The 121,896-nt window shown below is 40.4% G+C and overlaps 5 protein-coding genes and 1 non-coding gene across 13 annotated transcripts in view; 1 reads left to right on the plus strand and 5 right to left on the minus strand.

Moving 5' to 3' along the window:
- LOC108895279 (ephrin type-B receptor 1-B) overlaps positions 1 to 5,532 on the minus strand; it is a 105,484-nt gene extending 99,952 nt beyond the window's left edge. For all 3 annotated transcript variants that reach the window (XM_051077279.1, XM_051077280.1, XM_051077278.1), the window contains exon 1: positions 5,168 to 5,532. The gene's annotated coding sequence lies outside the window, so the exon portion shown is untranslated. The remainder of the gene's footprint in view (positions 1 to 5,167) is intronic.
- Positions 5,533 to 10,117: 4,585 nt separating this feature from the next.
- LOC108902610 (glypican-1-like) lies at positions 10,118 to 49,238 on the minus strand. The gene is given in 11 exon segments (XM_018704547.2): positions 10,118 to 11,572; positions 11,987 to 12,162; positions 14,364 to 14,494; positions 15,165 to 15,302; positions 16,263 to 16,393; positions 17,585 to 17,750; positions 19,048 to 19,221; positions 19,673 to 19,705; positions 19,707 to 19,891; positions 21,763 to 21,921; positions 48,422 to 49,238. Coding segments are annotated over 11 exon segments (1,626 nt in total). The 5' UTR covers positions 48,573 to 49,238; the 3' UTR covers positions 10,118 to 11,390.
- Positions 49,239 to 57,117: 7,879 nt separating this feature from the next.
- Positions 57,118 to 105,885, minus strand: LOC108902611 (glypican-5). Of its 3 annotated transcripts, none has more exons than XM_018704549.2 (11): positions 105,438 to 105,882; positions 102,957 to 103,118; positions 98,317 to 98,861; positions 96,781 to 96,963; positions 95,362 to 95,543; positions 95,145 to 95,204; positions 94,734 to 94,856; positions 83,659 to 83,779; positions 76,159 to 76,288; positions 62,246 to 62,364; positions 57,118 to 60,051 (listed from the first exon to the last, which is right to left on the minus strand). In XM_018704549.2, exons 1-11 carry the CDS (start codon positions 105,613 to 105,615, stop codon positions 59,950 to 59,952), a joined length of 1,905 nt encoding a protein of 634 aa, XP_018560065.1. In that variant the 5' UTR covers positions 105,616 to 105,882; the 3' UTR covers positions 57,118 to 59,949. The 3 variants fall into 3 exon arrangements, with proteins under 3 accessions (XP_018560065.1, XP_018560064.1, XP_018560066.1); XM_018704548.2 differs by having other exon boundaries at positions 76,147 to 76,288; positions 105,438 to 105,879; XM_018704550.2 differs by lacking the exons at positions 57,118 to 60,051; positions 62,246 to 62,364 and adding an exon at positions 75,413 to 75,739 and having other exon boundaries at positions 105,438 to 105,885.
- A 1,293-nt stretch (positions 105,886 to 107,178) lies between these two features.
- Positions 107,179 to 107,251, minus strand: trnam-cau (transfer RNA methionine (anticodon CAU)). Its single transcript has one exon. It is a non-coding gene; the product is annotated as a tRNA-Met (tRNA).
- A 413-nt stretch (positions 107,252 to 107,664) lies between these two features.
- LOC108902607 (nuclear autoantigenic sperm protein (histone-binding)) lies at positions 107,665 to 114,555 on the plus strand. Of its 4 annotated transcripts, XM_018704540.2 has the most exons (15): positions 107,665 to 107,862; positions 108,271 to 108,318; positions 108,728 to 108,841; positions 109,179 to 109,259; positions 109,512 to 109,618; positions 109,860 to 110,282; positions 110,529 to 110,590; positions 110,666 to 110,736; positions 110,860 to 110,933; positions 111,355 to 111,543; positions 111,784 to 111,956; positions 112,125 to 112,205; positions 112,310 to 112,387; positions 113,015 to 113,146; positions 113,826 to 114,555. In XM_018704540.2, the coding sequence occupies exons 1-15, from the start codon at positions 107,825 to 107,827 to the stop codon at positions 113,862 to 113,864; spliced, it is 1,710 nt and encodes a 569-aa protein (XP_018560056.1). In that variant the 5' UTR covers positions 107,665 to 107,824; the 3' UTR covers positions 113,865 to 114,555. The 4 variants fall into 4 exon arrangements, with proteins under 4 accessions (XP_018560056.1, XP_018560057.1, XP_018560058.1 ...); XM_018704541.2 differs by lacking the exon at positions 113,015 to 113,146; XM_018704542.2 differs by lacking the exon at positions 109,860 to 110,282 and having other exon boundaries at positions 107,666 to 107,862.
- Positions 114,001 to 121,501, minus strand: ccdc17 (coiled-coil domain containing 17). The gene is made up of 13 exons (XM_051077258.1): positions 121,132 to 121,501; positions 120,392 to 120,517; positions 119,412 to 119,535; positions 119,138 to 119,276; positions 117,874 to 118,035; positions 117,539 to 117,732; positions 117,251 to 117,444; positions 116,673 to 116,758; positions 116,316 to 116,531; positions 115,889 to 116,024; positions 115,372 to 115,458; positions 115,068 to 115,178; positions 114,001 to 114,792 (listed from the first exon to the last, which is right to left on the minus strand). The coding sequence occupies exons 1-13, from the start codon at positions 121,327 to 121,329 to the stop codon at positions 114,646 to 114,648; spliced, it is 1,920 nt and encodes a 639-aa protein (XP_050933215.1). The 5' UTR covers positions 121,330 to 121,501; the 3' UTR covers positions 114,001 to 114,645.
- Between the last annotated feature and the right edge of the window lie 395 nt (positions 121,502 to 121,896).

The following is a 121,896-nucleotide window of genomic DNA, read 5'->3' on the forward strand; positions in this document are numbered from 1 at the left end:
AGACTTGCCCCAAATGGAATGAAAACCACTCTGGCAATATCTACATCTACACCATTAACAATTTTAGAACATGTGTACAGACTAAATCTGTAATCATCAGAATGGGATGTGCATTGTGACCCAAACATTTGGTATGGAAATGCTGCCAAAAATATGCATTAAAAACTGAGATTTTTCCTCAGGAAATGACATGACTCATCAGTGATCCAGTGGACCCACAAGTCCTTCCTTGAATATAAGAACAAAATTGTTGAGGTGTGTGAAAATTCACAGCCAAGGTGTGAAGATTCATAGTTATGGATATATTTTTCACACTAATGTACCTTATTAATCAAGTCTCAGTAAACTTTGGGCATGTTTTGTTAGATATTACATCCTGAACCACTGAAAACTGTGATAGTGAAGTCTGATAGCCCGTGGGTATAGAGAAGCGTGGTGTCTAATAACAGACCGACTGATCCAAAATTGCCTCTTGATGCCCAATTCACCGTGGGAAATACAGTACCAAAGCCCAGGACTCTCAGCAAAAGGTTAATATTCCCACAGGGTTCCAAGTACCTTACGGAAGAGGAAAACCAAATTTATTCTGAAACAATTTGATTGCTGTGTGGAAATACATATTTAATATTGAGGGGAGGCCCTAAGGAAAAAATAGACTGGGGAGCACTGGAGTAAAAGCCTCAGGACTGACGCGGAGGATCTTCTTCCAAGCTCCCACTTTTCCCCAGTTCAACTATCTGTCTGTCACATTGATAACCTGTCAGCAGATGAATATAGAAACCACATCTTTAAAACATGAGATGGCAGAGCATGGTGCAGGGTACAGTATGCATATGTGTGTGTGTATGTGTGTATGTGTGGCGAAACTGTACGTGCAGCGTGTCATCTGTGTATCTCTTTGCAATAAGTGTGTGATAGGTTTCCCCCGAGGAGATCATTTGTTCATCATTTGCTGCGCACACACACACACACACACACACACACACACACACTGAACAATGTCACAAATTACAGCTTGTCATGTTAATACCAGCATCTAAAACAGGATCTAGGATGTTTAACCTTTGGCATTCCAACAAGATGACAGATGGGGCACAGCATGTATGTGTTCAGGCTACAGGGGAAAGAACAGAAATAGTTTATGTGTAGGAACAGAATTAATATGTGCAGTGTAATCACATGTACAGTGCACATTTGACATGTATCCATGCCAGGTATGGCAGAGTAAAGCAGAGGCACAACAATTCCAAGATTTCAGAATTAGGCTTCAACTTGCAGCTCTTGCGTAAAAAAGTCGAAGGAAATTAACTCCTCGACCCCTTGACACTCAACACTGACACAAATCAGCAATTTCAGTGACAGAGCCTGCTGCTGACTGGGCATTTGTTTAGACACAGATGACTTTGCCACCCTTCCCAAGGCTTGTTTGTGGGATATGTAGCACTTATACCCAACAATATCCGCTGGGTCAGGGTTTGCATTGACTTTCAAAATAACAGGGTCAAATGCTGGATTACTGTACTGTGTTTTGGCCTCTCTGAATCGGTCCAAATCCTGAGGGAAAGTAAAGGTCACTGAACAACTGCAGCAATCTCAGGCTACATAGATGGCAGCAAACAACGACAGCCAGAATAATGTAGCCCTTACACTTTTGTTTTGGATAGTAAACTTCTCAAGTATTTTGGTCTGTTTTCCTGCATCACCACTCATCCCCAAATCTGCAAAGGCTGCTTGACTTCACGCTTTCAAAAAGCTGTTTATGAATGCCTTTGTAAACAACAGATATGATCAACACAAAGACATTTCACACAATACATAACTATCAGCAGGGGTGGGGAATCAAGATGCAAAGAAAAACACCTGGAGACAGGTAGATAAACACTAGAGCCTGACTGATACTGGATTTCTGAAGTGGATGCCAATATTGAGGTTTGAAATTAATACATTTACTAAGATAAATTGGACAACATTTATTTTTTAACACTAATTTTTAGGACCCCTTAAAATGTGAGTTTTGACCAAGAACCTAAGTGGGACTTTGTTAGGGCTGCAACTAATTACTTTCATGATCAAATCATCTGTTGATTATTTTCTCATGTATAAAATGTTATCACTTGTCGCAGCCCAAGGCAGTGTATCCAGATTGTTTTATCTGACCATCAGTTCAAAACCCAAAGATACAAAGTATGGCCACGAAAAGTATAAAATCCTAATTTAAATTAAAGTTAAATGATCAATATCAAAGTCTGTAATACTTAAACAAAAGAGGAATAATGAACTGAACTACAGATGAAAATATTTAGCTATCAACAGAAAATGTATCAGCATCCATAACCATTTTTCAATCAAATGTGCCAAATATTCTCTGGAATATGAGTGCCTCTTTGTGCTGTGGGAAATTATAATGGGTATTTTATAAACAAACAATTTATCCATTATCCAAAAAAAAAAAAAAAAGGTGATTAATTGATAATAAAATATTATTAGTTGTAGCCCAATATTTAACTATAATAAAAGTAAAATTAAGTTTTGTGTAAGCCTGTATAATGGCCATATAATGAATTTTTGATTAGAGCTAAAATAGCCTGTCACAACTAATTCATCTTTATGTATTAATTTACTTTGTCGCTCTCTATGCCATGACAGCTACATGGAAGCTTTTCTCAACAATCCTATACTTACTGTCAACAGATTTGGGCTGAAACAATTAGTTAACCAACAGTTTTGATAATCGTTTAATCATGTGACCAAAAAAAAAAAAAAAAAGGTTCTGGCCTCTCAAACTGAGAGATTTGCAGATGTTTTGGGATTGCTGTTGTACCAGTTGGGCTCTATAAAAAAAGTTTACAGAGGACAAGTGTACACAGAGCGGAGATAATAGCATCGACTGTGTCAGCAACGAGTATATTTTACACCAACAGACTCAGATCAGCTTATGCATCAGCTCATTAGGCACCTACTTACCATGAAAAGGCCAGCGTGACCACAAAACAACCCACCACCCACATTGTACCTATTTGTCTCTCCTCTCTGTCTTAACCTTCTACCTCTCTCCCATCCACCCACACCCACACCCACACACACACACACACACACAAACGCAGCGTTCTGTTTAATCAAAATAGACCTGCCCTTCAACACATTTACATGTATCATAATGGGGGAGACTCACTACGGCGCCCGTCATTACGCGCACCATTAAAACACAGCAGTAGACTAATCTAGCACTTCCATAAGCAGCAGCAGCAGAAGGAGCAGGAGGAGGAGGAAAAGCAGTAGAGGACATGGGGGTGGAGGATGATAGGAGATGCTGCAAGAGAGAAGACTGAAGGAGGAGCAGCAAGAGGGAGAGGTGGAGTATGAAGACTCGTACAGGAGCGGTAGCATGAACGGTGGGGGATGAGAGGTGCAGGAGACGGGGATCCTGAGGAAGAGTAGGAGAGGCAGGGGGAGGATGAGGAGAAAGGGGGTAGAAGCAGCAGGAGGAGTAGAGTGTCCTGCTTGAGAAGACGAGGCAGAAAGAGGAGCAGGTGAACCTTGAGGAGGAGCAGCAAGAGTTTAATTAAATCCGTGGAGAGGTGCAGTGACTGTAGGATATACTTGGGGAAGCAACAGGAGGAACAGGAGGTGATAGGGGAGAAGGAGCAGCAGCAACAGAAAGTGATGCTTGGGGAGAAAACACACACAGAGCAAAAGGTAATGTTTGAGGAGCAGCCAAGCAAACATTTTGTGTGAGGAACAGCAGGACCGTTAGATGATACTTTGGGAAGAGTAACAGGAGGTCACATAGAGACGGAACAAGAGAAGCAGGTGGTATTGCTCAGAGAGGAGCAGAGGGAGATGATGCTTATGAAGGAGCAGCAGGAGGAGATGCTTAGAGAGAAGCAATCGGAAAAGCAGTAGGATATGCTTGGGGTGGAGTAGAAGAAAGAACACGAGGTCATGCTTGAGGAAAAGGAGCAGGAACCGGAGTAAATGAAGGATAAGAAAGAACAGCAGTGGTGCATTTCGATGCTTGAAGAGGAGCAGTGGCATTAAGAGATGCTTGAGGTGACGTAACAGAAGGAGCAGCAGGTGATGCTTGGGGAGAAGGAAAACGAGCAGCATGTTTGATGAAGCTTGAGAAGGAGAAGAGGAAGGAGCAGGAGCAGCAGCAGCAGCAGTGAGGGGTGCTCAGGGAGGAGCAGCAGAAGCGTAGGTAGGTGACGCTTTGGGAGAAGTGGGAGGAGGCCATACTTGGAGAGTTGCAGCAAAAAGAGTCAGAAGCTGATGTTTGGTGAGGAGCAGGGGGTGATGGTGCTTTGGGGGTGGGGGGGTGTTCAGCATGAGGAGCAGGAGGTGATGCGGTGGGGGAGGTAGTAGCAACTACACGGAGTCACTGAGCACCTGCGAGCTATAATTATGATTCAGATTGCTGCTCCAGGTGAGCAGCAGCCTGTGTGTTAATAGAGCCACAACAGTGCACAGTCATGTTTGATACGAACAGCACACAAAATATGATCCAATATATTCATATCAGAGGACATTAGGTACCTTGTGCAATAGGATTATGGGTGAGTAACTATGATTTAAGCCCCTAAAATTATATGAAGGCAGTGCTGTATGGGAATATAAATGCCCATGGAATACATCATGCTGCGTCCTATTTTGTACATATTTTACGTCCTTTGAGATTATTATAAGACAATTTCGATACTGAGAGCATTTCAGATGACTGTACAAAAGTAAAATAAACAACATTTTCAAAAGGCATAGAGGAGCTCTAGCACACAAAGCCCGAGGGTTTCTAATATCAAGCATGTCTTTTTCCATATGAGAGCAATAACTAACACCTCCAATACTGCACAGCAGCGTTCCTGTATGGTCCCAAATACCACTGCTGAAAGGCAATCAACCCTCATTTAAAGCCCTCAAATACACACAACTCACCCTGCCTGAGTGAAAAACTCCTTATGATAAATTGCAGAGGGATATCACAACATAAGTTTCCGTGGGAAGCTGCATAGAGCTCCACACAAAGTTAAACTGTAAGTATTTATAAGAATATCACAGGATTGTTAGACTCTAATGATTCTAAGAAACAAGGTTAGTTGACAGGACAGCTTTTGCGGCATCCTTCTTTCACCACCAGCTGAACATGGAAAATGTCCCCTCTTTGCCCACCTACCTTCCACTGCAAACACCGGTAGTAATCACACTGAGAAGCGCCGCAACCCAAGTGGCCCGCATGGCCGAAATGACTCCTCGCCTGTCCGCTCCCATTATCCCGCTGACAGAGAAAATCCCCACAGAAACACGCTGTATTCCTCCGATGTACAGTCACATCTCAGTCCTCTGGGTGCTCTGTGTATGTGCGTGTGTGTGCGCTGCTGCACCGGCAGAGTCACCGGGGGACTGGAGCGGATAGTCTGCTGGTGGATCTCCACTCTCTCTCCTCCTCCTCACCCTCCGCTTTCTCACACCTCCCTGTCCAATCAGAAGAGAGCGTGGCGGATCGTAAACCAATCACCCGTTCCTTTCCACCTGACCCAAGCTTTATGCTCAATGGTCAGGTCCCCCCCCGCCCCGGCGTGGTGGCTCGGTGACGGGACAGTGACACCCAGTGGTGATACAGAGGTATAGCAACCACACTGGCTTTTGGTCTTTCCCTAAGGGGCTTAAAGCTGTAAAAATGACTAAAATAATAACACTGATAATGTAATCAGTAAAAAAAAAAAAAAAGAGAGACCAAGTGCAATCCATTGATCAGCCAAGGATGACTTACAACTCTACAGCACACCATGCTTTAGTCAGCAAGAGGCTATCTTGCCCTCTTCAAACTGGTTGTTTTGTTTCCTTACATCAATCATGTGATGTAAAGATATACAAAATAACACTACTTGTAAATATTGTACTTTCTAAAACCTATTTTCAAAAGATTATGGCAATGTTTTCTATCCGAAACAACCATGCAATGGTGAAGGCAAGACGGTCTAAAAGTTTGCTGATTACTGGCATTGTTGTGTACTGGAAAAGAGTTGTGTGACATGCTACAGTTTGATGAAATTAGAAAGGCCTTACCTTTGCAAATGAAGCAGCAGGTGTTGATAAAAGCATGTTACTATAATGGATCAATGTAGTGTGCTTTTTCATAGACTTCTCTACCTTTCTGACATAAATAACCACTTGTCAAAGCAGAGCAGGATGTGTCCTATACTCACGCAGCGCTTACTTAGGAGCACCTGTGCACCTGCAGAGTCAATCAATTATCCAATCAGCCAATCATGTGGCAGCAGTGCAGTATACAAAATTATGCAGATACAGGTCAGGAGGTTCAGTTATCATTCATAGCAAATGTTAAAATGGGGGAAAAATGTGATTTCAGTAGTTTTAAATGTGGCATGATTGTTGGTGCCAGACGGACTGGTTTGAGTGTTTCTGAAACTGCTGATCTCCTGGGATTTCCACTCAAAAATGTCTCTACTGTTTACTCACAATGATGCCAAAAAAGGAGAAAAACATCCAGTTGACAGAGAGCATAACTCAGACAACCACTCCTTACATCTTTGCATCTCAGGAGGCACAACACGTCAAACCTTGAGGTGAATGGACTCCAACAGTAGAGGACATGTCAAGTTCCACTCCTGTCAGCCAAGAACAGAGATCTGAGGCTGCAGTGGACACAGGCTCACCAAAACTGGACTGTTGAGGACTTGAAAAACATAGCCTGGTCGGATGACTCTCAATTTCTGCTGAAGCACGCAGATGGTAGGGTCAGAATTTGGCATCAACAGCATGAAACCATGGACTCAACCTGCCGTCTGTCAACAGTCCAGTATGGTGGTGTAATGGTGTGGGGAATGTTTTCTTGGCACACTTTAGATCCCTTAACACCAATCAATCTTCATTTAAATGCCACAGCTGATCTGAGTATTGTTTCTGACCATGTGAATCCCTTTATAGTTGCAATTTACCATTTTCTAATGGAAAACAGAATCTACTCAGGCTGAAAAAAACAAGGTCTGCCTGGGTACCTGACTGTCCAAACTACGTAAGAGACATCCAAGACAGCAGAAGGTCTCAGGAAATAAGTTTAATTGTCCTTAGCCTGTCTTTATTGCCAAGTATTGAGTGATGGACCTTTTCTCCTTACTGTGGGACATAAAAACAACCTCATAAATGGTGTAGCCTTCAACAGAAAAACCCAAGACCATGGAATCCCACATGGGACAAAGTGGGTTAAGTCATTCTTACACTTTATCCACACAGGTGTTTTCACTTCTTTTAACTAATTAGACCTTCTTTCAAGACTGTGTTGAATAATATTTACTTAACTATCCAGTTAGTTTTGTTGCACCTGGGACAACACTAATCTCTATCACCATAATTGGTTACATAAATTTTACTGAACTTGTGTAATTCCCAGTGTGGCTCAACCCAACTTCAACCAGAGCAGAGGTCTAATCAGCCAGAGTGAAAACACCTGTGTGGGTGTGCAGCTCTTTTAATTAAGTCACTTCCCTAAAATATATGACCAGCTTTCACCCTTCAACACCCTCCCAATTAAAACAAATGGACCATTTTTGATGAGAGACCTTGAGATGAATCAAGGCTTAAAGTTTTCAAGGATTTTTTACACTGCGATACTGTTTTAAAGTTGACCATAATGGCCGAAAAGATTAAATCTATCCTTACACAGATAACCTTTCCATGTAACTTCTCATAGCACTAGCAGTCTGTGATAGCTCTGTGTAGTACTAGTATCCTGAAAGTTGACAGGACACTAAAATATTATGGAATAATGGGTGAACAGGAAGTGCTAAAAAGTTTCTTTGCCCTCTGCTACAGCTGTACCAACAACCTAGAAGTTTTATTGACAAAGTGTGTATTAAAGGAAGACTGAGACTGAAGACTTCACTCTGTGTTATTGAAAAGTAAAGCTCGGATACATTTCAGTCCCTAATGGCCTCAGATCAATTTACGCTTGAAGTTTTTGTCCTGTCCCTCATCTCCTTCATCTTCTGCAGCTCCCTTTCTCTTACACTGTTTATATAAAGGAGAAGAAGCTGCTCAGCAACACGACCGTACAGACCATTGCTGTGACATTACATTTTCCAGCCCAGACAGTCCATTCGCAGTCTCTGAAAATGACATCTCACTGGTCAACAGCTTTTATGACACTACACCATGTACCACTACAACAATCACCTTTATTCAGTAGCTACTGCATCCAGGTACATATTGACCAGTATCTTAAAGAGTCGTGTATGTCTGTGTCTAAGTGAAAGGCAGACAAAGAAAGATAGATGCTTCTTATCTTAAAGCCAGCAGTTGGAATTTAAAATTTCCAAGAAAAACATTAGCATCGAGTTTGCCTCTTTTAAACCACAGGTGGAGGCCTGCAAATCGATTACAGGCTTTGCTGGATGCCACATAAGCAGAACAATTATGTTTACTCTGTCTCCAGACAGTCACTTAAATTTGTCCAGCAAGAGTTGTGGAGTCTTTTTGTTCAATGGTAGCTCTCACCTGAGGGATTTAAAATGGTGGGTAACTTTGATCATGGACAGACAGTTGCAGTTCAGACACAGCTCTAAGCGTCAATAAATCCTCTTTATGTCTGGGCACAGCCAAGTAAAAGTCTGCTGTGTGGTGGACTGTGGCTGCCACACATGCCCTCCCAATGCTTGAATCCAGTTCAAATTCTACCTTTACTTTCACATCATAACATCATAACACAATTACAGAACAAGACACACGATGTACACAAGGGTCAGTTCAAACAGACGTTCAAATCAGGTCACAGTCAGTTGTTGGGAGATGAAATGTGGGCCCTGAAACACTGAAACATTCAAGATTTTTCCATCGTTCAAAAACAGAAACTTGTAGTAAACTCTTTGTGCCTCTGTGTGTGTGTTTGTGCCTCCCGCTCGGTTTCATTCTGTTGTATCAGATTTTAAACATCAGCATCAGGAAAATAAATCATTCATTAACTCCGAACCCCCTGACTGGTGCAGAATTGTCATCCACACGCACAAAGTGTGGCCTCGTTTTCACCCAGCAGGGGCCGATGAGGCTTGTCAGCGCCTGTTACAAAGAGCTATATGTTTATTTATAGTTGTAGTGCATCTGACAAGTTGAGTCTTTTTGCAGAAAATGAGTGAAATCATCCGAGGTTTGATGCAGGAGTTATTTCTGTGAGCGGGTGTGGCCCGTAGTGAGTAGTTCTGTTCAGTCCTGCAGTGGAAACAGGACCAGGGAGTGAGTCATGACTAAATCTGGTAGCAATAGAGAATCAGTCACAGACAGTGTAAAGAGAACAGTTGGTGCTTGGTTGTGTATTTTTGTCTTATGGATGAAAGCCTGTATGCACAGATGAAAAGCTGTATCAGATGACTTCATACTGAGAGGAGGACAAAGGCCTTTAGAAGAGATGTAGCTGATTATTAAAGCAATTGTTTGACAATTTGGTTTCTTGGTGAGTGTTGGATGAAAAGACTGATACCATCATGGTTGTCGTGTAAATATGACATAAAAAATAGTATATATCTAACAAAGTCCACCTACTAGCACTCAGTCATTATCACATTATATCTTATTTGTTTAATATGTACAACACTGAAATGTAAAAACAAAAACTTTTTTTTTTTTTTTTTAAATCAGAAGTTGTGTTTTTTGGGGAGTTTTACAGGATATAACATATTAATTAGTGGGTGTTAGAGGTGCTTTTAGGTGGATTTTGTTACCTCTTATGCTAGCTGTTTCCCCAAGGGACGCATCAAAACACAGCATGGAGGGAGCTCAAAACCAAGCGTCAGCAGTTAGGAGGTATTTCACGTTTGCAATGCCAACAAGTTCTACAGCTACTTGCAGTATCTGCAAAGTAAGGCATACAGTGTATTAATTAAACAATGTTATCAAATCAGTGGTCAGTATTGGCTGATACCCAAAGCCCAGGTGTCAGTATCAGTATAAGGACAGAGAAAGTCAGACTGGTGCATCCCTAGTTTCCTCCTGTTTCCAGTCTTTATGCTAAGCTAACGGGCACATATGAGAGTGTTAATGAGCATCTCATGTAACTCTTTCCAAACTGTTGAACTAAACGAATATTAAACAAATCAAACTGTCCATGGCAAAATTCACTGCGACAATCAAACAGAGTTTAATGAATGAAATGTGAGATTCAATACACTTATGAATAAAAACCAGCTTAATACACAACCCCAGTGTGTGTGTAAATGTGTGTGCAAGAGGTCTGTCATTTGTGTGAATCAGAAGTCCCATATGTACCAGAATAGTAGTGTAGACTGAAAAAGAGGCATGCCAAGTAAGTGTTCTATCACCAGGTTAATTTACACATGTTGTCAATACTCTGTAGATATCCTGTACTGTATGTACAGAAACTGAAAACCTTGTTTTTTTCATAATGATACAATTCTTTTTACCATTATGCAGTTACAAAACCTGGTGAGTGTGTCGTCACAAATGCAATGCAACTTTACAGGACTTGAGGAAACTGCTAGTCTGTGCTTGTTTATAGGTGCTTTGATGAAACGGCTTATTTCTTTACAAAGGTGATGAGTTGTTAAAAAAAAGTGGTCGGTTCCTTTTTCTTTTGTTTTGGGTATACAGTAAAGGTGAGGTAAAATCTTGCAATCACAACATCTCATACATCTCAGGAGTGTGATAATTTATCTGCAGTATTTGAAACAAATCACACTGAATGTATCTGTTTATGCCAACACACACCAAAACATCTGGACAACTACATCACAGATTATTGGGGGGGGGGGGGGGGTTCATTGCCAATATAGTATTATACTGTACATTCATGGCTGAATATGGTGCCAGTCTTTTAGCTATTGTACACAAACATTTACAGCTTACACAATGTTTGTTAAGGTAGACGACCTCAAGTTAAAAAATGAAAATAAAAAAAAAAGTGTTGTCGAACACACAACATATCGGGGCACTAAACATTTTTTCACTGAGCTGTGCCTCCCACTGACTGGACACTGGAGCTACAATGGACCTGATAGAACGTCAATAAATCATTAGCAATATCCTCATTCATCATTGTAAGGTTGTCATCCTCTTCTTCATCCCATTCTTCTTCTTCTCTCACAATCTTCATCCCAAGAATCCACTGAAACCCGCTCAACAAACTGAATCGCACTCAAACTAAGACATGAAAACTGAGCAAAACAAAATAAAGAATATTGTCACTGTCAATTTTTGCTCCACTTGGTCAAAGAAAAATCTTGTCCATTTGCTCCCCAAAATGTCTTTTTTCAATTTTTTTGGCAAAGTTACTTTCCAATCCTCCCCCCACCAAAACCCCACTTTCTGTCTGTCCCACAGTTCAGCCCTGCTATGGACTTCAGAGTCCAAATGGAGGCAGCAGCGGTCCATCATCGCTGAAGCAGCAGGATGACCAGTGGGAGCAGGAGTGTGAGGTTACAGAGGCAGGTTTGAGATGTGGCTGCGCCTCTGACTCGGTTGTTGTCTGGCGAGTAGGCATACAATCCCGGCCTGTTCCGAGGACACTGTCCACCCACGCACATCCCACTTCCTGAGCCACTAATGTCGTCGCCTAGGGAGGTCATCACAGAGAGGCAGAAAACACATTTTTAAAGGGAGATTATTGATTGCATTGACTTTTTTTTTTTTTTAAGAAAGACATCACCTTCAGCTGCACCCAAAAGCTCACACTTTTCAGTTTGTAAGTGGTGATTACTGACAAATTACTGAGTGGGACCATTTGACCTTCATGAATGGAATCAGTGTTTTAATCAAGTTTATTAGACATTAGTTGGGAGTATTTGGTCCTCAGTTCCTGGTTGTAATCAACTCTGTTTTAACACAAGATAATCAAACCATTAAGTAGCCTTCATGTGTGAGACTGTTAGGCTTATGAAAGGGAGAAACATAACAGAATGGCCAAGGTGCCTCATATATAAAATATTAACACTGAAAAATACAGCACAAAGATTAGAAAAAGACCCACTAGCATCCTGGAAGTCCACATCGTTGCCATCCATTGCGTTTTTCAGCCTGTTGCTCATTATTTTGAGTTGCATGATCTGTTGCCGGATCATCATGTCTGGCTTCGTGATGTCCAACTCCACCTCTGGATTGTTGATCTGATTGGCCAAGCCATCACCCATCACCTCTGGAAGGTATCTGCTTAGAGGAGAGAAAGGATGGGAGAGGGGATGTGTAGAAAACACTTAAGCATGGGTATATCAGAGAAGATCTGGTAAATGAGGGGGTAATTCTTTTGAGGCGAGGCCCTATTTGAATAATTGTTTACTTACAAACGCATGTACTCAGTCAATAAATCTGCACAGCTGTGTCCAATTTTGTAAATTAGATGTGGCATTTTGTGCTGACAGCGCCTGGTCAGCAGATAGAGTTATGTAGCCCATACAAGCCAACAGACACACACACACACACACATTCGTGATTGTATTATAGTGCTAGTGTGGAACCTCGAGGACAAACTGTTTCCTCTAGCCTCTAACCCTAACCTAACCTCACCCATCACAACTATACTCTCATTTGGAAGTTTATTAGGAACACCTAACCTAAAACTAATGCAGTCTAATCCAACAGTCCTCCAATAAATCCGACGTTCATGAGAGTTTTAATGTTTAATTTTTGTTGAAACTGTTTCAGAGAGGTGTTGATCCAAATGTTTGGTCATTTTTGGAGGCTGCAGCTTGTGTTGAGTCATACTGACAGCTGTTTCTATTATTTCATGGCCCTGTTGAAATGTACTAACCCTGTAACCCTAACCCTAACCTCACTGATAAACCCTCCAAAATGATCATACAGTTGAATCAACACCCCTCTGATAGTTTCACTGTAGGTGTACCTAATAAGAATATCACTAAATATAAATGTATTTCACTGTTATATATTAGATTAGACAAAACTCTTTACATGTATAAAACAACATCAACACAGCATGGAACAAAATCTTACTAGCTAAATTTTATTGTTTTGAGTGATTAATTTGGACAACATAATCAAACATCATCAACCAATTCTAAAAAAAAAAAAGAAAAAAAAAAAAAGAGTGTCCTAACCCAGGGTTTAAAACTCCTGGTCCTCATTAGTATAGAAGTACCAGAGATCATACTGTACACAGACACACACTCACAACATTTGCTTAGAGGTGGGATTTAATTTATGTTCTGGAAACTGCTTAAAATGTTAAATAGCCCTATTTAAACTTCATACTCCGAGCCTACGTTCCATTTTCTACTCAAGGAGAATTTATTGGAAGTTGTAATTTTGTGTGTGACATTTATTGAGGTCTCTGGAAATCCACTAGGTGTCGCTGTAGAGTAACAAACAGTTCATCACAGTCATAATTCACTCTCTGCCACACCTCCACACACAAATTTCATATTTCCTTAATCTGTCACACACAGTCAGTGATTCATCTATATTTCACGACCTCTCTCGTATTTCTCTCTCTCTCTCTACACACACACACTCACACACATCTATATTTCATGCATTTTGACTGTCATATATATTTCTGAGAGCTCTGCTCAGGATAAATGTCATCAGCTGGCTGTGATCCAACCACTTTAAAGGCTGCGAGGTGTGTGTGTGCACGGAGGCAGCTGGATAACATGTATACATATCAACATGGCATCAAATTGCTCTATAATTCATTTATACATGGACCATGAGAAGCTGAAACAAGCACCAGGGCTGTGTGCCTGTGTGGCCATGAATGCTTGTGCTGCAGGATCTGAATTTCCACGTGGAGGAAATGTCAGCTCGTTAGACATCAGAATAAATTTCCGTACTCTACAGTTTTCAGCTTGTCTGAGAAGAAATAGCCTTCAGTCTCTTTGTTTTGAGACAAAGGACACAAATGGCCTTCAACAAGAAGAGAACCAGCCTGTATCATAGCGACTTTATCATAAGCTAGTCATCCTTTTTCCTTTATTCTCTTCCATTCAGAGACTCTTTTGGCTTTTAAGTGTTAGAGAACATATGTTTTCTTTTTGTGGTGAACCTTGTTTCTATGCAGCATGAATGTAACTTGAGCAGAACAGATATGAGACCTTGCAAGTGTTTTATTCAACACTCAACAACCAGGCTTAATGATGGAGGATGGATGAATGGTTCAGAGTGTTTTACTTGGTTTCAGGAACAAGTATAGCAGGTTTTAAAACACATAAAATCCAGGACTGAATGTACTGAATGTGTGGACTTCTGAATAGGAAACAGAGGAGACATTTATAAATGTGTTTCACAGTCTGCTATATAAAGTGAATTGAAGACTTGAAGTCAGTTTTAAAGCTACTGACAGATCACTGATGTGCAGTGCTGTCTGACTGTTCTCCTTGTTTATTCCTCACCTGGCTTTGGTGATGCCATTCCAGCATTTATCCTGATTGGTGCCTCCTGCAGCCAGTTTGCTGCAAAGTGCTGGGGGGAGCTGGATCCAGTACTGTCGCATCTCCCTCAGCTTACTGGAGAGGTCTGATACCTGAGGATTGAAACATCCAGGTGTGAGAAATTTTGTTTTGTTTTGCAATTCACAGGGGAGTCTCAAAGTCCCAAGTCACATCCAAAATTTCACAGTTTGAATTCAAAACAAGTCAGAATGTGTTTTCATTTACATTTTCAAAATGTGAACAGCATCAGAAAACCTGTGCTAAAACAGTGATGCACTTGATGAAACCTTATCAGTGGAACACATGGATAACCTTGACAAAGGCTCTCATATAACACACATATCTCTGTGAAGTAACTGATGCAAACATAACCAGGAATTTAGATTGTTATCCATCACACAGTCCAATTAGGGGGGCATCTGATTGGTTCCAAATTCATTTTGCAGCATGACAACAAGCCCAAAACACAGACAGAGGCATAAAGAGCTACAGTATCTTCACAGACAAGAAGAACAAGGAGTCCTGTAGCAGATGGTCTGACCCCCACAGAGCCTTGATCTAAACATCATGGAGTCAGTGAGGGAGTACATAAAGGGACAGAGGACACTGAAACAGACTAAATCCACAGAAGAACCATGCCAAGTTCTCCAAGATGCTTGGAACAACCTACCTTGAAACTGATAAATAAAAACTATTCATACCAGTATGTTTGAGAGCATCCTCAGGTTATGTTTACATCACTGTATATGTACATGTACCCACCTGCATCTCCAGTCTGAGTCCGGCAGTCGGGGAGGGTTTGTACTCTGAGGCAGTCAGGGAGCCACTCTTCCTCCTCTGGTCATGAGGGGTGGGACTTCCTGTCCCTGGTTCACCAGGAGTTCCACACGTCTGGTACACCTACACACATGCAAACACATAGGGGCACAGACACAGGTCAACACACATATTCTGGAAGTTGTGAGTTGTGATTTTGAAAAGTTTAAAATCTTAAATCACCTTACAATCTAAAATACAGCTCTTGGATTTACTGGTCTGTACAACATTTGCAAGTGCTAAAATGATCCACTAGATGTCGCCATAGACATGTTTGAAAATATAAAGATGTTTGAATTTGTAGTTGCCCTGTTTTTGATGACAAACTAGATTCACGGACTTTGCATTGAAAATATAAAGATGTTTGAATTTGTAGTTGCCCTGTTTTTGATGACAAACTAGATTCACGGACTTTGCATTATCTCACATCCAATGAATTTAAGGATGAAACATTATATTGTTTACAGAGACACTGTGAGTGAACATTTTCTGTCTCATTACTTTGACAGAGACTGAAAATAAACTGCACTTTGTAAGGTATAAGAACTGAACAAAAGGCAGTGATTATTTATGGCTGTACCCACTACTACCTACTACTAGTTAACAGACATCAATATAAATTAAGAGGACAAGTGGTAAATTACGGGAGTCTAGCAGCACAATAATGTTGCCTAGTCTCATTTGAAGTACATACTGTATCTACAAAACCAATGAAACTTAGTGCTGAAAGGCTGAGCCTGTTATTGTTGGAGGACACTGTTGAGCTCTATCTCAGGTATCCTCACTGTAAGCGCTTCTTCGGGATAATAAATCTGTCTCTGGATGATTTTGCATATTCCTTAATGACCTTTGATCTAGGAATCAAATTCAACCAACAAACTGATAAAGAGGTGACAGGTCTGACAAATGATTCAGCAGGTGCAGGACTGCAGACATAAGCATGAGCTGGCATCTTAGCAGAGATAAAATTCTCCCAGGTGAAATTTGCTCTGGAGCTTGTATGCAGTCAGAATATTAAACAATGAGAAAACTGAGATGTCTTACTTTTGCTGTGAAAGTGTCCATGTTTTCCTGCTGGTAGTGAACAGCCTCATAGATCCGAGCTGGGATGGAGGAGAGAACCACATCGAGACTGGGCTCTGTGCTGAAACTAGACACCACCTGGATCATGGTGTCTGAACAGAGGAAGGAGGAAAAGAAAAAAAGAAGACCAGCTGTGTTTGGTGTTTTTTCTTGGGAACAAAACTTTTATTTGTTCCTATATAACAAGAATTCAAGTCTATACTGATATCAGCCTTTTCATCTGCAGTTGCATTCTTATCTCATCTGCATGAGATTGTACTGTAACTTACGCCCACTGGGCCTGATCGGAGAACAATTTAGTATCCTTATCCTAAATCCCTCTTGCTTTTTTCGAGAGAGGTTTGCCTGTACAAGTTTTCCATGTCAAATTCATCAAACTACCTATTAACTGGACTTGTCATAAGTTGCTTGTTTCAGCCTGATGAACACCATCTGCTCATGAGGAGGCGCGCGTTTCTGAGATTCATCATTAGCACAACCAACGCCCATGAAATTGCTATATAAAGCTACAGTAGCTGTTCCGCTCTGTTTGTGGGCAAGTTTCATTCACAAAGAATGTTAGCAAAGAATAAAAAGATGACCTTTATGCCAGACTTAAGACCTGCTGTTGGAAATCAGCAAACAAATTAAGCAGTGTCAGTATAGAGTGGTGTTGCAGGACATGAAACAGTTAGAAAATATCAATAATACAGTTGTCAATGACAGTCAGAGCAGCGCTGTACTGTGACAGAAACAAAAAAGGAATAGTTTAGACTACATGAAGTTAGATGCTAAGTTCTTCATAAAGCAAAGCGGTCCATGACTAATATGAGAAGCGGTAATGTGCCAGTCACAGAGATATTAGATGGGATGTTACGCTGTTCAGTGCAACAGAGGATGATGAACAGAGCAAAGCACAAAGACCCTGAGGCAGCTGGGAGTTGGAGAATTCTCCTAACAAGTACTGTAAGTTGCAGTGCTGAAATATGCCAATAAAATCATAAAATCTGACAAATTTCTCAGTAACTTGACAAGCCATGATGATGATATGCTGAACAGAACATTCATTTTACATTCTTTTTGTTTAATTATATATTTTATCTTAGTTCATTTTCATAAGTCTTAAATCTTTTATGTTTTTCCCCTGTGGATAAAGACAGACTGTATATGACAGATTTTCTTAAATCATTCATACGAGCCGCATAAGAACAAATCTGTTTCTACAAGTGGTTCTTGGATGAGGCCCAATGTCTGTTCCAACTCATTTTCCCCCCCAGAGTCTTTCGTCACTGTTTGAATCTTACCTATAAGGTTTTGCCACTCTGGGTCCAGGTCGGCTTGGTTGGCCAGGCAACCCTTCATGACGTTGGAGCAGTAGTTGGAGCAGGGTTTGACGGAGGCCAGGCCGCGACAGTGAGGGCAGTAAACCAGCTTCATCAGGGCCTTCGTGCACTCTGGACTCAAAGAAACCTGGTGGTGGTTGGACAGGACAGTTAGTGTCAGAAAACTCACGAGCAGCAGTAAAGAAGAACATTGATATATCCAGAGTCATTTGTGATTACTACAAGGGTTCATTTCTTTCTTTTTCAATTGAGGGCTATGCATAGCAGAGTGCAAATATCCCTAGAAAAAGACAGTAGAGGGTGGTATTGTAACATTACAGGAGACTCAGTCTGAACAAGAGGACAGTGATAGCCCTCCTTGTCAGTCTTTTAACAGTACATGGTTTCTGTTTCACCTTTGGCTTTGGATAATGTACGCAAGCATTGAGAGGTGTCCAGTTCCACAGTGGAGTTATTTTACCACTACCCCTCACAGATCTGATGGAGGGATACTCCAAACCAAAGGCACCACCAAAATATAAAGAGCAGGACTTAAGGATAATCACAGTACATTTGCAAATTTTAAAACAATAGATTTGTTGACCGATTTTAAATGTATGCTACAGAATTTTAGATATTTGGATTGATTTTCCTAACTTATAAAAAAAAAAAAAATTACTCAGATTAACAGATTAACGGGAACTTGCATGCGTTGTACAATCCATCACTGTCAGCAAGACTGCACTAATTTGTGTCAGTTTATATTATTATTATGTGGTAATGTGGTTTAAGTACCGATCTGTGTAAAAAGTCTGCAGACTAGATGTTCACTGTGATGGATTACACAACTCAAGCAAGTTTCGAGAACATGCTCTTGATTTTTACATAAATATGAACAAATGTAAACCTGGAACTGTAAGAAAAGTACACTCAACAAAGAGTCTGAACAAGTCTTGTTGTGACCCATACAAGCTCAGTCAAACAAGTCATGTAGAAGACAACAAACAACGTCACACCAGACACGCTAAAGTCTCTGAGCGTTTGGGAAAAAAATGCAATGAGAGCAGAAAAAAACATCATCACACCCATAATTTGACACCGGCATTGTCATCCCTCCAAATGAGAGCTTTGAGAGTCTGACACTTAATTTTTGATGATCTTTGTTTTTCATTTTCAGGGTGGAGACATTTTCTCTGACAGTTAGGGTGTGACGACCGCGCATCCATCATATCTGCTTTCCTGGGACTCAGCCCAGCAGGCCTTAGTCACTCACACACACACGTACACAGACACACACAAACACACATACATACACAAACACGCAAGAGATGATGCTCTCTCACTCCGACACAAACACTGAATCGCAAACTCTCTCACACCAACACACCCTGTCTCTCTGCCTTGCTGCATCTGTCTTGCGCACACACACACACACACACTCTCACCTGGGAGACCTTCCTGACCACCTCTCCGCTGACTGTCAGCCCCTGGACAAACGACCGAGCTGTGACAAAAGCCCGGATCACCTTCGCCTTCATGTCCCTAGGGATGTCTCCAAATGGCCGCAGCGTCTCCTGTTGCTTAGCAACACATTCAAGGTAATCCTCTGACAGGCTGACCTGCGAGACAGAGGTGACAGTGGCAGACGTGATGTAGAAGTCCATTAAAAGACATTTTAAAAATAACTTTCCTATCTCTATTAAATGAATGCAAACCAGTATGTAACGGAAAACTATTGTAAGTGCAACTGATGCGTCTAAAACTGGAAAGTTTATTGGCATGCCACATTGTGTAAGTATTTTTATGAGTCAGAACAGGAACAAGAGCTGCAGAGAGGCAATTTATCAAGTAGATGAAAGGATCAGCATGATTAGTTCACCCTCCATTCAAATTTCAAGTAGGCCTCAACTTCTGGTATGAGTAAGTATAATTTAACTTTTATTAATGTGTTATTTAACAATAAATAATACGACTAATACTGCCCTCTCATATCAGTCAATCAGTGCTCTGATTTTTTAATTCATAAAATTGGCCCTTTCATCGCCCTGTATACCAGTCTCTGTCACTCACATCTGTAGGGGCGGAGGTTTTAAATGTACGCTCCTAAAAGGCGGGACCAGAACTCAGACAGGGTCTCATCAAGGTTGAGAGCGGAGCCCCGGTAGTACTGTCGCAGGTCGCTGTAGAGGTCTCCATACAGACGGGTGTTCTGGGAGTACAGAGGGCCGAGTGGAGACAGCGCCTCCTGGAGGGCGCGCTCAGAGTGACTGTGCAGCTCGGTGAAATAGGCTGGAGGAGGAGAGAGGAGAGAGAAGTAAAGTTAATGGACAAAGGAAAAGAGGAAGATTGTGAACCTCTTTTGGTAAATTATAATGAGCTGAAGAGAAGCTAGAGAAGCTGCAAATTTGACGAAACTTAAACCGCACAATGAGTTTTTTGACCACTTGAGGGCAGAGTTCCACCCCAAACTGAAGAGCATACTCACATTTAACATATCATGGCCCTGTGAAGCTGATATAATTAGCACATTAGCATGTTAACAGTCATTAATTTAAACGTCAAGCAGACACAGAACAGGATTAGCATTCATTTAGAACTCTTGTTTCTGGACATGACTGATTCTACTTAAAGCTCTGTTTTGATCCTCACCAACTTCTGGGGAAAATATCAGGCTCTTTAGCAGCTAAATGTTCCGCTGTGTTCCCCGGCTAGTCGCTAACTTTGTTTAACTGCAGTTTGGTGATGGGCAGGTAGTGTGCAATGCCTTCCTCAAAGTTTTTTCACTGAAAACAGTTGCCTCTGTAAATATGCTTAATGAAAGCAGAGAGTCTGAAACAAAACAACTGAGTTTCAGGCAGTAAAACAAAAACAATGAGCTGAAATGAACTGATAGTTCTCAGTTCTACTTAGCATTTTTACTCTGCTGGGTCAGATTAATAATTCAGAATGCTAGTTGAAAATTGACACTGCTCATAGTCATTTAAGCCATCGTTAACATAAAAATATTGATTAGCGTAGTGTTAAGTGTAATTTTACTTGTGGAACTATCCAATAAATAGCGATAAATATTCAATTACATAAATTAAATACACATGTGGAATATAACTAATCCATGTTTGAACACAACCATTTGTGTCAAGACGATAACAAATATAGACAGTTTATTTAACATTACTATTACGATTAAATCCTTAAAAGATTCTTGGTTGCAGTTTATTTATTACAGCCAAACTTATTTATTTAACATTTCTAAGGTTTCTTTGTAATTGTCTCTGCAGCCAGATGGATTCAAAGTGATGGAGAGGTCAAACAGAGAGAATGAGGGAGTCAGCGAGCTGTCTCTGCAGTATATTGGTCTGGGCTTTTCCCTCCTTCTTCAAAGGCTGTGGACCAGTGCCAGCCTGTTCTAACCACAACCAGATGGACACCCACATTATTGCTACTGAGGTGGCCTGCTGCCTTCAGACTAATAATACTGTCCTCCTCCTCCTCTGACTGGTCCTCCTCCTGTTTCTCTTCTTTCTTTATGTTTTATATTGATTCACTGTCTCTTCGCAGCACTAATGACACATTTCTCACTCGCTGCATTTGTCTGTCTCCCTATTGTTATCAGCGGCACTTCTCACTCTATACATCTTTTCTTCCTCCCTCCATCCTTCTCTTTCTCTGATGTGCAGTGATCTGCAGACTCGGCTCCTCAGTGGGTCAACTGCTCATTAGCTGAACCAGCCACTGCCCCAAGGGGACACCTCTCTGTTTGTGTGTGTGTGAGTCATTGTACACAAGTGTGTGTGTGTGTGTGTGTGTGCGTGTGTACCCCTTCGAGATCAGGGGATCGGCTTATCACATTTCATTGTGTCTGGCTGACTCCGCTCTCATTATAACACCCAGTCAGGGGTCCCCTTGACGCACAGGACACACTCACATCCTCCCACACATACACACACACACACACACACACACACACACCCCATCCCCACTGAAGCTGCAGTATCGAGCTTTGAGCACAGCCTGAGCTTGTAGAAAACACAAACTCACAAATACACAACATACAAATGTCACACTCCCCTGGGCTAGCTGCTGAAGCTTTGCTATTGAGCTCAGCCAGTAATGAGTGTCTCAAACACACACACATACCCACAAACACACACCCTACTTACTGTCGAAGCTCCTGTGGAGAGCATTGAAAGCAGCCTGCAGCGACCTGCCGGCCTCTCTGATCAGTCCCTCGGTCTCTTGGGCGGTCAGGCCAGCCAGATTCTCCTCCATGTCGCTGGTGCAGCAGGTCGGACCCTGAGGACACATCCTCAGATGTTCACCTGGTACAGTGGGGAGAAGACAAAGTGCCAGTAATTCATTTAGTTTCTTATAATTTAATCAATTTACATATTTTTTTTAACTGAACATGTCAGCTCTTGAACATGTACAGTCACCATCAAACCAGCCATTGTTAATAAAAGTAGTTTGACAGACTCATTTCCAGCATCTTGTCTGTAGTAGTTGATCTGGAAATCCCCAGAATCAAAGTCTTGGTGAGACAACAACAGTATGATTCACTGGCTCACTGAGTTTAATAATGAAGAGGTCAGACGGAGAACCACTTGGAGCATTCACAACATGTGTCTTTCACACTGCTCACATGTGAATACATCAATAATCTAACACTTTGAGAAGAACCATTCTTCTCCACTTTTACATGAATTGTACAGTTTATACTTGTTTATTGGAGGCAGGACTGGAGTGTTTTTCCAATGCAGTGCTGCTACTTTTCCTCAAAAAAGAATTCAAGTGTCTGCACATTTGTTTAGGGACAGCATATACACGGAGAGTCACTGACAACCAGATTGAAATTCATTGCATTAATAAACACCATTTTGATTTTGCAATTAAAGCCTGTTAGAGTTTAATTGCCATTGTCAATGGTTCGAATTCAGCTGGGGATCTTTCTTATATGTCATTCCCCATTTCCAGTCTCCTCTCCTGTGGTGTGGTGGAAAAGTGCTGAGATGTTTTACTTAAAAAGTAAAAATACCACTTTTCATCCTGTTAGGTTGTTTTTCTAAACAATGCATCATATTTTATAAACTAACATTATATCTTATATGTAAAATCTTAAACTAGTAGCTGAAATAATACATTTAGTGGAGTAATACAGTGGAGTAGAATGATTAAGTAGCATTACTTAAGGCACAAATAAATATATACCTCCAACACTGGCTTCTCTTCCTTTTCAATATCAAAATAGACACAAAAACGCTGGAAGAAAACAGTTAAAAACACAAACTGACTGAAGGCAAAGTAGCTTTTTCAGCCTGTGAGTGTGTGGTTATGTTTCAGCTTACAGGACAAATTGACTTGGCCTGAAGTGTTACTCAGAAACTCCGCAGTGATGAATGCTGACAATAACAGAATAGGTTTTGGCTGTGACTCCTCCTACCGTGTAGCCAATAACTAAACCCTGAGCATGACACGCCCAACCTGGAAAAAAATCTTTGCAGTAGAAATAATAAAAAAAAATAGAGCGCAGGCTAGAAAAATTGCTCGTCCTCAACATTTTTCTCTATCCTTTAGGGGATACCCAGGTCCATGAGGGAAATTAAAAATAAAGATGTTTTTCACACACACACATACTTGTGCACACACACTCTGAGTCTGCCAGACAGCCTAGAAAGCAGTCTGCAGCATCAGTCTCTCGACAGGCCTCAGGATTGGTGTGTGTTCATGTGTGTGTGTGTGTGTGTGTGTGTATGCCCATGTCTGGGAAGGTTAAGGGTGAGTAAGTACCCCACAGCTGTGTGCATCACTGCTCTCTTCCTTCTTTAACAGGTCCTGGGTTGGTGTTGGTATGTGTGTGTGTGTGTGTGTGTGGTGTGTGGGTTGGGGGGCAGAATTTGTCCACCATGGTAAGTGGAGCAGAAGAGGAGACGCCTTCATCATCACTGCTGCATGAATCTTTCATTGGCACTGGCTGGTGTGTGTGTGTGTGTGAGAGAGAGAGAGAGAGAGAGAAAGGAGAAAGAGGAAATAGTACCTTATGTACCAACTTACTTCTTTTCTCACAATCTTTTTTGGAATATTTTAAGATGTTTTTTGTTTATTACAAACACAGGAAGATAAGATAGAGTGGATTAAACATCTGCTCAGCGCCACGCACACACTCATCCCACAAATCAACCACGACACGTATTTAATATTCTCATTTCCTCAGTAGTCCTCAAGGGTCAAGTGCAGGTGAGACAGTCTGAGATGAGACACTTCACTCCTCCCAGCCCTCAAACGAACATCATCAAACAAAATCGCCTCTTGCTAATCACACCGGCTTTACTGAGCTGTGTTTCTGATTATGTCTGTATTTAAAGATGGAAAAAAAGCTTCAGAAATGTGACTGCATCCTCACACTTAAGCTGTGAATTTTTTCACAACTCCCACAATCTTGTCAATCTGGTTATCAGAGGGAACTTCTACATTGCCTCTCTGTGTGTATGTGTGACAACTCAAGTTAATCAGCTAATCAGAAGTTGTTCCAATTTACAGTTTAATCAACACCACCAACTTATTCAGTTCATTTCAAGGTCACAGCAAAAGAGCTGATAGGATGGGAGTAGTGTTCCCAGACTGGGTAGTTTCCCACCATCAGAGGTTTGTGAGCATTTCGGATACTTATTAAACCGTTTACGTGGTTTCCCCTGACAAAATGTTAAGCTGCATTCTAATGAATCAGTCCTTCCTCTCTTTCAGTTACTTTAGAGATTGACAAGGACGCTGGTACTGTGTCTGGTCTGCAACAATTTTAAGAAGATGAAGGAGCCGCAGCACACTGAGTTGCTTAGGCTCAAACGCACAACATACAATGGAAAAGGACTGATGACCTATAAAAACAAATGTCATTTCTTAGGCTGAAAGTTTTTTCTTTGAGTTATATTCACTTCCGAAGTCACACCTCTGTGATGAAAGCATTAAAGCTTCCATCTGTTCATAGAGAGTTCACAGTGGGACATAGGACCTCTAAGGGTACAAGGTCCTTCTCAGCACCACAAGACAAATCCAGAAATGGCCATATTCTACTTCTGATTTAATAAAAAAAAACATTATTTTACATATACATGTGATGTAAAGAGAGAAAACTCTTTGAAATTGCAAAAAATAAAGTCAACAATATTGCACAACTTTCATGACGATTGGGCAGGTCTGAGGTTCTGATTTGGTGTCTGCCAACACCAGAATAGGATAAGGGAGAGTAGAAGGGAAATTTAATTAAGATGTGAGATTTTAATCAATCTGTGTTAACTTTTCTAGCTCAACAGCTTCAGAGTCATGCATGAATCGGAGTGATTCATTCGCTGAGGTTTAAAACCACAGCATATGCATTACATATCATAGTAGACATCATCTCTGAGTGCTTATGTGCTGCAGCTAATGTTAGCATTTTGTTGTTGGTTTGCTTACCACCCCAGACGACGCAGGGCGTTTACCACAGACACATATGCTTTACTGCATTCCTGGGTCGCTGGGTAATGGAAGCAGCTGGCATCCTGCTATAAAACCTTAATTCACTTGGAAAGACAGAAATGAGCACAGTGGTGACATACTAACAAAGAGCAAGCTTGAAAACATGCTAACACATGTGGACAGATGCATTACAGTAGGTGAACAGACCAGAAGGTACAGCATAGAGCAGGTTTTCTCAGGGGGTGCCTTGCTCAAGGGTTTCGTGACAAGAGTTGGACAGCCTTTGGGCAACTACCTGCACATAGTGACAGAGTGAGGTTATCAAAATGGTGGAAACTCATTTTAAGCAAAGCCTTGAAGGAAGATTGAGCTTTTAAGTGCTTAAAGGGGTGTAAACAGAGAAAAGGGAAAGAGAAGAGAAGAAAAGAGGAGAGGAGAGGAGAGGAGAGGGAGAGGAGAGGAAGGTGTGCGAGAAACAGATTTGAGTCAAATAAAATCAGTTTCTGTAGGTGTATTTGGTCACACTGTTTTGCCCTCAAGCCTCAGCTTATATTAAGCAAGGTCCACATCCTGGGGGGAAAACACACACACACACACGTTTGTACTACATTTATGGAGACCATCATTGACATAATTTATTCCCTAGTGTCTAAGGTCTCATTGATATGGGAAATGCGAGATGCTAAGAGCATTTCAAAAGGGACATGAGGGAATGTGAAAAGTAGTTGGAATACAGATAGTTTCCCTGATTCTTGTCACTCATTGGCTGCCTGTTCACTGGTACAACAGGCTGTAAACAACTGTGTGAACAGCTACCAACCCTTTGGACATGGCTATACTCAAAAGGGATTAGTTTCTAAACGTGTTACTGGACATTTAACCCCAGTTTCTGCTGGAGGGAATTTACGGTGTTGCACTTGGTTGTTCAGAGTGTGCCACAGTGTCAGCTTGTACAACAAGTCAATTGCTGCTTGTCATATTGTTGGTTTGTACAATCCCGATGCCTTAACTCTCACATTACTACAAACTCTGAAAAAAAAAAAAGTCAAAAAATCTGAAGCGTCTCAAGTCAATGACCTCAAATATTTCTGCTCGGACACCTGACCCCGACCATCTCTGTGGAGCATCTCTGGATTTTATTTTGCGGACTGACCATTTGCCCCCATCTCACCCATCTCATCCCAAATGCCTGACCCCTATTTATAGTACTACGCTAAGCAGAGCTACCTTTATTCTTCTCTTATCCATTGGGATCAGCTTGGATGGGAGAGTCTTGAGTGACATACACTGCACAAGCCTGAACATTGTTCTCATTGCCCTACTCCAAACTGATGATTCACTAACAGGGAGACCATTACTTAACCATTCTCTAAATCTAATAATTCTGACGTTAGCCAGGTTTCTGTTTCTGGCCTTTAAGGAAGTGAGGGGCAAAAGATCCAAAGCAGATATCGGTCACAAAGATACAGTAGAATTACAAGAGCACAGAAACACACACAGTTCTACACATGCAGCACACAGAGCACTAGTTTCTGCCCAGCAGTGATAAGATAGAAATAGAAAGAAAATAGAAAGAAATAAGCTATCAACACTAAGTGTGATAGCTTATTTCTTTTTCAAGCTTGATTTTTACTTTATTTCTAAAATTTCAAATCGCCAACTGTGAAGAGCAGAAGAGGAAAAAGACTGTGAAAACATGATGACTCTCTCTCTCTCCTGTACTGCCCTTGCTTTTATTTGTCAGCTACTCATAGTGAGAAACAGCTCAGACGAGACCCCATCTTCAATTCACGTACACATCATCCAAAACTGTCGGCATAAGAAGTCATAGACGGAGAAGATTGCTACAGCCTTTTATTGCTGCCTACAGGAGATCTGATCAGCAGGAAGTGATTTCCTGCAGTGCTGTAAACAATGATAAATTTGAGCATGTGCAGCTACAGAGCAGACAGCAGCTCACCCCTTGCTGACATGAATTTGAGTGTTGATGCTCCTGGCAGCAAAAATGTGCTGATGATCAAACAAGAAAAGGCAACCTGAAGAACTAATCTGACTTAAAAACCTCTTGTATAATCACTGCCCAATCAGTCATTTATGTATCCAGGAAATGTCAGCTGGGTTCTTCTCCAGTAAAATACAACTTCACACTTATACAATCATCATCATAATCAATGCTGAGTGCTCCTTAGTTCAATCACAACCCTCTTATTTCTGTCCACTGCTCGCTCACTTTCTCCTCTTAAATTTAACGGGCAGCTCAGAGACTCAAACGGACAACCTAACAGCCTCAGTCTGGTTTCTGTAGTAAAGGCAAAAAACCCATTTAAACTTAGATTAGAGAGTTTATTCACCTCATTACGCTGGCATGAATCCTGATGAGGTAAATTTATTGATTATGTGGAAGTCTGATGTAAATTTATGGGGATAAATTCATTTAATGGTGGATATTGTGCCAAGGAGAGATCACATGTTCCCACAGCCCTCCTGGAGCTAAGTGCTGCATTAAAGAGACTGCAGTACCTTGTTCTGCTGCAGGGTATTTTGCACTTAATCATTAGTGAATCCATTTAATTCAAAACTTGTTTTTGGTTTTGCCTGCAGACGTAAAACAGCTTACATCCGTCGCCATGGAGACCACATCAAGACGATGTTGCTTAGCCATTCATTTCCTTTTCCCATCAAAAGCATCTGGATCTCACTTTCTTCTCTCTCTCATACCCTCCCTCTCTCCCTCTGTGTCGTCTTTTTTTTTTTTTTTTATCCCCCTGCATTCCTTGTGGCAGCCCCGGCATACCTGAGCCCGTCTCGACAAGTGAGAAAACCTCGGCACGTGTGCCAAGCAGGCAAACAGGTAACCTGCAACGTACCGTGGGGCCGACAGGAAACCATCCAGCCTGGCAGCAAAGAGTGGAATCTAAGCCACTCAGAGACAGAGACTGCAGAGTTGTGGACGCTTGCTTTTCTGCCTGTTGTTGCGTCTGTAATCTCAGCTACCCTTAACTGAAGCAGGACTAAAGTGAAAATCTAATTAAACTCCCATGAAGCCAAACACTCACGAAGCCAAGCCAAATATTCTGCTTTAGGCAACACCCAGATTTAATCAAAGACAGGACATTGCTGATACAGCAAGTTATTTAAACACTTGACAGCAGGTGTCTGTCTGTCTGACACTTATACTTAATTAATTTCTCCTCAATCTTATTTTCTCTTGGTGTTATGATGCCATGCAGCTAGTCTATATGTTAAATAGAGGAATATTTATTGGTTTGGCTTCTGGCTACAGACAGATAATTGGTATTTCCCCTCTGGTAAAATGCATTTTTAATGTTCATGGGAAGATTTTTTTTCATCTAGCATCTTATCAAACTGATTACAGTGATTTTGATCCATCAGTGACTGGAATTTGTTTGCAAAAAAATCGAACATATTTGCCGGTGCAAGAGAAAGTAAGATAAGATGTTAGTTGTAGCTGAAGCTGCTGTAGCAGAGCTCAAGTGGACTGTTGTAGAGAGGAATAAACTTAGATTAACAGTGATGATTATTTAAAGTCCGAATCAAAATAGATTATATCTACAGAAATCTGCTAACTGTAATTATTATCAGTGCAGTCTGTATTTTTAATCTTTTATTAATCTGTCATCAGTTAATAGGAATAGTTTGTCATTTTGAGAAAGAAGCTTATTTGCTAACTTCAAAGTTAGATGAGAGGAGCATTTTCACTCTCATGTCTTTGCATTTAGTTTAGAGAATCTAAATGCAAAAATTGCTTGCTTTGCATTTACAAAAAAATTGATTCATCCTATTAATCAGTGGATTTCAGAGGAGCTGCAGATTTTGGTTCAGTATTGTCTCACATTGGAGACAGGTGAGATTTCAGTCCTACGCTAACGCTACACTAAGATAATCTAAGCTAAGTTAATCACCTCCTGACTCCAGCTATCAATCTTCTCATCTTCACATCTCATTCCCGGAAAGAAAGCAAATAACCATATTTCCAAGAATGTTTTGATAACTGTTGTGTCCTCAACATCTTACGCTGATTGACTGAAGTCACTTTATTTTTAATGCATTGACACAGACACCTATGTATACGACAATATATCTACACAGAGCCAGATTAATATCACTAAATGTAAAGAGGCCCATCTCCATCACAGACACATACACACTTCCCCTCATGGTCTTGATTAGGTGGATCAGGGTCACCAGACATACAATTAAGAAGATCAGGTCACTGTATTTCATAACACACGCACACCCATTGTTAAAATTATGCATGTGAGCTTTTATCCACTTTCATCCCTCTACACACACAGATACACACACACACACACACACACACACACAGTACACAAAGGTAGGGAGACATTTAATGTTAGACATGTAATGTAATACCCTAAGGCTGTAGGTCACACTAAATGGAATGTACATAGATAATCTCATATCTTTGTAATACACATACATACACACACACACACACACACACACACACACACATACATACCACAGCTTTGGAAATGTGTGATAAGCTATTAACACGTGCAGCAGCAGCTCAGTCACTGTGGGAAACTGCTGCTAAAACAAATGAGCATCCAAACTTATCCCTGATGTTTTGAGCCAAGGCCAAACCCCAAAAACAGTCAGACTCTGCAATTATAACTTTAATCATAATTAAGTATCTAAATGGCTGAACTTTGCCGACCTGGTTAAAAGTTGTTTTGGTTGCGCTGTTTTATTGTGAGTAATTAAAGACAATTGTAGTACCATGAAAAATACATGATCAATTTTGTTTTCCTTGAGAAACTCCAGTGATGTTTCCAATATCTGAGATTGTTGAGGCATCTAGCAAGTTAAATGAGACGTTTAAATCCAATTACACTCCCAGCCACAGTAGCAGTGCTCCATCACACAGCTAACCTGCACCAGCGCTGCAGACTAATCTTTCTCAGAGGTTGGACAGTGTTCGCTGATGCTGATTCAGCACACTGTAAAGCACAACTTAAGGCTCTCAAATGACTAGTTTCCAGATGTTGAACCATTGCTCAACCTGTTTTAGCTGCTGACAAAGGTATAAAATTGAACTTTGACAAACAGTTCCTCCTCCTTTGACAAACAGCTTCTCTCCTTGTAAATTTCCCCATTGTGGGACTAATAAAGGATTATCTTACTGGGTGGAACATCACTGCTGTCCATTTAAAACAATGAAATAATTACCCTGATGATAGCTTGTTATCTGTTGCTGTTACAGTACTTTATAATCACTTTTTGACATTTTAAATTATAATTCCACTTTATTGCAACATCAGAGCTCCACAGTTTTGGCCATTATCACCAGAAAGTCATTGCTCATCAAGTTAATTACAGTGGAGAGATTGCTAAAAATAATTCAGACTGAGCAAGAAATACAAGCAGTCAGATATTCAGACATATTTAAACAAACCCTCCATTTAGCCAAATTAATTTGGACAGGAAAAACAAGGTGATCAGTCAAATTATTAACTAAACTTTTTTCATGATGTAGCAATGTTGCTGCATTCTCAGGTCTCACCAATTACTTTGGTGAGCATAATTCTGGCATAATTCTGGCATTTACTCACAATAGTTGTTGTGATATTTCAAGACTAGCGCTAGCAGACATTGCCCTCCCTATAGATGTGGCACGAGCTGGCTAAAAATTTGTAGGTAACAATGACTATCATGGGTGTTTGAGTGTGAAATACATTTTTGGTCACAGTGACCATCAAGGCATCCACGTTCAATGTCATTAAACATCCCACATGATGGATTTTAAGTAGATAGATGCTCTACTATCACACCAAGGCACCTTTGCAGTTCTCTCCATTTTTCTCTCTGTCAAGTTTCTTCTCCTTTTTCAATACAGTCTTGTTTCATTCTGTCCTCCCTTACATATCTCCTCAACCTGCCGTCCAGTTTCTGTCACCTCCTCGTCCACTGAAAGTAGGTCTATATTGTATTATGTATTTAAAAATGTAAATATGTGTGATGTGATTTGCAACTGACCACAGGTTAGTGAGAGCAGCCAGAATCTTTGAAAGCACACAGACCTGTGGTGGATCATGTACTGAGTGAGCCTGTGGAAGCCAGACTAGACTTCCCTTGTGTGCACTGGAACTGTTACTGAATCTTTTCCTGCTCCAGCTTAGCGCGCTGACAGATGAGTGAACATATAGCTGCGCACTGGATTATAATCTGTCACTGCCTCATTCCTTTCATCCATCCATCCCTCCTTCTCTCTTTTCTTCCTCCTCTCCTGCTGAGATGAAAGTTTGCCATAGGAAGTGACCTTGCACAGTTTTACCGCGGTAACAGTCTGTCTCATTGTAACCCTGTCTGACCTCTGACCCTTGAAGCTGCAAGGACGGACAAAAGCACACGGTACAGTGCGCACATACTGTACGTGTCACATGGGGGGAAAAAACTACACGTTACGCTGTGATCACATTACAAATACAATGTAAAATTTGTATAATAAGACACACACATACGCACGCCCTAGGTCTGCTCCAGCTCTGCCATCACACACCACATCAAAGCGGCTTATTGCTCAGCAGTAAAAGTGGCGCAGTGGTTTGAATTTATTCCCTTCAGTCAGACGTTTATTCACTGCTTCCCTTTCTTAATGAGCGTCTTACAATAACCCTGTCACTTACTGCGGCAAATTACTGCTACCTAAATGAGGGGCTGATGGTACGTCTGTGTGCATGCATGTGAGTGTGTGTGAGTGTGTGCGAGTGTGTGTTTCCATCTCACACTCTCTTCACCATTTAAGGGCACCTGTGTGTGATTTAACGTTCCACATGGCCTTCCTACCAAAGTACACTTTTACCTTTTTACTATCCAGTGAAAAGAGAGGGAGGGAGAGGAGGAGAGCGCCACAGAGCTTGTAATGATGAAAGAGGAGAGAGAGATGGAGGGATGAGAAGGCAATAAAATGGAAGTGAAAGAAGAGGGAGAGGTGGGAGAGACACAGAGGCAGAAGCAGAGAGAAAGAAGGGGGAAAAGGAGTAAATTATAAAGCTGTAATCTGCTTCTGTCTAATAAATCTATAGCTTCTATCTTTTCTCTTTGATTTTGTGATTTAGAGTCTCCTTTTTCTGCTATATTCACAGCTTCTCACAAATATTTACATAACTAATAACATTTCATTGAACATGATTCTACATTATCACAAAACATGACTTACAGTGCAGTTTTGTGGCAGTTCATCACAATTTTCCTAAAGCAAGCAGAACTATTCATGGCTGTGGTCAACACCCAAATCAGTGAGACTGCTTGTCTTGTCTAACTTATATCAATATCTATGTCAAAACCCTCTTGTAACTGCAGACTGTACGCAAAGCAAAAGTGAAATGATTAATTGATCGATCAGTTAATATATAAATAAAGCTTGAAGAACACCAGAGTTGTCAGGAGGAGATTGGGGTAGACTGGGGGTGTACAAGACACATGGTGGTCACACCAGAAACCAGGGTTGGGTTAAGATTAAAGAAAGACTGTGTTTCTGGCTAATCGTATAGAAACACATTGTGTATTGAAGTCACTATGAACTTTTTCTGTATTAAATCAAACAATGATCTTTCCCTAACTAAAACATATCTATCATCTAAACATATCCAGTAAAAACTTTAGTAATGCTGTAGTCGCTACAAGTGGATATTGTACTACAAGATCTGATATTTTGGTGGAAAACAAAATTGTAGTGAACATCTTAGTGACATATTGTGTTTTGACATTTTTGCGACTTGCCAAATACATTAATAGAAGATATAACCTGGTAAATGTTTCCTTAAAATGTTTCTGTTGGAAATTAGTTGTATGTACATAGGCAGGGTTGTGCACACAACACACAACACAATGAAAATGCTAACATGCTTAGCATGTTTAGCAGCTACTGTTGATTATATTCATCTTAGTTTATCATGCTAGCGTTCAAACATAACACTAATTAGCCGTGAACACAAAGTGCAGCTGAGTTTAGTCATAAGTTAAATATTGGACAAGTAGAATTTTGACCTGATGGGAAAAAGTTAGGAAAAGTAAATCTAAACTAACATTGACATCGCACAGCTAAAAATCAAGCTATTTTAGATCTGCTAGCACTTCATATTTCCATAAAGTGCCACCACTAACACTCATCATTCCTCTGTTTTGCTTCTTCTTTTTATAACCATGACAATTCTAAAATATATCCATTCATCCATCCATCCATCCATCCAGTATCTATACCACTTATAATTTGAGGGTTGCGGGTATATTAAATACTGTATTTATTGTCTCCAGTATACTGAAGGCATTTTTATTTAGCAAAAACAAACATGCAACACTGAAGAAATGTAACTGCTGGTGCTTGGAAGTTTCTGACATAAGACCAAAAAAGAGAGAATGTGAGATAAACACAGCTAAAAAGGAAGCAGAGAGAGAAAGGAGGAGGAGGTGTAGGCACACAGTGTTTGGGGTGAGCCTTCCCTTATTTTATACCATTACTGAACTAAAAATACCCCCACCACTCCACAGTCCAGCCCTGTCTGCTGCCCAGTGAGCCAGTGTATGTGTGTGTTCACATGGCACCAACTTTACCGTATAATACCATAATTCTATGTCATTTCTGGGAGTAGTTAAAGGCTCTTGAACTAACTACTACTTTTACTCCCCTTCACTCAGTCTGTTAAAAAAAAAAAAAAATCCCAACACGTGCCAACTGGTGCGCACCACGCTCACTGAGGAGAGTCAGCGTCTGAGTGGTCACGTTTGTGCGAGTATGTGGATAATTCTGATGGAGGCAAAGGTCATGTCAGCTATCTTTGACTGCTGGGATTAGCCCCTGCTCACAGTTGACCGTAAACAGGAGATTGTGTTGGCCTGCGACGAATCAAAAGGAGACTTAAGCATCCCCAGAAAGTAATGAGAGTTTCTGCAAGTGCAAACATGCTGAAAGAGACAACAGCCAAAAAGACAAATATGACTGAGGGTGTGTGTTATTCCCTCTGTTACAGGGTCAGTGCATTAGGTGTCATGCTGTGCACTAAGAACTGCTAATACATAGATTAACAGCCTGGGATTAGCAGGAGATTAGACATCAGCCCCTAATCCATCAGAACAGTGGTGGTGGTGGTGATGGGAAGGTGGTGAACGAGAGGTGGGAATATATGAATGTGTGTGTGTGTGTGCACGTGTGTGTGTGTTGGGGGAAGGGAGTAGGGTAGATTCTCCATCGCAGCTCTCTCTCAGCAGGGGGGCATCAAATCTCTGTGGTCAAGGGAACATTAGGTCAAAGCCCGAGGTCGGGCGTTCCAAGGTCAGGTCTTCGATGTCAGAACAGTTGGAGAAACTGAATGAATGTGGCAACGAGCACCTGATCGGAGTTGCTGGGAGAACAGCCACGTGGTCTCGGACTGAAGCACCAAGGAAGCTGGAAGTTTGACTGAAGCAGTAACAGCCTCCTGTACTCATATCTGAATCAAGTTCAGCTACATGATCTCCTACCACAGGATTAATATAAAGAGACACACGCAGCAAGTTTTAAAGTTTAATATGTGAAACTTGCTCCTGCTCAATCTTTACCTCAAAGAATCACTGAATTACTGTAGCTCTCCAGCCGCTGTTAAAGAAGAGGTATTAGGGAGCACAGTAACTGTCTAGTGTTGGGGTAGATTTTGCAGTTAGAGATATTATTAAAGTTCTGTTACAGCATGAAGCTGGTACTTCCACAAAACAGTGACAAGCCTGGATGAAAATTGGCATTGTTAAAGAGAATATTTGTTTGAGGGACGTGAAAAATATCAACCTCTTGGTAAAGAGCAAATTTCTTAATTTAAACAAACCTATTTGACCTGTCCCCTTTGTCTCAAAACTCAAATTATTTATTTGTAATTAAGGGTGTAAATAAGGTCTATGCTGGGTAATATGGTCTTAAATCCTGTATGGTATGCCAAGGTAGAACAGAGCCAGCAAAGCTCCAAACCAGTCAGTTTTGAATTATGAAACTATTATGGTAATGCAGCCTGTTTGATTAGGGGGGAGCATGGAGTTAGTTTTGGTGAAATGTAACAATTTCTGGAGAATGAAAATGTCAGGGAAGAATCAAAATGTTCAGCAGATCATCAGTGTTTGCTCAGCGTCTGTACAACATGACTGATAAATCTCTTGCAATTACAATGTTTGAGGAGATTCAAATGAAAAGTGGGAAAAAATGCAAAGCGACTATTTGAATTTCATCAGGAGCACTTCTTCCTCTGATTTAAAGTTTATTCGCAGAAATTCATTATTATGTCTCCCACGGTGCCTTTGGGCAAGGCTCTGTAAGCACTGCACTGGAGCCGCTGCACAAAGTGCGGCACATTTCATAAACTCATATGGCCGCCCTGGTGTATTGTCAGGATATGACGCACACTGTGTCTTCAAAGTGTTATGAGCCAAGGAGCCGTTTTTATGCAGTTCGCCACCTCTATCAAATAAACTTCTCTGTCACTCCCGACGGCAACCTATCTAATAAAGCTGAAATGCCATAAAATAACAATAAAAATAACATGAAATAGCCTCTGAGCTGACACTCAGGAGGTTAAAATGATAAAAAGTATGAGGGAGACTGGCTGCACGGCGCAAAGTAAGGCTCACAGAAGCACAAACACAGCAGGCGTGCACAGAGTTTGGATTTTCACAGCAACCTGTTTAATTATAGGCCTCAGTCTGATCTTCACTCACATAGAAACACACAGAAACACACACTCCGATGGATCCTTCAGACTGGTTTCAGCCTCTCCATTAACTAACCACACCTCTCATGATATCCCATGTGGCTGACAAGTAGTTGTGAGCGTGCATGTGTGTGTGTGTGTGTGTGTGTGTGTGTGTGTGTGTATGTGGGTGTGTTAAACTTTAACAAATGACCAACTTGCTCTTTCCATGAACCACATGAATTCAGGTTAAAGCTGCAGCATGATCCCGCATCGATTTGACCTTTTATATCCACTCCTCAGATATAAAATCAATTGCTCCACACTCCACTAACATGTGATGTATCAAACAGGAACACCGCCCTTGGTTGCCATTGGAAACCGGTGCCAAGTCTGTTTTACCTTGTAGAGCCGTGACAGATACACCTGCCATGGACACCCAGTCAGATCTCAGTGGGATCTGCCTCTGTTAATACTCTCCATCCTGATCCAATCAGTGCTGCATTCGTTTGTGGTTGTGACCTCTCAGTTAGGACACTGTGGGGCTCAAACATGAACAATAACATCCTGTGTTGTACAAAAGCAATGAATGACTTTACATTTTCTTCTAACGAGACAATTCAAGCTATAAAACTGATAAAGGCCCTGCTGGGGTTTGAGGAAAATACTTACAAACTATGTGATTAGCAGTAATGATGTAATGTCTCCCCTGGTGACTGTACACTACATTGAACAAATCTACAGTCATTCTTTGAACATGCTGAGTCTAATATGACGGTTAAATATGAGTAAAATAAGTAAGTAAGTTTGACTGAAAACTGGATGCTACCTGCAGAACACAAATTCTCAGGTAAAAAAAAATGTGTCTTTAGGATATTTTTATGTTTTTACCAAACAAACTATATTTTTTTTCCATTTCCACTTCTGGTTGCTATTAAGGCTGAACAATTAATCTAAAGGTAAAATGTGCCACAACATAATAGCATTAATAAAGCATTGTGAAGGCCATCAAATCATATTTTCCAGATGTAAGCGAATACACTTGTTTGTTTGGTACAGAACCCAGCAATCATCATCATCAGCTTCATATTTTTTCAGTAAACAGGAAATAAAAAAAACATTCACACTACAATAGTCAGACATGTTGCAATGTCTCTCAAAATAATCACAATATGATTGTTTCACACATAATAAACACAGCTCCGTAGTCTCGTGATCACCACATCCACAGCAGGTGAATCAGAATTATGTTATATTGTAAAACTGGTTAAGTATTTGGCAAAAAACATTCTACCCTGATGCCTTTTCAAAACTAAGTGAAAAAACTGACAACTATTTGGTAGTCTGTGTGAAGCCAAAGCCAGTATTCCTTGGTTTCACAAACACTGATGTTTATTCTGCAGAAAAGACTTGAATTACAACAATTAATCCTTATAATACCCAATTAATGGAAGCCAGGCATTCAGATGGAAGCAGCTCTGTGCTGGTGTGTCAGACTGCAGAGGCTAGTGAGATGGAAAGCAGAGCACTGTAAAGCCTCACTGTACATTCTCCAGTAGGTCTGCCTGTAGATAACCCACTGAGTCTGAGTCTGTACGCGTGTCCTTCCCTGAAATTACAAACCACGATGCATGACAGTTAATATGCAGAGACGCAAGGTGACGCGCTAAGCCGACACATCTCATCCACTCCTGTCATTTCTATTCACTGTCATGAGAACTTATTAAAGATGCTTTAGTTGAAGTCCACTGTGAAGGCTTGTAAGTGAATGGTAAGTCACTTTATATCTATATGTACAGTTGTCTTACATTACTTAAAGAAGTTCATTCATCAGGTGAAGAAAGTCAATTAAAATGCGACAAGAAAGTGACAATAATGCCTTGTTTTGACTCTACCCTGAACATAAGTGTTTCAGAAATAAAGAGATGGAGGGCTGCAGCTAACAATTATTAACATTATCAGTTAATTTATTGGATTATTTTCTCGATTAGTGGCCAAAAATGTCAAAAAAAAAAACAAACAAAAAACACAGCAAATCACATTTCCCTAAAGCCCCATTTAACATATTCAAATTGCTTGTTTTGTCCAACCAAAAGTCCAAAATGAAAAGATGCTGAGTTTTAGAGCTGCAGACATTAGTCAGTTGGCCTTACACCATAATAAATTAAAAATGTAAATAACTGTTGCAGTCCTGTTCTGTTCACTGGAAACCAGAAAAAAACATTTTTTGCCTTAAACATAACAACAATTTTCTTTCAAACAACTAATCAATCAACTAATGGTCTACATGGTAGAAAATGCTCTTTGATCATATTGCTCAGTAATCTCTCAGCTCAGAAACTACGAGTACGACCAGCTGTGTGCCACTTCATTTCACTCTATGCAAATGCCTGTTATTAAAGTGACACAAATACCAATAAATCCTCCTATCCTCCATCCTTCAGTCACATATGCAGACACACACAGCGCATAGGGCCCCATGGAGCACACTGTATGTATGAGGAGCGCTGACTCAAAGCAGCCGAGCAACTACCGAGTCCACCACATCAGACACACAGCTCATCTTTTCATCTGGAAAACAGATGGACGCTCAACTTCCAGGGAGAAGGGGAGGATGAGAGGAGGGCTGGGAGGAGGAGGAGAAAGTAAAAATAGCGACTGATAAGGCGGCGGAAACAAACATTAAAGGGAGGGGAGAGAACAAGGAGAAGAGGTGTGAACTGGAGCGGGAGGGGGAGAGAGAGTGGGAGGAATGTAGAGGAGGAGGGAGACAGAGGATATCGAGACACAGTACTGGTTTGTACCTCATTGATTTTAAGTGCAAAGATTGATGTTAAGGCATCGAACGGTTTGTGCTTTTGCTCCTCAGCTCTTTTTTCTCTCCACCTACCACTCCTATAATAAATGTGTGATGATCATAGGGATGCAGGAGGGTTGCATGACTCTGACCCTTGCATTCATCAGTTTTACTTGATTATATGTTGCCAATGGAGGAATTTAATCTTCTTGTGCCTTTAGTCACAGTCATTCAGGGTAATAGCTGTGGGTCCATACATAGAATGTAAATGGCTGCATTACAACACTGTGTAACAACAAGCCTCGACACTAAAAAGAGGATTCCTGCAATTAAAATTCATGGTTTTGCAAGTTTACTGGCATTTTATCAAGGAAAATTATGCTAATTATCCGAACACCCTTTTGTTACTGTTGTTCAGCTCTTTGTTCTTGCACAGCACACATAGGATTTCAAAGACGGTGGCAGATACCGATCAATATTCTGTCGATTTTGCTGTCTACAATTCATGGATTTTCTGTGTACAAAAAATCGAGGGTGTGAGTGCAGCATTGGGGTAGAAAATAGGTTTCCACAATGTCACAATATCTTATTTTTGGACACTTCCACCATTTACAAATAAAGCAGCTTGTGGTGAATTTGTATGTGACACACATCCTTGCGTTGGATATGTGTGTTGTTTTTTTAACCACACAGCACCTTTGATAGACAACTGTGGCCACTAACATGATACATGTTCCAGTTAGAAATAGCAGCTAGTGGCAGTGATAGTGCTAAACAAGGCAATATATGCAAAGTTAGCTCGAGGGTAGAGAGAAATAACCATCTACTGACAGCAGGGGTTTAAATTAAAAGCACAGCGCTGTCATACTGTTTGCCTGCTGCACATTCTGGTTATTATATTTGTAACATTAGCATGTATGAAAATGTCCTTAAAATATACCAGACTCTGGATAAAGTCCAGATGTGTTACATTAAAGCATTAACTCAAACTGGAGATGACTGCAGTGTAAAGAGGGAGAAATTAACTCCCGTCAAACTGTGTCAGTACCAATCACTATCATTTAATCACTATCATTGATCATCTACACAGGATCATGAAAAGAGACTCTCTACACCCGCATAGAATTTTCTGGAAAATTATAAGCACAACGTGACACATTTTCCATCCAAAACCATCAGACCAGCTCGTCTCTCGACTGTCACTGATTCCCAAACTGAAACTCTTAACACATGTCAAACACAGAGCCTCTGTAATATTCATTAAAGAGCCATAAACACAACAACAGTTTGAGTTGTTTTGCTTTAAAATGATGTTTATTCCTGCAGTTTTGATGTAAAACCATCCACAGCCTTCATAAAATCCAGTGCTCTGACCAGATCTGCTCTCTCGGCTAACAGGCAGGAGTTTTCCTCTTGAGATAATAAACATTTTCCACTCATTACTTTGAGCTGTTTTAGGTACAAAAATAACTTTTCGTTTGAATCTCCTCATAAGCTCGCAGTCATTTTGGGTCATTTCCTGCCCCCCTGCCAGATGACAAAGCTTGGAAACCCATCTGTGCCAACTGTCACTTTTACCAGCCCTAAACAAAGTTGCTGTTACACTGTCTCAAAACATTTTAAAACAAGAATCTTATAAATAAGAATCTTAAATGCACACTTGATGGCTACTATGTTAATATGTGCTGAAAGACTGAGGCTAACAGCTTAGAAAGAGTCCGCTTCCTCACCAGCTACTGATCCTTGCAGAAAACATGGAAGAGTGTAGAGCTAGTTAGTTGCTAGCAAGTATGATAAGGAAAATGTAAGATTAGACTGTTATTTCACTCTAACATAATCCTGTTTGGTTTCACTTTTAATATCACAAGAGAAAAGACTTTTAAGATGAGAACTAACTGATGTGTTTAGCAAACATAACGCCATCTCAGGAACTGTTCGCTGGGGCTGCTGGACTCAAATCCAACGTTAGCCTAAACTCTGAGAGCGTCCAGGACGGGTTTCCACACAACGGGAAAATAAAACATGGTAGACTGGCAAGGCTGGAGTAGCCTTTCTCCAAATGAGTAACATCTGGAACTTCAGGAGACTTGTCCATCACAACCAAGGTCAGGATATTCAACACCAGCACAAAGTCAGTCCAATTCCACAGTGCCAAGACGTGGAGGACCACTGTCACCACAAGCAGTCATCAACACCTGGCTGCAATCGGATCCTCAAGTATCAGCAGCAAAGAACTGTGACAACAAACTGAGCAGCAGGGGAAAAGATTTTCCAACAATGCTGGAGACGTCGAGACTTGACGATCCCTCAAGTGGAGCCCACAAAGGAAAAGACAGCAAGGCCGACTACGAAACATCTGGCGCAGAGACTGATGAAGATGCTACAAGGATGGGCCATACCTGGGAACAGCTGGAGAGGTTGGCTCAGGACATTGGAGAATCATTGTAGACAGCCTATGCCTTGTTGTGAATGGAACTTTTTCAACGTAACCTGTAACGTATGTTTGGCAGGTTACATTAGAGCAGATAAACACATCAGTTATTGTGTCTTTGGTATAGGAAAGACTTTAAAAAAGGCACCACCTTCAAAACTCTCTATACACCATGCACACCACAAATCCAAAGCTGGACAGGCCTGCCGTACCTAGGTATAGTCACTTGATTGGAAATTTATTGTTAAGCAAAGATCAGTTCTACCACACAATATTTCCTCAAGAGTTATTTACTCACATGCACAACTGTATATTTTTAAGCATTTAACAAAAGGGTATCAGAAAATGATCATATATGGAGCACAGGAGCGAGCATCACTATCAAACCAGTTGTAGCACCACTCCTCCCTCGTCTATGAAGGGGAGATGAGAGGAGAGGCAACCAGGAGAACAGAGCCTCCACCCTTCTTCTCATCTTCCTTTTGGTCTCCTCCTCACATCCCCTCTCCTCCTCCTCCTCCTTGTCCTGCTCACCTCTATTTCTCTCTCTGTCTCTCTCTTTTATCTCTCTCTCTCTCTCTCTCGTCACTGCATCAGACATCATGAAAGATTCACGGCTCTGCTTTTAACAGATCTTACCAACAACCCCCCACCCCCCACCCCACCTCCTTCACAGAGGCACAGACAACCATGCACTCATAGATCTGAGCCTGTCTAGAAAAACAATGCAGAGATGGAAGCAGGAATAAGACAGGCAACAAGGGAGAGGAAGAGGGAGTAGTATAAAAGTTATAGAAGAGTATAGGGAGAGCGTTTATATGCGTGTGTGTGTATGTATGTGTGTGTGCAGACTGGGTATTCAGCGTTCCACTTGGTGGCGTGTGCTGTGAGCGCCTGAGTGAGCATGTGATGTATGACAGATGATGGGCAGTATCAATTTCCTCTCTCACACGCATACAGTAGGTAAACAGTGACAAACACACACACACGCATACAGTGACTGCAACTGCATGAACAGTAAGACTTTATGTTACACACATTTTTCTTAAGCTTTGAGGTACTGCAGTGTTCTCATGGGTAATGTAAACTTGAAAATGCATAGAAAAGAAATGTTCAAGAACAGAAATTATGTAAAGATTTTATTTAGTCAGGCATACACGCTAAAACAGATCAGAGAGGAAACAGTAAAGGAAAAAGTGCCTCTTCTAGGGCTGAACCCACTGACTTATCAAATCCTCTCATATGTGAAGCTGTAGTGATGGAATGTTTGTCATTTCTGCATGATAAATGACTTAATGTTGGTGATTCAATTGCACCAACATCACAGAATGCTGCTCTTCTGTTACATGTTAATGAGAAAACACTCCTCATGTGTGTAAAATAAAATCTTCTGTGACTAATTCAGTTTTTAGTTTATCACAGCTTTAGGTTGGTGTCATTTATTGTGGAGGTTTAACTGGTGATGTTTCGACCAAACAGAGGCAGTAACCACATCCTTACTCAGTGTATTTGCCTGAGGAAGAGGGTCAAAATAAAACTTGCTAATTAAAACTTGAGGGAGCTCTGACTGCAGTTTGTGGGGATGTTATCACTGAACTCCTGTTGATTTATTTATTTATTTGTTTTTTGTATCATGCACTTATCCCACTGAGGTTTTCAAGATACGCATGAGTATTCTTACCAGTCATTAATTGGAATAATAGAAACAAAAGATGATCACTCTCCACTGAGAGTCAGTAAGTGAGTTTACATGGTTTTATGTGCTCTTTCTATATGTGCATGAAAACCTGAGTAGAAATGCTCAAAATATCCCAAAAAAGTTTTTACACTTGACTGAGGTGGAAAATGAAGTGTGGCAATTGAAGCAAAAAGGCAACACAATTTTAAGGAAACAGACTTTGAAGCATGTGAATTAAATGGCACAGTTTCCGCTCCACTGGAGAAACAAAAAATAGCAGCAGATGAAAAACATCAGATCTGTGAGGAGCAGGGAGGAGATGTTAACACTCCTCAGATTAATGCACGACACAAACATAAATGCCATATTTTAATTATGTTTTCCACATGGTTGTCATTCGTTTGAGGCATGTATGTACATACATGCATGATAAAAAGATACAAAATAAAATAAAATCTGGGAATTCTGGGAATGTTTTAATGAATTAAAATTCATGATATCAAGAGAAATAATTGGCATTGTTTTTGTTAAAGTTGCTGCTATAGGCACTTCTTTAATGCTTTTGTGTTCTTTTGCTAATTCGTGCCACCAGCTGTTTAACTCAATGAACCAATTCCTCATACTGACATAAGAGTTGAGGAAAGACAGATTCATTTGTGTTGACTGCTTTTCTGGAAATTAGGTAAAAAATTTGAGCTAAGTTTGGATGGAAGCTTGACTAATGAACAATAATGCTGGATTACTCCTCAGCCCAATTTCTCAATGTGCCTAAAGAGAGAGTATTGAAATTGTGTAAGTGTAAACGAATGGAGGCTCCCTAGTTGACTCAGCCTTGTTAAAGAGTTATTGACTGGTAACCAGAGCTGTAATGTATCCACATCTACAGGTAATCGGAGCTAAAACACAGTGTGTCAGGCTAACTGTCATTCAAACACACATCCTCCCCTCTCCTCTGTGTCCATTCAAACGAACAACAACGTGACAAATACTCAATATATAGGCTACATAACACACACACACACACAGAGGCGTCAAAACTCAATACCTTCCAACACCGAATATGAAGTGTGCAGGATATATAGTCCCCCTCTGTGTCCGTGTGTCATACGATCACATGGGTGTGTGCTGCTCTGCACAGACAATGCACATGTGAATGAAACTAAGTGTCTTCCCTGGAGAAGGTGTTGGCTTTCACTGACTTTTAAACACACATACAGAATGACTTAGACGCATGCACACACACACCACACACACACACACACACACACATTGTATGGGACAAGCTGGTCTTTAACTATTGACCAGGTAAAGGGTACAATGCGTGTGTTAAAAATGCTCGCAGGCACAGAGACAGACAGGCAGACGAGAGGAAAGACGACTTCCATTCATATGGTGTTAAACCTATAGGACAATAGGTGTGAGCAGGGACCGAGAGGAAAAGGGGGTTTTTTAAACTCTGGGTAGGAATGTAGAGCATCTGCTTGTTAAATTACACACAGTTTACTTTGGAATTATGATATTAACCATATCAGCTTACAAATACAAGTCTCACAGCTTGTTTAGGCTTGGCAATGACATGCATTTCATATACAGATTGTCTTTTACTCCTGATCTGATTTATGTTTCAGGTGTTCAGATCAAAATCTGTTCTTCCCCTTGCAGACTGACAACACATATGTTATCTTATGCACCTCATTTTATGCAAAAATCCCATTTATGCTGCCAATATGTAGCACAGACAGACTGCTTTTCCTCTTTGTTGCTTGGCTGTGTTCCAGTCAAAGTAAAAAAAAAAAAAGCTGAACATCTAAGCATCTACAGGTATGTTACTTTGAAAAAAAAAACAGCTCAGTGCAAGGAGGATTTTCGCTCCTAGTCTTAAAATAATTTCCCTCGTGCAACAGCTAATTGCATGTGAGTAATGTTTGACTATTTGGTAGTTTAACTGCCTAATTTCACCTGAGTAAAATCTAAATGTACAAATTTTCAACGGACTTTTGTGTTGCACTTGCTCATGGGGCTGTTTGTTTGAGGTGGGTGTTGTGATCTGTGCCAGAGATGTCTGCTGGACGATTAGGGGTATAACCATTCTCACACTTTCAAGTCAGCAGGCACTCAGTCTGCTGGGGTGGCGTGGCACACATTTAAGTCAGCAGTGTTCCCATCCAGGGTCATGATTCCATCTTCCGGTATCACGACACAAGATTATGGACGTTTATATCATGGTTTCTGTCTCTAATTCAGAATTGTTACACTCCTATTGACTACAGAACAAAATGTGTCGGCAGAAGAGAATCTAAACTAGAAACTGTGAATTATCTTATATTATTATATAAGCTGACAATTAATACTTGGTCTTTGAATGTTGTATTGAGCATCTGACATATTTTGTTTAGCAGAAAAACATGTTTATATTTCTCAAAATAAGATACTGAACTAAGCATTGCTTTGGCACTGAAATGCAGGTATTGCATTTGTCGTCACTGGTATCAGAAAAGGCCCAACAACATCCATCTCTAACCAGGAGTACCATCCTGTATATTGAGGGATTTGTTGCCCAGTGAGGTGAGCAAACTGAAGTAACCTCCTCTACCACTGTTGTGCTCTGCAAATATTACTAATCATGAACTGCTCATGACTGGGAACAGCTGGGCCTTGTCCCGAATCATTAGGAAAGTGTTTATTCCTCTGAATGTGATTCTGCGTGCACAGGAAGGCCACGGGGCTGAAACATCTGTGCATGTGTTTACCGTGCTGAGTGATAATAGATACATTTAGATATCAAGTAAACCTCAATGTACTTTTGAAAGTACTTTCTCTGGAGAGGGTGGTTCACTGGTTTTACACTAGTTTCTCTGCAGAAGATTTACAAACTCTCACATTCATGCATATTATTTTGTGTCTTATATTTGAAAAAAATGACAAATTCAGTATTTCTTATCCCTAAAATCTTCTGAAATTCATCCAGCTTTACTCAGTCTTCCAGTTTTAAGTCTGTTTATAAGTTGTGACAGGCAACAGGGGCAACAAATTTCAGTTTGAATCTTTGGTGAAAGTGGAAAGAGAAGATCAACAACTTTGCTGAGCAGCAGCAGCCTCTGCAGCCACGAGTGATAATTAATTCTGAGGTGTAAGTGGTTTTCATGTACAGAAAACAAAGCCTATCAATCGCTTGACCGGAGCTCTGACTGTGTAGTCCCACTCACTGAATTGAAACATGGCTGAACGGTGTATATTCCTCATGATCCTGGAAATGATGTCACTGTAACGAGCACACCAAACTCCATTTATACTTCTTGATACTTTCAAAGTTTCCTCTCCGGATATCCGAGATGAACACTGGTTTTTACTGACTGCTAAATTTTTTTTAACTGAGTTTTGCATTACTCTTTGAACTTGCTAGGCCTGATCCCAGCAGTTTCAGCAGCTGCCTATCACTCTTTTAGCAGGAGACTATACCCACTCACCAAAACAGGCATTTGGGACATGGAGTGGGAACAACAGAGGCTACATTTACCCCATTACAAGTCATTGTACCATCAAAATGGCTCTGCAGCTGTTATTTTAAGGTAAAATAGTGACTTAATGTTGCTTTAATGCATGCTTGCAAAAACACATTTGCAGTACTACCGGATCATCCAAACAACTGCTATTCATCATAATGGCTGTAAAGGTGCAGAAAAGGCATCTAAATGAACAAACAGCTCAGCATCCACAAAGGCTTTCCAAATGTAAACATCACCACCTCAGCCAGCAGCACCAAGATATTGTTTATATCAGAAATTTCACTATGGTCGACACTTCCACCCTCCTCAGTGACTCTGACACAGGAAAGCAGAGGAGTGTGTCTCTCCCTGAGCGGAAAGGCTAAATTTACCAACCCTGGGTCCTTGAGATGTGAAAGATTGAAGAGCCCCTGTTCTGGGATATTCTGCTGCCTGTCGCCATCTTTCTGTTCCTGTTTGTCAGTTTTAATGAGTTCTGGGAAGGCAGAACTCTTGCTCAAATAACTAGAGCAGATCAAGGTCCAAGTGACTGAAGCATTGTGTTTTTCATCTGTCAATAAAAGATGGCTTTTTAATGGAAAGGGAGGGAGAGTGTCATGTCAGTCTCTTTCACGGTCGTCCTTGAGTGACTCACTTTCTCTGTCAACCTGCCTCACTGTCTGTTTCTGTTTTTTTTTCTTTTCTGTTTCTGTCTCCACCTTTCTTCGCCTGACTCTTGTCTGTTTGTTGGTGTCAATCTCAGTAACACACCCACACATACACACACACACTCGCACCCAATATTAATAACTCACCCGCCCATGCAAGGCTCTTTTTTTAACTAATACAACATGAAATGACCTTCAGATCATACCCAATCCAAACACATGTGCGCACACCTCAATCTCGCCCCGCCTTTCATCTCCTCCCTTTTGCGAGGTCGCTGCTCTCTGTCCATCTCGAGGTGAAATACGGGAGGAGACAGTGAGCGACAGATGATTGCCTTAAAGGGGAAAACAACTCAATTCTACAATTCCCATCTGCACTTCCCTCAAGGCCAAGACAGTTTAATCAGCATTTGTGAAGAGCGGCGACCAGAGAGCCGAGATATAGACACTTTGATGCGTGATGTCTGGCCGATTGACAGGCTGGCTGACCAGATCTAGAGCTGATTGACTATTTGATTGGATGGGTAATTGACTGATTGATTAAATGAATGATTGCCTTCCTGGTTGGATGGCTGATTGACTGATAAGAGAGGGTACCAGGATGAAACAAAATAACACAAAAAGATTCTGCTCTCCTCTCTTGTTCAACTCCACTTTTTTTAACAGAAGCTTATGCTGTGAGCCTGCTGAGCTGTAGTTGTTATTGGATATTGCCCCAGGCTAGCCTAAATTATTAGTTTATGCAAATGACAAAACAGGCCATTTCAGCATCTATAGAGTCACACATTCACACAGATCTGCACACACACACCCCACGCCTGCAATCCAGAGCAGAGCAGACAATGAAAAATGCCCAAAACCACATAAGTGAACTACAACAGCCATGAAGAGAAAGCAAATCTATATTTTCAACTGTATCTTACGTTAAAATCTGTTCACACCTGCAGCGCAAATGCCAGCAAACAATCATAAATGCCCTGAATAGATTATAATAGCTCCACAAGACACATGGCTTACACCCACCTGCAATTCTAGCCTCAGCAGACAATGAAAATGCCCCAGAAAAGGACTATAATAGAGATGTGCAGGACAGACTATAGACTGGGAAACACTTCAGTTGGGATGGGTGCATTGCTCAGCGAGGGAAATGGAAAACTGGAGAGCACAGAGAGGCTAGACAATTGCACAATGAGACACATAAATTAGCTGAGATAGCCTGATATACACACACCTGCGTTTTCAAACTGCAACACAAGTTAATGCAACTTAAAACTTGGCTAAACAAGCTTTAGGTGCAGGTCTGTTAGCATGATTGGCATTCAAAGCTGCTGCAATGCACTCACCAAATATTTTATTCTTATGTAAAGAAGAACCTTAGTATATGTACTTTGAGAGGAATATTGGAGGAGAAATAGCCTGACACTGTAAATCCTGATATACTGTTGCCCTAAGATAAGAAACACCCTAAATAAGGTAATCCCAGGAAAAAAAAAACTCATCATAATATTCACCTAATTCATGCCTTTTCTCATAATTATAAACACTGACTTCATGATAAATGAGAAATGCATGAAATTGTGTTCTTCCCCACGTGCCACTTCCCTTTATAAAACTCACCGGAGATCTCGGTCTGAGGTACCCCGGCCAGGGTGAATCCTTTCCCCGTGTAGAACTGCCGCAGGTCGGCGCAGCTTCTGTCCGCCCCGGCCACCGGGCCCGGTGTTGCGGACAAACACATCACCACACAGAGAAGCACCGGGAGTCGCATCTTCTGAGGTGTAGTCCTTTTTCTTATTTTTTGCAGTCAGACGGAGAAAAATCCTGAAGACCCGAGGTTCGAGTGAATCGAGCAGGAGTTCTCAGAGGATCCCTGTCTCTGTTTTGTTGATTTTAAATAGTTTTCTGTCTGTTCAGCAGAGGCGCTGCTCCCCCGGTTCAAACTGCACAGAGCTCCGGTGAACTAACACACAGACAACCGGGGCGAGAGCAGGAGGCACTCGTGGCGGCCACTCCGAGGTGTTTCTGCGGGAGAAGAGAGCTGCGACGCGCGGCTGTAGGTGTCAGGTACACCCCGCTCCTCCTCCTCCACCTCCTCCTCCTGGGCGCTGCTGGCTGCAGAGATGCCAGAGACAAAAGAGAGTGGAAAGAAAAGAGAGAGAGAGGTAGTGAGAGTGTGTGTGTGTGTGTGTGAAAGCAGGTGTCGCTCAGTCAAACCCGGTGCAGATCCACGCTCAGGTTACCGGGTCATGATCATGGAAATGAGTCGGTTTAAAGGCAACAAAAGAGCAAAATCCGTTATTTTAAATCAGGTTTCAGACAAGAGAGGAACTGTCCGGTGTGTCCGGGCTGTGGGACAATGAAATGTGTGTTGGTGGGAGTGTGCGGTGCAGAGTGCTGATGCTCTCTCTCTCTCTCTCCCTCTCTCTCTCTCTCTGTCTCTCTCTCTGTCTCGTGCGTGTGAATGAAAGCGTGTTTTCTGCTGCAAGGAGCCAGGGGCTAAACAGTGACACCTGCAGGTCACGATAATGTAGAAAAGGCGTAAAAAACCCGGGATGTTCAAGGGACTCCCCATCAAAAATGTATAGTATTTATTCTCAGTAATTGAAAACGACAGTGTACACCTTGAGCGTGTGTATTGGTTTCATTATGAACAAATCATTACAAATAAGGGGAAAAAAATGATATGATAGCGTCCAGACCTCAAGAGTATGATTCCTAAATATTTTGGATGAAGAAGTTTGATCTCCAGCCAAAACTTAACTCAAATGCAGACACGCTGAACAGAATGAGTAACAACCATTTTCGTATAACAGCTTTGTATGGGAGAATCGAGAACATTCCAGCACAACCACATAAAATCAGGCAAATAGAAGCTATAAACTACAGAGAAAATGAATCAAATGAGAGTGAAATGCACAAACGTAATAGATAATACATAACAGACCTGGAAACGTACACCAAGCACTTTATTAGGAACACCTTACTTATACTGAGTAGTTCCTCCCTTTGCTCTCAAAACAGCTTTGTTTTTTCATGGCATTGATTTCACAAGATGTTGGAAAGATTCCTTTGAGATTCTGCTCCATGTTGACATGACTGCATCACATCATTTCTGCAAATTTGTCAACTGCACATTCATCCTGCCAATCTCCTGTTCAACCACATCCCAGAAATGTTCTATTGGTTTCACATCTGGTGCCTGAGGAGGCCACTGGAGTTTACTAAACTATTTTGTTTTGTTACATGGTGCATTATCCTGATGGAAGTACCCATTAGAAGATGGTGAGTTGTGGCCATAAAGTGATGCACATAGTCAGCAACAATATTCAGACTGTGGCATCCAAACCATGATTGATTGGTATTAAAGACCCACAGTGTGCCAAGAAAACATTCCCCACACCATTACACCACCAGCAGCAGCCTGGACTGTTGACACAAAGCAGGCTGGGTCTATGGATTCATGCTGTTGATGCCAAATCAGACCAGACTACATTTTTCAGTTTTGGTGAACGTGCACCCACTGCAGCCTCAGATTTCTGTTCATGGCTGACAGAGGAGGAACCTAACATGGTTTTCTGCTGACATAGCCCATCAGCTTCAGTGTTCAGCATGCCATATTTTTGTGATGGTTTTCTGCGCACTACAGTTGTAAAGACTGTGAGAGATCAGCAGTTTTAAAATAACCTGTCTGGCACCACCAATCATGCCATAGTCACTGAGATCACCTTTTTTCCTCATTCTGATGTTTGATGTGAACATTAGCTGAAGCTCCTGGCCTGTATTCTGCAGCGTGATTTTATGCATTGCACTGCTGCCACATGATTGACTGATTGCATGAACAAGCAGGTGTAAAGGTGTTCCTAATAAAATGCTCAGTGAATGTACATGTAACCATAGAGGTATCATTACCAAAAGGCTTTTTTTATTAGATAAGTTTTGAGAAGTTATTTAAAAGATATTACTGATTCTGCAAATCTCAGGGTCTCAGGCAGGGAGTTTCAAAGCCGAAGGGACCCTGACTCAATTATTCTTCTACCACACAGTGCTCAGTTGGCCTGCAGCTTTGAAATATTAGTTGAATCCTTCACCTCAACTGCTTAAACATTGATACTGAGGTCAGGATTTGAGGTTCAAGGGTAGATTTTCTTCAGTAGCAAATAGTGACATGCAAAAGTACACAATCCTGATTCATAAAACAGCTCTAAACACACCATGCATTCCTGCAGGGAGGTCAGAGGCTGGCAGAGATTCAGTGCCTTCCTCCAGCTCAGTTTGGCAGGGTCGGTGGACGTGACCGATGAGCTGTCAGATGCTCTCCGGTCTTCACATCCTACATCTTCCCCAGCAGCAGGGCTGGGTACAAAGGCTGGCCAGGAAAGGTCACAGACAGCCCAGAAATACGGCTGAAATCAAATGCAATTTATAGGTGAACCTGAAGCACAAATGGTCTTATATTTGCTCTAATTACCTTGGAAACTGATTTTTTGAATGAGCATAAAAAGGAAACGTATGTAACAGCTGCACAGGTCCTGCTCAGGGTTGTGGCGGGTTAATTAATAATAATGCATGAGACACATTAGTAGACTATAAAAAGATGAAAAACTCAGTGTCCTTCAGTCTTCACTCTTTGTAAGAATGTGCTTGTCAGAAACAAACAGAACATAGAATAGACCCAAAACACGCTGGAGAGATTAGATATCCCATCTGGTTTGGGAATGTCTCGGGATCCCTCAGGCTTTTAGCTAGAAAGCATTGCTGGGGAGAGGAACGTCTTGACAAACTTCCCTTGAACAGGCGAGCAGACAGCATGAATTGGCTTTCAGCCTGCTGCCACCACGACCTGGATGGATGGAGGGAAGGCCTGTCTGAGTCTCCACGAAATGCAGAGAAAAATATTGCCTTCTATCGCTAAAATCTTGAGGACACAACTGATGTATTGCAGATATTTTGACTTGTGACTGTGGGGAAAAAGCACTGGTGTTGCTATTCAATAACTTTAGCGATGGCTAAAGTGTGCCAGTGACGGTGTGGCAGTGAGCCAGGACAAACACAATACCAGGACCCAGACACTGTCGCAGCAACATGAAATTCAGCTGTTATTCATTTTATCATGTAAACCTGTGTTTTTCCTGTTGTAACATGTCAAAATGTCTTCTGTGGAAAAGGCCTTTGGTGCAGTCAGCTGATCCTGATCAACTCATCAACTTGTAAAGCCAGAAATTATCATGTGACCACACAGCATCTACCTGATATTTGATTGAGGTGGTCATCAATCACTAGTATGAATTTGACGCTTGGTTCAGCATGCCTGAACATGTTGAAGCACAGGCTGTTACAAAAAAACAAATCAGGAAGAATATCTCAATAACCTAGTGTGGTTTTGCCACTGTCCATCGGTTATCACAGAATTAGCCTGGCTAAATGACTGGTACCACTTTATTGGCTGTTTGATGGCAACTTTCACACGAAACGCACTATTTGGACTGAACTGTCTCGTTTGAGAATATAATTGGTGCGCACAGGTTCGGCCTTGCCTTCAGGTCATCTGCAGGACACACCTTCACAGGCCACCTCATTCAAAGGAAAAAGCAAGGATACACTTTCACTTAATCTCACACACACATGCTCAGTTCCACACACACCTAGGTAACGTCAGGGCAAGTGTTAATCCAGTGAATGATTTATTGTCTTGGCAGGCTGAGTGCTGCTAGGATTAATGTGTTAGAAAGATTGGCACATACCAGCCATTTTAGCCGCTGGGAGAAAGACGCTGTTTTATACCAGTTAACAGAGACAGAGTGATGAGTAACATGTCGAATATCTGCTTTGTTCCATCCAATACACATACTGTACCTATCCTCAGATCCTGTAAAAGACTGACATCTTCCTGTTTTGGAAATTAATTGATGCAGCCAGATTTCAGATGAGAATCTTTCCCGAAACTGCCATCAGCATGGAAACAGAAAAAACATCAGATAATCCATCAGAGCTCTGGAGCAGGTGGACGTGTTCTACATCTACATCAAGTGATATATTAAATGTCAGATTAAAACACCAACACCGAAAACTGGTTTCAACTGATATCAGACAAATATTTAGGTCGTTAATTCATGTAACAATGTGGATACTGTCTGTGGACGAGTACAAGTGTCATCTCAACTTTCTTTTTGGCACCATTTTTGTACCGGATTTCAGTGTTGGCTCAGTCTAAATGTAGTCAGTTAGGTAACACAGATAAACTGTTCAGTCTCTGTTTATGACATAAATCAATCCCGTTATTCTCAGACCGGCAAGAACATTCCCTCCAAACTGACTCTCTATCGAGTTTCAAACCTTCACGTTATTCTCCTGAAATATGACTTTAGTCAAGCCAGGTCAGATACACACATCTGAATCAACCACAAGACTGAACCAGTTTCATCAGCTTAGCTCAGCTCAGCTCTGAACTAATTTAAACTCAACTTCAGTCTTGTTTTCCTCCATTTTCTCCTCATCTGAACTTCCTGCCCTATTTTCACTGCCCTTAACTAAGATCACACTCGTAAGAGAAGAAAAGTTTTAATACTTAAATACTCTTTGCAACCTTTTACACCTTGCTCTCACACACAAAGCCTTTTAGTATCATATCGTACAACATAGCACTCTATTTCCAAGTGCATGCCTGTAATGCATCAGAGCATGAAGATGTCAGAGAGAAAAATAATGAAAGACAAAGCAGCTTAGCCTGCTGCGACCTGCATATAGCGACCTGTAAGTGTGTGAGTGTGTGATTCTGAGCTGCTGTGAAGTATTTTTCACTTCTACTCTGTCTTCTTTCAAGCCTGTAAGTCAGGATGACAGATATTTCCTTCTCAGCAGATTTTGAACCAGTGGCACTCTTGACTCACGTCAGTCATTCTTGGGGAGCATCTGCAGTAACAGGAGTCCAGCTAAACCAAGAAATGATAAATATCAGTGGACAACTGTTGTAGACACAGAGCACACAGGTTTCCATCACGAAGTGTACCTACACACTAACATGCTGCACACACACACACACACACCTACAAACAGTAAATCACACAGATGCTGAAACTTAAATAGCTTACCTGCCACCCTCGATCCAAACTGTCTGTCATTAAAGATAATATCGCCCCGCCTGCAGCCAATAAACATTGACATAATGGCATGGGAGTGAATGACTGGCTGGGATCCAAGTCAATATGAACTGCATCAACTTGAAAACAGTGTGAAGTTAATGATGAAGGCCAAAGTTAGTGACTGTAAATGTGAGAGAACAGAGAGAGGAGGGATTTTTAGCCATGCTAATGCTAAAAATAGGAGCGGCAAAGTCTGTCTTTGGTCTAGACTGAACTACATGTATGAACATATGTTTAACACAGTATCTTCCTCACTATAATGGATCACCATTGTTAGTGAATAAATCATTAGCTTTTAGCAGTGGAGCTCCACTTACTGATGACTGAGGGCATTGTTGTCAGCTAACTTGATTCACGGTACATTACTTCCCCATTAAAAGCTTATTAAAAGGCCACAAGGGGCACAGAAAAATCATGACTTTCTGATGTAAATGGTTGGTATGGCACATATACCCGGGGTGCTGGAAGCCAAGCTGGTCTGTTAATTAGTGTTTTCCACCCATTAAAACAATGTTTCCCATTGCACCCCCCCCGTGGTTGGACTCGGGCTTGGTTTATGTTATGGTTAGGGGTAAGAGGATGAACTGTGGTGACCTCTGAGATCCTTTTTGAGATAACTTTCTCTATGGCACTTTATTGAAGGTGCACCTTTATGTAAGTTTTTGCTACTGCTTCATAGCCAGTGTTAGCATAGTAGCTGCTTATTTACCAGTCTAGAGGAAACACAGTGGATTCAGCTTCAAACTTTATTCCTTTCCTTGCAGAGAGCTGTCTCCAACAACGTTAACTCTATTTCTATCACGTCTTTTCTTTAACTGAAGTTAGCACACAAACCAGCTAGCTGTAGCGTCCAGTCTGCCCTCAGTTCAACATGGGAGAATGAATAAGTACCACTGCCCAGAGGCATATTGTAACCTCTCGTCTTGCTAACACAGCGATGACTGAAGCTGTAAACAACTGTTAATGCTAACATTGGCTATGTAGCTATAGCAAAAACTTGCATGTAGCACCTGAAGGCCAAAACTTAATTTGTCCAGTGCTTTGGTTTATGACCATGCACCAGAAAAACTAATGATATTCCCATCAGCCTCAGATGTACTTAGTGCTAATTAGAAAATATTAGCATGGCAACACACACTACTAAGATGGTGAACACTGGGAAGAATATCAGACACAACTGCCTGATATTAGCATGCTGTGCCCACATACCATGCTGATGGCATAGTATTACAGTAACAGTTTGTGGTTTAATTCATTGCTGGGATGGTTGGGATAGATATTATGGATGTGTAAAGGTGAGTTAGATGATTCAGTGCTCTCCTTTCACACAGAAACTGGTGTTAAAGTGCCCTTCAGCAAGACACTTAATCCCTGATTGCTTTAGCAGAGCTGCTCTATCTTGGCATTATAGACGGTGGATGTAAGGAGGCTGCCAGCCATCATGACGTTGATCAGCTTTCGGGGTTAAATGACTCCTAAACACCCAATCCAAATTTAGAAGAGTGCCACGCCACTGCCATTTAGATTCCATCAGCAGTTATTGATATTCAAGTAGCCCATTCTTTTATACACCCTGAGGCATGTGGAAACAATGGACTTTTCACATTATCAGCTCCAGTGAGAGTAACTGAAAGACATGAGCACCCAAGGGATAAGAGAGGCAAAAGATGGATCTCTCACTGAAAAGGAAAGAGTTTACCTTTCAGTATAAAGACACATCTGCACTTAACAGTAGAACCCGACTTAGGAAATTAGGAAAATTCAAGTCTTCCTTTCCAGATATATAAATATGTACTGTCTATACATTCATAGTTGAGACACAGCACTTTATAAATCAGTCAGAAATTGGGTTTTTGGCAGGCAAGTGTGCTTCCTGTGTATTCCTCAAAACCAAAAAAGCCTCTAGTCACATTTTATGCTAAAACAGCTATAAAAATGGGGGCTGGAACATGTACAGAAATCTGATATAATGTGTCTTTAAGGCTGCAAACATTGGCAAGGATAGGAACATAAATATGATTTAAACAGCACACACATAGTCATGAGTTTAAATAATCAGAGCTCTGATTTCATTAGTGCAGGCAGAAAAACCTCAGCACCATCTCGAAAACAACATCCTGCAAATGCCCTGTCTTGTTCTTTCTCTCGGTTATGAATTCTGACTCATCCTGGTTTTTATTTCTCTTTCAACCTCCTTCATTTCCTCACCCTGTCTGCCTCCTGCTTTCCTGCTCTTCTGCTCAGGGATGTGCAGAGTTTACTGGCCCTCTGTGCTCTTTGGCTCTGGTGAATCAGATTTTCACTTCAAGGTAATTAATCAAAGTAGTACACTACATATTCAAGGGGAAAAGACAATTTCCAACAGTGAGGGAAAAGACAACAATATATAAAAACTAGTAAAATATTGAAGACAGTACTGAAACTCCATTCTTGGGCAGGTGCAGGAAATATTAGTGGATCTTGATGCTGCTAACATCAGGATGAGGGACGGGATCACTTCTCAGTCTCTCTCCTTTTCTCCCTCCCTCTGTGTCTTCCTCTCGGTGGCAATTTGCATTCAATGATGTCTTTATTTCCCATCATCCCCTGGCAGTTCCCTGTGCCAAGCAGGCAATCTGTGCCAACTTCCTGACCATGCCAATCCAATCACAGTAATCTCTCACAAAAGAACCAGAGGCCAAAGAGCTGCGACTGCGTTCCCATATAATATATACATAAGGCTGTGATGGCTTCAAACTCCTGTATGTTTAAATTGATTGTAGCACCCCTAATGTGGTGGATGCACTGTTGGTGAAATACAGCAATAAAAAAAAAAAAATGAATGAAATGTTTTTTAAGTGGAGATCCCAAAGCTTCCAAATATACAAAATGTTATCAGAAATGTCTGTGGAAATGTGAATAAAATGGTGCACCAGACATGTAGAATATTTCCATTTGATAGAGTGATGCAACCATAAAAAACAAGGAGTGTCGGGTTTAGTAAATGTGATACTATCAGGAAGAGTAAAACTGTATATCAAGGGGTTAACTATAGGATTCATTGGCTCTAGATGTGGCTACATTAATTCTGTGCGATCGTGTTCACGGTTTTACTCCAGTTCTGTTTGTGGCTCCAATATGCATCTTCCACTGAGACTGTTACACAATATATGAAAGACAAAAGAATAATATAAGTGAAGTTGAAAACAGTTTATTACTGAGGATATTAAACTGATGATTACTGACACAACAGAGTAGCAGGACACAGTGAATTACAGTGGGTTCATTTATGTTTTACATCAGAGTCACGGGTTTAGTTTACATTGAGTGTTGTGAGAGAAACCATAGTTGCTGACTGGTTGTTTCTTGCATCCTGGTGGCCCTGCAACAAAATCATTAGTAATACTAAACTAAGAGAGCTGTTAAACTTGGATAAAGTACATTTAATGGTTTTATTTAACAATGACACAGCACAGCTCGCCCGCTGGCACACCAGTGTGCCCCAACACACATGTGGAGAACCATTACGGCAGCACAGCACTACAGGAACAACAGAAAGTAATTTCTGTACCACTTAACACTTTGAAATTAAAAACACTCCTCAACCTCATATACAAACACTGTGCGTGCTTTGAGATTCAAACACCTTTCACTACAAAGATTTCTCGACATTTCAAGTTGCGATCCCTTGACAATAGTTTGTAGCTCCTAAGAGGAGGTGAGCATCCACAGAATGACGACTTGTAACACCAAATTATCAGTTTTATCTTCACTTCCCAGATGACTTAAATTGAATTATTACCCAAGAGAGCTGTAAATGCTTATTATTTTATGTTTTGCAAAGCTTAAAAGCATATAAAATATAAGAAAATATATTTTTTATATATTTTCAAAATCTCACAATTGCTGTCAACAGCCCACACTGGTGTTAACCCAAGTTGAGAAATAATAAAACTATATATATCCATAAATTTTATACCTCCACTTATCCCATTTAAGGTCTCTGTATGTGCATCTGTGCATGTTGGTGGTTTGTTTATGTACATGGTCGCCTGGTTAAAGATGGAGGGGTTGGCTTGAGTCCAAAATCTCATCTCATTTGGGTATAATGTTTCAACTGTAATCAAATAAAAGCACATTTGTTTGACAGATTATGTTGTAAAAGCATCCTGCTACCTAACATGGTATTTGGGCTCACTGCCCAGATAACTCACACACTTAAGCTCTTAATGGTATTTCTTAAGTTGTCTCATCTGCCAGTCACATACCTTCATAAATAAACTGGCTCAGGTGAGTGTCAGTAAGTCACATTCAGGAGTGTTTTGCTATTTTGTAGCAGAAAATCAAGGATAAAAATAACTGTAATTCAATCTACAGAGTGAAACCTCAGGGGGAAAAGGTCTTACATATAACTGAGCTAGTTATTACATGCAGCACAGCGTGATACATCTGAGAAGAAAGTCAGTCAGCCACTGACAGAAATGCACTTGGTGTCCTTCAGTTGGTTTGTTTGTACCATTTTCAAATTATTTAATCAGTATTCCAGTTGTCTATCCTGCTATTGTGATCAGTTCAGGGGGTTTGAGACTCAACAGAGAGCCGTGAGGACTTGATAATCTTAATTAATATGAATTACATTTAATTCACATGTTTGGATCTGGGCTCAGCTCTACTCCGATCACTCTCTTGATACACAGTCTCTTGACTTCAGTGGATACGGAGACGAGCTGATAACACATGTATCAGACCGTAGAAAAAGCAGTATCATATTTTCTGTTGTTGTAGTTTTAATTAAAACATTTGGAGACCAGCCACCCTTTGAAATCACTGTGACAGTTCAGTGTTTGCAATGAATGACAATGAAATGTCAAATGATTCATTGTACAGGCAGATGGTTGCTTCTGTCTCTCAAACGATGGCCATATTTGGACTTTTCTTGCACAGGGTGCTGTTTATTGTTTAGGATATTCTTATTTTTAACAGAGCTTCCTGTCATGGGCAGCTGTGGCAGATTGGAAGTGAAATTGAAGTTGAAGTGAAAGCTGTTATATTCCTCCCTATCCCTCCCTGCAGTGCTTTTACAACTCTGCCCACTGTATGTCTTCTGAGGAAAACAGTCTATACTCATTTTTCCCACAACTATCAGGACTCTGAAAGACATTATGCACCTTGAAATGACAAACTATGGGACACACTCCACTGGGAGCCATTTCTGGACAAATTTGAATTCTTCAGCATACTTGCTGCAGAAATAAAAAATAAAAAAAATCTCCCAGCTTGCATGAACAAAAGAGCAAGTTTGTGTTTAAAAAAAAAGTGCTGGAAAGGCTTCAGTCTGCACAGACTTCTAGGCTAAACAGTTGAATTTTTCATTATGCTGCATGACCATCTGTGAATAGTCTGCAGTTTCATATAATTGGTTGTTTTTCCTATCGAGAAAGTGCCTCAATGTCCTTTTCCAGCCTAAGTTTAGCTCTGAATGCTGAGTTTTCTTTAATGTGAATAAATCCTCACAAAATGTATGAGAATATGAGTAAATACACTGCTGCTTTAGCAGGTGAAGGCTTTCAATTTGACTCTCATGGATCTTAATCTCTGTGGGGGATACATAATGTAAAGGTCAGACCAAACTGTCCAAGTCAATTCGCTCTGTTCTATATTAATCTCTATTTACACATCAAGCCACTGTTATCTATAGAAACTCTTCATATAAATATATAATATATATATATTGTATTTACATCTCTCTTCAAAAAAAGTAGTGCTGTGCAATCTATCCTATTAGAGTTAAATAAAAATAAACACATGTAGAGGTCAGTACAGGTAATATAAAAATGCATACTGTGCACCTCCAACTGTGATAAATTCACAGTCTGTCCCACCAGCCGTGCCACCCAAAATAAAACAATCAGGGTGGTTTAGCTGTGCTTACTGAAACTCCAAATACCAAACACCACCACAAAACCTACGGTGGTTGACTCTCAGTCTCTTCTGTCTCTGTCCGTCTCGGGATCTGTCTCACGATGGTCAGCGTGGTTCCCATGTTGACAACAGAAGAAGCAGCAGGGTAACCAGGGTCAAAGGTAAAGGTCCGACAGTCAGCGTGTGGGCTGAGCCTTGAACAGCCACCTGACAGAGAACATGCAAAAGTATACAGAATTATAGTGGAAGAAAGAGAGTGAGGGATGAATAGAGAAATGGAGTAAAGAAGGAGGGAAAGGTAGATGACTAAACAGATGACAAATCAGCTGTTGATTATTATTCTTTTGATAAAATTTATTGATACCAGGTACCAGTCTGCGTGTGTCTATCAGTGTCTGTTTGCAAACACTGTATTCAACCACTTTTGAATGTGGGTGTGTACAGACAGGTGACAAATTAAAGGAAAAACCACCTGAAAAATGAGTGAAGAAACAGGATGACAAGGTTATGAAAATGATGTGGATCATATGGAATGGCCTTCATGGTAACAACCAGATCTCAAACCAATTTAACGCCTATTGGAGATGTGTTAAACAGCGCTCTCCATCACCATCATCAAAACACCAAACAAGGGAATATCTTTTGGAAGAATGGCTCATTGTGGTTCGTGGTGGCCCAATACCTTACTAAGACACTTTATGTTGGTTCCTTTAATTTGTCACATGTTCATTTCAGTATATATGCATAACTTATGCAGGGTTTCTGAAAAACAAACCAGAATGACTGAGAGCTTATGAGGTGAAGCTGCTTTTGTGCCTGAAACTACTCAAATTCCAAAAGTAATCAGTGGAAAATGTTCATTATCCCAAGAAGGAAGCCTCCCGGTTAGCTCAGAGAGCAGAGTTTAGTGTCCTGGATTTTATGAAGACTGTGGATGGTTTTGTACTGAACCAGCAGGAAGGGAGGCCCATATTAAGATAAGAGACCTCACACTGTTAACTTGTATTTATGGCTGTTTATCTAATATTGCTCATATTTCTCAGACAAGTCCACAGTTTCAGTGTGTGACTAAGGAAATGGCTTTGGATGGAAAATGCATCAGGTATCATTTCTCAGAGAGAAAAGTGTTGTGCAGAGTCTCTTTTCATGACCCTGTTTGCCTGATAAATAATAAATGTATTAAATCCTGTCACAAAGTGTCATGAAGTGCAGTCGTCAAATGAGAGGTTTTGCACTGATGTAACACATTTCACTTATATTTAGTGTATGGTATATTTTGATGGTGAACAGCAGAGTTTTTATACATGCTGATGTTGTAAGGTGGGCTTCTGTGCTTTTAACTTGTGCTGCTTTTTAAACTCCTCCGTCTGTTGTTTGTGTGAGCTACATCTTACCACAACATTGTGGTAAACATTTGAAAATGCTAGGATGAGCGCCACATACAGATATACCTTTAAACAGTATTTTTTACTGGTTTTCAAGAAATTGCTAATTTCTAAATAGTAATAATATCTATGTATCATCTATTATTGTGGTGATGAGGTTTCCACCCCGCTGCACAACAAATCTTTGATTGTTTGTAGAAGTGAAATCCGTCTATATTGGAGGTTCCCTGCTTCGTTTGAGATAAAGGCTGCTTTGACTAACATCAGAGTAAATTACCTCACTTTATGAACTGTAATAGGCTGCCAGACTTATTAAGCTTCAGGGAACACAAGCAGTGGTGCAGCATTACACAGCAAAGGGCACATACAACATGAATGACTGAGGTGATTGTTTAAACTGTCATTTAAGAACTACCCTGGTGATGAGATGAGATGTGTCAGGATCTGTCTGATTGAGCTCAGCAGGTAATAATTGATAGATCACATCGTAAGTTCACTTCACAGTAATTAATCAGAGCATTTCATCGCAGTGTCAGTGAAAAAAGAATGGGTGTAAAATAAACTGATAAATATTGGAAAACAGTAAAAGATTCAGTCTACAGATTTGGCTACAGTGACACACAACCCTCCATCTCAAATGCTGCAAGACGGTTGGAAAAAAAACATTAAGGCTGCCAAAAACTGATATTTCCAAATAACTTTCTTTCTCTCTGCCCCTCTCTTGCTGTCTCACTCATTCTCAATCACATACCTGCTTCAAGTCATCCACAGTATTCCCACAGTGAAAGAAATGTTCCACAACACTGCCTGACGTCTTTTCATTGCATTTGCAGTCTTCAGATCATGCAGAGAATGATTACCACCCCTGCTAGCCAATTTTCTAGGAAAAACCTGCAATGTTTATTCACCGTCTGGACTGTTATTGTTCATAAATTTTCTCATTTTTGTGTTGTGGGAAGTGTAGGTGTAATAAACAATGACTTCAGGCTAGTTATCAGTGAATGGCCATGACCTACCTGTGGAGGTGAGAGGTGATGAGGAGGGATGGGCCGACGAGATGGAGGAGGAGGAGGAGGAGGAGCTACGTTCTTGGTGCCTGGACTGCGGCCACTGGATGTGTCACCTGTCTCATCACCTGAACAGATGCAAAAATATGATGATACATAACAATATGTAAGATTACAAACTTACTTTATTATATTTAGAAATCTGTTTGTCTTTTGTTCACCCACTGTATAGGTTTTGATTAGTTTTTATTGTTGTTTTTTAACTTGTAAATGTGTAAAAACATTTTTGGAAAGTACCCAAAAAAGGATGTCTATGTAATAATCTTAAACATGGGAAATACAGTACTTCATTAATCTAGTTTTACAAGCAATGAGCCCACATTTGAGGGACTTAAAGTGTCTGGAAAGATCAAGTAAACGAACAAAACAAAACAAGTTGAGGCATTTGCAATCATTTCAAAATATCAAGTCTAAAAGTATCTCTATAAATAAATAAGTCCATAAATTAAGAGAATCAAGAATTTGTGGAAGTCATTTCTGGTTCTGTTTTTAGTCTCATGATTGCACAAAATCTTAAATTATTTATGGCTGTTTTGTTGTTGTTTAGACCTGAAAGATTTATGGATTTCACCCCACCCACCCACAGCTCTGCACAGTGTGAATATTGTGACCTTACATAAACACACACACACACACAGATGTGTGAAATGTTGCTTCATTTAATTGGCATACAGCTGGACTTCACCAGCTGCCTTAACGCTTTCATATGCATGTGTGAGTGTGTGTTGGCAGTACTCCAGGCCCCTACTGGGAGGATCTCAGGTAAATGAGTGGATTAGGACGGGAGGGAGACAGACTATGCCGCCAGCTAAATGCGTGCACACACACACACACACACACACACACACACACACACACAGAAGTATATCAGCCAGAGACATTCTCATACTCACCTGCGCTGTCATAGAAAACACTCAGTCACAACATGCTCTATCCTGGCACACACACACACACACACACACACACACACACACACACACACACACACACACGTCAACACACAACACACACACACAACACACACACACACACACACACACACACACACACCTACTTGGGCAGAAATCTGATTCTGGCTCTTACAATACACATTGTCCTGCAGTACAATAGACAAAGAGCCTCTTTCAGTTGCTCGAGGAATGGGGTGAGTTTGTTAACGTTCACACACTCACACAAATATTATATCTCATAATAATACAGACATAAAGAAAGCAGGAAAACACCCATATACAAATACACACAAACACGAGCAAGCGCACACAAAACAAAAACATATTCAACACACAGACACAGACACCCTCCTGGAAAAAAGCTGATAAAATCAGTGTGAGAAAAGCATGGTGCATTTTTGTTTTTGACTGTATTGATGATTCAGATGATTTACTCACAGCAGAATGTTTACCAATTAGGCATCTGTCCTTTATTGTGCGCTCATTTGACAAATAGCAGCATGGAGCAATATGGGACACTGGGTTCACTGCTGTGTAAATATGTGTGTTTGTGTCTGTGTCTGTCTGTGTGTGTGTGTGTGTATGTGTGGTCTGTTTTGTGTCCATCTGTTCCCATCAGAAATGAAAACCTTGTGTCACATCTGGTGTGAACCTGTTCGGGGAACGTTATTTATTATTGCACATCCACAATAACAAGTGTCGAGTGACACGTTCATACATCAGTTTTAGTACAATATCTGTTACTTCTCTCATCATTGTTCAGAAAAAATTGGAGTTATGCAAAAACTGACCTTCTTTTAGTCTTACACGGTGCTGGTTTAAATGAGAAATGGTAAGCTAATTCGTTTTGTCCCTTTAATTAGGCCAAAAGGAACATCAGACGACTCCTAACACGCCGAAGAGCATAAACAAGCTGGGAGAATCTCTCTCATATTTGATGGTAAAGTATGCAGTTAAATGGCAATTTTTGAGAATTAAAAGTAAAAATAAACTGTATAAACTACAGAAACTGATGTTAAAAATAGCAGCTTCATTTGGTTCAGGTTCAGATTTTGAAATGGGTAACAAAAGATACATTTATTCCTCGACTCCACCATATTTTGAAGGAAAAGATCATACTACTTACACCACCATATTTATCTGACAACTATGTAACAATGGTGAGGACCACTGTTGGATAGGCATACAAGCATGCACACACACACACACACACCGAGAGAGCCAGAGATGACTGATGAACAATGTCACTGGTCATACTCATGGGGTAGTTTAACCTTTACTGCAATGAGTAATGACTGTGTGTGCGTGTGTGTGGTGTGGTGTGTGTGTGATAATAAGAACGCAGGAGTGACATTTGAAGGATCCTGTCAGTAAACTGCAGCGGTCGATTGCCGTATCCAGGTCAGTGCCGTGGCAAAATCAGCTAAAAATTTCCGCCTTTTCATCGATGTAAAGCATATAAACAGTTCCATTCATGCACAGTTTGCATTCCCCCGAGGAGCTGACCTGACAGTTTACAAGCAGGGACACAAATGGCCACAGCGTACGGTAATGGCTGAGAGCAAAGCAGATGAAAACATCAGAACAGCAATTCATCATCCCATCCTTTCAAATCAAATACACGTGTCCTCTTCACCAGTGACTTGTAATTTTGATACTTTTCCAAAATAATGAGATAAAAATGGAATTGGAGTCAGGCAAAGTGTTCGCCCTGGGGTGACAATAAGGGTCCCCAAGCAGGTGGAGCAGAGCCATAAATCAGAGCAGTGGTGACCCAGAGGAAACAGACTGACTGCTAAGCTCTTAGTGCATCTCTCCCTCCCTCTCTAACACACACACACACGCACACGCACACACACACACACTGGTGAAAAAAATTCTTTGTGTGAAAAGACAAAGAAGTCAAAATCACCATTTGCACCTGTGGTTCCTTAATCCTTAATAATGTTCAGGCTTTAGCATTCCTGTCTGATCTGTAACAAGGAAAGCATCTATTCCAGACATGCCAATACCCAAATCTCAGCATAACTGTATATATTTCTCTTTCATGCATTCCTGTGGTCTGCCACCTGAAACAAAACCCTATTGACAACACAGCAGCTTCCTAATAACAGCAGACAACTCTGTGTACGCGTGTGTCACAGAAACATGTTAGCTATGCTTTGATCGGACAGACCTGTATGTAAAGCATGACTGAGTGAAAGCATTTTGATGTCATAAACAAGGAAGAGAGCATCTGTGCTGTCTTGTGTTGCTTCAGAAGGTAACCTCAGGTAGTACAAATATTTGTGTGTGTTTATATTTGTTATGTGTAGGTTTGTGTGTCCATAAGGATGGGGTGATGAAAGGGCGTCAAGGATGCATGAGCTGATGAGTCAAAATTGAAAAGTGAACTGACAGCAAAGGCAAATCTGTATGCAGTGTGTGTGTGTGTGTGTGTGTGTGTGTGTGTGTGTGTGAAATAGAGAGTGTGAAAGACAGAGTGTGTTAATGATCATCTGATATCAGATGCCTGTGGTGTATTGTACAGAACTGTCACTTTAGGCCCCAATTATGCCCAATCTTGTTGCTATTCAATTTGTAAATACAACAGACAGTCATTCACACACACACACACACACACACCATCTCCCACACGTTCACACAAATGATGCGAGGTGACCTTGAAAAGCGTCTGGATAGCTGGTGTGTGTGTGTGTAGGCGTGTAAATGTATCCCTAGCATTTCCAGCTGAATCAGTAATGAGCATTTCATTACTTCAGCCTCAGTTCCCCAGGGAGGAAACACACACACACACACACACACACACACACACACACACACACACACACACACACACACACACAGCACCGGAAGAGCATGGTAAAAGGTAGCGTAGATTATACAGCTGGCAATCACTTATCAGAATCAAATTAGAAAATGATAGCAAAATTTTTAAAAAATCAAAGAAAGAATAGTAAGCTATCTACTTGTGACACACATAGTAACTAAATAATAGTTATTAGTAATATATCTCAACACCAGTAACAAGGACTACTTTCTGAGTACACTATATATGCTAGACTTTGCAGTGATTCAGATTTCCTGGTACAGTTTGCCAACACAATGTACTGTATCTCTTAATATTCCTCACTGCTGTCATCTTGTTATTGATGGACTTTAAGAAAGAGTATCATAAAAGTGGCCTGCTGGTAAATTTTCTTATTAATAAGAGATTCTAATGACACTAAAATCATCCATGTGTCTCTGGTGGGTAATTTGCCATGATGTTTTCAGATATTTTGGTTAGTAACCTTATACTGTACTACACAGAGTGATAGTGTGGTTTCTTATGAAGCCAGTAACTCTGCAGGGAGAACCCAGAGATAGATTTTAGCACAGCGTGATCAATGTTAATTTGAAAATAGTGCCGTAATTATTGCATTGAAAAGCAAACATCAGACACATGGATGTAATCAAGCCAGGAAAGTGTAAACAGTGAGAAGTGATTGACTTTGATTGATTTTGGTCTATGTGATTTTGCTCATGCGTCCATAAGACAAAGCATGGTATGACATGTTACAAGAAAGCTCTTTGGTTTTAGCCAGGAACCAGCTGTCCAAGGAAGCCCTGGATTTCTATTATGCTGATTCTTGAAAAAATGTGTAACTCTCCACTACCAGTGTCTATCACTTCATCACAGCTCAGCAACGAACACAGCTCCGGCACAAAGAGGGAAATTTGTTCTGACAAAACTGAAAGGCTGCAGCCATGATAGCAGCTTTGTGAAGCTGCATTTAGGCACAGTGGTGCTTGGAGCAATATGCTAAGGTCAGCAAGCTAACATACTTAACAATATTAACATGTTTATGTCAAACAGGTATAATGTTTATCATGTTAATTAAGGTGCTGCAAAGACCTACATCAGGATACATCAGGATAATGGATAGTTGTGGATGGTTGGGATGTATATGTTATCACTTTATAATCAAGTTAATCAACAGGCTAATCTCAAAAAGATTTGTATCTAATTAGAAACTTGATTGTGGACAACTGCCTGTTCAGATTATCTGGTTGGCATCTCCATCATCATAGCCTAAAACTAATGGCTACAGCTTGTTTTCAAATTACTATATTAACAGTTAACAGTTTGAATTGCAGTGAAGCATCTTCCCAAGGTCACACTCAGCGAGGTTAAGCATAGCCTCCAGTGGAATCATAAAACCTTTGGAGGAAACACATAAATAAAAAAAAAAAAAAAAAAAGAAGAGCTGAAGACTGCAGGGTGAATGGAGCGAGGGACTGACTGTGATTGGAGGTGGATGAAAGGATGAACACGGCAGAGTGATTGGTTGAAGGCTGAACATCAACACAGGCCAACAGGGGCTGTTGTCAGGTATGTGTGTGAATACTCATTTGAATACATGAGGGATGAAGCTGGAGGTGCAGCTAGAGGAAGCTAGACAAAGCAAGGGCGGTGGGGCTTTTGTTAAAAAGGTCATGTAGGAGAGTAACAGCATCAGTGCAGAGAGAAGAACTAATAAACAGATGATGTCTAATCAGATTTGCATGAACAAACACACTCAAGTGGGGAGTCAGAAAGACAGACAGCCAAGCAGAAAACAGGCAAACAGACAGGATGATAGACAGGCAGACAAGTAGTCAACGGGACATGACAGCCAGTGTAGGAGATGCTTGATAACGGTTGTGGGTATGTTGATAACAGAGTGTACGCGGAATCAACCATGCACATAGTTATTCAGTAGATGTGCGGTGTGAAGCATTTCATGTGAAGTTCAATTCTTTTATCTCTCTCTGGGTGTGTCGAACAAAACACAGAGCCCTTAGTTGCTTTGAATAAGAGACAGAGAGAGCAAAGTGAATGTGTAATTCTTTAATGAGCCGCATCTCATACCCTAAGGATCTATCATTTTAACTCTACTGCTTATTAACCATTGGCACATGCTGAGTACACACACACAGGCACACACACACACAGCCTGCGAGCCCTATCATTTATTACTTCCCTTTCTCTCTGCACCCACTGTTACCTCCTGTCGTCCTCTCTTGTATCTGCTCCTCCCCATCTCCTTCTTCTCCCCTCTTGATTTTATCTGTTCCTCTGTGTTTCTGTGTGTGTATGTGTGTACCACTCAATATACCCCAAACTGTGAGACCTGAGCAACATAAACAAAACTGAAGACAATCGAGTGCACAAAACAAAAAGGAGCAGGTTAAAGAGAAAAACCAACCAGATTATAAATGACACAGAAATCACAATGAGCGCACAAATTTAATTTATAAGGTTTTAATCTGCTTTGCCAAATTCATTCTGGCAGAAACGTAACTGCTGACCAGATTGCCTTAACTGGCAATATTATTTCCAATCCAGGAAATGTGACATCCATACCAGACAAAAGTCGGAAGGAGCAGATTTGAGACCTCGCATCCTGTGTGCTGAGATGTTAGGTTTAAGCTCTGAGAACACTTAAGGATAAGGCTAGCACTGCAGCATTCCATATTTTCACTGTCTCATTTTACATTCTTTCATTCTTACACTAACTATTTTGAGCGCATTAGTGTTTTCACACCAACAGTTACGGCAAGATAGAGTGCAGTACAAGTAGCTGATTTGTATACTCATAATGGTCAAAAAATTGACCCTCAGTGGTCGCCAATGGAAGGAAGAGGAAGCTGTGGCTCCAAACCAACGCAGAGTGTAGAGACTACCACTAAAATGTTGTCAGACAGTAAGCCATCAGTGTGTTGATTGGCTTAACTCAGCAGCCAACCATGCAACAATAATGCAAATGCTAGCTAGCTAGCTAACAGCAGTGATCAGTAATCATTTCTGGTAAGTGTTCAGTGTTCTGGTAGTGAACACTACTCGAAATTATAATCAGTAGATAGTGTACACAATGTACTACATGGAAGTGTATGAAGGTGTTCTATTTCTCTATACTGTCTGACTTCTCGGAGTAGTGTATTTGTTGGGGACTATTATCAGTCAGTGTGATACTAAGTAGATGTGGGATGAAATCAAAAGGGCCCATGTTCATCTCAGTAAAGGAACATATCACAGCAGAGTGGCTCACTGACTTGTTTTTAATAGATGGGATTTTGTGATAATTGAAAAATGCAGAATACCTCCACACTTGTTTTTTAAAGAATGGGAACATTGTGGTTTTGGTTAATCACTGAAAAAGTGAACCTGGTGTGTCTCTTGCTTCATATCAGCACTGAGATTCTCTATGCTTAATTAAGACCATGACTACCATGCTTCAGTTGCCAGGAGCAGATATTGTAAGGAAAACAAATAAACTGTGTTGATGGCAAATATTTTGTTCATATATTCAGTGTGGACATTTTGCATTGTGAATAGGTGACAGATCTGTTCAGTACACAGTAAACATCTCTTCAGTATGTTAGCATACAATGAGAAAATCAAGGTGGCATAACATTCCCAACAAAATGTATTTACTAATGTATATCCCTAATCAGTTGTGTATATGTACAAATCTCAGGGGACAGTCCATTGACTAAATGTGAAAAAAGCATGATAGGGAGAAAATGCTTCAGTCTGGATTTCCAGAGTAAGGCTGCTGTATCAGTAGCATACTGACTGCATTCATAGCATGTTTTACACCCTAATGTTTTCCAGTGCAAGCATGTACAAAGAAAGCAGTTTCATTTTATAGCACTGATCAATCCGATCCAAAGGCTTGCTCTGGGAACTTTTATAGTCACCAGTGCAGATTAGAAGGCTCGCCAGACTTTTTATTGTTCTTGCTGGCTCCCTTTACAGAGCAGTGGATGCTTACGAATGCAGATCAAACTGTCCTCTGGCAGAGGGGGGCAATGTGTTCAGACGCTGGAAAACACTGGCCTATCCCTTTAAGATGAAATAGCTTCTAAAGGCTCTGTGAATGTGGCCCCAGGGAAGAGGGGGGAGAGGCCAGTGGAGCAAGGCAAAGATGATGGAGGGAAGATACATGGAAGCAGGACCATAAATAGAAAGGTGCTTCGACAATGTATAACATCCTGTTGTATTTTTAGTGTTTGGTGAAGGACTACTATGCTTAACTAAAAACTACACTATGCTTAATCAGATTTCAGTGTACTAATGTATTTATTTAATGAGATTACAAAAATATATTATGCTACTTGGCCAAGAGGTATGGTACAAAATCTATCACACCTCCCCACTTTCTCTATATCTCCATCCATCCCTCTCCTCTCTCTCTCTCATCCTCTTTCTTCATTGTCATCAAATAGGTACCCATGGGACCGTAGACCACCTGGTAACCATAGTTACAGGGATTGAGTGCCCCTTGCGAGTATACATTCACACATTCTCTTACATACACATTCCCACAAATACATCCCATACTTGGTAAAGATACAAAGAGTTCCTGAATATAAAACCAAGTAGGGAGTGGAAGACAAACCAGCCTATTGTCCTATAGTCTTAGAAGCCATTAGTGTTTTAAAGGAAAACGTTTGGTGCTTTCCAGACTGGCATTAGTGGTTGTAATGTGACTCATGGATACCTGGAGGTTATAGCATTCCCACCCCTGCATCCACCACCACATCACAGTTTATAACATAGCAATTAGGGTGACACAGCAATTCATTAGTTACAGAGAAGAGAAGAGAAGAGAAGAGAAGAGGAGAAGAGAAGCTATGATTACATTTACATTATTGACGTTATAGGACCTGGATATGTCTGGGGAGACAGAGAGATCAGAGAAAGGGCAGTTGAAGAAGGGATTGTTCTGGTTTGAGGAGAGAAAATCAATCAGTTTAATCTTGGTGAATTCCAGAGAAAGGGAGGGTGAGAAATGACTAAACGAAGAAAGAAGAAGAGTGAGAGGGGGGAAATCTCCCCTGCAATACAATAGTAACAAACTGTGTTTAATGGCATCTGTGACATGCATTTCTGTGATAAGATACCTAATAATAATAAAAAGCTGATAAAGTTGAGTGTGACTGCTGATTGTAATGCAGAACTCCATAGAAACTTCAGCATGAATTAACATGGATCTTGTCATGGCCAGAATCCAGGTATGTATCTGTAGTTGTGAATAAAATATACTGCTCCTGCTTTTGCAAGCAGATAAACTTCATACTGTTTTCAAAACAACACATGACCACAATATATGATAACAAATGACAGTATCAGCTTTTATGGTTGGACTTCACTGTCTCCTTCTTTAAACAAAAGCCTTTATAAAATGGCACAAATTGCACTGACTTAAGCTCCCTGCTTTTAACTGCTCACATATTAGGATGCTTGGCTTGCTCCTTTTGTTTTTGATCTGTGCACAATATTTGCCAAGTGATTCTCCTTTTCTGGAGAGAGCGCAACTTTCCTTGATGTGGCAAATGGACTTAAATCAAATAATAATAGGCTATGTACTGTCTCAGCATGACTAAATTAACTTTGCACTGTTAAATGGCCCATATAAAGAAAACACAGACTTGACATTGAGGTGTTGAAGCTTTAAGGTTTGACTTCAGTGGCTGGCACCCCACCCCCATCTCTCATGCTCTCTACAGTATTCAATAAAGCCAAATGTCATGAGAATTAATTACAAGACAGGAGGAATATTTTCTTCACTTTATTCATCCCTGTTCACATCTGCAGCCCAGGGATAGGAAACAGAGACAGAACTTCAGCTCAAGCATGTGAGAAAATAGTGGGTTGATACTGAGAAAGACATTGGAAGTCAAGAAGCAGCACGCTACTGGATCTGCATCAGTCAGACAACTGGGCCATCCATAAAAACATACTGGATTACACAAAAAGACACTGCAGACACAGATGTGCCGTCTGCAAACACACAAACATACTTAAATCTTACACATTAAGCACACAAGGGGCACGCAACAAAAGGCCATAAACATTCATTTGTGCATGCACATCCACATACTCGCAATCACTCTTTCTCACGCAAACAGAGTTTCGCTTCTATGCTCTTCCTTTCCTGTGATATAATAAGCTCCACATTTCAGTGACTGAGATTTAGAGAAGTGGTTTGTAGGCAGAATTTTAAAGAGACAGAGTCAGGGAGCGTGGGTAGGCAGATTTAGTGGCAGATCTATTGAAGAAGTCTGAGTGGCCTGTATTTATTCATGTCATGGTGTTTTATTCATACATACACCAACTCAAAACTACTGATTTAATGTACAGTAAATGCATAAAAAGTACAGATAATTCAAAAAAAGAAATGACCAGCTGTACCGTATCTGTGATTTGTGCGGTCTGGTTGATACTGCATCACTATTTCAGCTTCAGTGCATGCGAGGCTTGTTTATATGCATAGAGATGCCGACAAGCAGGGAGACATGCAGAAAATCCTCTTTTGTCACTCTTTATTATGATTTTTTCTCCAGGAATTCATTGCGGGTTGAGAGACACAATCCCGACGCGCTGCCACCAGCTCGGTAAATCATAACCAGCAATTTTCTCTGTAAATAGCCAATGTACCAGTTTCAGGCCCAGCGGGAGGCACAAGTTTCCACAGATCTGACACATCAAGGTTAGTGGAAAGGGTATGACAAATGTACCAACAAATACTTTACTTTTAGAGCTGTTAAATAAAGAGGTGATGCTGTGTAAGAAATAAAGACTTAAATGAAAATATGCAGTGGAGAGGTGTTTTAAATGTCACATCTTGTAAAATGAACGCAGCCCTCTATTCACAAATCAATCAAATGTCATCAGTATTTGGATGTTATATATATTATATATATGTTATAATATTTGGATATTCAGGAAATAATCCTGATGTGCACATGAAAGCACATTTCCTAAATCTTGAAAATGAATTATGTGCTTAAACCAAAAACAGTCTTGTTTTTGTTAAAAAAAAAAAAAAAAAAAAAGCACTCATAAAATTCCATTAGACTCAAGGGCATCATTTTGGATCATGGATATTTTAGTTAACGTCATCATGTTGATACTGGGAGAGATCTTAATTTTGTAATTTGGTGCACCACAACGTCAATTGTTGTTTCCAAAGGGTGGGACAGGACAAAGAGTACGATTTTTAAATAAATTATCTTGGAAAATCACCAAACCTGAACCCAACCCAAGCAAGAAAACGCCCTGAATCTGAAACGCAAAACTTCATCTAGACATGCTGGATTTGGGATGGGGAGCAAACACTTACACACCACGTGCTAAGTGAATTGCAGCACAGACAGGGAGAAATGAGTAGAGCTCAAGTTAATTACTACACAAATAACCTATCAAGTCAACTATTATTTAGCGTTTCTGTCAAGAAGGAAATGTGGCTCAGAAGCAAATGTCCAATGGTCCAGTGCCAGTCCAGACCATGGAGGTTGTGAACCACTGACCTATTTTATGCTTTACATCACTGTAGGGATATACACTCATGATTCCAGAAATGATGAGGACAGTGCATAACTAATCCCTGACAATGACCTTTGACCCTGATACATCCTGCCCTCAGGGGAAGAGACCCCACCACTCGATGACATCAGCAGGGTGTTGGGATCACAAGGGTGATACTCCCTCTGGTCATGGGTAACAAGGCAATGATGTGGAAGAATGATGAGCCTTTGTTGACTAAATTATGACAATCAATCCTGTGATGCAACTGCCATCCTTCTGAAACTACAGAAAACATCACCAACAAACACTACTTTTATCACTTATTGATTTGACCTGAAAACAACTGGCTCCGGTCATCACCAGTACAACAATAGAGACTCCAGTGGCAATCCACTTGGGTGTCATGGAAAGTTCTGTCACCATAAAGATGGCCGGGGTCTTCTCATATGTTCACTGGTTAATCAACATATGTGTTTTTCCAGCTAAAGATAGACATGGATAGAGGAGGGTATAGCTGCAGCATGTGAGCAGCCTTTGAGGACTGTTTGTCCTTCAGGCTTCTGGTTGGAGATGATATTGATATTCAACAAAACACTGAATCTATTTTCTCTGAATGTGTGGAAACGACAATGAATTTGAATGAGGGTAACTACAGTGGGAAAAGTGTGTAAAAGAGTGTAAACCAGTCGTCTGACAGAACTTGTTTAAGCCTATTTTTTTTAATTTAGTTTCTTACTATAAGCAATGGGGTTATACATGAACACATTTCAGTGAAGAATAGATAGTTTTTTATGAGTGATCTCTGTATTTATGTTTTGTCTGTGGGCTTTACCTACAACTGAAGACACTGGAGTCATACTCAGTGTAACTTAACACCCCACGAAAATCATGTTTTTTGTGACCGCTGTTGGTTCAACTTCTTACCTTTCTGCAGTGATGTACAAGTGTACTTCAAGGTGTGTCAGTACATCGTGACATCACTGGTGGGACTGTTGGACATATGACCTCAGTATTTCTAAAATCCTGGCAATAGCCCTGGTAACGTATTTCCAAGCACAAATCACAGTTTAGCAATTTAAGAGTGAACCACTATTGTACTTGTTTACAATTTAGACAAAGTGCTCGACAAAGACATATTGTTGTTCATTACTACTTAATATATATATTCATGTAAGCATCTACATAGGCATTTTTACCTACTTGCATGTACATAGTATTTAATGTTTGTGTTTACCCCCTATCTTTTGTTGTTTTTGTATTTAGCTGTATGTTGTTCTATTTACCCTCTGAAAATGGTTCTTGGAACTGTGTGTGAGCTACAAAGAGAGCCATTAAAAAAATCCTTGTATGTGTACACATAGTGGGCCAATAAAGCTGATTCTGATTACTTTCAATTAAATTTGTCTGACATAGTCCCACTGAAGAATATTAGATGATTTATTCTAATGTGTTTTTAGTTTTAACTTTGAGTTTTGCCTTGTTGACTCAGAAGAATCCTTAACTTTTGATTCAAAAACCAAGTACCGAGGTACAAGACTTTCTTATAGTTCCACTCATATTTTACAAGCCTCTACAATGCATAGAAAAATTCTGGAACTTCACTTAAATAAAACTGCACACAGAGAAATATTTCCTATGGATATATTTTTATCCTTTTCAAAAGTAGAAGTGACAAACAGCTTATTGTTAAATGCATGTTCCCCTTGCCCAAAACCAGGGAATTTTACCTTAGAAAGGTACATTTGACAATGCAAGGACTACACAATGTTCCAGTACAATTTTATTTTTTAGCTGAATCCTCTCTTTACCCAGCAGCAAAGGTGATTCACCACAAGCACATTTTCAACCTGTGGGAAACTCTGGGCCCAGTAACAGAAAATATTACATTTGGTCAAACCTCAACATAGACCAACATTTTCTCATCAACAATTTAAATTACACCAAATCTTAACTACACTCACTCTGTGGGATTGCCTCAAGGCTCAGAGGGGTGCCCAGATCTCCCTGTGACACACATGTATAATGTAGAAGCGTAGGCACGATGAATAAGTCAAGAGATAAATGAATAATTACAGTTTATTTTTCCATTTCTGTTTTTGGGGTGACCTGGTTGTTAGTGCATCCTTTATCCCGGCTGAGGAGGAATATAAACCGCTGAGACCAGCAGAAAAAGACATGGGAAAAAGTGAGAGAGGGAGAGAGAGAGAGAGAGAGGACAGTTGAATCCATCTCTCAGTACTATCCCTCCTTCTGGGCATTTCCCCGCTGGCACAAGATACTGTATGTGGACACTGCAGGATTTTAAAATCTACACCATACCACTGAACTGTGTGTGTGTGTGTGTGTGTGTGTGTGTGTGCTGTCTCTTATTTATTACCTGTGTGAGTATACATATATATTTATGAATCAGAATCCCTACATTTGCATAAGCAAATGACAAGCTCGCAAGTGTGTTTCAACTTGTGTGTATATGTGTGGGTGTATGTTTGCTAATGTTTGTCTCTATTTTCCTTTGCTTGTTTGTGTGTGTGTGTGTGTGTGTGTGTGCATGTGTGACTCACTGTTCTCCTCACCAGATGCTTCACAGCCATCTTCATCATCACAGTCGTTTCCACTGCCTCTGTCTGTCTGTGCGCTCCCTCCCTCCTCTTCTTCCCCCCTTCTTCTGGCTTTGCTCGCCCAGCCGAGCTCTGCTAACAGCTCCTAAATAAAGCACGCACAGGTACAAATGTACATACATATTACACATATCCTTCTTTTTACACTGAGGAATTTATCCAACCTCAGAATGAGCCACAGTGAAGGGAGAGAGGAGGACAACATTCAACTCACAGAAACATTACAAACAGCTAATCATAAGGAGGATAAAGGTCAGAGACTGAGAGTGTGCTGTGGCAATACTTTATAGAAGCAGTTTGACATTTTAGGTAATGTGTTTACTTGCCTTTTTGCCAAGAGTTGGATGAGACCACTTTTATATCTGTACACTAAATATAAGGCAACAAACAGCAGGTGATAAGTCTAGATTAGCATAAAGACTGGTAACAGGGTGAAAGAGCTGGCTTGGCTCTGTCTGAAGGTGAACAAAATCCACCTGCTAGCAACTCTAAAGCTCATAATCAACACATTACATGTCATTTGTGCAAAACCAAATTGTAAAAACACATTTAAAAAGTGTTTTTACTGGGGTTTATACTGTATGAAGGACTGTTTCTGTTCTGTTTCTGTTACTGTTTCCTGTTTTTCCAGTCTCTATGCTTTGCTAATTGGTGCCTGCTTCATAAGAAAGAACAGACACAGTATGACAATCTCAATCCTCTCAGGTAACTCTCAACAACAAAGCAAAATAAGTTTATTTCCTAGAGTCTCAAACTATTTAATGATCATGATGCTAAACAATATCAATATCCTTCTCACTAAAGGCACACAACTGGACACAAAAAAAATGTAAGCACAAACACAGAAACATACAAGAACACGAAAGAACAAGAGAGAAAAACACACACACACAAACACAGAGGTCACTGGACAGACTAAAGGGTAATTGAGGTTATGCTGTCTCTGTGTGAATCCATAGTCTTTACTGCTCAGTTAAGTCACAGCTTGGACGCCATGGCATGTTACATAATAGCCATGTCACATGAAAACTTAATATCTCATAAAGCCATGTCAAATATAGGGTATTAACTGAATTCCATGTTAATCCAGTATTGTAGGATTTAACAAAGAAAGGAGAAGATAAACTTTTTTGTCCAAGTTTATCTAAAATGGAGTTATTAAGTTTTCACGTATATACGACGACAGCAACATATAATTGGTTCACTGCGTGATGAATGTGTATTGCAGAGTTAAGGTGGGTAATATATAAATTGCAGCTGAGGACAGAGATAAGGCAAACAGCCACCAGTTTTATAAAGGAAAAAGATGAATTATACCAACATTAGATGCTATTTTATTTTGCCCTAAGATAACATTTCTATATATACAGAGTTGGAGATGCCACAGAGATTGTAACATCTATATTAATGATTTATGTTGCCTTAGAGAGAGAAATCTGTCCAGCAAATTAAACCTTACAAAGGCCAAACTGAGAGTGAACGGTTTGGGATTTTAAAATTACAACAATTTTTTAGAGCTTCATCCTCATGCAGGATAAGAGTGGTTGTAAAAATGATCCTGCACTTCAGTTTCTTGTTGCTAGACATTTCAAAATCCTTTCTACTTTCCAGTATTTAAATATGGCTTAACTCTGCCTTGCAAATATAATCTCTTTAACACATAAAGTGGTGTAAGCTGTAACTCTGTACAATACAAAATGTGATATGCACATACTGTCTGAGTAGGCAAATACTATATATTTTTCATTAGTGTGAGTGAAAATATGCAACAGTATATTATATTGCACTACATGTGTTTGACAGAATCTAGGATTAGCAGCGTTATATGGAGCAGAATATGTTGTGCAAACAGGAACGACTACAGAGTCATTTACAGATGATTCAGCTGAAGATGACTTGCTCTAATGTGCACATGTTATCCAGACCTAAACAGCTGTTGTTATGCTGGTTCACTGCTGAGGAATTTGGAGGAGGAAAAAAGCTGTCCTAAAATACCAGTCTGAGAAACACACCTATTTTTCATGGTGTAATTCCCTGTTAGATAGATGCTAGGTGGATGCATAAGGAGGGACATCTGGCCTCCACCATACAGTAGGTGTGGGGCAGTCGTGGGAACAAGGGGAACCAAGGTTATTATATGACAGCATGTCCGAAGGGACATGGAGAGACTAGACTCTGCGTGGTGATTCACCATCATGTCATTGGACTGCAAATGAGGGCTGAGGGAGGACAAAAATACATTACAGCAATGTTTCCACCAGGACTGTTTTTCTTAATCGTGTGGAGAGGATAGAATTTAAACAGAACTTGGGCCATGTGGCATTGAAACTCTCCAGTGAAACCAACAGGACCACAAGTGAAATTATTCAAGGGTGACAGTTCCAAACGGGGTCCTATCTAACTAATGGCAGGAGAAAAACATGGCAGTTTGTGGCTAAAGTGGGGACTTCTGGTCTTATCTTATTTTTTCTGTTTGTATATTACAGTACAAAATCTGTGCAGCTGAAAACTTAAACACCTCTCCTTGAAATACAAGATAGACAAGACATTCATTCAAAATAATGAGCAATGGAGTGGCAGTCATACCAATTTCTTCTCTTTCAAGCAATCACCACTTTGACTGGCAAGTTATCTTTGTTTGTTCATGACATTAAAAGTATCAGATTGTGCAATTACTAGTATGTATACAGGTATGACTCTGTAGCAGGTCTGTACAGGCTTGACCATATATATGTGTATATATATATATATATATGTATACACAATTATAGCGACCCTATCACCAAAAAAATAAAAAATAAAATCTTGATATTGAGTGATTCTGATTCTATCTCCAATAACAGAGTGTTTAACCCCAATGTTTCTAAATCAGTAAAGTAAATCATTTGTTTTCACATTATCTGCTTGTTGTTACACCCTTGTTAAGTGAGCTCCAGCAAACTGCAACTTCTCGTTTTTACAAATGAGACTGAATGGAAAATGGTACTTTGGGGTGCTTGTAGCCAGATTTTGTTACCCTTAGACAGAGCAAGTCTAGTTGTTTCACCCTGTTTCTTGTTTATATATTGAGCCTAACTCATTGGCTACCAGCTGCAGCTTCATATATAACAGATATGACAGTTGTATCTATCTCCTCACCTAACTCTCTATGAGAAAGCAAATGAGAGGATTTCCCAAAATGTCAGACTTTTCCTTTAAACACTGCCTAAATTAACTGCAGGTCTGTGATGAGACACAAACTCTGGTCTCCACAATGAAATTTACACGTGTCTCTACTTTCTGTATTGGCACTGAATGTTGTCATTAGATGTAAACTAATGATATGCTGCATAATCACTCAATATAAACGTCATTTCTGGGGATATGAGGCGAGACCAAGATACAATAGGAAGAGCAGAATCTCTAACGAGGCTGTCCTCGGCCATGTTCACATTTGCTGTCACTTAAGAAAAAATGTGGATGACGAGTGCTGAGACTGGGACCCTTTCAGTACAGGGGCAGCCCTCACAGGGTTGATTAGGCTCTTCCTGATTGGCTGAGCATGTACATACAAATTTTAATTGCGAGGATAAGCGAGTGGCTACACTAATAGAATCCCATTAGAGGGCAAAGCCTGCGTGAAACACAACCCACTGCAGCAAAGGTCTAATTAACATGTAACACAAATTGGGACAGTGACAGATAAGAAGAGACTGAAAGAAAGACAGAGAGAAAAACAGACCTCCGAAAGGAAATAATTAAAATTCCAAGGATGCTTCTTTGTCCTGTTTCCTATTTTCTTTCTCCTCTCATCCCAGCAGTACGAGTGTTTAAATGGCACACATGACAGGCATGAATAATAATTAATAAATGGCGAGCATTAAAGTGTGTGCCTCAGATGAACAGCTTCCCCCCACACAGAAAGCACTGGCACAGCCCAGGCCTCGGATTTCCAAAGGTGAATCTAAACTTGATCACAGGGTTGGTTTGTGCGCACAGACTTGCATTTTCTCAGTTTGTCAAATAGGTGGAAAGACAGCACAACCCTTTGGAACTGAAAATAGTTTGCAATGCAGATAAGCTGTGTTTTATCTGACTTTCTCCCCCCGGTTTGTGTTGTGGCCTGTTACCATCAGCATCATTAATCCAGTGGGCATACATTACAAGTACAAAAACATTGATCTAAGTTTTCCTATTCCCATAGTGTTTGAGCATGTGTAGGTGTGATCATGTTAGAAGATTCACAGACGATTCAATGTTCTTTAAATGCTAACACGACACATACAGGTTACGTTGAATTAATGGGCCTGTGAAAGCAGATCTCATGCATAAATGATTACATGGCGCATGTGTGGTGTGTGTTTGTGTTTATGGCGGGGCGAGGGGGTGGTGGTGGGGTGGGGTGCTGACTTGGCACTTCCTCAATGTAAATGTAACATGATTAATGGACTCACCACCAAAATTAGACGAAGCACAGAAAGAGCTTCAACAGCAGAAAGAGAAAAATAAGCTTAGTATGTCCCATCCCATGATTTTCCATGAATATTCCATTTCCACCAACAACACTCACGTTAACAGAATTTATCAGGTTTTCTTGACAGGCTATGATTTCCGCTCTTGACCTCACATCTGAGCACTCAGCGAATCGACAGTGAAAGAACTTGTTGTCTCATCAAAACATATCATTAGTATCCCATATTCAAGTATAACTGATTTCTTGACTCTATGTGCTTAAACTGTGAAATAAGTCTGGTGATGTTCTATGTTTATTTATTGTTTGTTTATTGTATTTCTCTGTGCTATGGTCCTCCATTGTTGCCCAAAAAACTACTAAAAACACAACACATGATTGAGCCTCACTGTTATCCTAGGTGACACATTGTTTCATTTCACTGAACATGGACACTGTAGTTTATTTTGTATTGATTCCACACACAGTATCCTGCTGCCATACATTCTTGCTAGCGCACCAAATCTGCTGCTTAAAATAGCCCATAACAAATGCACTATTTACTCCTGTTTGACTAATGTTTGCTAAAAACAACAGTGCTCAGCTGTTTCAGGAAATGATCCAGCTTTAAAAACTAAAAGTTTATACTGCTAACCCTTAAATGCCACAAACAGGTTGGATATGTTGGAAAACTTGGAGAGATGGACCAATACATTGTTGGCTTTGGTTTTCCCATGTAATTTGTCATCAATAACAAAAATAAAGAACATTACTAGCCTTATCGTTTACGGGGCAGCACACCAGATGTTTCTCTGTTGACTTATTTTTGCTTTTTATTTGGTATTTCTCCCTGTACAGTATACATTCATCTTCCTGTCTATCAACCTGTCTGACTCTTTCTAAAGTGTTCTGAACACAGTCACATGGACTTCAGCACAAATAATGAATCATCATTATGAATAACCTTGATGTATCATTTTTATGGATTATATTCAAATGATTTTTATGAATCATCCATGCTAATCGTATCACCGTATTACCATGCTGTCCGAAGCTTTGAGAGTGCTGCATAAATCTGGTTTAATTGGTGAATTAATTCATCTATTATTGCATGTTACTATCTGCATCTGTTTAGAGTGCTGACATTTAAGTTTATTGGATTAAGCAGCACTTCACATACGAGGTGATAACAGATGATTGAGAGCCACACACACACAGACACACACACAGACACACACACAGACACACACACACCACAAAACCCTGAGCCCTGTAGCTAGCTTTAGAAACTGTGTATCACACCTACATCACACTTTAGAGAAACACCATAAGGACGCTCTTAATATTTCATAATAATAATAATAGCCAAAGATCAAACTAACAATAGCATCATTATTTTAAGCCCATAAATGAATAATTCCATCCATTAAAGGCAAGAAGCATCATACCTGCAGAATGCTAACCACCTTTATACATCATGGTGTCACAGCCAAGGTGAGAACAGAAGATATTAATGTTCTGTGGGTTAGAGTTATGAAATCTTCCACAATCTTCTGACTTTATCTACATCTACATATGCAAAATACAACAGAGGTTACTGAATAGCCTGTACACTGGGATAAATAAATAACCTGTTTAGGTCTGCAACTAATGATTACTTTCATTATTGATTCATTTGTGGATTTCTTTCTCAATTAACTGTTTTGTTTATAAATTGAAAAGTGAAAACGTATGTCTATAGCTCAGGGAAATGTATTCAAATTTCTTTTTTTTCTTGTCCTGGAATCCAGTTTCTATCATGTATATATAACAAAGAAATGTAGCAATTTTCCCATTTGAAAAGCTGGAGCTATCAAATGTGCAGCATTCTTTCTTGAAAAGACGACTAAAACGATTGATCTATTATCAAAATAGTTGTTGATTAATTCTTTTGATTGATTAATGCAAAAATACATCAAAGGTGACTTTGTTAAAGAGCCTGGGTACAGACAGTGAGAAAAGGTACTGGTTGTGCACAGAGGACAGTCCCACAGCTGCTCTTGTAACAGTCAACAGGAGCTGTGTCCAAATGATAACGACTGCTTGGTTTGTAAGAGAAACGCAATAAAACAGAGTTATGTATGTCAGCGCACAGAGTTGTGCCGGTGCCTGACATACACAATCAGGTTAACCTGATAATCAGGTTATCAGGTTATTTTTTTCAATTAGGCTGATAAAAATACAACTATTTGCTGCTGTTTATAGACGTTCAAAGGTGTCGAAGATAATCATGTCAGCCCCTGGGAAGATCAGGGTCAGATAGTACATGTGTACTGTACATGCCTGTAAGATTATCAGGTATGTGAAAAATGAGTCCTGATGCAAAGTTGACATTTTGGCCTGATGTTGAGACTGCAAAAAAGACAGGAAAAAAGCTCTAGTGTCCAAACATGAAAATGTCTCTGGGGGTAACAAATTAATTCAGTAAATTTCATGACAATCTGCTCACTAGATTTTCTGTGTCTGTGACAGTGCTAGAGGAAAGGTAAGGGGGGTCACCCAAAATCAATTCTTCTGAGAAATGGGGATATTCAAGAAACCTTGTCATGGGCCAAAGTGTAGGTCAGGGTGAAATTCTTAACAGATGGTGGCATGAGACAAGAGCTACATCTGTCTATGTGCATGTTTAAATTTTCCTAAATGTTCTCTCGCACTGTAGTTTTGCACTGGTGAAAGGCCATGAGGTCAACAAAATAATCAAAAATCAGCATCTCAGGACCATGAATATCTCAAATTTAAACAAATAAGACAATCAAGATGGCTTACACTGGATCAAAGTTCTTATGAAAAATGAACCAGCCAATCAGTTCTGCTATCCCTAGGTCTGCAAAAAGCTTACCCCTGTGAACAAGAGAATGGATTATCTCACACACAAGTTGATGCGTGAAATCTTAAAGTTTGGTTTAAAAAAACTGTGAGAATGGTGTAGTATAGTGGACTAATTTTGACCTCATTTACTGGTCCTAATTTGAAGCGTGTGTCTTCACCTGTGTGAGCTGCTCCAGTTTCTGTTTCGCCCCCTTCAGGACAGGATCTGTATTGCGGATGGTCATCTCCGGGTTCTCCCTCTGGGCTTTTAAAGTGCTGCCAACCACACGACCCGCATAACTACAGAGAGACAAAACAAGAGAGAGACATACAGCACTTAATGCCCCAGTTCTGTGTGTGTATGTGTGTATGTGTTGCTCTCCTGCCCCAGTTTTACCACAGTCACTATACTGAGTGTGTTCAGGCTATGTGCAGACTGGGTTTCATGATTTACTTACTTTACTTCATGTGCGCACTCACACACACACACGCACACACACTGTAAAATTAGTTCATTTCTGGCAAGAAAACAAAGAAGCACAGTCTTTTATCTGAACAGAGGAGTCACTTGAGACTTTTAACTGTAGTGACATGAGCTCATCTCCTGGCATATTGATCGTAATCTCTGGAGTTTTTATTAAGGACTGATTCACTGTTGATAGTCACCATTATTAGTGGTTTTCAACAAGGCTGTAAAATAACTCACTGAATGTAAACTTCCCAGATGTTAGATACCAAATGCTAATTTATTTATATTTGTGAGTATTCACAAATTTAAAATACTGTATCATTAACTCCACTGCATTAACTGTGCTGCAGTTACTGATCACTTAAAATATGATGCATAGCTGTAGTTTTACACCATGCACAGTTATATGGAACATTTCCATCTGGACACCTGCTGTACAACAAATGCATGTACACTTAAGAATCAATAACTGACGTCTATGAAAGGGAATATTTTCGCTCTACTTTTATCACAAATGCATTACTTTAAATGGAGCATTTTCATTTACTTTAGTTGGCCTACTTTTCCTGCAATTACTTTATCATAAGGAGTTCACACTAAACTCTAAAAAAAAGATTAATTGGGTGGAGTAGCCTGAATGTGGAAAATAAAAGTCATCACTGCATGTGATTCTTGATCATCTCACATTTTGATGTTTCTTTCTGTAGTGGACTTTAAACAAGTATCACATCATTTTGTCTGTGTGGGGGGTTGGAGTGGGTGGATCAAAAAGATGATGAAGTGAGAGAGAAGCAAAAGAGAAGAAACAAATGGTTCATGAGTCATATTTTTCCAAGTTTCCAAGTCCCGAACCAGCTTTGCTAGCTAATACAATCAGCCACCAACTCACTAACCACTGAGTCCACACCCTTGAAAACACAAACACGCTCTGGAAAGGGATTGTGGGAACCAGAGAGCAGAGACATGGTGGATGAATCTAAAATGACTTGACTAATGTGAAGAGGTGGTGTGGTGGTGAAGACCCTGGCCTCTGGAGCCATGCTTACCCTGCTGGTCTGGAGTCAGATCCCATCTAAAACTTCTGTGTGATACATGAAGTCTCTAATTAAGCTTTACAAATCTGTGGTTTACTCTCACACAGATTTTGTTTTCATGCACACATTTTCTCCCGATAAGAGGTCTTATTAATGTCAGGGTGTTCACACTCAAGTTCAGCTTAGTCTGGTTCTTTTATGTGTTTTGGCTGGATGTTATTCTTGATCATTAACCCTGACTTTGGCAATCGATGATAACTGCTCTCACAGATGTGCTCATGAACTGTCTCTGTGAGATACGTTTTCAAACCCAGCTTTGAGCGAGCCTCGTATTAAATACGCAGCCAATCATGTACATCAGCAGATCAAGAGCTCCATGTTTAATTTAAGAGGGGATGAGACTACAGATCCTCATGGGGAAAATTAGGTCACTAGAGAGGCAAAAAATATTATAATGCACTGGGGGAAAGAACACAGTACATAACTATAATAAAAATAATCAATAGAAACAAAACCAAATCAAATTAAACACTATACTGCTGACACATTAAACATATTCAGAAGCCTAGAGTGGGTATGGGAAAAAATAATTACGACCAGTTTTGCTCTTATGTTTAATGATGAAATGCATGATTGCGATAATGGTGTTTCTGCTGCCAATGCTGATTACTGGAGAAAAACTGGCTTGTAAATGAAAAACATAATGGCTACAGGAAAAGAACAATTGACAAAGGTCTGTGTGACTGTACAACCATCTGCACAAATTAATGGAAGCTACTTTTCAGTGTGTGAAAACAATTAACATTTTTTTAAAAGATGATGCAAAGGGTTAACAGGAGTCAGTAGATTTTGATTTATAGTGTAGCATTGGATATTCATTATAGCACGAGTGCAACACTAGACAGATGTAGCAGACGTGATCAGGAAGTATTGTGCTATATTGCATATTAACTGTGTTCCATATCTTTTACTTTTTGAAAAGAGCTGAGAGAGAGAGTGTTGTCTTTCTATCACTGTGATGGAGGCCAGGGATGGCAGTACAATGGAGTGCACTGAAGGACAAATGTGCTGCAACTACTCACAACACAACACAACCAAATACAGATACAGATATCTGCAATAATGTCTGAAACATGCAAAAACAAAAACATGTAAAAGAAGCTCAAATACCACCAATACCACTGATGAGTAGCAAACTTCAATTACTTCAAAAAAAAAAAAAAAAAGATGTGTGTCCCAGCCATGTTCATCGCTTTTGTGTTCCCTGGAAACACCTCTGTGTCATCTGTGCTACTTACGGTGCGTTTCTGTATTTGCAGCGCATGTGTTGTCAAATTGATGAAGATGTTTTCTTAACTTGTGTTTTGTTTTTCAAGTTGTAGAGTATTGAGCCCTCTTGGCTACTGTACTGAAGGTTTGCAGTGGAGATGTCTAGTGACAAGAGGATGAGAACTGAATGTTTTTCCAATTTGTTTCATGTTGTCATGTTTTCAATGATGTCCACCGGCATGAGAAACTTAGAAATGTATAAGGAAATGCAAAAAATCAATAACAATTGTTGTGATTCCCAATGTGGTAAAGTTTACAGGCATACATCATCCACAGAGCAGCCACAGTGGCCCAAACAGGATCTGTAGCTACACTGTAAACCTTTACCACAGCGTAACGCTATTGACAGTGGGCAAACTTTAACCTTGAAAAGATTTCCAATTCTTCATGGTCTGAAGTGCTTTAAAAGCCTTTTAACAGACTACATTGAAATAGCCACTCAAGGAAATACTATGAAAGAATCTAAACTTGCCATCTGCTATTTGTACACAAAAGCAACAAACACTTTGTATAAACTGGAGCAGTAAGTTGATTTGTTAGTGGGTGGGCTGTTTACACGTTTTTCTCACAATCTTTGATCTTAACATGCCACGCTGCACAAAACAAAGTGAGGAAGCCTTAGAAATCCAGAAAGCCTGAGTTAAGCCTAAAGTTAGCTGTCTAACCCACTAATCCTACTTTATGAGACAGACCATAACTCCTGAATCTCTTTTGTATTGCCACATAAACAAAAGACACATTTAAACACTATCACCATGGAAACCGCTTATATTGATTACAGAGTTGAACAACAAAAGATCAAAAGGTGCATCCTTGCTATCTATGTATATGCAAAGAATTTGATTTCTGCTTTTACTGTATGAGAGTATGGCCAATAAAAATTTACAGATGGTGCATGTACTGACATGCCCAAAAAAGAATGAGTCAGTATTATGCATAATAACAGGATATTGGTGCACGTGTTTACGCATTAACACATGTGATAAAAAGGCTGAGCAGACCCCCCTGAACTGATTTAAGACAGAAAAAAGAGAAAAATATGAGAGGGAGAGAAGAGAAGGACAGGAAAGGAGGAGAGTGAGGGGGAGGATGGAAAAAAAAATAAATAAAAGCTCAATTAAAAACCACAGACTGTACCCCAGGGGGAAATCCCAAGATTTCTCAGACTCCAGCAAAGATTTTAGGGATCAGTGTCAACACCACACATCTAATGAATTTGCGACAGACGCAAGACTGTCAACATCTAACAAATATTCTGGCAAATATCATGCTTTCCTTCATCTGCATTAAAGCTGGGAATTTGCTCTTCTTCGTTTGTAACAAAACAGCCAATAGTGACAGGAAATCGATTTGACCTTTATTTATACAAGGTTTGCTGAGCAATACTTGCTCTTTTACCGCAACACCCTGTTTACAGTCAGACACAAACAAAACAAAACAATTAGCAAAATGAGTCAAATCATTACAAGAGCCAATTATTAAGAATGGGTTTGAAGTTATAAAGGAGTATAAACTGTTTGGATTTTTTAATGGTTTTGCCCATTACCTGTGCACTGACAATAAAGTAGTGTTTTCTTCCACAGTGTAAAAATAAATATACAAGCCGGCAATTTTCCAACAAGACATTTGTAGTTAAATAAACACCAACAGTTGTTATGTCTCTCGGTAAAGGAAGACCAACTGACCTAATCATGAAAAATGCAGTGGTGAGAGTTGTAATTATCTCCAGTAATGAATCCAAGAGCTTAATGGTAAATGGAATCTAGAGGCTTAAAGGTGGAGGCAGGAGCATGTCTATAAATTAGATCTCCGTAATCAGGAAGTAAGAGGCAAACAACACTCAACAACAATCTTTCTTCATCTCAGAGGTTTCTGCAAGCCAGGCTCTTAGTTTTTCTATATATCTAAATGTAAATTTATCAGCAAGACAGATATCAACTTTTTTTATATTCTGTGACCTTCTCAACATTAAAACCAGCTGCTGTGGAGACATGCAAATTACTGTGATAAATATCTTTTTAAACATACACACACACACACACACACACACACACTTATATATATATATTTGACAGTTAAGCATGGAAGACACAAGCGCTGGCATTTACATGAACGGTGAACTGGTGAGGGCTTAAAATGAGAGGAATTCACATTGGACTGATAAATAGCTCTAAAACCATGTCCATCCCTTCTGAAACCAACGAAGTATGTGATATTTTTCATGTAAAGCTAAAATAAGGTAACCACTGAGATGGGGCGACAATCGGCTTTAATAACAAGACTGATAAGGAGGTCTCTGAGAGAGATGCCTTCAGCTGTTATTGATCAGCACTTCAAGGATAGGTGACAGGGAGGACAGCACTTGAGGTCACTGCAGTCTCTGCTACAGATGCAGAGGGACCATGTGGGTCAATTTCCATGACTATGACTATGCAAGATGTAATGGAAAGATCAATTATTTATGTACTAAGCACCATAATGATTGGTGCAATAGAGGGATGAAGAAATGATGATGGATGTTGTCTCACCCATCAACTCTCTGTAGCCTGGAGGGTCTTATGCACAAAAAACAGGAGTGCAAGCTGAAAAGGTGACCCGGGGTTGTCTGTACGCAACTCTTTGCTATTTGCAGAGAGGCATTCTTAAAACACCCTGCCTGCAGCAGCAACACATCTGTTCAAAGATGAAGAGATATTATTCTTACATCATTTTTAACAGGAATCAGTTTCACTGAGGCTGGAGGTGATGAGGTGGTGGCTTCACTTCTTGTCTGCTCTTTTCAGTATTGTTAAGTTCAATCAGTAAGTTCAAGCAGAATGAGCAAATAAATTCAAGTTTTGCAGAAATGTTGTGACTGTTCATCAGGTCTTCACCTTCTCTCTCATCAATATCTGTTCAGTTTGAGCAATAAATCTCACCTTGTGGGTTTTGCTTTATATTCAAGTGGAAAAGATGGAATCTACAGCATCTGCACATCTAAAGCATTTTCTCATGTCCAAAACCTGATGGCCTGTTGAATGGATTGGAAGCTGTCAGTGCTGTGAGTGAGCTATTGGCCAGACTACACAGTGTCATTTGGCTGTGTCTGTTTGACACCAGATGATAATATTACAGAAAGTGTGCTGCAGACGACACAGAGAGGTGCAACTGTGAGTGACACTTAATAAGATCCGGACAACGACAGACATAAATCACCGGCACCATAATGAAAATGCTGCTCTGCCGCTGCCCTCGGTTACTGTGGGGTTGCTAACGTAATATACACAGCGATCTATTCTTCTGTCTCATCTCCTGGATCAAACGTTTAAAAAGTCTGCAGTGTGCACACAGACACATTCATGCACGCTTGTACACACACAGTGAAAATGAAATTACCTGAGATAGTGATCTGATGTGAGGGAGGTGTGTAATTATGAGAGTCAGTGCCTCAATTGTAAATCTAGCTGCATTCCTGTGGAGACATTTGCATAGCTCTGTCACAATCACACTCACACAAATGCGTTTATATCTTTTGGACATTTTGAAAAAAGAAAAATACAAATTTTTTTATTTCAGATCTTTCATCATAATATAAGTATAAAACTGATTTTTAAAATTTCAAAATTGTCAAGAGGGGACTTGCAACCCTGGGTGTCTGCCTATCAAACAAGGACCACCTATCAACACCAATCAAACAGGAACCTCCATAGCCTGCAGCCCAGTGGAACTGCCTGTGGTGAACACAGACTGGGACATGAAAACATATAAAGGCTTTCAAGATGCCTTTGTTTTTCACATTTTATCTTGCCTTGACTTTATACTCTAGAAATAATCAAATAGTGTTGCATTTGATTAGCACTGTGTCCAAAAGGCCTCTGGTGCCTTACAGTAACTAACTAACACCCCACTCTCCCCAATGGACTCAACTTCACTCTGAGTGCTTTTCAGTCAAGTAAAAAAAAGTAAGAACCTACATTCTCAGAACTTCCTAGCAGTGCTCTGACACACTGAGTTATTTGGTCAAAGACACTTGAGGTCCACTTATTGGAGAAGTCTTTCATCTCTGTTGGACTCTAAAATTCACCAAGGTCTGAACCCAGAACCTCAAAATTTCAGAGCAGTCTTCTATCACCCTGAGACATTTGGTCAGACACTTCAGAGCTGTATGTCTTAGAGCATTTGAGTATGACAAGGAAGAAACTTATGTCCTCAAAACTTCCAAGCACTTCTCTAACACCCTGATTAAGTTTAAATAGACAATTCAGCAATATTTGTTGGAACCTCTGAGTGTTTACTTTAGGTGTTGGACTTCAAAAGCGCAGCACCTGAGGACTGAGCTATTAGAACCGACACACTTGAACTTTTTTTCTTTTGCTTTTGACTCTTTCCTTTGCACACTGGATTTTATTAATTATTAATTTAGTGAGCATCAAATACTCATAGCCTTAACCTCAAAACTTCTCAGCACGCCTCTGACTCTTAGAGCCATTAGGTCAGGAGCATTTGAGCAGTGTTTCTTAAATCTTTTGTGTCCTTTAGACATTGGAAATCAAAATTTACTAGGGTTAACTGAAACTTGAACCCACAACCTCTAAATCCAACACCCAGAGTAAACATCCAATGTCATGGCCCTGCACTGTTCTTCCCCACTGCCGCTGCCTGTGTTGGCTCATTGGTCCACTGTTGGTGAAAGTGTGTAATGATGGGGAGGTTCATTGTTGGATACGTATGTAAACACACACACTCACGCGCACTCATATGCACACCCACATACAGACACAAACTATACCAACAGCTGAGGCTTATACCTTTACCTCTCGTATCAGATGAGGCAGTGATATACTGTGGTTTGGATAAATTATACTTAGTCTCACTCTCTCTATCCTCCCTATTTTCCTCTTCACCCCCTCTGAACATTTCTCTCTCTTTCTTTAAGCAACATTTTCTTGACTGTGAAGTGGTAATGGCTCATGTACAACAGATGTTCATGCATAAAGAAAATACACAAAACACATTTAAAAAATTGGGTGTGGCAGGTCTTCAGTGGTGGAAACAGAGTTACTGTCTGATTACTTAGGATGGTGATAAAATGCTTCCCTCTTTTGGAGAAACTAAGCTATTACAGTTCTAACTGGACCCATTAGAAAGTGTATATTAATCTGTCTAAATAGCTGTACAACAGACATCTATAAAAACTGTAACCGTTATGAACACAGTTATGCAATATCAATACATTCTCTCTCAATACACATTTGTATTGTCTTGTACTTTAATGATATTGTATGATCTGGTTTCCTTATTATATTATATTATATTATATTGAGTTTGTGGGAATTATTGTGTCTACACAATGATGATGAGGATGGTGATTTATGGGTGATTCTGTGTATTTGTATTGTGTTGTTAATGGCCTTATGTCAGTCCCTGATGTCCTACTGACTTGTTAACAAAATAAGGGAAGTCATTTAAATGATTACTCTAAAACCAGCATTATCTAAATGTGCATCATAATGACCCACTATCATCTTACTCAGTGCTCTGCTCTGTCTGCTTGAGAGTCCTGTCTGTGTGGGTGTGTGTGTAGGTGGATGAGGTGGAACGGCCAGGAGCAACTGGGGGATTGCCTGTTGCCAGCTGGGTCTTGCCATCACCTTAATTTATGTGTATATGGCCTTGGGCCTTCAGTTTGGTTTGGCAGCTAATACCAGCAGTTTTTCATTGGTCCTCAAACTGCTCAAGGCTACTTGTTGGTAGATGTATTGTGAGTGTGTGTCATCAAATTGTTTAATATTGTAAATATTAATAGTGATTGTATTTGTAAATTGTAAGAGAAAAAATTCCTGCAAGATGCTATTTAAGCTGCTCTTGGGAATAAATGTTTCAGCCAAATCATTTCAGTCAGTCATGGCTTGACTTTGGGACTAGTGAGGAAATAAGATCTTCTGTTGCACTCTCATTTCCTTAGACAGCAGACAGAGGTGCCATCATGCTGGCTCGTAACCCAAAAGAAAGAGGAGCTTAAAATCTGCTCTCCTCTCCTTTATCGTCCACTTTAAGACTTTCTCATCAGTCTGTGTGTTTTTGCCGCCTCTTTCTCCATCTCACACACACTCTCTCACCAACACAGACATTTGTAAGTGAAGTGGGTCAGAGGGCGGAGGAGATGAATGGAGGTCTGAATAGAAGGATGGAGCGATGAATGGATGGCTGAATTAATGAATGAATGGGTGGATGGATAGATGCAAGAGAGAAGAAGATGTAAAGAGGTCAGAGAGGCACAGAATGGCTGCGCTCCAACACAGGCAACAAGTGCAACAACCCTTCTAATCCCTGTAAGACGAATCTCACCACCTTAAACCACGCACTTCACAGATAAAAACAGTCTGAGGATTTCTCAATATTTTACTGAATATTTTAGTCTTGTGCGTGTTTACATGCTAGAATAAAGATGGGAAAGGCTGGGTATTTTGTTTTTGTTCACTCAACAATTTTAAGCTGTTACTCATATACTCAGACTTTAATAGCTGAACACAGAAATCAAAAAATTCAGAGGCCACAGTAATCAGAGGCTATTAAGACACATAGTGCCTTGGAACAAAACACTCCACTAAGACATTTTATCCTCTGTGCTTATTTTTCTTAAAAAACTGATTTAGAACATCAGGCAACCTGATATGTCAGCGAAGCTACAGCTTTTCTGTATCGCCCCTTTGTGTGGAACACCTTTCCAGGCAGAAAAGCAGGTAATTAAAATTTAATCACACCTAATTTTTCAATAACATCTCTACTGTGTGGCAGTGTTTTGGCTGAATATGATAAACTGCTTCTTTGGGGTGTAATTCTATCCAAATGCTTAAGCAGTTCAGTTCTTTGACTTAAGGCAAAGTATTCAACAAGACAGTCATTAAGGGACTGAAATACTTATACAACATATGGTCATCACAGTTTAGTGATTTTTAATAAGGAATTCTGAATCTTAAACATATTGTCATACCGTATTTTTCCACCATATTTAGCCAGACTATAAGATGGAACATATTCAACTACAAGAATTACGACACTGAGGGTGTAACCATCTGCATTTCTTCAACACATTAATGTACATAATAAATGTATATTTTACATGAATGTATGTTATGGAATGTAGCAATGAATGTTGGTCCTTTTGAGTTTAGCCATATATTCTCTGCCCCGCTTCTCCTAAGATATCAGCTGACACAAAGAAATGGCAGGGCTATTAAATACAAGGTTTACTGGCCTTCACTGTAGCACTGATCGTGACAAAGCAATGTATTTGTGCGTTTGTGTGTGTGTTTGTTTGTGTAGGATGTCCTTGCAAGGCTACATAGCCTGTTTCATATGGTTGATAGACCTTTAACAGAAAACGCTCTCCATCACAGCAACTGATTCCCTACTGAGATGGATAGTGTGTGTGTTGGACAGGGCTGTGAGATGTCAGATGAGCACAATCCCATATTTCTGTGTGTATTGCAGGGTTTGTGTGTGTATGTGTGTGTGTGCCCATTTGTCTTGTTACCAGTTTAAGCTGCCAATGTAATCACCATGAGAAAGACTCTGGAAACGAACTCTCTAACCTTCACAACCCTGTCATCCCCCTGCCCTGGCAACTATTAGGAACCACACACACGCGCGCGCGCACACACACACACACACACACACACATACACTTACAGACAACCACATACATATGCACACACGTGCATGTGCACACACACTCTCATATGCTCCACTTTTGTCTTCTTTTTTAATTAAAAAAATATTCTGAGTAAAATTAACACACAGACATGGATGACTACTCAAATGAAGCACCCATTTCTTGCACTTAATGCTCATTAAGTTTCAGATAAATGAAGAAAATACAAACACGCTGGATGGAATGTGATCCTCTCAACAATAATCCAGGAGATTTCACATTGATATCAGACTTACCTAAAGTAACAAAAACATGATTTATGCCAGTTAAGTGCAGCTGAGTTCATGTAAATTCCCAGGTGGCACTTAATATCTTTCTCACACATTCAGTGGATTGTCACTTTAGTCTGGAAGCTACAGTATATTGGAGTAAATACATCTCCCACATCAATGTTGTTGTAATGTACTGCAGAGTATGGGCACAGACAGAGGATGCAATGCTAAATACTGTAGCAGCACCACATTCTCGCACTCAGGGACAAGTTAACTATTCACTACCTCTGATTTTACATGGCCATTTGAATGGTAAACATTTTTCTGTAGCTTTAGTTCTGTACTCAAGCATATCAGATCTAAACTGAAATGCTGAAATTTCACATTCTCGCCATTAGGGTTACATTTTCATCATTTATCCAGGACCACATACTGCGTCTGAGCAACTACTCTACATGCCTGGTGTTTGGTAGGCCCTTCCTGGGAAAATTCTTTTGCTACAATGCAACACACGTACCTCTCTGCGACGTCTTGGCCACTCCAGCATGTGTGCTGCTCAACCTCCATCTCACTCTCACAAAGCATCTCTGGCAGCTCTGAGAAAAACCACTGGTACCGCTGGATAGAACCCTCAAACTCCCTGAGGGAGAGAGAGAGAGAGAGTTGTGCACAGTTGAATACTTGGGTTGTTGTAAGGAAGAGAAGGACTAATGTACTATATGTTTTTATTTGTTCCAGTTAAGACTTGTTATGCCCAATTGCCTGTGAATTCCCTTCTGATAGACTCTGTTTTCAATAAGTTACTGAAAACAACAAGGGGAGAGAGGGAAGTTCTTAGTACCTTTGAAAATGAATGCCTGATGAAAATCATATTCAAGTTTTCATTGAATGATAATAATTAAGGCGCAACTGGTGGAGATTAATTTACCTGGACAGTTTTTTCAGGCTTCGACTCTTGTCACCTCTGGAACCTTTAAGAGGGAACAACCTATTGGAAAACAAATGTGCATAGACACATCAACACAAACACACACACATACATAAAATATCTGAATTGATTTTCTTCTGCTATGACTCAAGGTCTCTCTGTCCACTCATTTAATGTATGACAGACACTCTGATACATTTCATCAGATGTAACTCACCTCCGGGATTGCAGCTGCAGACGCTGATGAGCAATGGGGTCCGCTGAGGGAGGTGAAGTCACAGATGACCTCTCTAAGGTCAGTGATGTAGCAGGAGTCACCGATGTCGTAATATGGGAGGTGTTAGGATTTACACTCGTGAACATGGGACCAGCTGCCTGGGGACCACACACCTTCTCTACCTGAGGAGAGAAAGAAAAGCAAAGTCATGTACATAGAAATATCTAGAACAGTTGCTTAGGCTTGTTTTTTGCTAAGTAGATTCACTCTAGTTTTCAGAGGCTGGATGTTTCAACCATCATTAGCTGTTTTAAATTCTCTACTTGCTTGCTAACTGTCTGTCTATGTGAATTTGGTGTTTGTGTTTTACATCTGGCTCTAGTTGTATGTTTTGTATGATAAGCTCCCAAAATAACATCAAACATGTTGCTGCAATCAAAACAGCAAGACTGGATTTGCCTTGTGTATTATCTCCAAAGTAAAATTTGTGTGCAGAGAATCCAGCAATTTTTTTCTCAAAACTCAACATGGTGGAGCATAATACAAAATATGTTATCAAGGAAAATAAAGACCTACTTAACAGGTTTTTTATTTGTTTACAGAACAAGTGCTATCTCAAAACTCATGGTACAACTATCAATTGACCCTAAATGCTGCACGTAACACCTTTAAACTGTTAAAGGGTTAGGGGTTAGCCTTTGGTGTCTAATGAATAAAAAGCTTGATCAAATATTTAATGAAGTGGTATTTTCTTGTTAGCCACAATTAGCAGTGTGATTATGCTTGTGTGTGTTTGTTTACCTCTCAGGAATCTACTCTACTAAGTCCACAATGTTCTCTCAAAGTTGGACAGCTACTCTATTTCCTCCTCCAACGGTGTGTGCATGCATGCATGTGTTTGTGTGTCGTCTGTTTGTCCAGAGATTAGCCACAGAAACTTTCTCATCACTCTGAACCAAGCTGCATTCTGGGTATTGGTTGTCCCGCCAACCACAGCCTTTGTCTGGCACTGGATCTGTATTCACACTCGCGCGCGCACACACACACACACACACACACACACACACACACACACACACACACACACACAGACTGAGGGGAACCCCAGATTTTCTGAAGAATGAGGCTGTTTTTAGCCCATCTAGGTACAAGGCTTTTTGTGAGGAGACTGCCAGGCTGAAAGAAATCCACGGCCTTCCTCACTCTGTGTCCAAAATTCAAATGACTTTATCATGGGGGCATATTAGCAAGGATGTTTCAGGAACCTGTTATGGGTCCATGATTTAGTTTTGAGCTCTTTACTGATTCTGTTTTACAATGAGACAATTACTTTGGTATTCAAACTGCATAATATCAAATCACATTACGAAGCTAACACCTTAGACATTTCCCCTCCATCCCATCATCCCCTCTGCTTACTGTGGCTGTGATGCGTGGCCCGTGCAGCTGTGCGTGCAGAATGGCATCGTTCACATGGTTTCGGACCGCTAGCAGAGCTAACTCCATGCTGTTGTGGTTGCTGGTAGTTGCTAAAGTGGCAGCTAACCGTTGGAGCAGTACCACCAAACTCCCCCAGGGGGCCCCAAGCTCTGCTACACCCACCTAGAGGAGACAGAATGAACAGGAAAAGAAGAGAAATTAAGTGAGGGATTACAGAGTGGAGAGGGGAATACAAGGGTGCAGAGGTGACAGAAGTGAGGAAAGATGGAGGAAGAGATGGAAGGAAAAATAAAAAGGTATTCTAATATGTCTCTCAAAAACTGGTAAATTTGCTTAGATGTGCTTTGTTTGGTGGACAGTGTGCTGGATTTTTGCCTTTTGTTCTCTAGTTATGATTTTTGCAACCTAAACACCTGTCGCCGGGACTCTGAGTTGTGCAAGAACTTGAAATCACCACATGGTAATATATCAAACTCTAAAATCAATCAATCAAAACAAATAGATGGAGAGAAATGAGCCGACGCTGGAGATGACTGGCAGTTTCTATCATCATGACAGGATAGTCAAGACTGCATTTCCCATGACCCATATTGTTCCTTTCACAGTGGGAATGTTCCTACTTGCCCCGCTGACTCCCCATGGCTTTAATGTACGTGTTTTTCTTTCCTTTCCTCCACTGAAGAGGATAAACACGTCGAGAGTTGTTTTTCCATCACACTTTCTTTGCTTCCAAGAAACTCTCAAGCAGGATGAACAGTGCCATCTTCCAGTTTTTGTGCTATAAAGAAGTCTCTCTATTGTGGGCACTGTTAGAGCTGTCCAGCAAATTTCGAAGCAGCCCAGTAAGATGCACAGAGGACACTGCCAGTTCTCTTGGCAATGCTCTTGTTATTTGTCAGTCTAAAAAGTAAATGTGGGAATGATTTATTGATGATAAAATGCTGGGAATTACTGCTTCAGTAATGTGAGAGATGGGAGCATTACAGCAATTTTTCACATGCCTCTCCAGAGGCAGAGGGAGACAAATACACCCCCGAAGCCTCCCATGCATCTAAAACAGTATCACATACAACACACATACACACTTGGCCTGAAAAGAATATAATTTGATGAACTTTTGCTAATTGCCAAATTCTAAATCTGGAAAGTGATTACAAATAATTTAGAAGAGCAAAACATTTACTTTACCTTAGATTTGGAAGGAGTTTTAGGAATTAATTTAATTTAAAGGAATAGTTTATTTATTATTAGTTTGTTTATTTATTTTGGGAAAGTTGCTTTCTTACAGCACATAATTCTTCATAAAGAAGAAAAACAAGCTATGCCATCTTAGTTGGAAGGTGTATCTTGAACTTTGGAGAGAGCTGGGATAACCCTTATCTGCTTCTTCTAGTTTTTATGCTAAGCAATGTTAATCAACTCCCAGCTCCAGCTCCATATTTAGTGTACAGACATCAGAGGTGGGAGCAGATAGAAGTATTCAAACAGGAAATGCACAAACATTCAACCACTTACCAGACATCCTCTCATAATGTTAACACACAGTCCAGTACAGGGCCGTATCAGTGTCAACCCCCTGCAGTGGGAACAGTACTGCATCCTCACTAACCCTCTCCCACACTCTCTGGATAACGTTGCCTTCTCTGTCGCATTCACAACTTCTCCAGCCAGTCGGAGCAGTCGGCTCAATGCTCGACCCGCCCTGAGGGCACGGGACAGGCTGCTGACCAGGAGGCGAGGGTGGGGTCCAAATGGACTGACATCCTGCCGCGTCAAACGCAGGCAGTCATCATGAGTGGTGGAGGTGGAGAAGGACTGGAGTGATGTGTGGCCAATCCCAGGGTTGAGCAGACGGCGGTAAACCAAAGGGAAGAGATCATTGTAGAATTGACGTACAGTGTTGTCCAGTGAGGAGTCAGAGTCCCCGGAGAGGTGGCGTTTGATGTCGCTGAACAGCTGAAACACAAGGGGGCGACAGTCGGACGCCAGAGCGGAGTAGGCACTGTCAAACAGAGAGCTGGTCAGGTTGGATGTGAAGGACACAAGCGACTCGAAGGTCTCTGGAACGAGAGACAGGACAGAGGAAGAGGGATCTTTTGCTTAGCTTAGGATCTTTTGCTCCTTCATCATGACAAGCATCCATAATAACTAGTCATGAACATGAATGAGGATCTACTCTACTTAATTACTATTACTAAATAAAAATATCCTCTCTTCCATCTAATGAGCCATCATCACGCTGTAATAAGAAATGTTTCAATACCAAGCAGTCCTGTAGCTAACTTGTTTGGCTAATGCTAAATAATGTGATTTAAAAAAATTAGGGCCTTGCATAGTGAATTAGCTTTCAGTGATGATGCTTCTTGTCTTCATGATTCTGACCAAAGGGAAAAAAATGTTGAGCTTTCTTCTGTGAGACACATGGAGGAAGACTGTCACTGTTTGTGTCTCAGAGACACAACTGAGACACAAGTGCACTTACTCAAGTGCTGTGTACTTCTACTTTACATATTTACCCAATTATATTTTGTACCTTTTACTCCACTACATTTATCTTATGGTTGGAGTGCCTGATTATTTTGATTATGGAAAAGGCTTGTAAACATTTTATACATAACTACAGTGTTTAGCTATGGCTTTATGTCATGTTTCAGACGAGTTGTTCGCAGTTCAGAAGACAGAAGCCTCCTCTCTAAACTTCTCATGTGGTTTAATTTCATTAAGCGTTCAAATTATCCAATATTTCACATAAATAAAAGATTAGAGGAAAATCCAAAAACTGAAAACAGATTTGTGTATGAGCGCTTTGTTTTCCATCTTTCCTCTCCCGTTAATCATCTCATGATACCTAATATTTATCTTGTGACCCTTATCTTGTTCGAACTAAAGTTGGGAACCAATGAACTAAACTACTGAACTGTATATGAAGTAGTTTACTAATTCCATCTTAACCAGCAAAAAAGTTAAATTCTGCTTACGCACTGATGCATCACCACTGGCAATTTCATTATGTCATATATCAGTCACATAGGATGTTTTACATTGTGAACAGTGCAATTGTTATAAATGTGTACAGTATCTTTGAGTAAACCCCTTGCTAAGTTATTATTGTAACATAAATTTTCCATAAATGGTCAAAAATTAAGTAAACTTATGAAGTTTAAAGTAGATATACTGTATAGGTGGCACATATACAATATGCTATGTAACTTATATGCAGCAGTTCTGCATAAAATTGTTCCAATTTTAAATGGGGACACACCTGATATAGATGCATGTCATTCCCACATATAAGATGTTGCATTTCCATATCTGTGCTCATATATTAGTTGTGTGTGCCTCACACTCTCTGTCTAACCGACCTTGGACTGACTTTATCCTGCTGCATACGAGCCAAAATAGCTCACAACTTAATTCATCGCTGAGCTCATTTTCACTACCCTGTTATCTATGGTCAGGTGATAATGAGAGGCCCAATCTCATGATCCACTGTGTTTCCTATGTCCAACAGGGTCTAATAAAGTGGATAGCACCCTCCCCTTAACGGAGGTTGTATGCCTGCGTCTGTGTGTGTGGCTATGTTTGAAACTTGCCAAGTAAAAAGGATGATGTCAATCTGCTGGCATCTTGACACACACAGACACACTGACTACTGGGAGTAAGAGAGAGAGTGAGACAAACCTATTTATCTGTGACTTTCACCAAGTCATTCAGTGTCTTCTTCGTATTTCACTATCACAGCTGCAGCCACCTGACTCTCCAAGTGACAGCAATTTATTATGGAATGTATTTAATAACTCACAAATGTACTAAATAAGGAAATCATTACATAAGGCAACCACAACATTAAAAAATATGCATATTCTTTTCTCATTTAAGACCTCCAGAACAGTTTCTGCAGCAGTATCATAGTGTTTGTTTTAATTCTGCACATTCATACTCATTTTCACCTGAATAGATGAAATAAAGTGAGTGAGTGAAAAAAGACAACTAGTCAGGAGATGAGGTTTTAAAACAGCAGTGGCAGGGCTGTTTAGACTAACGGACTGAGTGAGAATGTCCCACTTTTATGTGTTTGCATACCCATGTCCTGGCAATAGCAACTCAAATACAGACGGCATCGAGTGACAAGGCAAAGACCGCTCTGGGGGTCATGTGATTGGCTCTTTACCCTTCGTGATTGGACGACAGCTGCAACGTGGAGAAGAGGGCACAAGGGTCTTAGCGGTGCCAGGAGAAACACACGCAAGCATGCAGACACACATTCACACACAGACACACACGCGCACGCAAAAGTAATCCACAGGGTGTAAATGGAGCCTGACTACAACCGCTCTGGGCATGTCTCAGTTTCTCTAGTGGGTTATAATCACTGTGCTTTAGAGAGGGGACCCTTTGAGATTCAGCTCAGCTGTTGAGGAATACTGCTGTTGTGCAAAATTAATTTCATTTCCCAAATCAATTTTGTTTTATTTATCCATGTTTTGTGATATCTGGCACAACTACCATAAAAAAACTGCTCCTGTGAAAAATGCTGACATTGTGGTCTCCTGAGTATCAAGCACACTGTTTCTGATTTGTCAATGTCATATTCAACCTAAAAAGTAAGTAGTGGTTGCCACATAGACCTTATGTGTAAATGTATGAATGGGACACTGGCCTGTTTAAATCATTTCCAACACAAGTAAGACCAGGTGAGGACAAAATTAGTCAGTTTTTAAGTAGAATGTGCAATTAAATAAAGGATTTTAACTTTTCTCTTTGTTCTGCTACAAGAATGTTTTCTGCAATTTTTGCAGAACTTTGAGCAGCAGAGTCAAAATTCCACTTACTTCCACTGGATTGACGTAGCTGCAGTATTTTCAGAGAATGATGTCTTAAAACTTGAGCACATATAAACATCTGCATGGGTAGATGACTTTAAGTTTAATAAAAAAGTGTGGATGGATTTTGTTATTAGGGTGAACTAAGTAATTCTGTAAATGTTTAAATTATATTGTTTAAGCCTGGTAAATTTCACATAAATGCAGCAAATTCTAAACATCTTTTCCCTTGCACTTGCTGCAGTTTTGGCCCTTCTTTTGTGTATGTATGGGGTGTTTTGCATTAATTTTACCCTTGGATGGTTTAGCCATCCACTGGGCATAAATAGCAGCTGAAACTGAGCCTGAGAGCATTCAGATGTAGCAGGGGAGAAGAGAGAGAGATAGTGAGAGGAAAAAAAAGAAAACAGAGAGGTACATGTTTGCCGTGTCTGTCTGCTAGGTTTCATCAGCTCTATCCCTCCATAATCTCCACACTACACACACACACACACACACACACACACACACATACACATTTGTGTGCATAAGCACATACACACAAGGTCTCTCTCTCTTTCACACACACACACACACACACACACATGCTCACACATACTGGTGAATAGCGATGAGAGACAAGTGGACAAGCAGAGTATTCTTCCTCCTATTCAGAGCAGCCGTTAGAGACCGGCTGTTGCCCACGGCAACAACACTTTGCTGCGGATACGTACTGAATGTAAACATTCTCCGTCCCTCGCTCTCTCATTGGTCACGAACAAAACCTGATTATTGCAGCGACAGAGACAGACAGACACAGAAAGAGAGCGGAGAGTTGTAACAAAGTTTTCCGCTGCTCCCTCTGAGAGTTTGCTCTCACAAAGACTCAATCGAACATCAGTTGTTTGTTTGGCTAGCCACTGTGGCGCCTCACAAAATAAACTGGCCTCGCATAACCACCCTGACACAAACTAGCCATTTCATGATGAACATACAAAGTGAGAATGACAGGGGGGCTACAGGCACTTGACAGAACTGTTAAAACACCAAAATCACCACAGCCATCAAAGTCACTTTGATTTGGGTCCCTGGATCACCCACAGACATTTCCCTCCAATTATTTAGTCGAATAAATGTCACAAAATGGTCATCACAGTCCCAAGATGAAGCCTTGGAATGATAATGACATAATTGTTTTGTCCAATCAACAATTAAAAATGTAAAGATATTAAACTGATTAATAAAAAAGGGAAAATAGAAAACTTTTTTTCAATTCTCCAATATGCTTTTCTCTTCAATAATGTATGGGAGGAACAACACCATCTCTACTCTGTGTAACTCTATCTCCTTTACCTTGGTAGGCCTTGGTGTGTCCAGCAATCAGGTACTTGAGTTCGAAGCTGTAAGACTGCATCTTTTGCTGCGTTTCACTGCGAACAGCCGCCATGTAGCTGTCCTCCATCTTACTTGTACAGCAAGTGGGCCCAGGGTGGACGCACACTCGGAGAGACTCATCTGGAAGACACAGACATGGGAAACAGCTTCAGACGTGCTGATTTCTTTGTATTTGTATGTATGTACTTTGTTTATCTACAGAGAGGTTGAATCTCATCCAACACAAGTCTGCATAGGTTTGTGCTGACTTTTTTAAATGTACTCAAAATATTTAATAGACACAATAATAAATCTGATAAATGTTTAATACTTTTCAAGAATAAAGACCTAGAGTGAATTCTGCCAATACATTTGTCTTAACTGGGCTACTCAAAAGACACTCAGAGCAAGAGCTTTGTTCATAAGTTGTTTAAAGCTTTATGTAAATACCTTTTCCCAACATATTACCACTGATTAACTCATCAAAAAGAATTCAGTTATTTAACCTAATTAGGGACCTGTAATCTAAAAGCATTTAGTGCACAATCCTTCACAGCGAAAAATAATTTTGCAATGAGTCTTTTGGGACCTGACATGATGACAAGCACAGTGGGCGACACTTCACCACTCACACTGGAGTATATGTGGGTGTGTGGACTGACTTTGGTAGACTGCTGTAAGCCAAGCTGTCAGGCAGCTGACTGAGATCAAGGGAGAGAGAGAAAGGGAAATGGACCGTCCACCTACAGTATGTCTGACCTGACACACACACACACAGACCTGTGTGAAACTTTGAGCTATTCTTATTAGCCCTGGCTGACCATCGACTACATTACTGAGATAGTTACTATTTATTGGTAATTGTATGTTGTATTCCTCATCTGCAGCAGGTTGGTTGGAGGCCTGACTGCAGCCAGACTACAAGGTGTAAACTCAGTTTTTGCTACATAATTTAAGTCTGGAAACAACCCCTGCAAAACTCACAGCAAGATATGTGAACTCTGTTGTTGTCTCAAAATTTTGCATTTAACTACTTTAACTAAATTTCCAGAAAGAGGTTATTTTGCTAAGAGTCCTTGGTGAAACTTCTGTTTTCAACCTCAAGCTCAACCATCCAGAGACAATTTTCAGTTGATAGTTCAAGATAAATTTGACAATATTTCCAAAACAACCACCTTTTTTCAGTTTAAATCATGGAAGAAAACACAGCTGACAGTGTAGGGTGTGGTGCACAAGTTCAATCAGGTGCAGGAAGTGTTTGTGTGGATGTCTTAGTGAAAAAGAAAAACAGTCAATCACCTGTGGAAATCTTCCTTATTATGAAATCTTTCTCAAGCTAATTCATCCATGATCAATGAATGCCAGACGAACAGACTCAGAGGAGTTGTTCAAAGTTGGTGTCGTAACCGTCTATAATTAGCAGACAAGTCTGCCAAAGAGCATTGTTAACTAGCTGTTAACAATCACAAGCACAAGGCACACTGCCAGTCAGCGCAGTACTAACAGTAACATCACAGAAATATTACAATGCCTTATTTGACTTTCCCCTCTCTTGCAGCTGCATGAGTGTCAACTACCAATGTCCAGCAGAGATGACCTTATGTCTGCTGATTATATAAATAACATATCTGAATCCTGTGCATTTTCATTCACTGAAATAATCACATGTAACTTTAAAGTTATGTTGAGGCTGCAAGAAAATGAAGATTAAGTCCAGATCTGTATCATTCCCTCCACTGCCTGATAAGAACCACCTTTCTGTGGGTGCAGTTTTGCTGAAAAGGATGATCTCCCACTCAACATTTAAGAAATGGCTGAACACTTGAAACAGACTGCAGGTCAGTAATAATGTGCCAGAAAAAAAATCTAAAAGTGACATTCACATTAAGAAAACAACATCTTTAACACCGCCACTTATAGCCAAACGTGCTTTCAAGCGATCTATATAAGTGTTCCACACTATTTCGGGTTCGTTTTAATAACCTCTCTCCATTAGGTGTTGGCTTATGCAGCACAGTGATGATCTGTAATATTTGGAATTTGGCCTTGAAAGCTATGGGTATAATGTATAATACATCTCAGAGCAGGAGAGACATTAACTTTAATTTTACACTATTGTGGTTAGTATTTGGAGCCTTTACTTAAGTAAGGAATACTTTGAAAAAATACTAAATATGTCCTACGTTCATAAGTACATAGATATTATAAGAAAATGTCCTTAAATATCAAAAATGAAAAGTAATTATGCAGAAGAATGTCCCTACTAGTTTTATATACTTATAAATTACATTTCTGGATTATTATTACCTATGTAACAATTTACATTTCATGATGTGGAGTTATTTAACAACTTAAAAAATGCTAATTAGTTTAATTTTGCATTGTAGTTTATAATACGTGTTTAATAAGTAAATATCTATGGCATTCCCTGTTATAATATTTCCAAAGGGACTGACTGACCTGTTCCCGGTTTGTCTGGCACCAGCTCCACCGGGCCTATTTGGCGCATCATGTAGGCTGTCTTCACCTCATGACAGCTGTCTGCATCGGCTGATCTACAGCCGGTCTCCCGTAGAAAAACAAAATACAGCAAAATCACCCGAAACAAGTCCACGTTTTGTAAGGCTGCACGGAACATCGCAACATCTCAGTCAGAAGATAAGAGAGTCTGGATGGTTATAATGTGAATTCCTGAAAAGTCCCGCACGGTTGCAGCGTGTGACTGAAAACTTCATCTGCGGCCAGTTAAGCCTGTCTGGAGCCCAGTGTCAGACTCAGAGCCCTCCTCTCTCTCTCTGACTCTCCCACTCACTTCAGCTCAATTACTTAATTGACATATGCACAGTACTTTCTAAATACTGTTTCATTTGAAAAGTTGTGGCTGTTTTAAAGCACTTATCGCAATGTTCACAATAACTTATTTGAGTTAAGAAACTGACATCACAATAAGAGCATGTCTGTTACACCAGTCATATATAAAAGCAATTTACTCATGTCACTAAGCTATGTGGCCGTGCATGTATTTATGTATTTGTAATTACCGTTATAAATCTGTCATTTTTAAAACAGCAGCTGCAGCAAATTGGCTCCATTAAATCTGACTGATTGCTATGAGTGAAGAGGAAACAGTGGAAAACACGGTTTCCAGCTGGGACACAGGCGCCACCTGCTGGTCACTTTGGGTCATAGCGGAGTGATTTTAAACAGCACATCCTAAGAAATTCCACCATCCATTATTCATTATCTATACCGTTTATCTGTAAGGGGTGTGGGAGGGGGGCTATCCCAGCTGACATTGGGCGAGAGGCGGGTTACACCCTGGACAGATCGCCAGTCCATCACAGGGCCAAAATTCACGCCCACCTTCACAACTAAGGGCAATTTAGAGTCACCAATTAACCAAACACGGAGATAACCCATGCAGGCACAGGAAGAACATGTAAACTCAACACAGAAAAGCCCGGGGCTCGAACCCCGAATCTTCTTGCTTCCTGAGAAAATGATTAAAATAATAACAATAATAATAACAATAATAATAATAATAATAATAATAATAATAATAATAATAAAATTACTGTAAGTAAAAGGAAAAGCAGGAACTCCTCATAATTGAGAAGCATGATATGTTATAACCTTACCTAAATCTCTCAAAGAAATGCGGTGGAATAGATGTTCAAGTGGCATGAAAAGGAAATACTCAAGCACAAGCTAAGTACAGTACTTGAGTAAAGGTAAGTAAAAAGTTAACTAACGGTCCATTGCTGCCTGCTGCTAGCTACAATGAGTTACTCAAACAAGTCGTTGCTAGCTGAATCCATTAATCAGTGCCTTAATTACATCGCATACCCTGTCTTTTGCTAACACTTTTACAACTTAGCGGAGGGTTTTCTTTGACGTTTCTCCTACAAAGAAACCTAATTACGCCAGTTTTTTCATCCTAACGTTTGTCTGTGTGAATTTGCTAGTTAGGTCACGTTGCGTAGCCAAGACAACACGTCAAGTCAGTTTGCTACTTGATGACTTAATCAAGGACAACCTTACACGACAGTGCAGACAACTAAACAATACCTTTATCGCTTTAAGTGCGATATTTTATTTCCCTTTAAAAGTAACGACATGACTGCCTAACCGAAACAACATAAGATGCATTGTGGAAACAGTACACAATTTGGCCGAAGTGAAGACGACGAAAAAAAAATTCTGCCCCGTGTGAGGCTCGAACTCACGACCTTCAGATTATGAGACTGACGCGCTGCCTACTGCGCCAACGAGGCTCTGTGATTAAAGGATAGGCCATATATTTTTATTGGTACACACAATTATTATATGACGGGTAGCGTTAGATAATTTGCTTATAAAAGTCATATTCTCGTTCTAAATTGTCAAATTTGGTCGTGGATGAACAAAAGAGGGATTACACGTCGTTCACTTTTCTATGGAGTTTTCGCAGTGCTTTCGGAGCGAAAGGTCTCGTACCTACCCGTTTCACTGCAGAAACCCTTTTACGGTATGGTGTTAGCACTTCTACTCAAGTATATGATCTGAATACTTATCACACAATTGATTCGGATTTTTGTGAAGTACAATTATAACGCCAGCGAACAGTTTTGTTCGGCACTATGACATTTAAATGATGGGTTTTTTCCCACGGACCCTGAATGCATCGTGCTGCGGCCCCTTTAAATTCAATCTCCCGCGTTCCAAGTTAGGCGGAAATAGAAAGCCTTCTTTTCTCTATTTAAGCGCGCCAACAAAGAGTCTCACAGGATATCTAACCGTACTTCATTCACTGCACACAGGAGCGCTTGTTTTTCTCTCTCCACCGGCTCTACTATCGTCCTGAAAAGATGCCAGAGGAAACGTCCACCGCGTCCGGCTCCGGGAGGTAAGAGTCGCCTGTAATATTTCTCTGCAGTCACTATAACGTACGGTGAGAAAACACAGCTAGCTAGCCTTTAGCCTTAAGCTAACGTTGACGACCTAGCGCGTTTAGTGTTGTGGCAAGATATCTGAATTCTAGAAACGTGCAGTCGGTGACAGCGATTATTAGAGTAGCAGCACAGTTAGTCGCGCCTGCTGGTGGGCGCAAACGCTGTTAACGAGCACCAGTCACCTTGGCTAGTCGGCTAACGACCACACGGCGCTAACAGCAATAAGGCGTAGCTACCGTCTCCGGACGTGAACTCCGCGAGACAACAGTAAAACGCAGGTGTGTCTAATGTGGTAGTACTTTAGAATCATGTCAGGTAACTTGTTTTTGCCGTTGACTCAAATGAAGTTTGAACTTTTACAGTATGGAGGAGAAGCCGTGCTCATCAGCAGCAGCAGCTGCAGCAGACAGGTGAGTATCAGCGCTGCAAACTCTTTCAACACATGTGAATGCCTCTCTTTTTCTCTCTAAGAAGCTTGATCAACCAAAATACATTTCCACTGTTCTTGTCATTAAAGTTACAATACAGTCAGTCTTGGGGTCTTTACCGTCATAATATCTCTAAAAGAAAGTATAAAGTTTTTTTTTTTTTTTTTTTTTTCATTTTAATTTATGTTTAGTGCTGCTGTAACAAAGTAATTTCCTGTCAAGGATCAGTAAAGTATTATTCTATTTATAGTATTTGAAATGACAAATAGAATCTGACCCAACTTTGTTCACAAAGTCACACTAGCAAATGGATGAGACACTTAGTTTCTTGACTACAAAAAGTACAGTCAATGTCAATATGTAACCTTTTTTCCCCCTCATTTTCCTGCAGTTCTGTCGATGTCATGGAGGAGGCAAAGAAACTGATCGGTACAGGGAACAGGCATCTAGTGATGGGAGATGTTGTTTCTGCGGTCAGTGTTTTCCAGGATGCCTGCAGCATGCTGTGAGTACTTCGGGAGAGGACCTGTCACTGATTCAGCATGGAAAATGTTCACTGTTAATGTAGATGTTTATAAATTTAAAAGTAGCTGCTGTCTGTGGAGTATTCACTAATTTCTGGCCATTTTCTGAGGCTTTATCAGTCTGGATGTGTATGTGTGTTTGTGAGATCAAAAGTGAGAGTTTCTTTACTAGCTTTTGAGTTTAGCGTGAAATGCTTCTTGGAAGAAATTCAGAACACACCTCAACTAGGAGCTGCATTCCAGTGGTGCGATCTTTGATCATGTAATATTAGGCTGTACTTTGACCCATTCAACAATTGTGTGTTGTCTTTTTGCCAGAGCTGCAAAGTATGGGGACACTGCAGATGAGTGTGGTGAGGCCTTCTTCCTATGTGGGAAGTCCCTACTGGAGCTTGCCAGGTTGGTTCACTTTAACTGCTTACCATGAAAACTTGTGTATACAGTTTGTATCAGTCTTGAAATGCATTGTATTATGATTGTGTTTTTCTGAGGTCTAGTCAAGCCCAGAATTCTATAAAGTTTTAGCATTTACTGCAGAAAGGCAACTTTGGTCCAGAATGAAAATGTTTGGCCTCAACACTTTTCCTTCCCTTGTAGCAGTACCTCTGTTTACTCTGGATAATTTCATGGTGTTTTTGTTTTTTTGGTCAGGATGGAGAACAGTGTCCTTGGTAATGCCCTCGAGGGAGTCCCAGAAGAATCAGAGGAAGAGGAGCAGCCTAACAACTCAAACATTGAGAGTGCCAGCAACCTTGATGGTCAGTATGTTAAACATTTCCAATGTACATCAAGGTTTGTCTGATTAAGGGCACAGGATTTGAGTTTTATCAGATAAATAACTGTCTAACCTGTATAAATCAGTCTTTGATTACACTTCCTAACCAGGAAAATCGATTCCCTACAAGCAGCATATCGGAATACACATTTTTTCAGGCTAGTGTCATTGTTAGGAAAAACTTACCTTGGTTTGTATATATTTCCTATGTGAAACTGGTGAAGAAAAAACAAGAGATGAGCTACGAAAGCAGGTCTATGATGCAATGGCTGACCAGGAAAAAACTGAGGCAGCTGACATCAAGCTGAAGTCTGAAGATCCAGAGAACACTGCTGAGGTGTCAAAAGAAAATGGTGAGGTGAAGTCCCCAGTGAAACGCATGAATGGATCAGAGAAGGCCTCAGAATCCCCTGTGAACAGGGAAGAGAAGAGTTCAGTCCAGGAAGCCACAGTGAATGGAGTTGAGAAGACCCCACGTGCTCCTGTGAACGGGGTGGGGGAAAGTCCTGCTAGGTCTCCTGGAAAAGAAACTGCAACAGAGACGAGGGTAGAGAGTGTTAAAGGGCAGAATGGAGAGGCAACCAAGACCAAGCCAGAGGATAAGGGATCCAAACCAGAGGCTGATCAGAACGAGGAGGAACCAGAGGGCAGTAGATCTGTGGATACAGAGCACTGTTGGTGTGGATGCACAAACTTAGTTTTTCTTGATTATAAACTCAACTTTAATGGGTGATTAGAGGGTGAAGGGGAATGCACAGGGCAAAGTGTAACCTGCACTGTTAGAACAATTTTTGAGCACATTTTAATTCCGTCTCCAAGTCACACTTAAAATGTGCATCATGAGAAAAATGAGCCTCTAGCTCTGTGTAATTATCCTGCTGTTGCTTTCACAGATGATGATGATGACGACGACGATGATGATGATGAGGATGGAGAGAAAAATGGAGAAGAAAAGGTGAGTTCCCATACATGGAAGTCTGACAAATGTGGAATATATTCATTCTTGACATTTGCTGCCTTTGCCTTTCAGGAGGAGGAAGAAGTTGGGAATTTGCAGTTGGCCTGGGAGATGCTGGAGGTGGCTAAAGTCATTTATAAAAGGTAAGGACAGCACTGCAGGATGAATTTTATGGTAAACTAAGAACAGCATGCGATGGTTATAAAGGCTTTGCTCAAGGATATGAAATTATGAGGTAAAAGTTAATATCTTATTCATTCCCACAGAAAGGAAAGCAAAGACGAGCAGCTGATGGCGGCCCAGGCATATCTGAAACTTGGAGAAGTCAGTGCTGAATCAGGTATGTTTCATGCAGCAAACTGAATTTGCCAAATTTTCCCCTGGTTTTCTCTGAATTAAAGCACTTTCATTGTTCTGCCACAGCTTCATGGGGAATCTTTGTTTGGCCCCTCACAAAATGTTCATGTTTGGTGATTGATTCTCCCAGGTAGATCTTATGGCAGGGACTTTCAGGGATTTCCAGTTTCTAAAGATTTATCAGGCATTGTAGGGAGAATGCAATATCTGAGTGTTGGGGGCTAAAAAAAAAAGTTAGTTTCAAAGTTAACCTCAACAGAGATACATGAACACTACTGCATGAAATGTTGGTTTATCATGGAACATGCATATTTTAATCTCATCCACCACTTGTAGTGACTACCTCTGTCTCTTTGTTACCAAATGCTCCAGTTTAGCTTAACAAAATGCTCTCTCTTCCCCAGGTAACTACCCCCAGGCGCTAGAAGACTTCCAGGAGTGTCTTGCCCTGCAGCTGAAGCACTTGCCTCCCCACAGTCGTCTGCTGGCTGAGACCCACTACCACGTCGCCACCACACTGTGCTACATGGACCAGTACAGCCAGGCCATCCAGCACTACAACAGCTCCATAAAAGTTATCGAGACCCGTCTGGGTAAGGTTTTCTTTGTCTAGAGTTCAGTGTTTTCAGAACTATAGCCTTGTGTACATAATGTTGAATGCTAACTTGTTTATAGATAAGTGTCAGCCACCTGCAAGTCAAATGTGGCATCTCCTTTTGGTTGTGCTCAGGTGCTCTCATGAGTTTAACAGGGTGGCAACTGGCTGAATGTATCCAGTTTACTCTTCAATATCATGCTTTTATTGTGTTTAATTCTAATTTGTCTGTGTACAGCCATGTTGCAGGAGGTGATAGATGCAGCAGAGGGAGCAGATGGCGCAGCAGAGGAGAAGAACGAGATGGAGGAGCTTAAGCAGCTTCTGCCCGACATCAGGGAAAAGGTGGAGGATGCCAAGGAGAGCCAGAGAACAGCCAGCACTGCCTCACAGGCCATCCAGCAGACACTAGTGGGTACACATTCATCAGACAGGGTTTAAACCAGATCCTCAACATGAGTGCAATTTGGCGTGCCAGGCTTTGCACTGATAGTGTTGAAATTCACTACCCAGAAATTACACTATAATGTAGTTCTAAATGTACAAATGGTGTTTAAAAAAAAATGCATCCTCTTGTAGGGTGGTGCCTCAACCTCATCAGCATTCCTATGTGAAAATGGGGGCCCTTCATCTTCATCAGCATTTGCAACAGCCAGCCAGGTAAGGACATTGTGTTTCTGCACATAGAACTGAAGACATAAGTGACTCCACCTGGCCATAAAGCAATCAAACCAAACTTTTTTTTTTTTTTTTTTAAATTTCAGATTCCCGTTAAATCTGCGTCTGACAGCGCCTCGTCTTCCAAAGCAGTCTCTGACATCTCCCACCTCGTCAGGAAAAAGGTGAGAACCACTAATCTCCTCTTGCCAGTTTCTGTCAATCATATTTTCTTCTTGATTGCTGTCATTTTTATCTGATACATCAAAGGTTGAAGTTCAGCCAAAATGTCAATTGTTTTATTTTTTATTTTTTGTTGGGCAGATTGAAAGCTCAGATCTATTTATCTAGTAACTGCTGAAGGAATAAAAACCTTCACAGCAGACTCCATAAAGGAGCTACCCTCTCTATACTTCTACCAGTCACTTCATGTATGGTCTGTGTGCTTGCCTGCTCTGGTTGTAGGGATGTTCTTACAGCTTTCTGCTGATGTGTTGTGGCTCTTGTGTGACCTGTGCAGTGACTGAAGTGTGACTTGTGTTGGTTACCATAGTGTAGATGTGTGTGTGTGTGTAGGTGACTGTGTTGTGGTAGCTCTCAATCCCAGAAACAAAGCTTTGATTATGGGGCCGACTTGTGTGCATGATTCATTAAATTACTTGTGATTTTGACATGATTGGTGATGGCTACATATTTCAAATACAGGTTCAGCTGCACTGTTGTAAATGTCAGCCTGAAAGGTGGTTTGCATTGACTACAGTTGTGTTACAGACACCTTCAGTCTTCTCTTCCTCCCCCATGTTTCTACACAGAGGAAACCAGAGGAGGAGAGCCCAGTAAAGGACACTGATGCTAAACAAGCGAAACAGGAAGCCACAATTAATGGCAGCGGTGACTCTAGTGCCAGCAACGGCAAAGGAGTCCAGGAGGGAAAATCGCAGGAGGCGAGTGATAGGCTAATGTCTTTACGATTGCACAACAGCACTCAAAAGATTGTGCTGCTTTGCTTAGATGGAAAGGATGGCCAGACATAACAATAGTTGGCAATTGCATACAACTTCCAGTGGAGTTCCAGCTGTATTTCAGTAGCTGTAACTTCTATTAAAGCTTCTTAAGCTACATAAATACCTACCAGGAAGTTTGGAGGAACCCTGTATAATCTGAGGTGTCTGGGATATTTTTGCCCCTTGGCGCAAGACATACAAGGTATAAAGATGACTAGCTGTTACAGCTAAACTCACGTCTCCAAAACCTTTGAAGTGGCATTCATCTCTACCAAAGCGAACAGTACTGTTCATTCATAGCCCCTATAACAAGATTGCATCAGCTGTTGCTGTGGTTGAAGTTAATAAATGGTCAGACTGGTCTCAAAACAAATTGTCTATTTGCATCACATCTCTGTATAAATGTCAACTGTCTGCAGTTTTTGTAACCAGTGTTTCCAAGTTCTATTCAGAGAAAACTGCAGTGGTGAGAGCTCTTACAAGAGCCGTACACCACAAACCAGCAATCTGGAAACATTTTCTCTTGATGAGGCCACAGAGATGATGGTCAGGAAGAATGCTGAATCCCTAATGTATGTTAAGTGCTTTTTTTTTTTTTTTTTTTTTTTTTTTTCTGCAGCCTGCCAACCAGTCAGCCTCTGTCGAATCTTCAGCGTGACGGTCTTCGTCTCTTTCCTGATCTTCAAAACCAGCACAGCATGCCTGTCCAGCCCCTCTCCACCTTCAGCAATTTTGTTTCTGTAAATAAGATCCATTTTCATAGATTTGTCTGTCCAGTTTTGTATACTTGTAGTAAAAAAAAAAAAAAAACAAAACAAAAAAAACAACAAAAGAATAAAGAATTTGCAGATGTACATTTGTATCACTTTTTTTTTTTTTTTTAAAGACTTTGAGGTTGTGTCTCAACCAAAAAACACTGGGTGCTGATGGCAGCTGTTCCTGTTGGAGGAAATGAAACCTGTACTAATAATTTGCCAACTTGGATTTTTTGGCATTTGCATTAAGTCAACCATTGGTTAATAGTATTCATACAAATGTAAGTACTTGACCTGAATTGAGAATATCTGGATTAAGGATAGGGTTTTTCCACAAGAATTCATTTATATTTAATGTGCAGCTGATTAATAGATTCGCAGTGAATGCTCTAACCTAGCAGCAGGTGCTACAGTCATTTATTCAATTTGCAGCGATTGTCAACTCTTGCACTCATTGTATAAATGCAAAAGTTTCCTTCAAAATGTGATTATTGATATTAGTAATATTTTCTGGTTTTCTTATACTCTAAGATGTTAAATGGAATATGTGGAGTTTTGTACTGGTGGACAAGTAAAACAAGACATTTGAAAACATCAAGTGCTCAACAAGATTTTATTATGATACAATTATTTCATGTAGAAATTCTGTTCTCTACAGTTTTCTGCACAGCATGCTTGTCTTTTTCAACTCTGACTGGTTTCATCTGTGGGTGGAGGGTTTTTGTTATCAGTTAAGGTCAACAGGGAGGAGAGCTGATCCACTCTTGTGGTCTGTGGAGCTGAAACCGGCAGAGCTGTGTTTCCATGGACAGTCACAGGAACAGAGGACACCTGTATGGAGACATAAGGTATACCAGCAGTGTACACTTGTTTACAATGCAAGATAGAGAATCCATGGGTGAGACTTTGCCATTGTTGTCAAGGGTAAAATTGCATTAGCAGATACAGGTGGTATGAAAATCTTTATTTACATTTTCCCTCCGATATACTGCATTTCTATATTTTACACTATTATTTACTATATTTCTCCATTAGTTTGCCTCTACTACAGAACTTTTTTTATTTTTTTACAAAACTGGACCTCAGCTGGTCCCTTTTTGACCTACCACAGCAGGGAATTTATAGTGCCTGGTACTGGTCAGGTCAGGCTTTGTGAGAGTCTGCACATCTCCATCACGACTGTTGACCAAACGTACATAGAGCTCCATGTTACCCACCTGAAGTTTACAGAAACACACAGTCAGACCTTTAATTTACCTAAAACACCATCTACTTAAAACAAAAAGACCATGAAATGTCAACTCAAATTTTTTTTAGCTTAATATAATCTCTAATTCCATAGTGATGCACAGTACTGTTATGTAGTTGCTGCTACATACAGGAGACCTAATTACACTTGAGTTTTGATACCTGGGGTATTGAGTTGAGCTGGGCAATGCTTAGTGAAGGTTTAATAGGCAGACTGCGTACTGGCACCCTCCAGTGGCCACTGCGAAGCTTTTTGTGTTATACAGTGATACAGTGTTAGAGCACATAAAAAGAGTCCACATCATTTAAACCAGTAATTGGTCAATTAGACATGTGGTTAAACTGTTTATATGGACAAAAATAGCAGATGGTTATTTTCAGATAATTTTAGATTGTGATAGATTAGGCAGATGGTGTAAGCAATTTCCTAAACACCCCCGCAGGTGTGGAGGTTTAAAGATTTTGTCTTGAAAATCAACAGCTTGATATTACCCGAGCATAATCCTACAAAGAAGAGGTCAGACTTTACTCAGTCTTATCCCCCTTTACTGTATAACTATACAGTCAACAGATACTATGGCATTACAGTGGCACAAATTTAAATTAGTGTGGAATCAATTTCCATCATTTCACAGCAGTATACAACATGTCATTGAATATGTTGAATATGCAGATGGACCTGGTTGTACTCATCAAAGAGCTCAAGTCGTGTCCAGCCATAGGATCCCAGGTTTAAGACCCCCTGGTTATAAACATCCAGATCTCTCGCTGCCTGCACCTCCACCACCAGACAGAGGGAGAGCGACGGCTGGATCCTACAGAAGGGGAACGTTACTGTACACGTATGTAGCCAGAAACCACAACATGCAAACTCCAGGTGAATTTTATGGGTTTGTAATAATGCGACCAGTCCTCCTGCAATGTTTATACCCCCTTAAAATAATGCTGTACTGATTTATCCCATGGCCCAGGTTTGTCTTTATACTTCATTGTGACAAACAATTATTCTGAGGTTGAGCTGAGGATACACACATTTTTGGTTACCAACAATCAGAAAACTGAGATCTTTGCTGACACAGCTCTTGAACTGTAGGTGTTCACCTTACCTTGGTACAGGCTGTTTGACTGACAGGACGGCACAGTTTCCAGGTGTGAGGCCGTGGGTGTAAGGTTGAGACACTCCCGGCAGGCACTGGACAGGGGGCAGTGGAGTCAGTGGTCCCACTTTCTGACCTTCTGAGTAGAGAGCTGCTACCAGGCGCAACGCCTTCTGAGAGGCATCTACTCCCAGAACCAGGTCAAAGAAAATCACAAAACCAGCTCTGAAAAATCAGAGGGAGACAGGTAAGTGGGCACATTGACAGACTGATATATGACTGATGTTCAGCTAAGTCTTGTAAGACATGTTATGGCCTGTCAGATGTACAGGTTATATATGTGGACATATGGTGAAGTAAACTGACGCTGGGTCGTAGGGGGCTGGACCCAGAGAGTCCAGCGGGTCTGTCATGCATCTTCCTGACGGAGAGCAGAAGGACCTCGCTTGGAGCTGACAGAAAGATTGAGATTTTAAATTAATTATAATGACAAACACTTTAAATTATTACTGAAAAGACTCAAAATTGCTGCAAAACTGGCAAATGATGTACCAGTGAAAGAGGTTCATGAATGTGAGTCTTGGTTTGGAGTGGGAGTGGACGAGGAGGTGGAGGAGGCTCTCTGCGGAGCCTGGGAGCTTCTTTGCTTCTCTCCATCGCTGCCTGTAAACTGGAGATCTGCTGGAGATCCTGCCTCTGAATCAGCTCAAGTTCAGACCTCATTGCTGCTGCAGAACACAAGATATTCTGACTAAAAGCAAACCAGTACGACGACCACTGACCCATACACGTTTTAACTATACATCCATATTTAGTTCAAACAACTTGTACACATTTAATCACAGAGACACTAGCTGTTAGTAGCTGTTGGCTTGTAGTCTCGTTTCATTTTAAAACCAGTTAAGAGTTAATTTTCCACAAACTCAAATAGACTCATCAGAAACTGCAAAAATAAGAGCTGTGTGCTTTATTACAAAGACTGTCCAACCTTCATAGTCATGGTTTCTCTCTCTGGCCAGCTGGATCCTGAGGATCTCCTCCTCCAGTCTCTGGTTCTCCTGCTCCAAAACCAGCAGCTCCCAGCTCGTACCCCGCTGAGGAGGCTTCACTTCTGGATTCGAGGATAACAGTGATTTAGCTCAGGGCTGAAAGGTAATTTATCCTCAGTTTTATGCCATAAATCTGCAGCGTGTACCAAGTATCAGAGTCATCACCTAGTCATCTAGTTTAGAAATCTACAGTGACAAGTGCCCCAAACATTTTCTCTTCGTCATCACTCTTGTCATTCTTACTCTTCTTCCGGGCTTTGGCAGATGCTGCTGGTTGGTTCTTCTCCAGACGTTGGGCTTCTGCCTGCAGGTGAATCATCTGTGCCACAATGGCTGGATCTGACCCACCTGACTGCATGTATGCCTGTCGCAGGGCTCTGCAACAAAGAGACCTGATTAAACCTCACATAACCAGCTGAGTAGAACTAATTCATATTCACATGTAAACAACCAGACAAAGAAGAGACACGAACAGTTGTTTCTAAAATAAATTGCTCGGGATGAATGTAGGTATATACGTTATCTGGGTAGAGAGAGAGCCATCTACAGAGGAGATGAGCTTGTAGTTGTCGTGATGCATCTTGTCATTCTCTCCTGGATCTGGCTGATCAGCAGGTACAGAGACTTTTTGCACACTAAAAAGAGGAAGAAGAAAACAAAAACACAGTAGATCATCTAAATTAGATCATATTGTGACGTCTATGGAAAGTTCTCCCACCCAGAATCCACCCTACAAGACAAAATTCAATTTATTCTACCACCAGTGTTGCAATAAGGAACTACCCAGGCATAATGAAACACATAATTGATGCTCTGAGTCATACAGCAGCCAGAAAAAACAGGAATATTGCTCTTGGTGGCAGAGTGCTGCAGAAGGACTATTTTTTAAAAACTGCATAAGTATCTGTGCAGACATGATTCACCTCAACAAATACACATTAAATTAACTTTGTTGTACCTATGTCTGTTGTGGTTGCACAGTTAGTGGTTAGAGACAGAAATGTTGCAGGTTTTATCCCAATTCAGGAGTCAGTACTGGACCCTCAGGTGTTGTGTATCCTGCTGACACTGAAACACTAAATCCTCACTCTCTGATATCACCAAGTAACTACGTATAGTTTTAGGGTACTTGTACCTTACTTGGGTGTTTGTGTTTTACGCTACCATCTAGCGTAAAACACAAAACACAAGGTCTGCTTCATTGTGTTGAAACACTGTGTTATAAAAGCAGATATTGTACTTTCCACTCCACTACATTTATTCAACAGCTATAATTACGTTGCAGATTTAAAATGATCTCGTAAAATATTTTAGATTTGGGTTACAGGCAGGCATTAAAACCACAGGTCGCAGGAATATATTGAGACAATGGTTATCATCAATCTATAGTGGTAGACATAAAAGCAACTTAAATATATGTATAGATAATATATAAATGTTATTAATGAAGAAAACAGCAGCAGATCAAGCCAAAGACAGACACACAACTACCATCCTGTGTTTAAGAGAAAATTAAGACTAATGTCAAACATAGAGCCAATTTAAGTGCACTTCAAATAGATAAAGTGCAAATTATGTAGCTAAACTAGTTATAGATTAATCTAGATTAATATGTACAGTAATAAAAGTTAAAAAAAATCAGATATTAATCCAACATCATAAAAACAAACACACTCTGAAGCAGGTCATTCTGATTATTCACTGCTTTCACTTTTATAAATAGTTAGCTCTGGTGTATACTGAAGCACACACACAAACACAGACACACACACTTACACTTACTGTAATGCATGGAGATGTTCAGCAAGTTGTTGCAGTGTGTCCTCATTCCTCTCCTCCTGCTCTCTGAGCTCCATCAGCAGACTCTCCAGGTGAGTTGTGTTGCTCTGCTTGGACAGCACACTTACCTGATGGGCCAGCTCTGACACACACACACACACACACACACAGTCTAAGAAATCCCTGACATTGACATCAAGTGAAATTTTGAAATGATAAATTCTCATCGTAGAATTTCACACAGGTTCTCTAGCAGCTTCTAGCATTTGTTCCTCACCATCTCTTTGCAGCTCCAGCTGCTGGTTGTGAGCGTATATCAGGGCCAGTTGGCGCTCATGGAGCGTCGCCATCTCCCTCATCTCCTTCAGTCTTTCACTGTGACCCAGGTGACGCCCACTCGCCTAAAGACCGTGTTTATAAATGGACAGATTTATGCACAGCATTACCTCTTTAAACATGTTACACCCTGGAGCAAAAAAGATTCATTTCCTCTGTCACCCTGACACCCAGCATCACTAAAATGAGCTCTTTTCTTCTACCTGTCTTCACCCAGAGTGACCTGTGACTCATTCTGACACCGCCAGCTGATGACTTAGTCTATTATTAAAGAGCTTTTACAATATAGAGGAAATGTGAGCACTTAGAGCACCTTGACATACATCAAAGTGCTAATCACATACCATATAGGCTGAATAGATGTATAGAGTATGAGGGAAGAGAATGACAGGAGAACCATTGAGCCCACCTCATTATCTGTGGTCTTTTTTGACCAGTTTGGCAGATTTTCTTCAATGGACATCCTCAACTTGTGAAACTGAAAGTCAGCAGAGAGAAATCATGTTGTATTCTCTCTTAATGTAATAAAAGAAATAGGAGCATTATATAAAAATACTTGCATGTACCCTGCATAATCCATTTTGAAAGTTGCTCTTGCAGTGTGTCTTGACTGACATAATCATATTCACACATGAATTTTTAATCAAAGACCATGAGCTGCCTGCAGTGCTCTGTAAAATGCACTTATATACCCAAAATGTTGCACTGGCACCTTCATCCCTGTTCCTGTGAATCAGGCTGATCTTTGAAATGCAACATATACCAGTTGGACCGTATCGGAAAATATCTCTTACATAACAAAACAACACTGGTTCACTGGGAACAGTGGATGGATGAAAAATGCTCAGTGTGTTTTAGGTGCCAACTTCATTGCAGAGCAGAACGGGGGAAGTCTGGTCGGTGCAGTGGTTCGATTTTTACCTCGTCAGTCAGATTTTGCAGAGCAGCACCGTCTGTCTGACCGGTCGCCGCTTTGTCTTCCGCTCTCCCTGACTTTGGCTCGGCTTCAACACTCCACCTGATGACGTTCCTTCGCTGACCTCTCATCTGCACAAACAAACATGGAAGGTTTTCAGTTTCACCTGTTCCTTCACTGCAGAACAGAGATGCTACCTCTGTGGCTTGGTAAAGAAAACATTCACCAAAAAATAGAATTCACTTCTGTCCTCTCTGTTTTCTGACAAACTCTCTCTCTCTCTATATATATATATATATATATGTGTGTGTGTGTATGTATGTATATATATACATACATATATATATATATATATATATATATATATATATATAGAGAGAGAGAGAGAGAGAGAGAGAATTCAGCTGTCACCTCAGTGAATGAGTCATGCAGTAATATACAGAGGTTGTGCAATGAATCCTGTCTTTTTCAAGCTGTAATGTTACATTTTGAAGAGGTACTGGAGATGTGTTGATTCAGCTCTATGGTCATTTTTGGGTTGTACAGAAGTGAACTATATTTAGGGCTCCAAAATTTTGGTTTATAATTAAAGAACATGTATTGCTGATTTAGAGACACTCTGGAGCGTAATTGTTAATTTTTCTGTTAACTTTCTCTTACCAGGAACTCTTCCCCCAAATCACTTAAACTGTTTTCCCAGAGAGTAGGTTCAAGGTGGTCACTTTTACCCTGCTGATTTTCTTACCTGAACAAGCTCAGGGGTTCTCATCTGTTTAGGGTCCACACCTCCTCTGTTGTTTCTCATAACGGTGTCGGAGCTGGTTCTTTGCACCCGAAGGTTCCCGACCTCACTCCCAATGCAGAACAGTGCTTTATGTTTCTCCAGCAGTCCAGTGGAGTTAAACGCCATGTTACAGGCTCCACAGATCAACTCCTCCTCCATCTGGTACCAAAGCTGGTGTTAAATACAGAGTAAAACTGCACTGCAGAACAAAAAAATCTTTAATTAAATATGATTACCTATCAATACCCTATCCATAAACTGAAATACAGTGGGAATAACAGACTTTAAAGTAGTACACTAAACAATATGAGATAAAACAAAAACTGTTGCAAAAAGGATTCTCCGAACAAAAAAATATATATTCCAAATTACACAGAAGGGTCAGTTCATTTAAGGCTTGTAAAATATGTTTGGTTTGTTCCTTAACCACTGAGTTGCTGGCTTTTATGTTTGTTGGTAACTGTCACCATGCCAGTGACTTTGTTGTGAAGGTGTGGTGAGATCTTCTGAACATACTGGCTTTTACTCACTGCCTATTTTATAAACAATACAAAGTATTATTTTCACCAGTGGTGGAGGAAGTATTCAGATCATTTACTTGAGTAAAAGTACCAATACAGCACTATGAAAAAGCTCCATTACAACAAAAAGTCCTGCATGACAAATCCTACATCTGTAAAAATACTTTAAGTATTAGCAACAAAATGTGGTTAATGTATTAAAGTT

Source organism: Lates calcarifer, linkage group LG17 (genome assembly GCF_001640805.2).
Source record: "Lates calcarifer isolate ASB-BC8 linkage group LG17, TLL_Latcal_v3, whole genome shotgun sequence".
In the NCBI taxonomy this organism is placed as follows: domain Eukaryota; kingdom Metazoa; phylum Chordata; class Actinopteri; family Centropomidae; genus Lates; species Lates calcarifer.

Excerpts from the sequence above, each read along its gene's own strand:
- LOC108902611 (XM_018704548.2), bottom strand. The coding sequence starts at position 105,615 with ATGTTCCGTGCAGCCTTACAAAACGTGGACTTGTTTCGGGTGATTTTG. Across the intron at positions 103,119-105,437 it reads GCCAGACAAACCGGGAACAG|ATGAGTCTCTCCGAGTGTGC; the intron begins GTCAGTCAGTCC and ends TGTGTCTTCCAG. Across the intron at positions 98,862-102,956 it reads ACACACCAAGGCCTACCAAG|AGACCTTCGAGTCGCTTGTG; the intron begins GTAAAGGAGATA and ends CTCTCGTTCCAG.
- LOC108902607 (XM_018704540.2), top strand. The coding sequence starts at position 107,825 with ATGCCAGAGGAAACGTCCACCGCGTCCGGCTCCGGGAG. Across the intron at positions 110,591-110,665 it reads AGAAAAATGGAGAAGAAAAG|GAGGAGGAAGAAGTTGGGAA; the intron begins GTGAGTTCCCAT and ends TTTGCCTTTCAG. Across the intron at positions 110,737-110,859 it reads GCTAAAGTCATTTATAAAAG|AAAGGAAAGCAAAGACGAGC; the intron begins GTAAGGACAGCA and ends TCATTCCCACAG.
- ccdc17 (XM_051077258.1), bottom strand. The coding sequence starts at position 121,329 with ATGGAGGAGGAGTTGATCTGTGGAGCCTGTAACATGGCGTTTAACTCC. Across the intron at positions 120,518-121,131 it reads GAACCCCTGAGCTTGTTCAG|ATGAGAGGTCAGCGAAGGAA; the intron begins GTAAGAAAATCA and ends TTGTTTGTGCAG. Across the intron at positions 119,536-120,391 it reads TGCAAAATCTGACTGACGAG|GCGAGTGGGCGTCACCTGGG; the intron begins GTAAAAATCGAA and ends CACGGTCTTTAG.